This window comes from Epinephelus fuscoguttatus, linkage group LG14 (assembly GCF_011397635.1).
Source record: "Epinephelus fuscoguttatus linkage group LG14, E.fuscoguttatus.final_Chr_v1".
In the NCBI taxonomy this organism is placed as follows: Eukaryota; Metazoa; Chordata; class Actinopteri; order Perciformes; family Serranidae; genus Epinephelus; species Epinephelus fuscoguttatus.
In genome coordinates, this window is record NC_064765.1 from 37,046,587 (window position 1) to 37,183,923 (window position 137,337).

Below are 137,337 nucleotides of genomic sequence, written 5' to 3' on the forward strand. Positions count from 1 at the left end.
CTTCTTCTGGTTCAATCTGGTCTGCTGATTAGTTCATGTGCTGCTGGAAACACAGAAATATAGCTTCCCATGAGTGGAACTCAGTGTGAAGTGAACTACTATGAAGTGAAATTACACATAAATAGATTTTTTTAAAAAACGCTGTGATTCATGCTTTTCATAAATAAATGTGCTCAATGAAAGCTTTTGTGGTCGCATCACAAGATGAAGTTTGTAAGTTCTATGTGTATTTTCGGAGGTCTTCTCTCTCAGGTTAGTGCTAATTTGCTTATGTAAAAAAGAAAAGACATGAATAAACATGATCACAAATAACTGACATTATTGTATTTTACTCTTTTTAGGAGGGAGCTGAATTGTACAATAACAGGTGTTTACATAGCTAGTAGCTCTGACAACTTGAAGGCACAAAACAAAACTCAAACACAAGCAAACAAACAAAAAAACATGAGGAAACCAAATGATGGTTTCCAGCTGAACCTTCCCTGTTGGATATGAATATTTAGTAAAGCATTTTATATGCTTAATAGCATAGGCCATTATTTATTTGTCAGCACAAACACACATTGGTGTGTGATCTTTGCAGTATATTATTGTAAAATGACAGGTGTATACTGTGATCTCACAGTCGTTATACCTGCATATTACGGTGATTTAGCAGTGTGCTTCTGTAAGATTACTATACTTAACACAGTCAAAGCTCATTACATCACAGTCATGTTACAGTAGTGTGTGCCCTCAGCACCTTTGTTTCATTCTTTAAATTCTTCATTTAGTTGTCTTTTTTTATTACATTTGAAACGCATTGTACTGTGTTTAATCCGTTTCTGTGGGAAGTTGCAAATCTACCTGTACACTGAAAGTTGCCTTTCTGCTGTAAAGTGGGGTAGTTGTATAGTTTACAAGGAGCCATTGAAGGCAGCATGACAGGCTGTGTTGACTCCCGCCCCCAGTGCCCTCGGCTCCACTTCCTGTCTGCTATAACTTCACTGTTCATCATAACCAACACAGCAGGGTAGTGTTCACACAGCGGCTGATGAACACAAAGCTGTAAGTGTCTCAATTCTTACAAAGCCGTGTATCTGCACCGGTGTTCAGCTAGCTAAAAGATAACAAGCCTTCTTCTACCTGCAAACGTAGTGACTCTCTGTAGCCTGTCGTGCTTTCGCTAGTTCTTCATTAGAGTAACGTTAGTGTGAGTTACTGTAATGAGCTGCGGAGATCCAACGTTACGTCTTAACCGTTCAGGTTTGTTGTGTTTTGTGGCCGGGGATATTACCGTAAACCAGTGCGGTGCTAACGTGGAGTCTTCACTTCTAAATTAGCTTAGCGTATAGGTCGTAAATACCATACTGAAGTTCTGAGCATGAACAGGACTGTAAATATACACAAAGCGTCCTTGAATTAACAACCGAGCACGGTAGCCGCAGTTAGTATGACACGCAGACAGGCAGAGTGAATATTAACGCCGTCAGTGGCACGTGTGAGTCAGCTGGATTAAAGTTAGTGTTAATGCGAGTTTGCTGCACGAGCTGTCAAACTGAGGGAGGAGGGGCTTCACTGTCCACAAACACGCTGGCGCGGTTTGCCAGAGTTTAACCAACAACTAACTTTACTCTCATCAAATGGACAGCACTGTAAGCTAGTGTGGTGCGTGTTTACTTCCTCTGTTTAAACAGATGTTAGATGTAAGATAAAATAACCCATAGTATGTATGCTGTGAGTTTGTTGAAACGGAAGACAAAGAGTAAGAAAGTGGTGTGGTCTTTAGTCTTTATTTCGAGCATGGTCATGGATATGAAGCATGAGACAACAATGAAAAAAAGATAACAATAATAATAATAATAAATAACGCAATAGATAAAGAAATAAAGAAAACAAAACAAAACAAAAAAGAACAAAACAAAATAATGAGTCCAGCATGCTCGAAAAGGAGTAGGAAGAAGTAAAAAACTTATTTAATCCTACCCCATCCCTAAAGTGGTAACTGAAGTAAGTACAAATTATACACCTGTACTCATTACTAACAGGTGCGCCTTAGCTGCTGACATATCCCAAGCACAATTAGATTACAGGATGTTTTTAAAAAGTCATTGTTAATTAATGTGTATTGTCCCCTTCACAGATTCCCTGTGGATCCTTAAAAAGTCATAAACAGCATTGAATTCACTACTCTAAAAATAAGGCCTTAATTGGTATTAAAATGTCTTGAGTAAGTCTTTCAAATGTCTCCAAAATGCTAAGACATGGAAAGTAGGGTTTTTATGAATCTTTGTTTTTGGACACTGCATTGCAAAATTTTTAAATAATGTGTCATTGGTCAATAATTGGTATTTTTTTTTCTAATAATTTACTAAATGCTTCTCACATTATTCAGATCAAGATAGCAGAAACAACAACATGCTTATTTCATTTGCAGCTGGATGCTTGGAGCACAGCTTCCACTGTTTGCTAGCTAGCTGTCACTGTACCCTGGATGACAGAGGGACAGTGACAGCTGGCCATATGACCAAGATTTCATGGTGTGGCTGAAACCGAATCAATGCAATTTAGGGATACATCATATCTGACTTTGTGCAGGTATCCGATATGCCGATATGTAACAACTCATTAGACTGATACTGATGTTTATATATATTCACTTTTTCCCTACCTAATTTTAGTGATCATCAAGTCTCTCCTGTTGTGCAATTAATATCATATGCATGCACACTGTTATTGTGATGGCCTAGCAGCAGAAGAAGACAGATGCTCCTGATTGTGCAATATAAGAAAAAAAGATGTTGGCCGGTTCTGATAGTTCATTTTAAAGCCAGTATTTTTATTATTCTAGTTGGTTACAAAAGGTTTAATTTGTATTTGCAATAGGCGTGCATGATATTGGACTTTTTGCCAATAGCCAATATGCAGATATATTACAGTTTACTTGGCCGATAGCCGATACTGATATCGATATATCCACTTTATTTCCCACCTAATTTTAGTATTCCTCAAGTCTCTTCTTATTATACATGCATACCATACCACCAGCACATGGAGACATGAAATAGAATGCTTTTTAGTGATTGTAATATTCATTGATTGTGCAAAATAAGAAAAAGCATGGCCAATTCTAACAGTTCATTCTAAGCCGATAATGGCCAATACCAATGACGTGTCGATATTATGCATTACTAATTTGCAATATTTTTTAATTTATATAATAAAAAAAATCAGTACTATGCATTGCGTATCCATAAGATATTGCCACGCAAAAATACTGCATTACTATGCTCTATCAATGATTTTCCCCTACCCCTACTAAGTAAGTGATGTTGGTTCGTGTTTTATTTTTCCTTCAGTTTTGGTTGTTGGAAGATTGGTCTTAAATTTAATTCTGAGTGATGTTTGTAAGTCTTAAAAAGTCTCAAATGTAACTTGCCTTAAGCTGTAAGAACCCTGCCTCCAACCAAATATGATGATATTAGTCAATTAAACGTAAACATTTGAACTATGAATTCCAAAAGGGAAAATAAATAAATAAATAATAATGCTTGTTTTCCAATACATTCAGCTGTCAGATAACATTCTATTAATAATGACAAAATTATATTAAAAATGAAGACATTAGAAAAAGAAATTAAAGGTAAAACAACTGCAGTCAAGCTCCTCCTAAGTATTAGCATGAGAAACTTTGATCTGATAGGTATAAAGAAATACTTCTCTCGTAAGTCAGGGAGGACAGGGAGTTCTAAATATCACCAAGTTTCACGAGTTTGAAACAAAATAAGCAGATATTGGTAGAAGGAATGTTGTGGTGGGGAGAAATGAGTCATGCGGGAAACTGGCCCATGCCGCCTGCATTTTATTTCCCCTCTAAGAAATGATGTGGTGCCTCTTTGTGCTCCTGCAGTGCCAGGACTCCTCCCTCCCATACATTTTACTGCAGACGGTTGACTACATCTGCCAGTTATATCCTCTCAGAGCTTTTCCTTCCAGCAGATTCTCCTGAGGACAAACAGAGTTTCTGCACAATGCCTCACTAACCTTAATACTGTTGACAGGAAAAAAAATCCTATTCTTGTTCATGCCATGTCATTGAGGTGTTGCTTCAACACTACACCTCAGCTTAGTGGATCCAAATCTGTGCAGTAGATTTGCATGACCAGATACAAAATGTGTGCCTGCTGGTTTTCATCATACAAACTGTGGTATATACCTTATCTATGGTATGGATATTTGAGCAGTTTAGAATTGTGCTTCCAGAGAGACTCACAAGAGAGAAGAGACACAAGAATGGTCAAAGTGGAGGTAACAGAAGCATAGATATTCTGACTTTTAGTCCCTGGACAAGCTCTATTAAACTGGATCCTACCTTTCCCATGATGCAACCAATATCAACCATTTGTTAGACCCTGCATATCATGTGCTGATGTGTTAATTATCGTTTTTGCATTTGCATTTTCTTTCTTGTTTTATATTATTTTATATATTTAATATTCACTTCTGACACCACCAAATACAACAACTCGTTTGGCCTTCACCTCCTGCAGAAGTACCTACTTTGAAAACAAAAGTTTTTTGTATGGTTGGAGCCCAGTGCTCCACCCTCTTCAGACTTTTGTGTGGGCATTCTTGACTCAGTTGTTTCAAATTCTTCTTCCTCTTCAATTTTTGTGTGTGCACACGGCCCTGTGGTCTCATGCCCTTTTATGGGAATTCACAGGGCGTTTACCTACAGTAATTAGGATCAACCGGCAGGCACTGTCATACAGAGACAATGGGTTTCATCATTATAAGAACACAGGTGCAAACAATTCTGCCATTGAAGAACATCTCATGAATCAGATGTAGACTTTTTGTTGAATCTTTTTTAACAAATTAAAGAAAAAAATTAAGATATTGATAAAGCTCTGTAGCTCTTAAGAACCCCAGTTGTTATTGTGTCTTGTGCAAAAACTAAGACAGTACTACCTCAGTGAAGGAGCTCTCCCAGGACAAAAGGAACGTTGAGTGACGTATGTGTACGGTGCTTGTTCAAATGCAGCCAATGCAGCACCAGCAACTTTCATTTTTAAAAACACGTTAGCTGTGTAAACCACAGAACACAAAACACAAACAACAGCTGGTAATGGGAAAAAATCAGGGAGGCACGATAATATTGGCATGTCATCTTTAATGGCCAAATGAATGAAGTCAGAATCACCCAACATGATTTTTCTCGTCTTGCACAATGAATGAATATTACATACATTGAAAAGCATTCTATTTCATGTCTCCATCTGTAGAGTATGTATGCATGCATAACATGATTTTTATTCCACTACAGAAGAGACTTCTTTTAGGTAGGGAATAAAGTGGATATATTGATATTGGTATTGGTTATTGACCGAATAACTTGTTATATACTGACACATTGGATATCGCAAAAATATATCATGCATCCCTAAAAAACAAAGGAAGAAAATGTGGACAAATGAACAGATGGTGAAGTCCAGGCTATACAGAGCATATGTGTGGCAGGGGAAATGCAACGTGATTTTGAGTTGTCAGAGTCAAAGTAACAGTGTTATACAAATCACTGGCTGGCTTACATCACTTCAGAGCAAATGTAAACAGAAAAAAGCCCTTGAAGCTGCTTCATTCTTGAGGGAGCTCCTCAGTGGGCAGATCATTTCAAGGGAGTCCTCAGAACTGTTTTGATCAAAAACGCCTATAGAGTCTGACTACTGTTCTTCTTTTCAGGCCTGGGACTGATCATGACACAGCAGGAGCAGCAGGAGTTCACAGAGAGCCTGGAGGCGGCCCTCTCCTGGATGCGGGCCATCCAGGAGAGGCTGAAGGCCAATGACAATACCCAGGGGCCCCGTGATGCCCTGGAGAGCCGACTCAGGGAAACAGAGGTGAGATACTTCTTTAGCCTCTTTCCCACTTGACAACAAACCCACTAACATCAGCTAACATCTGACTTTTGTTTATAGTGGTAAAGGTTATAATCGGCATTCATTATGAGGATAAATTACTATGCAGTAGTCACAGGTATCTATCTGCTTCAGCTCTAATTAGATCTGATCAGCAGTGATGAAAAAAACAACACCTGGTTGAATTTGCTAATTTTAGCCCCTTTTTCAGGACAATGCAAAAAAGGCGTTTGACAGAGACACGTAATAGATATAAAAAAGGCCTCCATGCTTTCTGCTGTCTACTAACCTGTTTTCCAGGGCGTTGATGACATTGAAGGTGACACACCAGAAAAAAAGGCATACTTGTCTACAGCTAGCAGTGGAAAAGCAGTTGTATCACCTGTTTTAAATGGGTTTTCCCATGTTTAAAGAAGCTGCATACATGTGCTAATTTTGGTGGAAAGGGGTAGTCCTGTTTGACCCTTCACTTCTGACCCCTGCTGCTACTTTGGTCATTGGACTCAAGAGTGTGGACAGCTGGAGTTTGTAGTCTGAGCAGGGCTCGGTATCTGAGGAGCCTTTATTTGTAACCAATATGTTTACATTTTAGTAGATATGAAAAAAATAAAGCAAGAAATCATGGACAAAGACACATAGTCATTAAAAAACTCTCCTACATGAGACATGTGAATAAAACACACCTTAGTGTACTAATACACCTTAAGCAAACAAGTATCTAAAGAGCCTGAAAGACTCTTGATATTTTACATAAATAAGTGAGTTTTAGAAATTAAAAAAGGATGTGTGTAAGGCTTAGCAACACACACAAAACACAGGCATTATTCACCCATTCACATCCATTAATGCACTGGTGGCCGGGGCTACCATACAATGTGCCACCTGCTTATTAGATAAAAATTCACATGCACTCATACACCATTGTGAGCAATCTGGGGTTCAGTATCTTGCCCAAGAAAACTTTGACATGTAGGGGCCCGGGATCGAACATAAACTTCCGATAGATGGTAGATGACCACTTTACCTCCTGAGCCACAGTAGCCCATGATATTATAGTTTCTTGGATATGGCATGTTCAAGTGTTCAGTTTAAAATATTGTTAATATCAATATTATTGGAAGTTCTCAAAAAAAAGTAATCCATCCATCCATTTTCATAACTGCTTATCCTCTTGAGGGTCGTGGGGGGCTGGAGCAGGGTACACCCTGGACAGGTTGCCAGACTATCGCAGGGCCAACACATAGAGACAGAAAACCATTCACACTCACACCTACAGACAATTTAGAGTCACCAATTAACCTAGTCCCCAATCTGCATGTCTTTGGACTGTGGGAGGAAGCCGGAGTACCTGGAGAAAACCCACGGTGACATGGGGAGAGCAAACGCCACGCATAAGGGTTTCCTCCTGGGATCGAACTAGGAACCCTCTTGCTGTGAGGCGACAGTGCTAACCACACTCAGGGCTTGAGAGAGATGCTTTGTACCAAAATTTCTGTGGACCAAGCTTATCAAAAGTGATCAAAAAACTTTATCTCACTGCATTTTGAGGATGTTTGATGAATGAATTGAGAAGGGGCTTGACTGAGCACATTATTAGACCTAACTCCTCAACACTTGAGCCAATCATCACGAAACTTGTAGAATATGTCTACATCAGTACCTTAAAGGGATAGTGCACCGAAAAATGAAAATTCAGCCATTATCTACTCACCCATATGCTGATGGAGGCTCAGGTGAAGTTTTAGAGTCCTCACAACAATTTCGGAGATCCAAGGGGAGAGGAGGTAGCAACACAGCTCCACCTAATGGAGGCTGATGGCACCCCAGATTCAAACATCTGGGGCACTGTCAGCCTCCAGTAGATAATGGCTGAATTTTGCACTGAAAGATTCATTCAAATTGACCACCTGGGGGAGCTATAAATGCAGAAATGGGCGTGGAACAACACAAATAGATTGTAAATCACAAATTGTCCGTTCAATCATTACAACACTTGCAGGACATGATAAATTTTAAACCACATGTGTAAAATTATGTTGAAATTGCTCAGTAGGGGGTGTCACCAGTTCTAATCAAGTGCATTGACCTGGCAGTAAATTTGGCCGCAAATCAATGATAGTTTGGTCAAACATCAAAGTTACTGGATAATTTTAACTGAGTCGTTAAAGCACTTCCCCAAAATGTCTCTGCAATAGGCATAAGAAAGTGACGGTGTTTACAAAGAAGAGCGCGGAGGTGTATATGTTAATGAATGAGCATCTGTTTGATTGTCGTAAAACCTGTTGTTTATCTTAATGCAGGCCTCATGAACTGTCAAAAGTCTTTATCCTTCCAGCTTTCAGGTTTTTAAGATCCACACTAGCTTGAACCCCAGAATTTCTGCTTCTGGCTATATTTTATTTTATTAATGTTTAATACATAGTAAACTATTTCTTCATTTTATAGTTACAACAATGTGCTCTTGTGAATGTGTAGAAAATCCATCAGTCGGAGCATGAGGGTCGTGTGAAAATGGACATGGCGCTGGTGGCAGCTGAGAACCTTTTGCAGAGCGGAGACGAAGAGCTGAGGAACCAGACCCACGCTAAGCTCAAAGATCTGAAGAGCCTGTGGGAGGAGACCTGCACTTATATCATCCACTGTCACAGGTGCTGCTCTACCTCCTGCAGACTGCAGGTGTACACTGTGTGTAGTGGTTAGTTTGCCCTAAGGGCAGCTTTGGCTACGTTCAAAGTGAAGCTGTTAATGCTCTGTTTTGAATAGCTTTGGATGTGTGTTTTCAGATCGTTGTTACACACCTGAACCATCAAATATGCACGAAAGCTAAATGCACACAGAGTATTAACAGTTTCAAAAGCCTTTAAAACCTGGGTGTGGTATCAACATGTTGGCTATAGTATTCAACTGAATTTCAGGGCTTCCCCAAATATTATTCAGGTCTTTGTTCGGGGCTCTTTCCATTGTACTGCCTTATGAAGTCAGTTGCAGTTATTTTGGCTTTCAATAGCCCAACACCCTGACTCATAATAACCGATAACTGGTTGATTTTAAAGAAAAAAAAATAGCAAAATGATGTGAAATACAACAGGCCTATCCTTTCAGTCTGATGCGTCATTGACTTAGTTTGAGCTTTAGCAAAGCAAGGTTATTTATATAGTACATTTCAGCAACAAGGCAGTTGAAAGTGCGCTACATAAAATGTCAAAAGCATCGAGACAAAATGCAAAAGAAACACATTATAATGCCATTAAAGAGCTGGATAATAGAAAAGAAAATTAAAAACAAGACTGAGACAGGTGTAAAATAGAAGAATAAAAGAGACATTGCAGTGTTATAAATGAATAAATACGTTAATAAAAGACAGTGGCAAAAAGAAAAGTCTTTAGCTTAGTCTTGAATCTGGGGACACAAAGCAGACCTGTCCCAGAAACCCTGAGAGGTCTGGATGGCTTATTGGGTAGCAGAGGGTCAGAAAGGAATTTTGGCCTTAAAACGTTCAGTGCTTAACCAGCAGTAGTATTTTTAAATCAATTCTCTGTCAGGCAGAAAGCCAGTGTGATTTGAATTGATTTGATTGATTTGATTGTTTAGGGAAACCTGTAAAGTCATCATTACAGTAGTCAAGACTACTGAAGATAAATGCCTGGACAAGTTTTTCCAGATCCTGCTGACACATAGCCCTTTTATACGTGACATGTAAGTAATTATCTTAATGTGGCTGTTAAAATTCAAGTCTCAGTCCATGACTACACCAAGACCTCTGGCTTGGTCTGTGGTTGTTAACATTGCCAAATGAAACTGAGCGCGTTGACTTGGTTCCAAAAACAATGGCCTGAGTTTTTTCTTTGTTTAACTGAAAAAAGAAGATTGTGGCACATCCAATCACTGATTTGTTCGATGCACTCAGTCAGAGCTTGTGTTGAAGTCCCTTGGTGACACAGTTATGTAAATTTGTGTGTCGTCTGCATAACTGTAGTAACATATTTTGTTATTTTTCATGATCTGAACTAATCTCAGTGCTGCATTTCTAAGTGCTGTCCATTTAGAGGTGGTGAAATTGCAATGTTTTTATTTTCTCTTGGCTTTGTTGACCTTCAGCCGGCTAACTGCATTAACATGCAGAAACGTGCCTCTGGTGGTTAGCTAGTCTTGGCCACTCTGCAGTGTCCACCACCTGGGTCAGATAGAAGCCAGCTAGAGGTGCTGCTTATTTGCAATTACTGCTGATAATGTTGCTAACTGCATTACTGCATGGAAATGCTCTGATTAGCTTTATATCAACCCCTTGAGGACTGATATTTGTTACCTGCACCAGTACATAAGAGTGCACGCTGAGTACATTCACCGGGGTCACACTTTTGTACCAGTTGTGCTAGGTGTTGTCATATGCATTAATGTACTTGCGTGGACCGTGTTTCTGACTTACCTCTTCTTCCATCTTCTTCACCCAGTCGCATAGAGTGGGTGTGGCTCCATTGGGGTGAGTACCTGAAGGCCTATGAGGAGTTTGAGCTGTGGCTGACAAGGCAGCAGCGCAGTCTGGATGTTGGGGTGGAGCTGCAGCTGGGGGTGAAGGAGAAGCTTTGGCAGGTGGACCAGCAGAGGGTAGTGGTGAGCGACATCCACGGCCAGGCGGCATTGCTGGAGAGGCTGCTGGACGAGGCTGCCGCACTGTACAACAGAACCCAGGACCCCAGTGTGGAGCCCCAGGCTCAGGAGAGGCTGCAGGAGGCCTACAACGATGTCCGTGACAGAGCTGAGGTGAGGTGCTCAACAGCAGCAACCTTAAGAGCCAAGATGAAGAACATAATGCTGAAGCTGCTGTAACAATATAAGAATAGTGTAATTGTGTGTGTGTGTGTGTGTGTGTGTGTGTGTGTGTGTGTGGTAAGGTGTGCATAGTGCAATGGCCAGATAAACCTCTGAAAGAGCCTCAGAGCACCTATCTCTGGTTCTGTTACAGTGTGCATTCTGCACAGTATGTGCTGTATCCCATCCCCAGAGACCAACCATTACTCCTTTGCTGAAATACTACTTAGTCCCAGATTCATTGGATTAAACACAACTTAAAGCTATAGTTGGTAATGTTGGAGAGCTAGCAAGATTTGAAAGCGGCACCTTCTCTAAGCTCCACCCCCTGCTCCCCCTCCAGTCAGTGCTCCATCCAAAGCCATGAGCCCAGACATGCCTGAATGCGCATCCTGCTGTCAGCAGAGCAGAGGAGAGCCGAGTAAAATAACAAATCCCCCCAAAGCAACCAAATAATTACCTGTCCAACAGAAAGACAGCAACCTCTGCATCACTTTTCAGGCCCTTCAGCTCCCTCAGTTGTCTCCACCGTTCAAAAGCTGCACCGATGTTGATGTCTGATTTGTCCTTTCACTTTATCCAAAGCCTTTTCTGCCTCCGACTTTCTTTTCTCAGCCTGTTTAGCGGGGCAAGCCATTACAAATAACGCTGGAAGTGGTACTTTTGGCTGCATTTTCTCTGCCATTGTTCAGCAAACTCCTGCTAACTCGGTATTTCTGCTGAAGAGTGTGCTGAATATTTCCAGCAACGGTGACACGTGATGAGTGCGCGCAGGGAGGAGGGAGGGAGGGACGGAGGGGGGCTCAGGCAATACGAGACATGAAGGCATCTGATTGGTTCTTTCCATTCGCAGCGAATGGCAGGGATTGGTCAGAGTTTTTACAGGCCTGCAGCTGCCACAGAGGTGGGATTTTTTCCATTCCTTTTTCTGAACACTTTACGTATTGACTACTCTCAGGATGGAAGGACCATTTCAAACAGTATAACAAAAAGTGTTTCTGAACAGGATTACCAACTATAACTTTAAATGAGGAGAATGCACCACGTGAGCACAAAATAAGACGATAAAGATTGATTTTTTTCTGTCATCCATGGTTTTTCCACGTTATACTTAACTGCACAGGAGCAGATGACTTACCATGTAATGTCAGTATGGTCCATTGAAACTACAGAGGGCTGCTGTAGCTGTACTGCCGTTACAGTCTGCTACTGCTACTGCTGTAGGCTACCCCAGTTGCCAGCCAATAGGGCCCGACTGCCAGACACGCTCTGACAGGGACAGCTTGCCTACATGCCGTGACAGCATTGTCGTGAGGTGCTGACAGAGGTATTGGAATGTAGCCCTGGACATCCTAAAGTTTGGAGGAACTGTTTCCACATTTCAGCCCCACCAGTCCTGACTCCTCTCCCAGCAGCACCCACACCTCTCTCTCCACAGAACTACCAGCAGTAGCTGCTAGTAGAGCTAGGGATGTCCTGATCCAGCTTTTTCACTTCTGATCCGATACCAATACTACAGCCTTGAGTTTTGGCCGATACCGATACCAATCCGATCCAAGCGCGTATTATACATATTCACTTATTTTGTTGTCAGTCATGTTAGAAAAGGTTTGATCAAGCGATATTACTCTAACAAGAACAACTACTTAATCGGGTTAGTTAGAATGATCCACAACAGTTGGTATGAGAAACTGACCCATTTATTGTTAACAGGGTTAAATAAACAAACTTTAAACTTGAACATGAACATTAAATAAAAAATATAGCTGGTTTGCTTTGGCTGCTTTGGCTCCTTAATAAATAGAAAATAAATCAACACAAGAAATCTTTAAAATGTCTAACATTGAAATTAAAATAGCAGCAAGACTCCACACACTTGTGCTTTGGCCCCCTAATAAATAAAAAATAGATTAACACCACAAGACATTGTTGACATTTAACAAACAATGCAGCCTTTCCTTTTCAGTTATTTTAGTAGTGTCAGTGCCAGCCTGGTGCTGCTGTTTCCTGTGTGTCTGCATGCTGGCCTGGTGGATTGATAGTAAGTGCTGGAGCGGATCACTGGAATGAACTGCTTGAATCGCAGAGCGCTGAGCTGGCCAGAAAACCTGGATCAGATCTATGAAAAACTGGATCGGAGTTCTGGATCAGCATTTTTCCATGCAGTCCGATCCGATGCCGACGCACGTTTCTTGCTAATATCGGAGGCTGATACCGATCCAAATATTGGATCGGGACATCCCTAAATAGAGCTAGTGGATCGAAAGCCCATTTACCCCTAAAAATGGGTGTTTGATATGAAGGGCCATTTCTCCAAAAATACGGTACACACACTTCCAAACAGAAGCAAATTGGCTAATTATTATGCAGAATTATGTAATTAGACCTTCCTACTTTGGTGAAGTCACGCTCCGCCCTACTCTGTCTCTGACTGGCCTTTCTTGCCATAGTCAAAGGTCTGATGACATGATTCTGCATAATAATTAGCCAACTTCTTCTGTTTGGGAGAGTGCCGTTGCAGAAATGGCCATTCAGACAACGGTCCCTCAGGCAACAGGCAGTCCCCTCCTCAACATGTGTTGTGTTGTCATCTGACCTCCGCAGCAGATCATTCAGGAGATGAAGCTTATGTCTCTGTGTCAATACTTTTTTCCCCAAATGCCTGTCATGCAAATGTGACAGTTTTGTTTTTCTTTCCAAAGTGCATTTGTGTGACGTTATTGGTTACATATGAGGCATTTCAGGGCAGGGATTTGTTCACACTCATGTCAGGTATTTGTCACTTCAAACATGAATGTGTACAGTCTAGGCAGAAAAATCGGATTTGACATAATAATCAGAACTGAGCATTAGCCACGAGTCCCGAGTCCTAGGGTCACTTGTGTGTTTCAGGTTCCTATACAAAGTTGCAGTCAACCAAATTAAATGCAGTTAACAGACATGCAGTGAACCTGGTACATTTGGGGCCCCTGAGAAGACTGGGGCAGTGGCTTTAGCGTATAACGCTGTTGTAGGGACTGCACAGTGTATCGACAGTAAGTCTGTCTAAGCCAGAAAAAAAACAACAACAGATATTTATGAAGTTACTTCTTTTGTTTTAATGTTTTATTATGTGTGCCATTTCACAATGCTTTTTGTATATAGTGCCATGCAAATTGAACTGAAGTAGTTATGAGTCATATACTGTGGTTTGTGTTTATGCATGTCAGTAATCAAGGTCTTGCGCAGAGCCTTGCACGCAGTCTGTCTGACAGCTCTGCTTATGCTAATTCAAAGGACTTGTAGTCCATGGGCTTGTGGTTTTTGTGAAAATGCGCACAAGTCAGCTTGCAGAATGTGAGGTGAATAATAGTTCCATATTAATACTGTGCACATAAGCAGGGAAGACAGGTAAGTGAATAAACTAAACCAAACTTGCAGAGAGAAAATGAAAGTGCACCATGCAGTGAGAGCCTGTTAATCCTCTGAGGAAAACAAAAGAGAATTGCTCTGTTTGAATGTGGAAACAGTGTCTTTGGAGCAGGAAGCGCAGAGCTTGAGAAACACTTGCAGTTACGAGTGCTGGTGGCTTGAAATGGAGACTATCATTTTGTTACACTCTCATTCTTTACTTCCCAACCACTACAAACACACATGCACAAACATAAGCAGTACATATTTACCCTTTTTCATTACAGTGGGCTGATTTGGCTGTACATGGTTTGGCTGAGCTGGCCAGCCCAGAGCTGCAGAGCTTTGCATTTCCATTACAACAGGGCTACCCACCTGAAGGTGTGTCTTTCACTGATGACATCTTGTCATGAGTGATGATGAGTGATGACGCTTAAAAGCAGTGGGTTTATCCATGGCCAAAGTCCCCTGTTATTTTTGATGCATGTGTTTTTCCATAGAACAGCAGAGCAGGTAAAAGACATTTACGGAGGTGAGCTGTTTGCAGAGATGCAGTAAAAGTCATCAACTTCATCAGCATCTCACTGTAGCTGTTTCTGCTTTTACTCTTCCTCCCTGCGGTATGCTATTATTTTTATATATACAGTACAGGCCAAAAGTTTGGACACACCTTCTCATTCAATGCGTTTTCTTTATTTTCATGACTATTTACATTGTAGATTCTCACTGAAGGCATCAAAACTATGAATGAACACATGTGGAGTTATGTACTTAACAAAAAAAGGTGAAATAACTGAAAACATGTTTTATATTCTAGTTTCTTCAAAATAGCCACCCTTTGCTCTGATTACTGCTTTGCACACTCTTGGCATTCTCTCCATGAGCTTCAAGAGGTAGTCACCTGAAATGGTTTTCCAACAGTCTTGAAGGAGTTCCCAGAGGTGTTTAGCACTTGTTGGCCCCTTTGCCTTCACTCTGCGGTCCAGCTCACCCCAAACCATCTCGATTGGGTTCAGGTCCGGTGACTGTGGAGGCCAGGTCATCTGCCGCAGTACTCCATCACTCTCCTTCTTGGTCAAATAGCACTTACACAGCCTGGAGGTGTGTTTGGGGTCATTGTCCTGTTGAAAAATAAATGATCGTCCAACTAAACGCAAACCGGATGGGATGGCATGTCGCTGCAGGATGCTGTGCTAGCCATGCTGGTTCAGTGTGCCTTCAATTTTGAATAAATTCCCAACGGTGTCACCAGCAAAACACCCCCACACCATCACACCTCCTCCTCCATGCTTCACAGTGGGAACCAGGCATGTGGAATCCATCCGTTCACCTTTTCTGCGTCTCACAAAGACACGGCAGTTGGAACCAAAGATCTCAAATTTGGACTCATCAGACCAAAGCACAGATTTCCACTGGTCTAATGTCCATTCCTTGTGTTTCTTGGCCCAAACAAATCTCTTCTGCTTGTTGCCTCTCCTTAGCAGTGGTTTCCTAGCAGCTATTTGACCATGAAGGCCTGATTCGCACAGTCTCCTCTTAACAGTTGTTCTAGAGATGGGTCTGCTGCTAGAACTCTGTGTGGCATTCATCTGGTCTCTGATCTGAGCTGCTGTTAACTTCCGATTTCTGAGGCTGGTGACTCGGATGAACTTATCCTCAGAAGCAGAGGTGACTCTTGGTCTTCCTTTCCTGGGTCGGTCCTCATGTGTGCCAGTTTCGTTGTAGCGCTTGATGGTTTTTTGCGACTCCACTTGGGGACACATTTAAAGTTTTTGCAATTTTCCGGACTGACTGACCTTCATTTCTTAAAGTAATGATGGCCACTGGTTTTTCTTTAGTTAGCTGATTGGTTCTTGCCATAATATGAATTTTAACAGTTGTCCAATAGGGCTGTCGGCTGTGTATTAACCTGACTTCTGCACAACACAACTGATGGTCCCAACCCCATTGATAAAGCAAGAAATTCCACTAATTAACCCTGATAAGGCACACCTGTGAAGTGGAAACCATTTCAGGTGACTACCTCTTGAAGCTCATGGAGAGAATGCCAAGAGTGTGCAAAGCAGTAATCAGAGCAAAGGGTGGCTATTTTGAAGAAACTAGAATATAAAACATGTTTTCAGTTATTTCACCTTTTTTGTTAAGTACATAACTCCACATGTGTTCATTCATAGTTTTGATGCCTTCAGTGAGAATCTACAATGTAAATAGTCATGAAAATAAAGAAAACGCATTGAATGAGAAGGTGTGTCCAAACTTTTGGCCTGTACTGTATATATTTTATATATTACATTAAATGCCTTTCTCTCTGGCCACCTGCAGCCAGAGGGGGGTTGTCAGGGGTTGGTTGCTGTCAGCGAGATGTCACCGCTACCTACTTGTGGGCTGGTGGCCCGGAGAAGGTCTATCTCTAGTATAGCTCGGTGTGGCATGGTGTGCCTGAACTGATTATAGAAAAACAAATTGGTGCAGCTTAGCTTGACTCTGCACTGCCAAAAGTGGTAATAGAAAAAGGGTAATTGTTGACTATTAAAGAATGGTTTTGGAGTTGGGTGGATTTTTGTTTTTTCCAGTCCAGTTTAGATCACGAGCTTAAACCGGTTTGATTTTGTGCAAACTGGATAAACCAGCAATGTGTGCATGCAACGTCACGGTGCTAAATCCAGCTAACATTGCATTAGTAATAGCAGTATGACAACGTGATGAACATAATATTATTTTTGTAAATGGACCATCAACCAGAGCCTCAAGGCACAGCCTGTGCACAATTTACTGCTGAGCTTTGGCTGGCAACATGAAAGAGATCAAAATCCAGTAGAGGTGGGAGGAGGGAGAGCGGCACATGCTGTGTTTACCAGCAAGTTCATGTGGTGTTTTTTTTTTTTTTCGGGTGACAAGATGAGAGTTAGTGTCTTAAGGAAACTCAAACTGTGCCAATATGGTACGTTGTGGATTTGAAGCTGCTGTTAGGTGTCCTAACTGGCTGCAGCAGACTGCTCGAGCTGAACTTTTGCATGACTACCTGTTTCTATTTTTCCTTTTGTTTGCTTTGCAAGTGCCGCAAGTGGAGAGCAATGGCTGATTCGTGAAATGGAAATGAGGAATTATCTACACAATACCTCCTTATTTCACTAAAGAAACCAAAATAAGGTGGCGGCTGGCTGGAGGGATCGCCAGGGATCTGAAAGTTTCCTGTAAATAACCATCTCTGTTAACAACTTGCTGCTGGCTCTGCTGTATGTAATTTCCAGGAAACATCATGATATAAAATGTGTGTTTCCTGTTTAAAAGGTACTGCACCAACAGCTGATGCTGCAGTTTTTAAAAAAAAAACAAAAAAACAACAACATGAAAAATAACTGAGTGTTTTTGCTGGCTAGCAAAACATAATGGTGCAGACTATTTCCTGGAGTTTGCCAGCCTTTCGCTCATGTGGCATTTGAAGAGAATTGTAAGCACGACCGTTCTCAGCTTTCAAGTCTGAAGGTCCACTATGAACATTTTCGTCACGTCTCGTCAAAAAAAAAAAAAAAAAAAGGAACATAGATTTTATCTTAGTTTTTATTATCAAGGTCTATTTTTAGCTTGTCATCGTCTCGTTTACGTCATGGAAAAAAGGTAATTGACGAAAAATTTAGTCATAGTTTTCGTCAGTGAAATTAAGACTGGAACGGAGATTGCTGATTTTATGCGATGAGACGGGATAGTCAGATGTTTGCTTGCTGTTAGGACACAATGTCATCATTTTCCACTCGTGGGCAGCCACTTAGTGAAGTGCAACACCTTGTGGTAAAATCTGGTATCCCAGTGCAGTGTTTGGCTTGGTAATAAACCAGTTTGACTGAAAGGCTGAAATGTTTTCACACCACACCAGGCTGTGTCTCTGGTTGGCTGTGTGTGTTTGTGTGTGTTGGTGGGATTTGTATCATTTGATGTGGAGTGGCATGTTTAAAAGTCAAAATGCAACATGTGCTCACGAATCAGTGAGCCCTTAATTTATATTAACATAATGCATTTTAGACTTGAATTCATGTTTATTTCTGTACTTTACTCTTTCTATGAGCAAATCCCTTACTTGCACACAACTGTACACAACATCTGATGTTAATGAAAAACATGCTGATATTCATTCTGTGCATCTATGATCAAATCCAGACACTGCAAAGGGAAACAACAGTTAAGTGTTTACTGTAATTCAGATGGGAATGATTTACATTCAGAGGAGAGATACTGTTGGATTAGTCAACATTAACAAATGCATGCTGGCTGCTTTCCTTGTACGTGAGCTGCACAATGACACAGCTCTTTCTCTTCTCTATTCAGACAGCTCTTTTACGTAAATGTCAGTCAGATTTTACCACACACTCACATCAGTCCTTATACATCATGCATTCATATGGACACTCCAATCCACTGGCAGAGCTGTACTTTTGACTCCCATTGGGAGAATGGTGATTTAAATAATGCACTGTTTTTCTGGGATAATACTTCCTGGAAGCATCTCCTACCTGTGAACTGGCTCTTTCTGGTAGTCTTTGTGTGCTCTAAAATTTCAGCGTGGTCTCAACAATCTTGTAGTTGAAGTAAAAGACAACAACTCTCAGTCTCACATGAGAATACAAATTCACATTCAGGCTCCTCTCTCAGATACCCAAATGTGAAGTCTGTGATGTGTGCTGAAGTATCTTCGTTCATTTTGAACAGCCTGATGCATAAATTTCTCCTGCTGTGATAGGAGCGCCTGTCGCTGCTTCAGAAGATCGCTGAGGAGCACCAGACGTACCAAGGATGCGTTCAAAAGTTCCAGTCCTGGCTGCTGTCAAAAACCAAGGAGCTGACTGATCTGATGGAGAGGGAGGATACAGCCGAGAACAAGCTCAAAGCCTTACAAGTGAGACTTACTGAAGCTGAATTAGGAAGCTGCTGTTTGTTATTTCCGGCAGTGGAAAAGGGAGAATATTCTATTTGCAGTATGAATTAATGTTCTCAGCTGTTTACCATGTATTTTTACACTAGAAGTATCAACCAAATGAGAAGTTATTATAAGAATCATTATGGTGACTAGTGCCTGCAGCAAGGCATCAAAACAGCATATGGATGGATACAGTAGAGTGGTGCAGGGATGAAAGTTTTCTTAGGCCGATCTAGCTGTAATCATAGTCCTGGTTCCTTCAACAAAAAGCCAATTGGAATTTTTCAATTGGATTTTGGATTATTGCAGAAAATAGGCGTTAAGACATATTTTATGTCTGAACCTCACCAATCCCGACCTCTAAATCCAAGGTGGCTGCTCTACACATCAACAGTAGTGAAAGCTTTAGTAATAATCTGTTTATTAGCGCTTCTGTCTTATTCATATCTCATTAAAACAGTCACACACACAGTACTGTCCAACTTCTATCTGTGAACATGTTGCTACAGTGTTTCTATGCACAAAATACGGGATGATATGTTGTTATCAGCTGGTGTTGCTAACAGTGCTAACCTGGCTAGAACTGCTATTGATAACAACATGTTGGTTTGCCAACTTGTTGTACTGGAGAGTGGTCAGCTGGGGTGTTACGTCATTCCAGCTTCCGAGGTAAGGGACGCAAGATAAACCACAGACCTTATTTGCGGTATCTAACCAAAAACCGATTGATATTGAGATGAGAGAACAGGAAGTGCAAATATGCTAACTCACGTCTGGATTTTAGGACTCATTCCTGTAGCATTAGTGTTGACAGCAGAACTTGTTAGGACACAAAGGAATGAAAAGCATATATAACACTGCAGTACTCAAAATATGAATCCAAAATCTGTCGAATCCCACTGCAAAGCTCAGGTGATTTATATCTTTTTTTGAGTGTGATATTACCAACTGCTATGGAGTCTGGAGTGTGCCACCAGCAAAATAATACACCTCCACCTAAAATCATTGATATACTAACCACCTAAGAAATTTCCTGAATTAAAAAAGAACACAATAAATAACGTAATTAATATTAAGATCATATTTAAATATGCATTTAAAAGATCATTAAAACAAGGCTTGTGGGTGGTACAGTGCTTGCACAGTAAAGAGAGCGTAAATGAAAGCAAATTTGGAACTGCTAAGGTTAACTTATGACTTTAAAAAAAAAACAACAAATCACCCCTCCCGTCGGGTAAGTGACGGTGGCCCCGTAGGACAAAAAGCCTTGCGCAGACAGCAGAGTTTTTCGAGTTTTTCAGGAGTATCTAGCGACGAGGTGAATGTTTATTTAGGAATCTAAACCATGTTACCGTATGTTATAGCTTTCCAGTGAGATATAGGTTATCTGTGAGATATATGTTAGGAGCGTTTTATTTCTAATTGTTTTGGTAACACGAGTAAACATTAGCACAGTGGTGCCAAAATAACACATTTTATGTGATAGTCACTGCACAGTGCGGCAAATATAAGTTGGTATGATTATAATATATGTGTTTCCAGAGTGTTCTTCCACAGGATACAGGGAGATGAGGAAGAGGGAGTGGGAGAGGAGAAAGACCAGGGAGAGGAAGGGGGTGAGGGGGTAGAGGCGTTGCAGGAACGGCTAGGCAAAGAGGTGTGTCTCAGCTACCCAGAGGAAAGAAGAGGAGGAGAGGACGGTAGCCTTCACAGCAGTGTGAGAGGAATCAACAGATTAGGCTGTAGGTTAGGCTAACCATTTAGCTGTAGCTCTGGGATAACGTTAGCTAAGGCTAGAATAATGTTAGCACGTAAACGTAGCCGTCACTCGAACTTAGACGAGAAGGAAAAGTAGTTGCAAACATAAAGCCAAAATGATTTTAAAATATCAGATTGAATTACCTGTCTAGCAGAAAGCAGGCAACCTCCGCATCCTTTGTGAAGTCCTCCTTCAGGAGTTCTTTCCACCTGGAATAAGCAATGCCAATATTCACTTGCGCAAAACGTGTGTGGTCCTCCATTTAAAGTGCGACAGAATCATAAAAGTACATCTTCACCTTAACTGTCTCCAGTGACGGCAAGTTCTAGGTAAACGCGAAAGACGAAGCGTGTATATCACTTTTGGCCACTGTATTCAAATATGGCAACACAATTACACATTGTAACTTTAACATTAATTTTTCCATTTGATGTATTTTTCCAAAGTTAGCTTTAAGCTAACAATTTTAAATGTAAAAATGCTATTTTCAAAATAATTTTAAAATGTTGCAATTTACATTAATTACTGACTTCGGAAATAGTTGTACCTCTGGAAGATCCCATTGTCTAGTTGCATAAGCCTCTAAGGTTGTGGCAGACTTTTGATTTGTTACGTGCAAGATGTACTGAGCTTTATTAATGGCAACTTAACCATGCTTAAAAAAAGCTGAAGCATTTGTAATTAATTAATAAATTAAGCAGTATTTGTGTTTGAAAATAGAAGGTGAGTGCAGCAGAGTGGTGAGTATCACATGACTCAGGCAATTCACACAAGCCATGTTTCCATCAGCCTGTTTAGATGCGCATCTAGAAGTATCGCATTGGAAAATTATGATGGAAACGCTAAAATTCGAATTAAAATCCCCTGATTCGCACAAACTTAAATACGCTCGCTTTAGCCAGGTTTTGGTTGATTTGAAAAAATGTTGATTTTCAAAATGGTGGATGGAAACAGTCTGACGTAGCGCACTTCTCTCCATGGTGATATCCACACTCCGGGATGGGAAGGTGGTAATGCATTTACAAGCTGGTTGCCAGAAAACGTAGAAGAAGAAGAATGCGAGACTTGTTTTGTTTCCAGTTCTGCGGAAAACTCGTGCGAGTTCGTAGTTTTCACCAAAGTCCGTACATTTTATGGAAACACACAGGATCTGTATTTCTTTAAATGCGCATTTCCCAATGATTCAAATCACTTTTGGATGGAAACATAGCTAATGGCACGCTCCCTCAAAACTTGAGATAACTGTGTTATTGTGTTGTGTGATTGAACTGCACATTGTAGAGTGTCCCTTTACTGTGAGCATCCAAGGGCACACCTGTGTAGTAATGATGCTGTTTAATCAACATCTTGATATGCCACACCTGTCAAGTGGATGGCTTTTCCTGGAAAAGGAGAAGTGCTGACTGCCATGTGTTTTAACAAATGTGTGTCCAAAATTTGAGAGAAACATTTCTACTGAGTCTATGAAATAGGTCTTAGATCTTCAATTTAAACCTGTTAAAAAGGGGAACATAAACAAAAGTGTTGCATTAAAATTTTTGTTCATTATACTTATAATTTGGAACCAAGCTGTAATCTTCAAGCCAACACACTGAAATACTGCTTCTTCTGCCACTGCATCAGGCTCTGGACGATAGCGTGGCTGGCGAGGAGAAGACCCTGCAGCATATCGAGGGAGCAGCAGAGGCGGTGAGGGCCAACACTTCTCCTGCTGGGGCAGAGGTGGTGGTGGAAGAGGCTGAGGAGCTGAGGCTCGGCTGGCAGAGGCTGAGGCAGGGCCTGTGTGAGGCTGATGAGGGTCTGCGCTCCAGCCTGGACTCCCACAGTCAGTACATGGCCAGATGCCAGCGGCTGGGAGAAGACATCAGCCATCTCAGGATGCTGCTTCAGGGGCTGGACAACGAACTGGAGGAAGGACGCGGGGCTAAGGAGCGCACTGACCGGACCGAGGAGCAGATGGTGGGCCAGTGGAGGAAATACACAGTAGGTTTTCGAAACATACTGGCAGTATTATAAGGTTTAGTGGGAATGTGGTCTCGCTGCAGGAAATGTATTGTGTCATATGTATTATTGGCTACTCAAGTGAAGTACCTTTGAACCTGGGAAGTATTTCTGGTATGTTATTCTCACAAAGTTGTAGATATACAGTACAGGCCAAAAGTTTGGACACACCTTCTCATTCAATGCATTTTCTTTATTTTCATGACTATTTACATTGTAGATTCTCACTGAAGGCATCAAAACTATGAATGAACACATGTGGAGTTATGTACTTAACAAAAAAAGGTGAAATAACTGAAAACATGTTTTATATTCTAGTCTCTTCAAAATAGCCACCCTTTGCTCTGATTACTGCTTTGCACACTCTTGGCATTCTCTCCATGAGCTTCAAGAGGTAGTCACCTGAAATGGTTTTCCAACAGTCTTGAAGGAGTTCCCAGAGGTGTTTAGCACTTGTTGGCCCCTTTGCCTTCACTCTGCGGTCCAGCTCACCCCAAACCATCTCCATTGGGTTCAGGTCCGGTGACTGTGGAGGCCAGGTCATCTGCCGCAGCACTCCATCACTCTCCTTCTTGGTCAAATAGCCCTTACACAGCCTGGAGGTGTGTTTGGGGTCATTGTCCTGTTGAAAAATAAATGATCGTCCAACTAAACGCAAAGCGGATGGGATGGCATGTCGCTGCAGGATGCTGTGCTAGCCATGCTGGTTCAGTGTGCCTTCAATTTTGAATAAATCCCCAACAGTGTCACCAGCAAAACACCCTCACACCATCACACCTCCTCCTCCATGCTTCACAGTGGGAACCAGGCATGTGGAATCCATCCGTTCACCTTTTCGTCTCACAAAGACACGGCAGTTGGAACCAAAGATCTCAAATTTGGACTCATCAGACCAAAGCACAGATTTCCACTGGTCTAATGTCCATTCCTTGTGTTTCTTGGCCCAAACAAATCTCTTCTGCTTGTTGCCTCTCCTTAGCAGTGGTTTCCTAGCAGCTATTTGACCATGAAGGCCTGATTCGCAGTCTCCTCTTAACAGTTGTTCTAGAGATGGGTCTGCTGCTAGAACTCTGTGTGGCATTCATCTGGTCTCTGATCTGAGCTGCTGTTAACTTGCGATTTCTGAGGCTGGTGACTCGGATGAACTTATCCTCAGAAGCAGAGGTGACTCTTGGTCTTCCTTTCCTGGGTCGGTCCTCATGTGTGCCAGTTTCGTTGTAGCGCTTGATGGTTTTTGCGACTCCACTTGGGGACACATTTAAAGTTTTTGCAATTTTCCGGACTGACTGACCTTCATTTCTTAAAGTAATGATGGCCACTGGTTTTTCTTTAGTTAGCTGATTGGTTCTTGCCATAATATGAATTTTAACAGTTGTCCAATAGGGCTGTCGGCTGTGTATTAACCTGACTTCTGCACAACACAACTGATGGTCCCAACCCCATTGATAAAGCAAGAAATTCCACTAATTAACCCTGATAAGGCACACCTGTGAAGTGGAAACCATTTCAGGTGACTACCTCTTGAAGCTCATGGAGAGAATGCCAAGAGTGTGCAAAGCAGTAATCAGAGCAAAGGGTGGCTATTTTGAAGAGACTAGAATATAAAACATGTTTTCAGTTATTTCACCTTTTTTTGTTAAGTACATAACTCCACATGTGTTCATTCATAGTTTTGATGCCTTCAGTGAGAATCTACAATGTAAATAGTCATGAAAATAAAGAAAACGCATTGAATGAGAAGGTGTGTCTAAACTTTTGGCCTGTACTGTATGTACAAAAGATATGACTTACACCGAGAGTGTGTGTGGTATTTCTGTTTAAACCAAGCAAAATCCAAAGTGGGACGGAGACAAAGAGCTGTTGGCTGTTAGGTACAACAGGACAAAACGCCGCCCTTCTTGCTAGGGTTGGGTGATTTGATCATATTTACTCTGAGACAATTAGCAGGTTTAAATGTCTGGGCTTTAAACATTTTTCTGTGTACATGCACTGCTGCATATAACTTTTAATATTATATGCACCAGATTTATATGCCTCCGCAGCTGTAGCCAGGAGTATTATGTTTATGGGATGTCTGTCCATCCGTCCGTATATACATACACACATGCATCTGTCCGTCCATCCGTCTGTCCGTTCCATTCTCATAAACATTGAGAGCATTTCTTCAAATTAGGCACACATGTCCACTGGGACTAAAAGGATCAATATTGGTGGTTGAAGGTCAAGTTCACTGTGACCTTGCAGCCTCCTCATTCGTGTGAACAGGACATCTCAAGAATACCTTGAGGGAATTTGTACAAATTAGACAACTTTTAGACAAAAATGAACTGATTGGAATTTGGTGGTCAAAGGCCAAGGTCACTGTGACCTTGTATCTGTCTCATTCTTGTCAATGTGATATCTTAAATATACCTTTAGGGAATTTCTTTAACTTTGGCACAAACATCCAAGAATAAATCCATTAGAATGTGGTGGTCAAAGGTCACTGTGACCTTGCAGTCATCTCATTTTGTGAAGGCAATATCTAAAGAGGGCATTGGTGGAATTTTCTCAAATTTGGCACAAATGTCCACTTGGACTCAAGAATGAACTGATAAGAATTTGATGGTCAAAGGTCAAAATCACTGTGAACTCACAAAACATGTTTTTGGCCATAACTAAGGAATTCGTATGCCAAGTATGACAAGGTTTCACACAAATGTCTTATATAATAAAATGATGACATTATGTGTCCAAGGTCAATTATTCTGTGCCATCGTAATGTTCTGCAGAAACCCTTTTCTGGCTATTAATTAGCGTCATATCTCAGGAACAGAGGGGGAGACATTTGGTCAGATGTCAGTTGGTGACTCAGGTCTTGGGTGTCCACCTTGAAACTGAGTGTATAGATCTTCTGTGCTGCCCGGGGAAGATGTGTGGAAGCATTAATGTTTTCACAGACATGGATTTAAACTGTAACTGCAACTTGATGGATACACAGAGGCCTGCAGTTGCATGGCAGTAATTTTTTTTTTCCCTGCCCTATATGGTGTATTTGTCCTTCTCTCTTGGCATTTCTGCCACAGCCTCGGCTGGATCTAACAGAAGAAAGAATTTCAGCATTGAATGCAGCAACATTTTGTTTAAGGCAGTTCAAATTTGAAGAAATCATCAATTTGCTCTAATGTAATTTGCACTGACCTTCCCCATTGCTTTTCTCAAACACTGTACAGCTTTCACATGGTCATAGTCAGGGTCATCTGACATTATACATTCAGCAAACCTCTCAAGAAAAACATTTATTCATTTAATTTTCCGTGTGTTACAACATCATTTGAGCTGACTGTCCCTGTACAGTAATGTGAAGTGAAAGGTGAAAGAACTTTATATTTGATATGGCCATAGAGTAATTTTGAGCAGAAATCCATTGTGCTTCTCAGCACACCTATTATGGAAACTGTTTTAGGGTATTAGCACTTGCACATGCTGATGTCACAAATTAATGAGGTATTATTTAATATTGCTGTAATGCTAGTCTTTCTTTGTCCTTTTGGGCAGCTTTAAGTACCACTGCCTTAGCAGCATGAATAGATGGTGTAGCCATTGGGCTGTGATGCTTTGTCCTTTCTGGTTTTTCAGTTTATAAGAGTTGGCAGCCCTGCACAACATATTTTCTTTACCAAGTTGCGTGCACCGATGCATGTAGGGGGGCTAGGCATCAGCATACTTGTGAGTGCAGGAGGGAGTGTGCTGGTGGAGGAGCTCAGACAGATAACATATATAATGTTCAAAAACTCAAAAAGTCACAGGTGAGGTAGTTATATGTCCTAAGTACAGCAATGTGTGTGTGTATGATATGTGTCTTAAAACAATCAAACTATCTAAGCCTACAAAACCATGCCTTTTGATGTCATTTACAAGGTGCCATTTGTTTAATCGTGGTATGCAGGCAAGCTGTAACCATAGTAACAACAATAGCGTGTCTACATGACTGTGAGTCGGCTGCCCTCACAAAGTGTGGTGTTTCTATTGCAATACAAATTCTGAACTTCTTAAGTCGTACCCCTGATAAAACACCACCCCCATAATTTAATAAAAAAAAAAACTAATACTGAAACTGATACCAATAAGAATTAAACTGAAACTTAACTTGTTTAAACAATGAAAACTAAATAACTAAATAAACTTAATTTAAAAAAATGAGATGAATGTGAGCATGAATAGTTGTCTGTCTTTATGTGTTAACCGCGTGATAGTCTGGCGACCTGTCCAGAGTGTAAGCGGTCATGCAGAATGAATGAATGAATGAATGATAAACAGACATGCTAGTCTGTTTATATTATCCATGAACAAGTTGGTATAGTAAATTGACAACTTTGCTGTCATTAAGTCCATTTTCAGCTGCCAAATTCAGTATTTGACATTTTTTGATTCTCACTGCTGTGGACACAGCTTGAGTTTTGACGTATGATAGCCAGCTATACTTTAGAATCTTTGAATCTCTTCTCCTTTCTGGCACACCAAAATATTTGCAATCCATCTGTCCTCCCCTATTTCTTCTCTCTTTCTTGCTATTATCCATTGTTCTTTGTGGTTGCACCCATTCAATTTGTATTTCTTTTTCTCATTGTCCTTTTGATGCCTTCATTCAATACCTTTCCTCCTTACGTATACATCAGTCCTCCTCTAGTCCCTCTTAGAGATGATAGAATCGTACATGTTCTGACATGATGACTCTTGACTGGATTCATTTTCTCCATCACAGTTTATGTTACCACCTATCTCACATGCCTGGCACGCTGGAAACAACATTTTGCAGCCCTGCCAGTGAAGCTCAGTTATCACTTCAGTGGATCCACTGAATGCCTCAGAGAGGTGTGGTGGAGTCACAGTCAGATTATTGTTTCTGTCTGGGTCTCCACACTGAGACATATGTTCAGACATTTGTTTTTCTAGTAATACACTGCTGGTTGTGGATTGATAGGAAGAACTGTGTAGTAGAAAAGTGAGAATAAACGTGACAAGCTTTGCCACTACAGAATTAACTTCCATATGTTTTTATATGCATTTTTGCAGCATGTGGCAGATAAAGGGCACAGTCAGCAGGAGACAGAATTCACAATTCACATAGAATCTTCCAGAGAAAGAGTTGTGTACCTGTGGACCTGTGGAGCCGCTTCTGTTGGGTGTGACTGGAATGCTAAATGATCTGGTGGACTCATCTGTCTGTCATCTGCTACAATCTAGACAGGCTGTCACCTCACTGTGACACAGCCTGTTTTTACTTTTAGTTTAAGAAGTGAAATGGATTGTAAACAACTGCAGTTTGTAGAAATTGCAAATATTTGATTGAAGCCAAAATATTTTACCACTGAGAATTTGCATAAACAGATAATCGAAAGAAATGCCAAACAACAGAAGAACATGCTCTGGTAATGGCTCTAACCTTAAAGAAAATACCATTGTGTGCTCTTATTAAATAAGTGTGTTTAATAATTCATGAGAGCACGTTGCTGGGAAGAAGGCTTTCTAAACTGTGTGGCCTCAGTAAAAACAAGAATTTCTGCTTTGAATGTTGGATATATATTTTGGTTATGCCATATATCAGATCTGAAAATGGCTTTCCACTGCCAGTCCCCATCCAGCCTGACAGAGTTTGGGATGATCTGCAGAGATGAATGACCCCAATCCAGGTGTGCAGAGCTTGTTGTGTCATACCTAAGTTAGTCTCATTCAGCGGCTATGGACTGTGGTGACAGCCTGCCAGTGGGGCACTGATTTCAGAAGGCATTCTCTTTCCTTTTCAAATCCCCTTCTCTATGGGAATCAACAACATCTGAGTTAACATCTTACATGCTGAAAATGGCAATTTTTGACAAAGATTTGGATCGTGCATTAAGGCATACCTGCTTTGGTCTTTCAATTAATAGTTCTAAAGATCTTCAACCAATAAAACAACTTTTGAATGCACCTCGGAAAAGCCCAGACCCCGTCTGGCAGGACTCTCATGCCCAGTGTTGATCGGTTTTATGGAACGGCCAGTCAGAGCCGAGGCCTGTACTATGAAGCCAGTCCAACTTAACCAGGATATCTTCTCACCGTCTGGTTTGACTAACCCATCACATTGGCCATCTGGATAACTGGTACTAAAAAGCTGGTTATCAACTAGTTCAGTCAACTCTGGATTTTCCTATCCAGCCACGAGCGCGTTCATGTAAAAGGGTTGTTAATTGCAAACGTCATCATCAAAACCCTGAATGAAGGAGGCTGCTTCATATGATATGAGATGAAACAGTAATGACAGTAGTTTGTAGACGAGACAGCAACATGTCAGTGGCATGGGATTTTAATGACAAACAATAATTTTAATTCGGAAGATCTAGAAACACTGAAAATACTATCCACATATTCACCGTCTTCTGAGACTTAAACTCAGTGCAGGTGTCAGTGAGCTATGTGAGAGTATTTTTTTGCTGTTTAGTTGGATGATGATAATACTATTCTGAGTATGTCACACAAAACTCCTTAAAATAACACCACACTGTTTTTGCTGCTGAAGTAAAGAGTGGAAAGGTAGTTAATGACCAATGAGGTCCATTTGGTTACATTTATAACAAGAGCCAATTAACAGTGTGTGGATTATTTTAATAATAAAATAATGTCTATTTTATCCTAGTTCTCATCACACAGGTGCCTCATGTTATTTTGAGCTGCAGTGATGGAAACAGATTGTAAAAGTAGCAGCACTATCACTGCGGACTAAAGTAAACTTAATCATCTCAAATCCTGCTAAAATCATGTGTTTAGTGTGTAAACGATCTCTCCATTTGGTAGAAGCTGGTTTTTTTTTTTTGAAATTTTCTTTTTATTTGGAAAAGCAAATATTTACAGTTTTATTTACAACATTGCAATCATTCCCTGGACCCCAAAAGTGTCATCTCCCTTGGTTTATCCGCCCCATTCCCCTTGGTAATTGGGTAGAGTGAAGTCCAAGTGTCCTTTCCATGCTGCTCTTCCAAGTTATTTTAAAGTCATTCAAGTATTATATCCAGTGAACAGAACCAGGGGAGCTCACTTCCTGAGGGATCTCAGTTTCACATACAGTGAAAACAAATAAACAAACAAAAAATCTTAAATAGAATACTTATTCAAGTGGTGCACACAAAAGTATTTTTAATGAAGAGTGGATAGTCACAAATTACAAACAGCCTCAAGTGAAATCAGATCTTACAGGTTTTGTGTACTCAGTCCATTTGGACCAAATCTGATAGAACTTTTCTTTTTGTACTCTTAAGGAAAATGATAGTTTTTCCATAATGTAAATTTCTTGTACTATATCCATCCATTCCCCAATGGTGGGTGGTTCTATTCCATTTTCTTGTGATAGTTTTTTTTACTAGCTGCCAATAATACATAAAGCAATTTTTTATCATTCTTGTTCCAATTGTGAAAGTCAATATCTCCCAAATACATTGATTCATAGTTGAAGGTAATATTCATCCCCATTACATTAGTTATATGTTTATGGATTTCTTCCCAAAATTTTCTGATAACCTGGCAGTCCCAGAAAATATGAAAGTGATTGGCTCCACTAGTGCCACATAGTCTCCAACAAAAATCACCATTACCCTGATGTCGTTTCTGAATGGGTGTGATAAAAAATCTCACTATGTTCTTCCAACAAAACTCACGCCATATGTTTGACCCTGTTGACCTCCACTGTAGCTGACACACTCTTTCCCAACTCTCCACCGAGATCACTGCCTTTCCTTCTTTTTCCCACTTCTCCTTTATATATATTGTACTGTCTTGTTTTGATTTTTGGATGCCATTGTACATTCTGGATATAATTTTGTTGCAAGACCGGGACTTAAGCTGTGATAAAAATGTCTGCAGGAAGCCTGAGTTAAGTTTTACTAAAGCTTCTTTCATGTGTTGATTAAAATAGCTTCTAACTTGCAGGTACCTGAAAAAATCCTCTTTTCCCAACCCTTGTTCGTTTTGCAGAACTTCAAATCTCTGGAATGCCCCCTTGTGGATAAATGAATAATAGGTGGTTAAGCCCTTAGGGATCCATCCCTTAAATCTGTCATCATTTTTGTTTGGTTCAAAATCCGAATCGTAGGCACACCACCTCAGGATTTTAGACGCGTGCGATCCTCTTGCAATTTCTTATCCGTTAGTAGGGCTGCTACTGGTGTTCCTTTCACCCTTGTGCCTTCTATATCTTTCCAGCCTGCAGTGTATATTGGTGAGAGTAAACAAATTAATGGTCTCAATTGGGCTGCATGATAATACTCTCTTAGGCAGGGAAGGCCCATTCCGCCCTTTTCTTTTTTCAATTGCAAGGTTCTGTATTTAATCCTGGCCTTCTTCCCTTGCCAAACAAATCTCGATATCCACCTGTCCCATTCTAAAAATTGTTTAAGTGGTATTTCGATTGGCAGACACTGGAAGAGGTAAAGTAGTCTTGGCAAGATATTCAACCTAATTGATTCTATCCGAGAACTCAAACCTAGAAAGGGAACAACATTCCACCTTTGTATGTCTGATTTTATCTTTGAATTTAGGGGTCCATAGTTGAGATCAAACATTTTTGAAAGATCCTTCGGCAGTGTGACTCCCAGATACTTAATGAACTCTGCATCCCATTTCCAATTACATAACTTTTTGATCTCCAGTGGTGGGTCATAGTTAAAGGTTAAGACTTGAGTTTTACTAATATTGATTTTGTACCCAGACACTAAACCGTATTCCTTTAACATTTTCATCAATTTGGGGAGTGTCTGTGTGGGTTGCGCTAAACTAATCAATAAATCATCAGCAAAAAGAGCCACTTTCTCCTCCCCAGATGCCATTGTTATCCCCCTTATATCCGAGTTCTGTCTGATCCACTGGCTCAGTGGCTCAATAAAGAGGGCGAAGAGGAGTGGCGACATACAACATCCTTGTCTCGTACCTCTTTCCAATGTGAATGAACGAGTTAGATCTCCATTGACTTTTATCTTGGCTGTTGGTTTATCATATAGTGCTGCTATTGTATCAATTATAGTTGTATGAAAATCAAATTTTGTTAATACCTTATACAGGAAGGACCATCTCACTGAATCAAACGCTTTCTCTGCGTCTAAACTAATTATAAGCGACTCCAGCTTTTGTTGAGTGACCTGTCTCATAACATGCAGTGTTTTCCTGATATTGTCTGTCGTCTGTCTCTGTCTGATGAAGCCTGTCTGGTCTTTGTGTATCAGGTCTGGTAGAATCATTTCTATTCTTTTGGACAGGATAGAGGTGAACAGTTTATAGTCAACATTTAGAACGCTTATTGGACGATAGTTCCCACACTCGAGTTTATCCTTCCCCTCTTTCGGAATGATAGATATTATTGCATCCCTCCATGAGGGGGGGATCTTTTTCATTTCCAGCACCCAATTAAATGTTTTTAAGAGTGTTGGAAGTAATTGGTCCTGCATTATTTTATACCACTCCGGGGTGAAACCATCCGTCCCCGGGGACTTTCCTCCTTTTAGCCTTCCAATTGCTGACTGTAGTTCTTCTTTTGTTATTTTAGCTATCAATCTATCGTTTTGTTCTTTTGTGACCTTCGGCAAGTGTATCAAAGATGAGAAAGCTTCTGTCTGGTGATCATTGTTCAATTGGGGTTGAGAATATAGTGTTTTATAGTAGTTTTCAAAACATTGTTGAATTTTCTCTATACTGGTTTCTATCTCATTTGTCATGGAGTTTCTTATTTTGTGTATAGTTCTCTCTGCTTGTTGCTTACGCAACTTATATGATAAAAGCTTCAATGATTTCCCCCCTATCTCGTAGTATTGTTGCTTTAAGAACAAGAGTTTTTTTTGTATTTCCTGTGTGTTTATTTCATCTATTTCTTTTTTTAATTCTGTAATTTTGGATTTAGTCCCATCTTCAAAGGTTTCTGAATGTTCTTTCTGAAGTTTCTTCAACTTACTCTCCAGGTTCTTGAGTTTTTGTTGCCTAATTTTCTTTTCACTTGCCGAAATGGCTATTATTCTACCTCTAATCACGGCTTTCAAGGCATCCCAGAGTATGGATGGAGTCACCTCTTTATTATCATTAAATTCCAAATACGATTTAATCTCCATCTTCAGTTTGTCTTTAATAGTTGGGTTATTTAAAATATTCGAGTTCAGCCTCCAGAGAGTGGACCTAGGCTTGCTATTGAGGTTGACTGATAAATAAATCGGGCTATGATCAGACAGAGTGGTAGGGCCTATCTCGCATTGATCTAGTCTATAAAGGTCTTTTTTGAAAGTGAAGAAATAGTCGATCCAGGAGTACACATTGTGGACGGCTGAGAAATGTGTAAAGTCACGACTAATTGGATTTCCTTCTCTCCACACGTCCACAATTCCCATTTCTTGCATCAAAGTTTGAATTTTCTTACTATTGTTCTTTGCATCAGGTCTGCCGTTTGAAGAGTCTAATTTCGGATTTAGCCGAATATTAAAGTCCCCCCCTGCATATTGAAATCCCTTGACTTTTTATTGCCATTAATTCAAATATGTGTTTATAAACAGGCCAATCGCTACCAGGAGGAATATACACATTAATGAGACTTGTCACTATTCCCTCTATTTTACCTGTAATAACAAATCTACCTTCCTTATCTTTATAATCAGAGATATGTTCGTAATTTAGTGCACTAGATATCAGAATTGCCACTCCTCTCCGTCTCCCCGAATCATGTGAAGAAAAAGCGACATGTTTAAAACCCATTTTATTTAATTTGGCATGCTCTAAGTCATCTAGGTGGGTTTCCTGCAAGAATGCTATGTGGATTTTATCCTTTTTTAGTTTTGACAATATTTTCCGGTAGAAGCTGTTTTAAAACCAGTGGAAAAATAGCATCATATAGGATCCTCTTTTTAGCCTGTCACTTCAGACTTTCATTCATGGATTCTTTTTTCTTCAGTGATCTGATTGGTCAGATTTCGGGACGTTGACAGGTTGTGATCTGATACCCGGAAGTTAACCTGCTCGGGAACGGGTTAGCTGTTCAGCATTAGTTACAGTGGTGATTTATCCCAGTAAAAAGAGAACAAGCTTCGTAGTATTGAAAACCCAGAGTTAACCCTGAAGTTACCTCCCTAACTTCAAATCCTGCTTCGTAGTACAGGCTTCTGATTTGCCACATCTTTTAACTGTGGCAATAGCATGTGCCAGTGACACTGACTTCACCAACCCAGCTGACCACCAGCATTGTCAGATGTTAATATTTGGTTGAATTTAGGTTGTGATGTCAGGTAACTAAAATTCAATGTCAGGGCAACGTCTAATGTCAACATTAATTTTACATAGAATACTGACCACAGATGACATTGATATTTAGTTGGTTTTAAGTTGTAATGGTAAATTACTGAAATCCAATGTCAGTGTTTCCCTTACCATTATATTGGGGGGGGGGCATGGCAGTGGTTGGTTGGCATTCATGAACACACACACGCCTATGATCAAATCCAAGTTTCCCACAGCCTTCTTCAATCTAGTGTAGGTTTTTAGTAACAAGGTTTTAATCTACTCACAGATTTACTAACAATATGTATTGTCAGATTTCTCTGAAAACAGTGCATTCATTACCAACATACTGAGTTAGTTAGGAGATTTGTCAATGAAGTTTGTTGTGGTTTTCACATTAGTGCAGCTGTGCTTCTCAATGGTCTTTCTTCACAGATGTGTTATAGCACGACTGCAGCTGATAAAAGTAATTATGTCTGCGTTTCATTTAGTCGTGCCAATTAGCACCCAGCCAACAATAACAGTTGGTGCTTTCTCTGTGACAAACCTGAGGCAAACTTACTCATTGATAATTATCTGCAGCTGTGTCATTTTGTCCATCGTGACAATAGTAATGGCTGCAGACTGTTTACATGAGTCATTTCCAGGGATTTGGTATTGTGCATGCTGGTGACTGTCATATCTACAGACAGAGCCATCATTGCTTTCATTATTTTGCACCTGTACTGTTCTTGCTATGACTAGTCAAAATATGCACTGCAAGAAAGGTCTGTTGTCTCAAAATGCAAAATACAACAAACATGGAGGAGGCACTCAGTGCTGAAGGGAGCAGTGAGCGATGGTGCCACAGCTCCAGATAAGATAGCTCACAAAACATGGAGACATGGTAACAAAGTGTCAGAGAACACTTCCAAACCTTATTTTGAAGATTTTGATATTTCAAATGTGTTAATTTTCTAAAGTCACATTGATCGTTACACACCTTGTGCATTATTTTTCTTTGTACTACGTACATTTATTTTATATTAACATTTAGATTATCAAAGCTTGTGTGCTGTTAACAGCAGTACTCAGCACATTAATATTACTGTGGCAGTAAGAAGGGTTGCCACTGTGCTCTGACTAATAGATGTGTTGTCCATATAAAGACAAGAAAGTCACACTCAGAAATGTGTTATCTAATAGGTTTACCTAATCATTTGCCTGGCAATACACAATTTATTGATTTTGTTTTGTTTAACAATACGCGATGCACTAGCGAGATGTCGCAAGAGTCAAGTATCTGGGACAGTTTCAAAATTTGCTAAGATGACCCCCAAAAAGTTGAGTTTCAGATATGACACAAGAAACTGGCATATATATCACAGAACTAGGCTATGTAGGAGGGTGACTTTTTGACTTCAACATGGCTTGTGAGTGTGCAACTCAGACGTATGTGGTAAAAATCACACTCTTTGGTTTGCTGCTGATGTGACTTCAAGCTCACTTTGCGTATGTTTCAAATGTGTATCTTGCAGGGTGTGAGGAATACTCTGGCAGGGGAGGAGTCCCAAGTGGAACTGCTCAAGGCTCAGCTCAAGGAGCTCTTCAGGTTCTCAGAGGACTCGCGCCACCTTTCTGATGATGTCCTGGCTGTTGTCAAAGAACATCAGAGGTATGTGACAGTAAGCCCACTGCTGTTTAGAAACCCTGAAAATCAAAATCTGGGATAAAACCAGTGATATTTTGCTGATCTGATGACCAGCTTTGTGTCATCACAATGAGGGTAGTAAAAAAAATACAAAGTTAATTCCATTTTACCAGCGGCCAGATCTCCCTGCTGTTCTCCCAGCTCACACTCGTCATCCAGCAGATTTTGGCTGGCTCTGGGGCTGTTGCTCGAACTACACATTGTACTTCCAGATTTTTGTATGCCAGGAACCACAGACACAGAGTATAGAAGTGGATTGAGAGATAGCCGCAACTCTCTCTCTCTCTCTCAAAAGCAGACCAAAGTCTTATCTTGCCTCAGATGTTTTGCGTTTCTTGAAGACGTTTCGCCTCTCATCCAAGAAGCTTCTTAAGTTCTAAATGAGTGGTACCAAGTTGCAGGCTATAAACCCTGTGTGGGTGGCTTGCAGAGTCGTATGGGTCACACAAGCTCTTAGTTTCAGAGTTGTCAAGTGAAAATGGAGGCTGAAAAAACTGAGATTAGACAGTAAAACTAGACAGTGCTAATGAAATATAAACCAAGATTCTGTTACTGCGTCGTCTGTTTTGCACCTAAGATGTTTTGAGAAACATATTTTAGCATACTGTTTAACTATAATCCAAGATCACTTGTTCCCAGCCAGCTGCCATATTGTTTCCTGATAGGAAACTGGCATTACGTCACCCACCAGTGGGAGCGGTTATTGCTCCCCTGCAGCACAGTGTATTCTCATATTTCCGGTTTTTCCACCTCTTGAGCAAAAGCAAATGCCACAGCCTTTTTCCTCTGTTTTCTCTGGTCATATAGCACCAATTTCAAAAGTATATGTGTCTTTCTGCTGCATAGACAGCCCAGGTTTATCAAAAGACAGTCTTTCCAGCAGTGACATACTTCTTTTAAGGGAATTTTTAACACCCACAGCAACAACTGCCTTCAATAATATTTTTTCTGATTGTTTGTCATGGCTGTTCATTAAACTTCCTTAAATTAGATCTACTCCTTATTCCTCATTAAACATCCAGAATCTATGAGTATGCAAACATTGTTAAACTGCTGGACACAAGATTCCTCCCACAAAAGTCAATTTTCAGTGTTTGTGCACTGACATCTTTAAGGTTCCACATCCCACATACGTGAGTAGCATATTGGACCATGATCGGCTTCCAAACTAGTTATGATGTCAAAAACCCTGCTGGTAAGTTCAGGTGTAAAACTGAGAATTTTAAAGAGCACAAAAAATGTTCCTCCTTCAGCAGATGAATGTGAAAACAAACTCCAACAGCACAGTAAAGAATAATAACCACAACACATTTTTACTGGAGGGGACTTTAATATTTGCATCTCAATAACAAACCACCCTCACAATCTGACAGTCCTTAATGTTGCCTGTGACAAATGCTTCCTTTGTCAGAAGGGAATTGCAACTAAGTATGATTTTATTTGAAATGGCAAAGATTTTTTATCATTATTTATTATTATAGCTATTTTTTTTTCTTTTTTCTTATAACAGTGTTGCTCTACTTTTTCTTAAAGGTACATTACTTTCACTTTGTCTACTTGTAAATCATTTGCAGAGCAGATTTTTTTAACCCAAATTGTTTACTATTATATCAACAAAGCTGGTTGTCTTTTTCCTCCTTACACTTTATGTTTTTTTTCTTTTAATGTGTTACTGTCAGTAACTGTAAATCTGCAGAGTAGTGCAAAACCATCAGCAGGATTGTGTATCTTGTAACCAGCACGCATGTACACATGCAAGTGGAGTGAGGCACTCAGACAAAACACACACCCACTTATTAAAGCATTGCTCCACAGCACTTCTAGTGGTCAAAACCTCTATGCAGTAACTTTAATTCTACAGGGCTTAATTAATCCTTTAACTGTGAGTAAAGCCACACTGAAAATTAAATTTGATGACATATGATTGCCAGTAATGTATACAATATGATTTTGATTAAGCCTGAATGACATTCATCAGTCTTTTGTCTTATAAGTCTTCCTTGTCTTGTTTGTGCTTATATGGGCCCTGTGGTTGTGGAGACGTAAACCCCGCTCTTGCTGCTAAAATTTACTGTTTTGTCAAATAGTCTTCAGGCACTGCCCACTCGGCACACCGCAGGCGAACATTGGTGTTGTAATAGTGCGGACCCAATGTTTGACTGTTTTGTACAGACTTTTTTTTTTTTTTTAAATAACCTTTTTCCCCACTTTATCAGGACAAATGTTCAGACATCTGTCAAACATGATATTAGTTCATCACAATATGCAGATATTGCAGATGAACATTAATATCCAGGAATTCACATTATAGACACCACTGACTATCCTTGTAACAGTTCAGCCACAATTTATTTATCATTCAATTATTAATTAATACTTAGAATTCCTTAAAGACATTGCTTGCAAAAAGTGTTTCCTTGAGCCAGTTGATAGCATGCTATGCATACACATACATGCACATGATCAGGATGGTACCACCTCTGCCTCATTTTGAGCCAGGGACAACCCTGTTCACAAGTTCACATCTGTCTAAATAACATGTTTCACCGCAGGAAAAAGAGCCATAAATACTGTGTAATATATAGTAAATATGGGTGTGCTGAGAGCAAAATGTCTAATTGAAGCCTCAGTGGGCAGAGTAATAGCTAACCCCGTATGAAATATTTACAGTCAATGAACAAGACTGATTTTGTGTGGATGCTGGAGACAATCTGCTGCCATTCTAGCTGATGTGTGTCTGTCACAAGGACCTCTCCTCTCCATGCAGTGGATCTATTTTGTGTTTCTGAAGCATGAAATTCACTTGTAGAGTTAGATCGATGCCTCTGTTTGTATTGACAAATGACTTACAATAAAAATTTATCACGATAGTTAAGTCATGGTAAAATATTATTGCAGTTTTAAATGTGTTACTATATGCCGAGTATTGTGATAACATATATTGCAATTTGTTACCTTTTTTCAACTGCTAATTATGTCCCTAAAGGAAAGCTTTGGTAACATCTAGATAATCTAGTAAGTTAAAGTTTTCAGTCTGTTCATGTCACGTCATTTTTATTGCAGCAAACTGTATCTGCTGGTCTGAAAAGCAGTTGGTGTTATTATTCTAGTAAGCTACCTAAAGTTTAATTTGTATTTGTAATGTTGATAATTCATATTAAAAAAAAGGTACTTTGCATCTGTGCATCGATACAATATTGCCATATAAAAATATTGCGATACTATGCTGTATCGATTTTTTTCATCACCTCTCGTGAGAAGTAGGGGAGGGGCCATTGGCCCCCCCAATTTATGCCCCCTGGCCAATATTCGTCATAATTTATGGATCAGTGTATTGGCTGGAGTAACATACACAGTAACTCTGTTTTTCTTTTGTTTTATTTTTTTCTTGTAGTTGGAGAGAGAGAAAGAGAAGTAAATAGTGAGGGATGGGAACTCCGCTCTGTCTCCCCCTGTTGTGTTTTTTTCCGTTTGTGCTGTGAGAAAATGGAGCATGGTTAAATAAATACTATTACCAACTGTCGCTATCAAGCTCCAGATAAAATGATTTTATGATGAGGATGTCGTCAGGCAAATTAACAAAACTACAGATGTATAATTTAAATTTGAGATGACATAGGAAGTTAGAAGCAACAAAAGGTTGTCATATTCATGCACAGCCACAAAGCACTTGTTACCATCTAATTGAATCGGAAACATGCAGCTATGCTTGTAGGACAAGAACTACTAGCTACATAACTCTAAACTCTGTAGTTGTACATGTGGCTGCTGAAGAACAAACGCTCAGCTTGAGAAATGTTTCCAGTAAACACTGAATCTGCGACAGAGCCATGACACAGTCGTGATTGACCAGGTGCAGAGCCAGAAAAGGATGCAGCTACATGCTGTGTATATTCAGTGTTAATGTAAAGATATATATATATATATATATATATATATATATATATATATTTATATATTTATATATATATATATATATATATATATATATATATTTTACAGTCAGATGATTAATTGTTGCAATATGAATATTAAGGTATTTTGACAAAAATATCACAATATCTCATATTCTCCATATCATCCAAGACTAATTATGTAATTATTTTCTCTTTGAGTGAGATGATTATAAAGAAAACCCGATGAAGTCTGTGGGGTTATTTAACAGGGATGTCCCGATCCAGCTTTTTCACTTCCGATCCAATACCAATATTACAGCCTTGAGTTCTGGCCGATACCGATACCAATCTGATCCAAGCGCGTATTATACATATTCACTTATTTTGTTGTCAGTCATGTTAGAAAAGATTTGATCAAGCGATATTACTCCAACAAGTACAACTACTTAATCAGGTTAGTTAGAATGATCCACAACAGTTGGTATGAGAAACTGACCCCTTTATTGTAAACAGGGTTAAATAAACAAACTTTAAACTTGAACATTAACATTAAATAAAAAATATAGCTGGTTTGCTTTGGCTGCTTTGGCCCCTTAATAAATAGAAAATAAATCAACACAAGAAATCTTTAAAATGTCTAACATTGAAATTAAAATAGCAGCAAGACTCCACACACTTGTGCTTTGGCCCCCTAATAAATAAAAAATAGATTAACTCCACAAGACATTGTTGGCATTTAACAAACAATGCAGCCTTTCCTTTTCAGTTATTTTAGTAGTGTCAGTGCCAGCCTGGTGCACAGGCACATAATATTGTACAACTGTTTAAACAAGCAATAGTCCATCCATGGCTCCAGTTTCACTAATTGTGCCCAAAACAATGCCATCAGTGCTCTTTACTTAAACAGTAAGAGTGTAAACCAAATAAAAATATCACTCTCAAAAAAACAGAGCAGAAAACAAATAGTCAGTTAACTAAGTTGACGGCTACTCTTCCTACCCTCCATGTGTGTCTGCATGCTGGCCTGGTGGATTGATAGTAAGTGCTGGAGGGATCACTGGAATGGACTGCTTGAATCGTGGAGCGCTGGGCTGGCTGGAAAACCTGGAGCGGCTTCCGTGAAAAACTGGATTGGAGATCTTGGATCGGCATTTTTCCATGCAGTCCGATCCAATGCCGATGCACGTTTTTTGCTGATATCGGCGTGCAATACTGATCTGAATATTCAGTATTCCCTATTATTTAATAAATGTGAACTTACGAAATATACTGATAGAAGCCACTCATTGTGCCATGATTTACTTGTGTTTTCCTTTGCTAGATATTATTTGGCACATTTTTTTAAACTACTACATGTACAAAATCAGCCTTGTAGGTAAGTTTAAAATTGTTTTGTAAAAGTTCTCTGCTGTAAATTTGTTGTGTGCTCCTGTTGCAGTGTGAAATGCAGAGCGACGAGGCTGTGTTCAGAGTCAGAGTCAGGCCTGAGAAACATCCTCCAGGACCCGCTGCTGGTCTATGCACAGTGGAGCCACATGGTGTCTCAGGTTCTAGAGGCCTCTGCTGAGGTTACTGACTTCTCCCACATTGCCATGTTGGTCCAGAACATAGAGGTAAAACACACGTTTCCTTAAAGCAGCAATGATTCATAGTTTTACAATGACAAGGTATCACATGACAATGTGTAATGGGAGTAATGTGTAATGAACCTACAGAGAATTATCAGCTGAATGTGCAGCTCCTCTCAGCGTTACAGAGCTTCATATTGATGTTCAGCTTATTGTTTATCTGCAACTTTACTGTTCTGGATTGCTCTCACTGCTCTCATAGCACAGTTTTTTTTCATTACGCACGGCTGTAGATATTTATAGTGTCTGTACCACTAATTTATATTCATCTGCAAACCAGCATGGTGATGAAATCGTAATCATCATTATTAATTGTCAGAAGGATGACATGTTCAAACAGGAAGTACTTCACAAATCAGGCTAACATTAAACAGTCATTAACAGGGAGATAGGCAATTGTTCAAATATAAATAAAAAGTTAAATCATTTAAAATTATTTTTTGTAAATGCATCTTTGATTTAGATTTTACAGAACACTGTGTAGCCAGCAAAAATAATAACACAATGAGTGAAATAGACAAAGAACCTAAAAAAAGGGTTACCTGTCTCTCAAAGTATATTCAATCTCCTCCTCATCATCTTAGCTGCAGCTATCTCAGCTAATACTAGGAATGAGGATCATATGATTTTAACAATACTGCTACTCTTACCGATACTGCTTATTGATCCGGTTCTCTGATTGGTTCTTTTGGGGGTTTTTAATGAAACAAAATACGAACAAAATTCACAGTATATGAATTAACATTCTCCTACAGTGTTGTTAAGAATTTATTTTAATTCAAATTTTCACTTTTATTTATAAACTATAATAATCATCAATAATCCTTTAGTAATTAATTTTACCTTTTATTACTTTTCTTTCTTTTTTTGTAAAAGTGTGTCTTTTATATTTTATTGCTCTGTAAAGCACTTTGAATTGCCCTGGTGTATGATGATGATGATGATGATGATGATGATGATGATAGTTTATTTCGGTCCAGTAGCGTAGCAAGAAACACTTCCAAAATCAATAGATACATTTTACAATGGCCGAAAAGGTGTAGGCTGAAGCTAATTGTGCCTACCTTTTTTACATTTCACTTAAATGTCAAAACAAAAAAACAACTGCAACAACAAAACATGACATAACAGAAAACAACCTGTAGACATGACAAAACAAGAGAACAGAATGCACTAGACGGATACAACTGCCTTGCCCCTTGCCTTATAAAGCCCAATATCACAAATCAGATTTTGCCTCAGAGGGCTTTACAGCATACGACCCCGCCGGAAAAATTTCTTGAAACCTCAGCAACCTGAATAAATTACTTTGATAGACTTTCACATACCTGAGGTGGATGGGGTGACGGGAGGTGAACTACAAGCTAGGTGGCTAGATTGTCTGTGTTTCTGCCCTTACATGCACAGGAGTTATTGAACCTGTGGCAACAAGCAGTGTCAGCACCAATTCTTGTGAAGTATAACCATACTTTGGAGGGATTTGCTCTGTGTGTGTGACAGAGTGACAGAGCTGGCCCCGTCCTGCTCCATCCTGCCCCTCGCACATGCAGCAGGCTGTGAGGCACCAACACAGAAAGCTCTCTTCTGGATTGAATAGCAAAAATAGTAATGAATGTCTTAGTCGTATTGCAAATCTGACACAGAGTTGGTGAGATAAAAACTGTAGAAGACAATGTTTGTTACCTAAATGAACAAGAAGTAAATCTTCTGAATTTCTCAAATACCGATAGCAGAGCTGTTATTGTGGGAGCTTATCAATACTGCAGTCTTTGATAATTTGGACCGGGGCCCATTTAATACCAGGTTTTGGTACCCATCTCTAGCCAATACTGTGTGTACGGTGGTCCGTGGTCTGGGTGAGATGCACATATTTTCACTGCACATTTTTCTTTTATAAGTACCAGTTTATGTGTGGGAAAAGGTGTGCACACATTGTGTATACATCTGGGGCATGGTGTATTGACCTCAGCAGAGACTCATTGACAGTTTTCATAGCAGCCCACATAAAAGGAATCAAACAGGCAAAGGCACCAGAGTTTGTTTGAAAGCATCTATAGCACAAAAAGGGCTGAAGTCTTGAAACTGTGATCCTCATTACACATCCAACATATCTCCACTGTGCACTTTCTAAATTACACAGAATACAGAATGCCTGTGGTTGACACCCATCTTTGATTTTCTCTCAGATACATATTTTATGAAACTGCAAGAGCTTTCTACCAGACAGAGAAAGCTGAGACGTCTGATAAATAGTCTGGTAATGTCGCTAATGTCAGGGAATTTTATAAATGACTCAATCTCACAAATATACTAAACACATTTTCCCCCTCACAGAGTTATTTTAATTAGTTTTCAGCCCAGTGTTCAGCCCACCTCAACGTGCTCTCACTGTTATTATATCAGAGACATAGAAGGAACAGTCAGAAACCTGTTCAGCCTCAGCTTTCTCCCCAAAGCACCAAACCTGTCTCACTCTACTGTTATACCGTCACAGGGAAACAATGGGAGAAAACAGTAATACATTGTCAGGTTCTGATTAAGTGTGTCCAAGCGTCACCAAGTAAAAAAACAACAGAAAAAGCAATTGGATGGCAGATCAGTAAAATAACATACCTGCCATCCCTCTGCTGCCTACACATTTACACCCTTCTAAAAAAAAGATCAGAAAGATTTATAACTCTCCAATTTCAAGTCTAAAAGACATTTCACAGCCAAAGCTTGTGTAAGAGTTGCATCACTGTGGCAGCGTACGCTATGTATAAAGTTCTGTATGAAGTTATGTACGGAGAGATTTTCTGAAGTTGAACCTAAAATTATGTGTGAGTAACTGTGGATTCGATTTCAAATGAAAGAAAATGCACTAATACTTGAACACTCAGTGGTCAGGAGTGTGGAGCACTTAAAGACAGGTTGCCTAAATAAAAGTTTGAAAACAACAAACTTCAAATGTTCCTCATTTCTGTCCTTTACTGTAGCGTCTGCTGAAGGACAGCGTTCAGCTGCAGGAGCGTCTCAGTCTACTGCAAGTGAAGGGGGACCTGCTGGAATCTGTGTTTGGTCCCGACAGGTCTGACGGCCTGCAGAGCGAGCTGAGTTCTGCCATCCGGAACAGAGAGCTGCTGCACACTCAACTGCTGCAGAGGAAGAGCAGGCTCCAGGTGCTAACATACTACTGTTGCACATTTAGCTTTACTGCATCTTTCATTTGAATGTAAAGTGTCCAAACCCACAGGCAAGAAGATGATACAGCAGCTGGATTTAAAATCATTTAATTTTTTCATGCAGTAGATGTTTACTTGAGTAACCAAGTGGTAACCACTGAGAGTTTATGATGAATTACTTGCTCCAAGAGCCAATCAATCATCATAGATCCCCATGTTAAATTGCCTGACTTAACAGCAGAAATAACCATGTTTAAAGCCTAGCACAGGGAAAAAAAGTCAGTTATGGTCTCTATAGCTAATTTCCCTGTTTATGACAGCTGTACACAGGTGAATTTTTATATAACTCACCTGTTCAAATGGTATTAAGGCTTAAAGCTATGGATAATTAGGGCATGTCAGTTTTGAGTAAAAGGTGGTTGCCATCCATTTAGAAGTCACTACCACGGTGAAAAAGTTAGTTAGGTAGTGTATCCATAAAATAGCCCCAGATTCCCAGAGCAGAGGCGTAGCTGAGCCATTGCTTTCTCAGTGTGTTTTCAGTTATAAAAATTAACTGTCATGTTTTGGTCATGCAAAAAAAGTCTCATTCAGCGTTTAGTTGTACTAAAAGACACTCTAAGGAGTCAGATCCATTTTTCCAGAAAGCACATTTTGTTTAATTGGTTTTAAAGGTCCACTGTGTAAATTTTTTTTTTTTTTTTTTAAGATATTTATTTGAGCATTTTGCCTTCAATGAACAGGACAGGTAAGCGTGAAAGGGGGAGAGAGAGAAGGGGAGTGACATGCAGCAAAGGGCCACAGGCTGGATTCGAACCCAGGCCGCTGCGGCAACAGCCTTGTACATGGGGTGCCTGCTCTACCACTAAACCACCGACGCCCCAGACACTGTGTAAAATTTAGGGGGATTTAGTGGCATCAAGTTGTGAAAATTGCAGGTTGTAACAAGCTCAAACTTCTCATAATTAGAATTCCTTCAATGTTCATTGTTTAGAAAGTTTTTACTGGGAGCTGAATTTTCCTCAGAGGTGTCTTCCTCACCAAAACAAACTAATCTGATGATTTAAAGGGGTAGAAACAATGAATAAAGCAGTTTCACCTCACAAATCAGTGTTTTTCCTATGCTGTTTGGCATGTCAGAGACAGGCTGCTAGCCTAGCGCATAATGTGTGCTCACCTTTTTTCTCTGATAAGTTAAGATCCAGGCTTTTATGAAGTGCATTATCTGCAGAGGTCTCTTCCTCTCTAAACCAAATGGGCCAGGTGATGTAAACTGATAAAAACACAGAATAAAGCAGTTTCTTGTTACTAAATTTGTGTTTTTCCTACACTGAGGGGTGCAGTAACTATGGTGGACAACACGAAAACATAAATGGCCCTAACCAGAGGCAGTGTTTGGTTTGTCTATTCGGGGTTACACTAAAGAAAGCATATTTATTATATTATATTCAATTTCTGCCAATATATCCCCCTAAATTCTACACACTGGACCTTTATGTCTGTTTTTAGATAGCAAAAAAATAGCTTTAGTATTAGCATTACCACAGTTGACCATAGCTGTAAATGAACTTTCCTAACCAAGCTAGCAGCACGTGTTAGGGTTATCAATTCAATTCAGTCAATCAATCAATCAATCAATCAATCAATTTTATTTATAAAGCCCAATATCACAAATCACAATTTGCCTCACAGGGCTTTACAGCATACGACATCCCTCTGTCCTTATGACCCTCACAGCGGATAAGGAAAAACTCCCCAAAAAAACCCTTTAACGGGGAAAAAAAACAGTAGAAACCTCAGGAAGAGCAACTGAGGAGGGATCCCTCTTCCAGGACGGACAGACGTGCAATAGATGTCGTACAGAACAGATCAGCATAATAAATTAACAGTAATCCATATGACACAATGAGACAGAGAGAGAGAGAGATGCAGGTAATGACAGTAGCTTACAGCAACATTAATGAAAGTAATAATATTATAGTTCTGGTTACTGCGGTACAATATGTTGAAAGTATGTATTAATACCTGGCAGTATACATGTGTGACAATAATCATATGTGTATAATAACAGAAGAAGTATGATTAATGACTAATGATGGCAGCAGCAGCAGGAGGCATCTGGCGGGACCACGGCAGCAGCACAACCACACACGTCACGCTGTCCAGGCACCGCTGCGGTATGAGTTAATCTGAGAGACAGTGGAGCACAAAGGCTCCGGAGAAGAAGCCGAGTTAGTGACATCCAGAATGGCCGAGTTAGCAAGATGCAGTAATAGAATAAGAGAGAGAGAGAGAGAGAGAGAGAGAGAGAAGCTTAACTATAAGCTTTATCAAAGAGGAAAGTCTTAAGTCTAGTCTTAAATGTGGAGACGGTGTCTGCCTCCCGGACCGTAACAGGAAGATGAGAGGAGCCTGATAGCTAAAGGCTCTGGCTCCTGATCTACTTTTGGAGACTTTGGTTATCTCCCCCCCAGCTTTTTTTTTTTTTTTTTTTTTTTAATGGTGCTTACATCGTTGCATTTTTTTCCATGTTATTTTTGTATGTGACATTTTAAGCCGTATCTCAGTTGGTTGGTTTATAGTCATCGTCATGTTATGAGAACTGTAACCCAGATTTCTGACATTCAGCCAGACGGTCTTTTTTGACGCAGGCAGTTTTTGGTCTGCAGTGTTAAAAAAAGTATTAGCATGGCACTCCTGTAACATCCTCCTGTTTCCTACATTACCCACAATGCAACTCGACGTCTGGCAGTTCTGTTGAGATTCAGGTTTGTTATGTTAGCAGTAGCTAATGTATCCTGGAATCTACAGGCTCCCATTAGATCACTACTTTCCAACTGCACACTGAAAGATTTTTTTACTTTTCACTTTTTTTACCTGTAGTCTTCACTCCCAACAGACCCTGACTCAAGTGACATCATTTGAGGACATTAATCAGACTTCACACAGCTCCCTGTGGAGATACTAAAGGTTTTATACAACTCTTTATGCCTGTGTGCCGGTGATAGCCACGACCGGAGGCACAGTGTTTACAGCTATGCCATCCATTCGTCACATTGTCGTAAATGCGATATCTCAAGAATGCCTTCAGGGAATTCCTTCAAGTTTGGCACAAACATCCACTTGGACTCATTATGAACTGATTAGATGTAAGTGGTCAAAGGTCAAGGTCACTGTGACCTTGTCTGCCTCATTTTTGTGAACACGATATCTCAAGAACACCTTGAGGGAAATTTTTCAAATTTGGCATAAACGTCACTTGGACTCAACAATGCACTGACTGGATTTTGGTGGTTAAAGGTCAAGGTCACCTTGGCCTCACATATCTTTGGCCATAACTCAAGAATTCCTAAGCTATGACAACATTTAACACAAATGTCTAATAAGATAAAATGATGAAGTAATGGCAGTTTATATCCAAAAGGTCAAGGGTCAGCTGCACTGTGACATCATAGTGTTCTGCAGAAACACTTTTCTGAAACTGTGCTGATTGTATAGATCTTATGTGCTGCCACGGTGAAAGTGTGAGGCATCCATGAAATCAGTCCCCCCTTAAGTAGGACTAAGGTGCATGTGTCTCAAAGTTAACTATTCGACCATTGTTTTGAACTAACGACCAAAGTTAACCATATTACTCTCAGGATTGTCAACTCCCGTGTAGGACAGCCATGGGACGTCCTTACAAAAAGATGATGATGTTGGTTTTTTTGCCTTCTGTTGCCTACTATAAGAACTTGCCAGTGTGTTATTTGTCATATATCTCAGACAAGTCACAGCAAGAATTTTCAAATCTATGATTGTCTAATCAGACAGAGTGACCATCTTTGATGATATATAGTGTTAAATATCATTAAATCTGATTCCCGAATCAGAAATATTAAATTAACCTGAATGTGATTATCAATCAGTTTTTAAACAGCCACCTCTCACCACACAGTGTGAAGTCACTGTTTCTCCTGAGGTGAATGATACATGTGAACGTAAATGCATGGCAACAGAGTTTAGGCCATGAGATCAGTTGCAGGTACAGTCTAACGCTAGGGCCACACCGCCCGCAGAAGCGCCGCGAATAGCCTCAAAGCGCCGAGAAGAGAAGGCAGTTTCCTTTCGGCGCCCATGTTAACCGACTGTGTCGTCCACACTGGCCGCGCCGCGCTGGGAAGCTCCGCAGCAGGCTCACGATTTGCAGCAATCAGTTCGGCGTCTGGTCTATTTTCTGCGCGAGCCGTGAGCGAATCTGACAAGCCAGGCAGTGAAAAACAAGAGCTGGGAGCAGAATCGCTTGTCGATGGCGTGGAGAAATGCACGTCTGATGTGAACGGAGGTGCTCCGGCGCGTGCGAGAATTTCGGTGCGCTGCGCTTCCGCGGGCAGTGTGGCCCTGGCGTAAAAATAACACCACACCCCCTTTAGTTTTTCACGCATTCCTTTTGTCTATGTCATTTCCACTGGAGGGAGATGAAGCACACACTCAGTAATTATATCGTGCACACTATTAGACCTGTAAATCAACATTATCACATTCAATTTAAAATATGCATTGAAAATACAGTTTGAAAGATGTTACAAAGCAGTATAGTTAGAAGGCCTTAGATCATGTGCAGGCCTCATTTCATTATACTACTATTAACAAAGAGTACACACCTGGCTTCACTATACAGTCCAAACATGACCGGCTGTGTAACGACACAGGTAATGATTCATTCTTCCTGCTCTCAGGGCTTAATCTCAAGAACCAAGGACTTCGGTGACGCCTATGAGTTGATTCGCTCCAAGCTGGCCGGTCTCCGGGACCAACTGGTGGCAGCTGACGGCCTGCAGCCTGACATCCTGGCTAAGAAAAGCCAGTCAGACCAGTTCAGGGTGAGTTTAATCCCAGACTAGACCAGAGCCAAGCCACAGTCAGCCAACATGTCTGCTGGAACACTGTCATATCATAGCCTCCAGCAGATTAAGCAGATGAATTTGGATCAAGTGATCAAATGCAACTCCTCTGTTAGAGTAGATAACCACAGTGCAAAGATCAGACAGTGACTCTGTTTTTGCATTGTCTGCTTTATCTTATTCAGTAAAAAGACACTGGTGTTTAATGCAATGATGTTTAAAGTTGGATCCATTAAGAACAACATAAATAATGCTTTCACCCATGACTGTACATAACAGTCATGGGTGAAAGCATGTTGTAGTGTTGTTTGTGGTCTGCTACCTTCAGGCAGTCATTGGTTTCAGTTCATTTTAGTTGACAGTGAGAATCAAACCTCAGAGCCTTGAAACTTAGTTTCGGTAATCACTGGGAACACCGTTTGCTTTTAGTGTTATCAAAGTGATTTATTCATTATAAGAATTGTGCTGTTATATCATACTGGATATTGAACTACGTAGGGTGTATTGATTAGATATTTTTTAAATAATGCTAATCATGTATCGCCTGAAGTGAGCATTCACAGCAGATCCACAGTGTATTGTTGAGTTGTTTCTCATGTCACACTGTCACACTGTGTCCTGTCTGTCTTCAGGTGATCCAGAAAGACCTGGAAGACTGTGAAGCCCATATCACAGCGCTGGAGACTCTGGTCTCATCCAGTCAGAGCAACAGGACTCAGTTTGAGAGGCTCTATGCTGATTGGAAACATCTGTACAAGGCAGCTAGGGTAAGAGAGGAGAGTGCCTTAAATTGCATAAAGTTCTGAATCATTTTCATCCGCTGTTAAAGCTGCACCAGTTCATCTTTTTATATTAAAGGAATACTTCACCTCCTGAATGATCATTTGTGTATCAGTTACTCACCATGTGTTACACTGAATTTGTGAAGGAAACTTTGTTTCTCTTGCATCCTCCACAGTGAACACAGAGTCTAAAAACAGAAAAAACTGTGATGAATTGAAGTCATAGGTGACCACGTTTAACAACAGCAAACCTATGGTAAAATGTGCAAACAACTGTTTACAAATTCTCACACAACTCGTGCAGTACAATCCAAGTCTTATTTATCCAGTCATATGCTCAGTGCATTTCAAACAGACAGCCCCTTTAACTGAACTGAACTGAAAGTGAAACTTATCTACACTTTTTCGAAGCCAGAATGCATTGACAAAAACAGTAATTTTACCTCACTGAACACGTGAGCTGCTGGTTTACTGCTCCCTCAATCAGTTAGCTCATGCGTGTTACTGTGTGACTTTGGTTAAGCCAAACTACCCTTTAAAACACAGAAGTCACACAAGGATACAAACAAACTACCTGATTGAGGCAGCAGTAGACCAGCAGGTCCTGGGTCGCTTTTGGTTTAGTTCCACAATGAAAACAGATGTCTGTTTTTAAAGTAGTGAGCATATGACTGGATAAATGAGGCTTGTATTATACTGCATGAGTTGTGTGAGAGATTGTAAACAGATGTTTTGATGTAGTCTTGCTGTTGTTAAATGCAGTTATGACTATGACGTAGATTCATCAAGAATTTTCTCAGTTTCTGCATTTTCCACTCACTGTGGAGGCATGAGAGAAAAACAGGTTTCGTCACAAATATATTGTAACACAGGGCGAGTAATTGATAAATTAATGGTAATTTGGGGGGTGAAGTATTCCTATAACAATGGATGAAATGACTATGTGTAATGTGGTCACTCACTGTGATGTGACAACACAAAAATGATAACAACTCAGTTCCTTTCAACTCTCCTAAGCTGTGTACTGTCTTTAGCTTAGCTTTAGCTACAGCCTGCAGCTTTACAGTTTTGGTTTAGTCTCAGCACTCTCATAAACGTTGTTACCAGCAGCAGCAGCAGGTCACTGTATGAGGCCAAACAAAAAAGAATTAATACTGCTTTAAAACCACCGATTTTATTTTTTTTGGACACAACATGGTCACAGTAGACAATATTGTATGAAAGGATCAAGAGATGCAGTTCCACACATTTGTCTTTGTTGTCAAAACCTGGTGCCTATGTAACCCACAATGCAACTCAACCTCTGACCGTCTAAGATTCAGGCGTGTCATGCTAGTAGCAGCTAATGTATTCTGGTGCCTCTAGCCTGCAGCAGGCTACAGATGTCTGTAAGTTCACCTCTCAAACTCTACGCCTCCACATTTATATACTCTTAAACTTATAGTCTTCAGCCGACACTGACTCATGTAAAATCACTTGAGGACATTTATCAGACTTCACACAGCTCCCTCTGGAGACACTTAAGGGTTTATTCTACTTTTAATGCCTCTGAGTAGGCAACAGCTGTGGCCAGAGGGATTATGTTTTCAGTTTGTCTGTCCGTCCCTTGCTCGTAATATCTTTGGAGCACCTGGAGGGAATTTCGTTGCATCTGGCACAATTTTTAAAATCTAAAAATAATGCACACCAAGCTTTATAATGAGGTGCTCTGGGTCTTCTTCAAGATCAACAATCATACTGAGACACAGGTACACTGATCTTTTATATGGGCCACACCTTTGTCACACAGCTGATAATGATTAGATGATCATGCTACACCATTAGGTTGAGGAAAAAACAATGTAGAGGTCCTGTGAACAGTCCTCAACAAATCAAAACCGTTAAACCAAACTGAGCTGCAGCCAGTCACATGTCATCAAAACACATGACAACAGCCACTACATATTCTACCACATTTCATGTCAACATATATTTTTTTAGATCAGCATATGCAAACATGTTAACATTCAGAAGTATTAAGCAGATTACTAAGAAATAACTAGTAAAAGGTAAGACATCAGCTCTAAATGAACATCATGAACAACTTAAACTATATATCCAATAAATAGATGTACATCATAGAAAACAGTTGAAATCATAGTCTATGTTCGGTCCATGGGGTGACAGGGTTTGCAGATCGTGGCTCCAATAGGGTTCTCTCCTGAAAAGTAACACATACAAACTACCTCCACTTGGGGGAGAGGGTTACCTTCTCAATCCTACCATATCTTAGAGAGGAAACAAAATTCAACTGCTGCTGGGTAATTCATGTTTTTACATCTAATAGCACTTATTTGTTCAGCAATGTGAGTTTTCAATGCTCTACTGGTCTTTCCAACATATAACTCGCCACAAGGGCAAGTCATCAACTAAATACCAGATTTAGTGGAACATGAGATCATTCCTTTTTATAGGGATCTCTTTACCTGTGTGGGAATGTTTTAAACTATTACAGCGGTAGCTATAATTACATTGACTGCAGCAACCGCAGAGGTGGTTGCCGTCAGAGATAGATACTAAAATACCTTAAGCTGGTACTGACTGGGGAGAAGGCAAATATGAGTATATGCCAGTGTTTTGTTATTATTCCCTTTATTTGTTCTGCACTTAAGAATACTGTAAACAATACATTGATTTCACTGTAAGTTTATATATTAAGAAATCCAACCCAGATCTATCTTTTATTTTAGTAGCAGCGTCATTTAGAACAGATTTCTTGTATCCCCTTTGTTGAAAATTGTTTTTCATTACCCTCATATTCCTATCACAGTCATGAGTTTTCTTGCAAATATGTTTTAATCTGCAAAACTGACTAAAAGGAAGACTATTTTTAATGGTAAAGGATGATCAGAGTCTGCCCTTGGTAAAGTATTTCTAGCAGTGGGTTTTCTGAATAGGTCTGTATACTAAGGTTTGGCCTGTATAGCAGATTAGTATTATTGTTGATCTTGAAGAAGGCCCAAAGGTGGAAACATCAGAATAAAAGAAATGCATATGGAGCCAGAGTGTGCGACGACACTTGTTTCCTATAATTACATCTGGCACAAACATCCACCTGGATTGAAGGATGAAGTGATAAAATTTTGGTGGTCGAATGTTACTGTGACCTTACAAAACATGTTTTTGGCCCTAACTCAAGAATTCATATGCTAGTTATGACTTAACTTCACACAAATGTATATTAGGTCATAATGATGACATAATAACATTTTCTATCCAAAAGGTCAAATGTCAGCTTCACTGTGACATCATAATGTTCTGCAAAAACACTTTCCTGGCCAATATTCAACATCATGTCTCAGTAACAGAAGGGGAGACATTTGGTCAGATACTGAATTTGTGACACTTATTGCAACTTGACTGGTTGATGGCGGTTAATTCTGGTTTTCACATACACAGTAGTGCTCCCTAAACACATGGAAGCAGACTCTAAAATGTTCCCCTTCAAAGACTTGAAAGCAGGAGCCATTTTTCTCACAGCTCTACAATAAATATGGACAGCTTGCAGTATAAACTTTAACTATCATCAGACATTTACACATGCCACTGAAAAAGGACTTTGAAGTGCACAATGAAATACAATTGCTGCATTTTTTGTTTAATATATTTTTATTTTCTTTGCAATCATCGGGCTTATTTGTTAACAGTTTGCCCAGGCTGTAATTGAAGAGACAGAGATGTCATAACAAAAAATCTGCACAGATTCATTAATTTAAAAAAAAAAGATAAAACACAAATGACATCTTTACCTGGAAGCACCAACCTAATGCTGTATTGTAACAGAGTTACTGGGGCTCTGTTGTCATTCTGAATGTAGTTGCATAAATGTAGTTAATGATATGTCCACTGATTCACCTTTTTATGTGCTGAATATTCAAAATTTGGCTCAAAACGTGCACAGCATTTGGCTTTGGTGTGTTCTCAGACTGTGATCAAACACAGGTTTTAAAAAGAGAAGTTCTGGGGCGTCCGTGGCTTAGTGGATAGAGCAGGTGCCCCATGTACAAGGCTGTTGTCGCAGCGGCCTGGGTTTGAATCCAGCCTGTGGCCCTTTGCTGCATGTCGCTTTCAACCTCACAGGGTCTCCATCAGGCTAGAGATATTGAAAACACTAATAGACTCACTGCAACCCCACGTTCATTTAATAGCAGCCACGCTAGATAGAGATGCTTGAATCACACTGGTAACTAGAACACTATAAAAAGCACCATTTTTAGCACTAAATTGAAAACATGTGGCCTGGAACCAGTCACATAATACCGTTGACCTGCTGCAGAAGGCAGTGTGTTGGAGGGTGATTATAGAAGCCTGTGTGGAAATTTCAACAAGCCCGTCTGGCCTGTCTGTGGACACTGTGGTAAACAAAGCCAAATGTGGCACTTTCTGGTCACAAACTCTCCACTTTGCCTGTGAAAACTCACCAAGCCTGATTTAATCTGCAGCATGCTGCCAGCATGATTTTCTGGCTCCGTGCGAAAAGACATGGCACCAACTGCCCATCACTGGACCATAATGAGAATGAAAATGTTCATTTTTTTGTCAACAGTGATGGAGTACTCCACAAAACTGGAAGTGCAGCATCTGTTACAGTATTGGAATGTTAAGTCACTGTTTGCATAATAACAGCTATTGTACATTGGCAGTTCAGTGCATGGACTTTCAGATGTTTTCCGTGCCACTGACTGTCGAGCTGATCGTTGTCTTTTGTTTGCAGGTGAAGGTGCAAGAGAGTGAGGATAGCATCGCAGACCACGAGAGCTTCCATGACAGTCTGCTCAACATTGAGAAGTGGCTGATGATCATGAAGCAGAAGCTGGAGTCCTTCCACGGCCCCTCAGGAGAGTGGAGCATAGAGGGCCGCCAGCAAGAAGCTGAGGTGTGTGTGTGTGTGTGTGTGTGTGTGTGTGTGTGTGTTCTTGCACCTCTGTGATCACAACACATTGTCGGGGACCTTAGTTAGTCCTGATCCCAGGGTTTAGTTTAACATTACAGTTTGGCAGAGAAACTGTTACCTTTAACACATCAGTGGAAATAGGACAGTTGCCCCTTCTTGAAGGAATTCTACACAATAATGAGAGCGTATCTCTTATTAAGAGGTTGTCTGCACATGGCGCTCAACATGGAGGTTGCAGCTAATGGCACTAACAGAGTGAATAGAACAACAATAATGCTGACAGAGATAATGGTGTTAACCTGGGGGGAACCTGAGGGTGGGTGCCACGACATCATAGGTCAGGATGTCATTTTCAGTGGTAATCGCTGTTTAAGAGCAGTACAAAACCTTGGCAGTTAGCTAGCCAGTGGAATGCACAGGATGCACATGCACTTACATGCTTGCACAGCTGTCTGGTCTACCACAACAAACGACTCAGATTACAACACAGGCAGAGAGAGTGTGACTTCATTATCCACTCAGAGAATGAAGCAAGATATTGGTCTGGAGGTTTAAGCTCATGTCATCTCACAGTCTGATTAAAATTAAACTTTCATCTCTGTCAGAGAAAACTGTGCAGAATTCAGACTGTTTACTTACAGCACAGCTCCACTCACAGATAACTGAGCCTCCTACCTGCCTGTCAAACAGCATTAAACCATAAACCTTCCAGAGACAGTCCAGATTTGAGTGGAGTCCTGTGGGGATCAACAGATGTGAAGTCCGGCAGCCGGTGGATGCTCACTCCGCTGCAGTTCAGCGGCTAACAAGCAGAGCTAACTGCTAACAGCCACCGCTGCAGCTAACAAACTCCACAAATCTATTCAGCAGCTCCATCATCCACAGTCAGCCAAACACGGCTGATTATTTACCGCTGAATTGCTCTTCACAACTTGCAACAATGACTACTGTTGCTCCAGTGTGAGTGTTTTTGCTGGCTAGCGAAACATCCTGGCACAGACTGTTTACTGGAGTTTAACAGCCTGTTAGTCATGCGGCATTTGAAGATAACTGCAAGCACAGCCTTGCTTGGCTTTCAGTGTCCAATAGTCCACCACGAACGTTTTCGTCCCGTCTAATCAACGAAAATGAAACATAGATTTTGTCTTTGTTTTTATCATCAAGATGTACTTTTAGCTCGTCATCATCTCAATTTTTGTCATAGTTTTCGTCAACGAAATTAACACTGATCCACATTACTTAGGATCATTTATCAAATAGCTCATTTTATAAACATTTTGTTAAAGCACCAATAGACAACTCTACAATATGATTGCAATATTGATATCAAGGTATTTGGTAAAAAAAAAAAATATTGTGGTATTTGCTTTTCTCTACATCACCCAGCCATAGCAGATAGCCTCCTGATCTAATCAAATAGAAAACCTACCTGCATTCAGGGCTCGGTGTGTATTTATTTCAGACCCTGACTACAAGTCATCCGTTGTTTAAATGTAATTCCATCATGACGGAGAGGTGCATTATATGATCACATAATGAAGAGCCTTGAGATATGTATACACACACTTGTAGAGCAGGAATCCAGACCTCCATGAGTCAAGGGTTAATCATGAATGATATCATCACTTTCTCCCTGCTTTTGATTTCATATCACTGACATGTATTGTTCTGTCAGCCAGCTCTGTAAAAGAACTGATGGCAGCTGACAGTGACCTCAAGAGATGGACTTTTTTGGGAATACCAAGAGACTCTTCATAATTAATGTTCATTATTACACTGACCTACCTGCCAATTTCATCACCAGCATGGGTTGATATTCTTCACCTCTGCATTTCATTAACTCACAGCATTGTTAAATGTGACTGTGGTGCTGTTCAGGAGCTCTGCTCTTTGAACCTACACAATGGATGTGAAATACATGCAGCAGTGTGCAGAAAAGTGTCCTCAAAGTTCCTTTTTAGGAATAAACTAACAGCCATCTTATCAGCCTAAAACAGACACCAGGGGTGTACAGAGAGGAGGAATCCATTCCAAGCAAATAACACTGTTGGTTCAGTGTGTTTGCCCACATTAAACAGCCTGTACAGATGAATATGTGTGCCTTACCACAGACAGGAAATGATGTGTTGGAATTCAAAAGAAAAATTGGGAACTTGCCTTATCCAGCAGTGAGAGAGTGAGTCTTGCAAAGCTGCATTCAGCATCCTGTGACCTGTGACTGTTTCCCTGGTCCACATCACACAGCTTTGCCTGTATTAAATATGAATGTGTAGTTTACTGATAGCATGTCAACAAAAGTATGTGATTTATCCCCTTGAACTACTTCATCCCCCTCGCTCAGACCACATCCATCTTCACGCTCGGCCTTGATTTTTATCTCGTGAAGTGACTGCACCTTGCACAATTGTGACAGTATGGCAGTGATAAAATAAAGTTCACTGCTGCATGATAAAACCAGTGTGACTGTGAAGCCTCTATAGCTCTCGATCTCCTCTTACGGAACACTGTGTTTATTAAAGTGTTGTGTTGTCCTTGTCCACAGAGAGCACTGGGAGAGTTTCCAGAAAAGGAGCTCCAGCTGCAGCAGATGGAGGTCCAGGGTCAGGGGGTTTTGGAGAGGACTTCAGAGGAGGGACAGGTCCACATTCTACGAGACATTAAGCGCCTACGAGAGTCATGGTTGGCTCTGTACAATATGAGTCTCAACCTGCACAGGTACCTCAACAGATGGATAATGAGTGTTGTGTTTTTTTTAGTTTGGTTTCCTCAGTATGTGCTGATGGTAAACAAGAATATCACAAAACTACTCACTAGTCACTCTGACTTCTTGTCTCCACCCACCGCACAGTGGAAGCAGCTCAGCAGCAGCCATCACTGTTCCAGTCCTCCATCAGTGTCTGCCAGTGATGGATGCAATTTATGACTAATTCCATTACTTAGTGTTAGTCAGCCCGGCTCTGTGCTTTAAATATGTATAAATCCTATTCACCCACATGTTACATCTTTTGTACATGTTACATCAAGACATTACTGTTTTACAAACAGGCAGCCTGACAAATCTGCAGGGGCTTACCGATCATCCAGCAGTCAGTGTTGTCTCAGCTCCAGTGACTGCATGCTGCTCTCCAGTGCACTCAGCCTCAGCTCAGCATTAACAAGCTAGCTAAGATCACACAGCATTTAATTAAGACAACTTTGGAGTTATTGTCGTCATTCAACATTTTCTACATGACTTTTTATATTCATCCTTAGTTGATATCTGTTGATGTTATTTGGACTGATAGAGCACTGGGACAAGACACAAGAGGGTGATGAATGTGGAGTTTAAAAAAACAAAGTATAAGACATTAGAAGAAGCAAAATAACACATGGTAAGGGATGTAGAATTCCCAAGCTATTGTTTATATATTACATAGACACATTTTTGAATTGTTACCAATGATATGTTTAATATTAATACTCATCAATATTTAATGTTTGTTCAGTAGTCACTGTTGTGTTTAGCCCACAGTGACATAAACCCCATTTCCACCAAACACTTTTGGTATAGAACCTTTGGAATCAAAAGTAACCTTTCAGACATGGTACCTAGACCTGAGATCTGATGAGCGTTTACACCACAGACGGTACTCTTAAATCTTTTAGTACCAGATCTGTGTGCTAGGTACCCCAACAAAAATGGGGACAGTAAGGAACAGTTCCATTGGTACCATCCACAAGTTTTCACAGTGAAAACAGAAAAAAATGTGCACTGAACTGAACCGTACCAAAGTGCTTGGTGGAAACAGGGCTATAGATACAGTTGGTGTCTGGTCATAGTTAGAGGGTGTGGTTATAGTTAGAGGGTGTGGTTATAGTTAGAGGGTGTGGTGAGAGCAGAGTTGGGGAGGAGAAAAAGGTCCTTTCCCTCCCCTGTTAATGCAGCACGATTTTTAGAATGTCACAAAGAGACACTATTGCATTAACTATCATTACTTAAACTTAACATAATATCAGTACCCTACAGCCAATACGACTATGATGTAATAGACGGACATGTTTTAGTGAATTCCATGCATGTTTTGAGCGAGCACAGCAGCTAATGTTATTCAACACCATTAGCTTACGTGTTGACAATGTGCTATAATGTTATCACACAGGGATTGACAACCTCAAGAGCTACAGGTATGTGGAGGGTTACAACGTTTTTATCAGTGGCTAAACAATCCAACACTATGGATAACATTTTAGATCCTTTTTGTTTGACTAGAAACATCTCCAAAATTACTATTGTTAAACCCACCACACTCCATTTAAATAAATAATAAAGCTTTATTTCAACCAAACCAGTTGGTGACTGTTAAATGAGAGGAAAGATAAACTGTAATGGTTTTTGTGAATTTTATTTTGCATTTGTCAACTTTGAATGAAGTGTGTTCTGCAAGTATAAAATGACTGTTTATTCAAGTGGAGTCTGTTGTGTGTGATGCTCGCAATTTCAGGGCTGTTTCTGGTTAAACAAAAAGGATCTCACTCTTTAATGGAAAGGTCTGTCTCTTAAAAGGATCCACAATCCAGTCCTTAATTCAGTCCAGTAATTGTGTCAGACACTTACATTAACAATCTGAGCCTGTCAGTGGCAACAACAAGCACCTTTAGTGGACATAAACTGACGGTACTAACATGTCCTCAGTGTTTACATTACTGCCTGTATGGGACCAGTTTCAAAATGCGTTGTTCCTATTCGTCATTTAGACACAAGAACATGAGTAAAGAGGGTCAAGGTAGAAAAATATTCTTTGACTCTGGATTTTTAAGTTTATTTGACGTGCAGTAAGCCACACAGCAACTCTTCAGCATGGTATTGAATGCTTTGTCTTCCCCCTAGTTGTATAAGGATGTGATGATCTTTGACTGTTTGCATAAATACAGACTGTATCTATTGGAAAAATGTTGCTTTTACAAGTAGCTACCAAGAAACCAAGTGTGGTTTCATACCACTGAATGTGACAAAAGAAAATGTTACCACAATGTCCATTTACTCTGTTCACAAAGCTTTCACCCCCATTTCAATTATAGATTTTTTTTTTTTTTTTGGTCAAGTTCTTGTAAAAATCGCTCTAAGGTCAAGAATTAATGTTCAAGCTCAGCGACTGGAGTGTTAACACAAATGGGTATCGGACAGAATATAAATGTGTGCATATAAACAAACAAAAAGCAATACAAGCTTCTCTAATATTAACCTTATTGCTGCTTAAGGTTTTATTTGAGATTTAAAAAAAACTGCATTGAGGCAAGAGAAAGTAGAGGAGCATTGCTTTTCTGTTGTTGAGCAGTCTCTTCTTGTGGTTGTGGTGCCTTAGACAAAGAGGTGATGAACTTGTGAGTTATGGAAGCACTTAACCTCTGCCATTCTTTCATTCCCAGGCTGCTGAACAGCTCCACAGAGCAGACTGAGTCTGACTTATGGAGAGTTGAAGGCCCGTCTGCAGACAACACATCTGGGCCACGAAGAGGAGGAAGCCTGGAGGCAGAGGCAGGAGAGGGGGTGATGATGGGGCAGGGTGGGTGGATCCAAGGCCATGGTGAAGGTCACCCCATTCTGTCTGGACAGGATAATAAACATCTCAGCCCATCAAGGACAGGCGAGGACAGTGGACGCTCCTTTAAAGGAGAAACAGTACATTCTTCTGCATGGAGCTTTTTTGGCAGAGCACGACAGAAAGTTACCAAAGACTCCACTGCTGATGGAAGCCCCGACAGTGAGACATCTGCAGTGGGTGGCAGCAGCATTTTGGCCGGAGACACAGGGGGTGCAGCACTGACCACAAAGGTCAGCTATGGTGAGGGGCGCAGAACAAGTTCTGGTGAAGGCAGTGTGGAGGCAGGAGAAGGCCTGAGCCCAGGAGGAGGAGCGTTCACGCTGTTCAGAAGGGAAGCTTCCAAACAACCATCAACAACACCGACGCATCAAACATTGGTATGGTTGTGCAGTTTTTACCATAAGACTTGTTCATGCTTCTGCCCTTTGGTTAACTTTGTAGAGAGCAGATATGGACAGGGGCTGAGGTTCAGGTATTTCTGAATCATTTCACAATATTAAAGAGTTATGGCTTTTCTTCTTTAAAAGGATACTGGTTGTTTGGATTTTTTGAGGTGGTGTTGTATGCAGTACTCAACCATAGTCAGTGTATCATATACAATAGACATCTGTTGGCACACCCCTGGTTTGGAGAAGCGGCAGGAGTTCCACTATAGTTCCACTGCACAAAGAAACATCTGGCATTTTAGTGTAGTGGGAAAGGTTGCCTGGGTCAAATGATTCTGCTGTAGTCGTGGGTATTTATGAGCCCAGGCTCTGATCAGCATTGATGGAAATGCAACATCCAGGTGAACATGCTAATTTTACCCCCTTTACCAGCGAGATGCAATGACGTGCCATCACAAGATATCATCCATCTCAGACCAAGAGCTGCTCGAACATCAGTCCAAATTAGTCTGAACTCAGTCTGAAAAAGAGACTGAATAAGTGTGAGATATATAAAGAGAAATAACCACTGTAACGTGTTGACTGGCCTCCATGTTGCTTTATACTGCTTACTAACCCGTTTTCTGACCTGTCTGTGATGTTGAACAAGACACACCAGGAAAAACACACACACACACACACACACACACACACACACACACACACACACACACACACACACACACAGAAAAGCATACTCATCAGCTCTGGTCTGCTGGCAATGGTAATGGAGTCTGTGACTTACTTTTAGTGGGTTTACCTGTGTTTAAAAGACCCATGTACACACACTAGTGTTGGTAGAAAAGGGGTGTATGTATTACTGGAGATGTGGGCAGCAGATAGTCTAAAGAAACTGCATTTAAAAATATCAGTAACAATTGAAGTGTATGCTATATTGAGAGTATTTACCTTTCTGTCAAACTGTCCATGTTCAACTGGGAAACCGTTAACAGCTTCGGTTCCCCACCTATGCTCTTGTCACAGCCACCAGACTCCACTGACAAAAACAGTAATTTTGTGACTAAACACAAGAACTGCTGGTCTACTGCTGCCTCAGTTAGGTAGTTTGAGTTATTGCGTGACTCCGGGCAAACCCTTTAAAATGGCAAAGTCACAATAAGAAAAACTCCTGTGTAGCGATGCTAAATCAATGTTTTTCTCAATGGAGTCTGGCTGTGAAGAGAACGATGACTAATTGACTATGGACAAGTACCTCATACAGTCCCACTTCAAATATTCGAACTACCCTTTTACTGCAGTATGGAATACTTAAATCCCCCCGGGTATTACAGGCTGTTGCAATACACCTTATCATAACTGAGTTACTGAATAAATATCAAACTGATCCAGTGAGCTGATTGAAGCTGCAGAAAGTATATAATAAGATATTACATCCTTGCTCTCAGCCTTGTCAGCTTCTCTCCTTTTCCAGCACAGTTGTTCATTATTTGTACTGATAATTCAGCAGGAAGGATTTTCTTTCCTATGTCAGATATGGGAACAATACAACATACGGTCACATAAAATTGACAATGGGGATAAAAAGTAAATTTAATGTTACATAAAAGTCCTGGCTGCCTCTCAAGGCTGAATCACAGATACCTTTCTGTATGGCTAACACTGTGCAGAAAAGAGAAAGGCCTTGTTACTCTGTGCACTTCTACAACAAGAAAAAAGAAAAATATGGACCTGGGATGAGGCAATACTGGCTGTCTGCTGCAGTGGTGGTTCTAGCCTAAATGGCACCCTGGACAACACCCCCCTATGCCCACCCCCCCATGGCACCCCTCGCCCGCCCCCGCCCGACAGGTGAGCTCATTCGAGTGTAGCTCGGGCAGCATTTTCCTGACCCGAGTCCAGCACAGTTTGTTACCCGACATAGTTATTGTTATGGACAGTGTGTAACACGCTGCTTGCACAGCAGCGCACCACGGCACTGGACACACACTCATTTGGAGCGGAGCCTGTGTTGCGTTCAGGCGATGTCACGTAAATAACAAATTTCAGCAGTTCAATAGGCCATAGCACAACACAGTAACATGTCAAGTCGGCAGAACTCCTACTCTATCTAGTTTAAACACTTTGTGAATCTGAGTAATGTTCTGGTGAAATATGGTTATACATTATATACAGTCATGTCATTATAAGTTTGTTATGACATACAGACAGATTTATCATCTTAATATGAAATAGCCTAACATTACAATTCGATTTTCCAATCTGATATGAAACAGTCACCCTCTTTATCAGTCTGATAGTAAATACAGTCAGTAAAGACCTGGCAGAATAACTGATTTATGAGCAATACAGCTGTATTTATACATTTAAGTGAAAAGTTAGAGGGCATAATTAGCTAAAAACAGGTTAGATAATGTAGGATGCTATAGTGCAGGCGTATGACTCGTTCAGCCATTCATATGTCCTTTTAATTAAATATTTCACAAAACATGCCATGTACCTGGCAGGCCAAGATCTTCATTTATTTGTCCTCCATTAATATTTAAACAAGTTAATTAAAGTTTACAGAAGATCTTTTGACAGCAGCCAGGTGACACTTGTCACCTAACAGCTACATAAGTGGTCATTTGAGCAATAAGTCATCATAACCCCTCATTGTCATGTTAAAGAAACCAGTTCTAGATGATTTGAGCTTTGTGACATGGCCTGCTGGGAGTAGCCATCAGATGTGTACACTGTGGTCGTAAAGGGATGGACACGGTCAGCAACAATACTCAGGTAGGCTGTGGTGTTTAAACAATGCTCAGTTGGTACTAAGGGGCCTAAAGTGTGCCAAGAAAATATCTGCCACACCATTACACCACCACTACCAGCCTGAACTGTTGATTCAAGGCAGGGTGGATCCATGCTTTCATGTTGTTTACGCCAAATTCTGACCCTACCATTTGAATGTTGCAGCAGAAATCCAGACTCATCAGACCCGCCAATGTTTTTTTCAATTTTCTATTGTATTTGCCCAGAGAACTGCCACTTTTTGATTTTTTGGGGGGGGGACCAGCCTCTGTAAACCCGAGAGATGGTTGTGCATGAAAATACCAGTAGATCAACAGTTTCTGAAATACTCAAACCTGTGGGTCTGGCACCAACAACCATGCCAAGTTTAAAGTCACTTAAATCACCTTTCTTCTCCATTCTGATGCTCAGTGTGAACTTCCGCAGGTCGTCTTGACCATGTCCACATGCTTAAATGCATTGAGTTGCTGCCAAGTGATTGGCTGCTTAGCTATTTGCCTATAAGCAGTTGCAAAGGTGTCAATCAATGAAAAGAGAGTGGGAAGATTAGTAGTAGTAGAGGTATAGCTCACCTCTTCCCCAGTGTTAATGAGGGTAGAATGAGTGAAAAAGAAACAATGATAGATGCAGCTGTTGAGATGTTTATTCTGTCATCTTTCCAGTTTTAGATGTAGAATATTGGTAAGCTCTGAATAACTATCATTACCTTTGTTACCATTTTGCACTTGTCTGGCAGAACAATTGTTGTTGATATGAAATGCTAATGGAAAAACGAAGAAGCACAGAAAACTAGTGACGGATTACTGTTTTGGCCAAATTCAATGATGGATTTGTTAACAGCATGTAGATGAGTCAAGCATCCCCACCTCTAACTGAAAAAGGGTACAAAATGACTGTTTCGGGGTTTTGCAGGGGGGCATGGGACAGTCCAGATCCAGGAGGAGGGAGTTTGAGGCCTGGCTGTCCAAAGAGAATGAACTCCTCTCAGGGATCCTCAGCATGAAGGGAGCATCACTCAGCGCCAAACAACTCAAGATCCGACAGGACACGCTTCAGGTTTTAATTCTTAATTCTTAAGAATTCAGAAGATACAGCAGCATGTTTTTGTTATTTTATGCTTGAAAAAAAGTTATCCTGATGTGATCTGTCAGTATTCCAAATATGAACTTTCAGTAAACTAATGTACAGTTTAGCCTCATGATGCTGACCTGGGAGTAATTTACCATCGAGCTGAATGGACTTTTACACTGAAAGTTTACGTTCTGTTGCACTTTCTGCTGCTTTGCATTCAGACAATATACCTTATCCTCTGTGGTGTGTCCTGCTGCAGGCTCTGAGGGCAGGACTGACCTGGGGTCAGGAGCAGTTCCAGCTGTTGCTCCAGGAGAGTCAGGGCAGTGAGGCTGGTTCTGGACCAGCAGAAGATGTGGATTTGGAGGAACTTCGCTACCGCTGGATGCTCTACAAGTCCAAACTGAAGGATGTGGGAGACGTCAGGGTCAGGGCCAGCGCCAAGGTGAGACGAGAGCTGAACACTGCAATGCACATTATGTGATCGAAATTAATATATATTTTTTAATGCTTGAAGATCCACTCATTACTCAAAGTCTAAGTCATCCAAGAAAGACAATAAAAACTAATGGAATGGTCAAAGTTATCAAAGGGAATTTTCAGTTGTGCTGATGTATTGCCTCAACTCAGCCCTAAGGAAAAATGACCGCCCTCTACTGACCAATCAGACTGCAGGGTTTCTAACACCACCTTTTAGTATCAGATCTGTGTGCTAGGTACCCCAATAGAGGGTTGACCAAAAATGGGGACGGTAAGGAACAGTGCCATTGGCTCTATACACAGCTTTTAATCATGGAAATGGAAAAAATACACACTGAACTGAACTGAACCAGACTGCTTGCTGGAAACACAGCTTAAGTTCACTGTACTTTCTTTATAATTAGTCCCAAACTCTCTGGGGTTTACAGACAAACAGTGCCACATTTCCCACTTAGTCAAGCTGCCACCGTGCTGACGTGATTATATGATGTTTTTTATAAATGTAAAACAAGTTCTTTACAATTTGTGTATTTGATTACATTTGCCTTTATTAACTCTAGACTAGTGGGTAATTATGCATTCATTCATTCACTGATACAAAACAAAATCTTAAATCTGGAGCACAGATGTCATTGCAGTTTAACTGCTGTTGTATGCCAGGGTCCTCTATTAACTCATGACCTCACTGTGATGTGCTTTTGTGGGATTCCACCCTTTAAGTGCACTGTTGTTTTCTCACCACAAGGTGGTAGTGTAACATCATTTAGATCACTACACAGTGACAGCTAAGATTACCTGTAATAAATCTGTAAGGTAGCTGCTGCTCAGTAGAATTACTGTATGCTGGATACTAATTGCATTAATTACTAATCCTATCCTCCAGATGTGGAACAAATGAAAACAAATGTATTCACAATCTCGTGTGATTTTTGAGAGCACGCTGGGCTGAGCAGCATGTCACCTGTCAGTTTAACAGTGTGGTCCAGATGAGTCAGTTGTCAGTAAGAAAGCTCCAGTGTGGTTTGAATTTAGTATGATGATCCAGTCCACAAGGTTAGTATATGTAACTGTTGCTAAGATTTTGAACACTGTCAACATTGTCAGTTGATTCAAATATTTAATATCTCTGCAGAAACTCCAAGTCAAACAAGAGGAGCCGGCCATCACAGCAAAGGCGCAAAAGGTAACTCCAAACTATTTAGGATTTTATAAATATTAGTCAACATAACTGCACAGCAGCATTATGCCATGATGCTCCACCCATCCAAAAATCCATTACAATTCATTACATACACAACATGTGATCAGAGCTGATAGCGTCCATGTGAGTATCAGATAGGGCTGCATTTCACCATTATATTCATTATAGATTTATTTGTTTTTTAAATTGGTAAATCATTTTTTCTACAGCATGTCAGAAAATAGAGAAAATGCTCTTCTTAACTTCCCAGAGCCCATGCTTACGTCTTCAAATGTCTTATGTCCAACTGACAGTCTAAAAGCCAAAGATATGCAGTTTACAATGATGTGTAGGCCCCTTTTATACATGCAGTCTATCACTGGAATGTTCAGGAACATTTCCTGCATGAGGTAATGTGTTAAAGGTGAAGTGTGTTATATATAGTGGGACTTGGTGGCACCTAGCAGTGTATTGCAGATTGCAACCAGCCAAAACTTCACCGGCTAGAATTCCTTCTGTGTTTATTATTCAGGTTTTTTCAGGAGCTAGATTATTCACAGAGGTCCCCTCCTCTTCAAAACAAACAGACCAGGTGATTGAAAGTGCCAAAAACACTGAATAAAGCAGTTTCATGTTACAAACCAGATCCAAACGGCCAGGAGGTTTTCACCAGAAGCTGAATTATCCACAAGGGTCCTCACCTCTCCAAAACAAACCGAACCGTGGATTTTTGTGAACTGTCACACCCCTGATACTGCTGCAACTTTGTCTCTCAATACAGCTTCCTCGGCTAACAGTGTTAAGTAACAGTTTTAATTTGCAAATGTAGGGGATCTTTCTTACTGAGTCTCACTGCTCTAGAGTATTTTACTTCTCCACGTAACCTGTTGTGCTAAGTGCTTATTGATGTTTTTTGTTTTGCTTCACTCCCTGAGATTTAACATGTTTGGTGTATTAGAGGTTGAGGTTCTGCAGATGGCGCTCTTTGCTTTGTCTTGAAGCTGTGCTGCCTTTCACTGTTTACCCCAAACACCTGGTTCATGTATTCAGCCCAAAGCAACTATAAACATGATGCCTGTTCTTCTGTGTAGTGGAGAATTAGTGAGGGAAAATTCACAACATTTGGTTGTGTCTTAAGAATCTGAACCAAGTGTTCTCATGGCATTCATTTTACATCCTGAAATTTTCCCTGAGGTCTTTGGGCTGTAGAGAGCCAAACAACTGACCTGACCACCCAAGACTGGAAGTGAAGCGTATCAAACCAACCCCCAACCCACCATTCATTCAGTAAGCAGTGGCCAGTGAACAGATTAAAGCATGCCGTCCCCCTGTGACCACCGTATTGACCACTCAGATGCCAAGCTCAAACATTCCTGTATGTTCTCACAAGCGCTCCACAGGCTGATGGCTCTGCTGCTGCTGGGTTTTATCAGCCTTTATCTTCGGCAAAGGATGGGCTGATTTTTTTATTGACTAGATGGTTTGTTGAGTCACTGCATTTCTTTTCTTAGTGCCATGAAGCAAACACACCCACCATTTAGCAGCTACTTATAACTTTACAAGATGAACTGATGTCCTGGAAAAATTCCCTTATAATTCTGTGAGTCTTTTATATCAAGACATGTTTATTCATTGTGGGATGACAGGCGTCTTTGTTTGCATGTCAGCTCAACAGTATGCATCGTGTCTGCTTTGCTACTGTTGGGCTTCATGTCCCTGAGCTGTCAAACTCTCTACTAGGTTTGTAGTCAGAAGTGGGCAAGTTTATCAGCCCTATTACTGTTTTCACTGGTGTTCACTTGTCCTTTTCTAGCACACATAGCCAGTTTTCTCATTCTGGTTACTCCCAGATCAGAATACTGATCATATTGCTACTAATAATGATGATAATAACAATGCCTTTATTAGGAGAGATTTTCAAAACAAGTTACAAAGTGCTTTTCATACAATTAAAAAGACAATAAAGTCAGTTAATATAATAATGCAATAAAGACAACAGATACTAAAACAATGGCAAAGTCTATAAAAAGCATGTCTAAAATAATGAGTTAGCATTCCTGATCTGTTCTGACAGGTCATTCTACAACTGAGGGGCCAGAACAGAGAAGGCCTGATGACCTTTAGTTTTAAGGTTTAATTATGGAATGACCAGGAATGACCTACCAGATGATCACAGGTTGCATTCAGGCTCGTGGGAGGTCAGAAGGTTGGCTATATATAAGCTGGAGCTAACCCACTACAAGCCTTAAAAGTGATCCTTATAATCTTGAAATCCACTTTAAGATAGACAGGCAGTCAATGAGGTGATTCTAAATTAATGCATGAATCTTGATATTGGCGGATAAAAACGACACGAGAAAAAAAAAACAAAAAACAAAAAGATTGGACTTCAGAATTAATATGCTGGTCAAAGTTGAGGATGGAGTCCAAGATAATATTGAGATTTCTGCAAGAGTTGGTAGTGTCAGATGAGAGGGGACCAAGATGGGAAGAAATATAATTTTGTGATGAGTCTGGAGCTGTGACGATAATCTCAGATTTTTCTTAGCTGTAGAAAGTTTGATGCCATCCAGTTGTTGATATCTGCAGTGCGCATGTGGAGGCTGTTCACTTGACTGGTATTGTTGGTGTCAAAGGAAAGATATTAATGTGTATCATTGGCAGACACAAATGCTACTAATGACATATTATGATCAGTACATCAAACAAATTTTTAAATAAAAAGAACACTGCTTCATTACCAGTCAACTGGTGGTGCTCTGGAGGTAAAGCCCCATTTCCACCACACACTTTTGGTATAATAATAATAATAATAATACATTTTATTTATAATGCCCTTATCATCAAAAGATCTCAAAGTGCTACAAGTTAAAAACAAAGAAAGATTAAAAAAAATGGAAGAGAATAAAAACAAGATGAGCAGTTATTTAAAAGGATTTAAACAAAAACATCTAAGGGGGACCAAAAGCTTTGCTAAAAAGAAATGTCTTAAAGCTATAGTGCGTAACTTCTGTCGCCTCCCAGCGGATAATGCGTTATTACAACTAATAAGCTGGCGGCACTTCCATGTACACAGAGTAACACTTGCCGGTCGCCACACACCGTACGCAGCATGGGTGCAGATCTGATGACAAGTTTGGGGGGGGGGACACAATCAGTTGTGATTTTTTTTTTAATTGCACGCATGCAAATCATGCCCACAGAGCACTTGAGATTGCCAGCATATTTCACAATTTCATAGAGGCTCATCACCATCACCAAGTCATTCAAAAAGCACTACAAAGAGAATCATATGCTTACCTTTACTGTTTATTTCTTTTAAACAGCCAGTAGTATATGGAACCAGCCATCACCCTCCTTTTCACTGCTTCGCTGTTAGTTAATGCTGCTTCTAGTTTCAGGGTCTCAGGCATGTTATGTCCACTCACGTTCTCATCTCTCGCCTCTCACGGATTCCCATTTCTCCTCATCATCTTCCCTTTCTCCCAGTATATAGGACTACTGTATACATTTGTTCAATTTCAATCATTTAAGCTATTTAGAACTGGGGGGGACAATTTGTGTTTTTCAGAATTTGGGTGCGCCAGCACAGGAAATGTCACCGGTCGACACGAAAACTAAAAATGATACATATTGAAAAACACCGCGAGATGTTAGAGGAGCCGATCGGCTTAATCAGCATTGTGTCATCTCCTCTAGTAGTGGCTTGGGTGAAACGGACATTTACGGACCTGTAGAAGTTACGCACTATAGCTTTAAAACCTTTTTTAAAACAGTCAGTGGATTGTGGTGCCCTCAAGGTATCAGGGAGGGCATTCCACAGACGTGGGGCAGCAGCACAGAAGGCCCTATCTCCCATGGTCCTGAGTCTGGTTCTGCGTATTTGGAGGAGGTTTGAGTGAGTGGAGCAGAGGGAGCGTGTTGTGTTTTGTGGGTTGAGAAGTTCTTTGAGGTAGGGGGGGGGCATGTCCATGGATACATTGGTGTGTGAGGAGGGAAACCTGGTATAGTACCTTTGGAACTAACAGTAACCCTTCAAACATGATACCTAGACCCTAGGTCCGTTAAGCGTTTCTACCACAAACAATACTATTTAATGTGGGCGGGGTTATTGTCACCGCTCACATGAACCTGAAATTTGTTTATCACAACTCACAGGTGCAGTTCACATGAGAAATTTATGATATATTTATTTTGTTTATGAACAAAATGCACAATGTAAACAGTAGTGCGAAGCTTCTACTGTGAAATGCTGCAGGAAATATTGAGATGACACCCTTAATACTGCCGGGTTAATGATCAATATCTTAAGTTATGGTTAGACACTATAGCTTTCTGCTGTTTGTATTCACTCATTCACAGTGAGTTCAAATAGAGTGTGCGGACTCTACAAAACACACAAACATACCTTTGTCCTGTGGCTGTTTGTGAAATGGAGGTGTGTTCAGCTAGTTTCACTTCCTCTTCAGTCAATCATTAACCTTTAAACACACAGTCCAACACACTCTGCAAACCTCCCTCTGTGTTCCTGTCCATCTGAAGTGTTTGACCACAGTTTCAGATGGATTTCATTTGTGTTCATGCTTCTGTACTGTGGCTACCATTTTCCTCCAGCTGTGAGCCAAAGTTGTCAATAAAATGGTTCCGAAGGGTTTGATGTTAAAGAATGACGCTCATCAAGATCTGGAGCTCCATCAAATGATGAATGTCATCATAGAAGCCTGCTTGACATATTAATATGTTGTCTGCAAGCTCCTTTAAGCTTAATTAAAGACTGTTTACAGTAACACTAAAGACAGATGCACATGCAGCTATATTCAACTGTGAGTGAAAATTCAGCACAGAAAGAAGTGTGCTTTTTAAAACTGTGAAACTGAATTAATGAGATTTCTGCTTGCTGACCCCCTGCTTCTTTTGTAGGGGTTTAACTCTTAATGTCAGCATGACAGTGAAACTAAATATGGTCAAGTTGTTGGAAGGAGTACTCACAAGGTACTCATTAATGCACTGGTGAAGTGGGAGGAGTTATTTTTGGGTATCCATTATTCCAGAAGTCCTGTTGATATTTTACAGAGACAGTGCTCGGTGAGTTGTCTTCTTACAACTAGATTGTTACTTATAACTTATGTTTGTAAATGTGCCATCAGCTCTATCAGTTGTGATAATACTGTGCTCAAAACAATGATTGCGATTTCAGCTCACCAAAGAAAAAAATAAATATTATATTTTTATGTGTTTTGCAATCAAAATAATTCTGTTTCCTTGGCAACACTTGAGTGTTTGACAAATACATGGATCAATCATTATTATACAACAGTTAGTTCCGGCCCTGCAATCTGATTGGTCAAGAGACAGTAAAACCATGATGATATTGGAGTACAACATCACGGTTATTTCACTGTGTATGTATCACTCCGCCTCACAGCTGATTGCAGTCAACAATCAAATCAAAACTGACGGTTAGTGTCAGTTAGGTCAGATTGGCGTAATTTGACAGTATGTTTAACAAGACTGGCTAGTTATACAGCCATGTCATTGCCCCCAAATCAATATCAAGATTTTCAGGAACATATGATACATCATGTGTGCCGTTACCGTCGACCACAGCCTGAAGTAGTGATGGGCGAAATGAACCAGTTTTTTTGAACATCTCTTTCTAGTGTCCAGTATGCACAAGGTCAGCCTGCCAAATGTCCAAGTGCCCCAGAATCCCCAACTTTTTTCATTTGCTCATGCTGTCTGCTATGGTGAGTGAGCAAGAAGCGATTGAATCGGACTTTGTCCAGACCTCTGTCAGCCAAGGCCAATGGTGCATTCATGTGCTCCTCAGATAGTTGTTCCTCTGAATTCAGTGCATTCATAAGCTTAAAGTTGTAATGTGGAGATAGGGTTATTATACGGAGACTGGGAGGTGACATGCGTGTGTTTTTTTTTTTTTTTAGAAACGCACGCTTTCTGATTTGCGTGCACGTTTTATAAATTTGCACGCGTGTTTTATTAAAGTGCATGCGCGGCTCTCTGTCACCCCCACAAACTGCAGCAGGAGGACAGGTTACATCCGTTTATGCCTGCGCGTGCCGAGGTAAACAGTAAGACAACAGTAATGATGAGACAGTGAAACGTGACTGCTGTGAGGACCGCTCCGCTCCACTAGCTGTCCCTGCCTGTTTGCTGCTGTTCTTTCTCTTGCAGGAAGCAGGGCAGAGGGTCATCAGCCTGATGAGCCCCACCTGGGCCCGGTGTGTGTCTCTGTCAAAAGCTCCCTCCTGTCCGTCTTCAGTCTCCCTCTCGTCTGATCTGAGCGTGGGCACAGCTGCTGCTGCTGTTGTTGTTTTCTTTTCTTCTTCTTTGTTTGCTCCATACATTACATTGCCTTTTGATAAACTGCAGTTTTTGACACTTCCACCTTGGCTTCATTTTTTAGCCTCGGTGGTTACAGCTTGCTTAAACACGATGACTGTTAAGTTTTGCGGCTCCGGCAGCACGAGCTTTCAAACTGACACCACATTTTGCAAAAAGCCTCAAAACCAAACCCTGAAGTTGTAGATGAATAGCGAACACAATGTAATCCGAAGTGTCCGTAAGTTCAGAGGGCCAGTGCACTCGTTACAGCTTGTGTGTTACAGTCTCCATCCTGTGGTGTTCAGAAGATGAGGCAGTGAAGGACTACACGCAGTGTTGGAAATAAATTGTAAACACAAGCTTTGACTGTGTTCCTGTTGCTATGGTTACTCATTTTAGATACAGGCTGATGCTAGACAGAGATTTAATTTAGAACAGTGAACAGACAGTTACAGCAGAGCTTAGGTGGTGTCCATCACCAGAAATTAATGGACACCCTGCAGCCAATCAGGATCAGGTATTCATACAGGCCATGCTATAAAATCTGCATCGACTGTTCAACACATGTTGAAACTGTACATTCCAGAGCATATAGTACATTTTAGCAAAACATAGGTCCCTGCAATTATTCATAGTTCATAGTGGCAGTGATTCATATGGCAGAGTTTACTTCTAAGGCGATCCAATCATAATGCAAAATAGTATTTTTCCCATACTGGTGTATGAGGTCACTACAATAGGTGCTTTCTGTTATAACTACATGAGTTTTAGCAAATGATATTCACAGAACAATCGTACACAAAAACACCTTTAAGAGTTCCCCATGGATAAGCGTTTGATGCTGGGCCTCTGTGAATCCTGTCTTTGCAGGCAACTGTTTTGCTTACTGCAAAGTGATTTCAGCAAGGCTTGGTGACGCAGTGTTCAGAGGGTGAAAGATGAACGTAGGCGGCAAACATGATTCACTGAATAACAAGTCTGAGAGAAATGAGAAAGAGTGCAGAGGCCTGAGCTGAATCACTTTACTGTGGTACAGGATGTTTCTGACTGTGTGGGTGAACCGCTTCTGCTTTCATCTCTGGATTCTTCACATTTCCTATACTTACCTTTTTAGATATGTTTTCAGAGTTTCAGAGCAAATAAACAATCACAAAACCACCACAAGATTGTTTTTGTTTATCCAGAATTACACAGATTTCAAAATTTCACAACAAATCAAAAGAGTTTGCAAGATGGTGTAGCGGTTAGCACTGTCGCCTCACAGCAAGATGGTTCCTGGTTCAATCCCAGGAGGGAGCCCTTCTGTGCGGAGTTCGCATGTTCTCCCCGTGTCAGCGTGGGCTTTTTCCAGGTACTCCGGCTTCCTCCCACAGTCCAAAGACATGCAGGTTGGGGACTAGGTTAATTGGTAACTCTAAATTGTCCATAGGTGTGAATGTGAGCGTGAATGGTTGTCTGTCTCTATGTGTCAGCCCTGTGATAGTCTGGCGACCTGTCCAGGGTGTACCCTGCCTCTCGCCCGATGCCAGCTGGGATAGTTGTGTTACAACTGTTACTGTTACTTGACCATAATACAGCACGTATTCAAAATGTGTGATAATTACATTTGCTTGTCATTATTTTATTCCAACTTGAGCTCATATAGTATGATTGTTAAGTGACAAACACAAGTGTTCAATTAACAGTAAGAACATTTTGATTGTTAAAGCATGAGCGGATCAGAGAACAGGCAGGCTTCTCATCACATCATGATATTATGCACTTATAAAAACAAGGACATGTAGAATTTAAAGGCTTGCTCTTTCTGCCATTTGGGCAAATGAAGGCCCCACCAGTGTTTGATTATTATGGTAAGCCTTTATCTTAGCAGTTTAACAGGGAAATGTTGGAAATGAACTTTTTGGTCCGTCTGCCACTGTGGCTGTTTGATTCCAAAATACCAGCCACTTAATAGATTACCATTGTTCTTTTGGCTTGTAAGAGATGAAAATCTAGCAGCCACTTGTATATTTTACAAGCATCTGGTAGCAATCTTTGTATGATGAAAGTGATGAGTTAAACATGTTGCAAGCTAAATCTGATAAGATGCATCAAATTACAACATTTATATTTAATATGGAACATGGTCCCTTAAACTAAATAAAGTTTAAATGAGTTAATGAATGATGAAGTCAATCTAAAACGACTTGGCGCTCCCAGAGTGCTGAGCTTGTGATGTAGTTTCCTTTCATTTTCCTTTTTGCACCAAATACACTGAAATGATTTATAGTTTGTGTCATCAAAGAAGACTTTGTCTGTTCCATCAAGTGGCATCCATCTCTCTTTTGTTAGTGGACTGTATGAGCCTGCCTCAAAGTAATCTTATGATTACATAAGTAGAAATTTATATCATAACAAATCCATCACAATCTGTCCATTCGGTTTGTAACAGTATGAAGAGGACAGAGATTTTAAAGACACTCACTGTGCTCTGTGGACTTACATTTGTTAAGCTTCTCAGTCATTTACGCCATATTCTTTTTATATATATTTTAATTAAGAAATGTAACCCTTTTTACAACACAAAAACAAAACAGACATTACAGAAAAGCAGAAAATAAAACAAAGTGCCAGCTCACAGAAAAAGTGCACATGTGCACGTCAATCTGTACAATTGCTGAAATTTCCACAGGTGGATTGAGGGTCAGAAATACAATTGGTGGAGTCAGTGAGGTGGAGGAAAGCCCAAGACAAAGGCCAGAAAACTGAAACCTTGTCTGTTCAAAGTACAAAGCTATACAGTACAGTAGCATACAGTCCAATACTAATAGTTCCCAGGTTCATAGACTGTATAAAATGATGGACATCACTACGGGGACATCACCCATTGTTGTGGACTCCCATTTAGAAGCCTCAAGTTCAGCATTTTGGCTGTCGCCATCTTGGATTTTTCGAGCCAGAAGTGACCATATTTGGACAAAAGGGTGGAGATAACACTAGCTGCTAGCTTGGTTAGGTCAGTTCATTTACTGTACAGCTATTATTAACTGTGATAATGCTTATTCTAATGCTAATATCCACCAGTGATGAACAAGCTCTAAAAACATTGAAACAAAACGTACCAACTGGTAAAACTGAATATCCAACTCCCAAGAGTCAACAGACGGCACCCAGCTGTCGCTAAATGAGGCCACACCTTATGTGTCGTCCTGGTTCCCTCGACAAAAAGCCAATATGGATTTTTCATTTTGTATTATTGCAGAAAATAAGCTTTGTGGCAAACAAAAGTTAATGATGCTTAAATGTTTTGTTCAGGAAAATAATCTTCCAAATGAATACTGCTTTTATGATATTTGAAGTGTAAATGCAATCAATAGAAGTAAAAAGTAAAAAAGTAAAAACCTATACACTACGATCGCATGAATTAACATTGCCACCACAACAATGCTGTAAAGCCATGTTCGGTATGATGACGTTCTGTAGTCTCTTCAAGCCACTTATTAGCAGCTGCCTTCTTTAAGACACCTAAACGCTTTAAAATTCTTGAGTGGGGTATTTAATGACATACCGTAAAACTTTAATTAAAAGCCTAGTCCCAGTTAAACGCCCAGTCTCTTTACATACAATAAACACCTGTCTTAATTAGATGCCTGGTCTGGTTACCAAGCAGTTAATTTTTATAGAAGTTCTTTGGATGTAGAAAACCGTGTTGTTGGCTACCTCAAATTGTGTCCATTCCTCGATTACCCTGTAAGTTATTTGTACTCCAGTAGTCCATAAGGGTCCCCAGATCAGAGGAATAAAAAATGTTTTTCATAAAAATGAATCCAAGTTGTGAGTATTGTTTTAACAGGATAAGGTGGGGTTGTGTTGTCATCCTCAAGTGCTGTAACTCACTCACTCTCTGATGGGCTGTCTGTCGGAGCTAGACCAAATGAATGATATTAATTGATATATTATCTGAACCCTAATTTTTATATAATACACAATTCGATTGTATTTCCTGATCCTTGCTGAGCAACAGCTTTGTGTCAAAGGAGTTAAAGGCCTTATAGGCCTGTTGATTTCAGTGATTGAAGCAAATATTAGCCTGGGCTACTACTTGAAGTTTTTTTTTTTTTTGGAACATTTATTAGAACAAGTTCCTTGACAGAGTCTCACACATTATGACAAGTATCAATACTCATATTGGTATCAAACTGACAAAATGCAAAATACAAGGACAATCAAATAGCAAAGAGGTGAAAGAATATTCTTTGTAGATCTAATTAGTACATCTAACCCAGTTGAACAGAGACAGTAGCCTCACCTTTCCAAATACATTATAACAGGTGACCACTTTTCAAGATACAAATCCGTCTGGAGTCGAAGGTTTGCCGTTATGTGTTCCATGCAATTTACTTCCTTAAGCCTTTGAGACCACTGGTCCAGTGTGGGTGGATGGGGCTTAAGCCAATTTACTGTGATCATTTTATGTGCAATCAATAAAAGAACCCTGAGCATGAACACACTATTTTTCCCTAAATCCGTTAATGATATAGTACCCAAAATTAGTTGCTGTGGTTCAATTGGTCTATTTAAATTCAAAATCTCACATATTTGTCGCTTCACATTCTCCCAGAATTTTTGTAATTTAGGGCAATCCCAGAAGATGTGGGAAAAGTCCCCTATTATACCGCAACCCCTCCAACACAGTGGGGAACAATTATTATCATAACTAGCTATTCCCAAAGGAGTTTTGAAATATCTTACTCTCAACTTCCAACCAAATTCCCTCCAAACTGGGCTGCTTAAACATTTCTGCCAGGGCACCCAAGAACTCTCCCACTCCTCATCAGCAATTATGGCATTAGCTTCCAATTCCCATTTAGCTTTCACATCAAGTGTATCCACTGATGTATCCATATGGATCCTGCCATATATACATGATATTGTGTTTTTAGTGTTCATCTTATTCTCAGCTATCTCAATCCAATATTGTTCAAAATTAGATGGAACTTTTTTAATTTTGTCCCACTCTTTGTGTGTCATCAGGTAATGCGAATTTGAAAATATCTAAATAAATCCTTAGAATCAATGCCCCACTTTGCTTGAAGTTGTGAGAAAGCCCTGAGAGTCATTCCTTCGAATAATTGATTTATTGTGATGAGGCCCTTCCCCGCCCATCTAATGAAACCACTGTCCATTTTTGCTGGCAGGAAGTCACCGGCAGTAGTTATTTTTGCTGCCCTTGATAAAGATAGAGGTAAATTCAACAATCGTCTTGTCTTCTCCCAAACCCTTAATGTATGATTAACATATTTGTTTTGTATCCTAAGTTTTACTTTTGAATTTAGAAAGGGAAGGATTGAGAGCGATATATTTTTTACTGAACCTTGCTCTATATGTACCCATTTTGTGTCCATATCCAATCTCATCCATGAAACCAATTTTCCAAGTTGTGCTGCCCAGTAGTAGCTTCTGAAATGCGGCAAGGCTAATCCACCTTTCTCCTTGCATGCACAGAGGACTTTGAGTCTCACTCTAGGCCTTTTGTTCTGCCATATGAATTTGGAAACAAGCTTATCCAGAAATGTAAAGGTAGATACAGGAACATTGATAGGTAGCGCATTAAAAAGAAATAACAATCTTGGCAGGACATTCATCCTGATAGATTCTACCCTCCCAACTAAAGACAAAGGAAGCATCTCCCATCTTTCAAGTCATTTTTGATTTGAGAAATAAGTTTATCATAGTTTGCTTTATATAACTGATTTGAGGTATGGGTCAGAATGACTCCCAGATACCTGAAGCCCCCTTTTGACCACCTGAATTTCACCTGTCTATCCAAGCACGTAGGCCAACATCCTGTTATCATCATTGCTTCTGATTTCCCCTCATTAACCTTGTACCCTGAGACCTCCCCAAAGTCCACCAGGCATTGCATAAGAGCCGGTATAGATGACTGTGGATTTCTTATAAACAAAAGAACATCATCCGCGAACAGTGAAATTTTATGCATCTCGCCTCCCTCATCCACTATTCCCTCAATCTGATCATTTCCCCTTATTAACTCAGCAAGCGGTTCGATACACAGTGCAAACAAAACAGGAGAGACCGGGTTTCCCTGCCTAACACCTTTTTTAAGATCAAAAAATTCGGAGCAGTACCCATTAACCCTAACCTTTGATATTGGATCTTTATTCAGGGTATTAATCCATCTTATAAATGTCAAATTAAATCCCATTTGTTCCATAGTGTAATTCAAATATGACCAATCCACCCTGTCAAATGCCCTCTCAGCATCAAGACTGAGAAGCATTGACGGGTGGGCAGAATACCTTGCTACTGCTTGTACATTTAAAACTCTTCTTATATTGTTTGCTCCCTGACGACCCGGTATAAAACCGGTCTGGTCAGGGTCAATCAATTTACCTAAGTATTTCTGCATCCTATTCGCCAATATGGCACTGATAATTTTTACATCATTCCCCAGCAAGCTGATTGGCCTATAGGCACCACAGTCCAGTGGGTCTTTCCCCTCCTTATGTAAAACTGTTATTATGGCCTCTGACCAGCTCTTTGGTGGGTCATTTTCCTGTAAAGCGTAATTAAAGACCTGACAAAGTTTTGGCACAAGCTCCTCCATAAAGGCCTTATAAAATTCACCTGGTAGACCGTCTGTGCCAGGGGATTTGTTGTTTTTCAATGACTTGATAACGTCTTGTATCTCACTTTCTCGAATAGGAGCTACTAATTCATCCGCCTCAGACACAGAAAGTTTCGCTAAATTAAGATTTTTGAACATAACTTCCAATTTCCTTTTGTTTTGTATTTCTTCTGGTGTATCGTAAAGCTTTTTATAAAAAATTTGAAATGCCTCAGCTACTTCTTCTGGGTGTGAGACCTCGGTCAAAGATGTCGGGTGTTTTATCTTAGGAACAATGCGGCTCGACTGCTCTTTTCTCAGTTGAAAGGCAAGTAGCCGGCTCACTCGATTTCCCTTCTCATAGTATCTTTGGCTTGTGTATCGAAGCGCTCCCTCAGCTTTTCGTGTGAGGAGTTCATCCAGGGAAGTTCTACAGTCTTGTAATTGCTTCAATACACTTTCATCTCTGGTCACTTTGTGTTCATGTCCTAGTTTTTTTATATCACTTTCCGACTGTTTTTCCCTTTCCATTCTCTGTTTGTTTAGTTTGACAGCAATCTCAATACACTTCCCTCTCAGCACTGCCTTCGCCCCATCCCAAAGAGTTGAGGGGGATACTGATCCATTATCATTAATTGTGAAGTATTCGTCTATAGTTTGTTTTATTTGTTCTTTTATACTTGGGTCCGTTAGCAATGAAATATTCAGTCTCCAGTATCCGAAGTGCCACCCAAAGCCTAAATTTAATTTCAGTTTTACAGGACCATGATCAGACAAAGTAATAGGTTCAATAACACACTCTCTAACTTTATACAGACTCTGCTTTGAAATGCAAATCAGATCAATTCTAGAATATGACCCATGTACCATAGACAGAAAGGAGAAATCTTTTGTTGTTGGATTCTTGGCTCTCCAGACATCCACAAGCCCTAATTCTTCCAACATGTGTTTTGCTGCTTTGGATTTCCTGCTAGGAGGACCATAATCAGAAGGTAATTTATCCATTTTCACATTTAAAACACAATTAAAGTCACCCCCTAAAATTATGGTACCTCTGGCTTCCCTTGCCATTACAGATGCCACTTCTTTAAAAAAGGTAGGGTCATCTTCATTAGGAGCATAAATATTCATGATGGTTAACTCTACTCCATCTACTGCTCCTATAATAAGTATGTATCTACCTTCTTTATCCTTTACTTCTCTCTGAAATGCAAAATTAATGGACCGACTAATCAAAATTGCCACTCCTCTCTTTCTGCTATTCGAACAAAAGGCATAGAATATCTGTGTGACCCAGTCTCTTCTCAGTTTCTTATGCTCTACATCATTTAAGTGAGTTTCCTGTAACAACGCTATTGAGCAATTAAGTTTCTTCAACTGGGATAAAATCTTCTTTCTTTTTATAGGATTATTTATTCCTTTCACATTGTAACTGACAACCCCTAAATCAGACATAAATCGATATTCCTTGTTATCATTGTACTTTCCCCAGATTCACCTTTGCATAAAGTAAATGACCTTACTATGATATTTACAAAAATCACTTGTGTGGACTTAACCAACCTGTCAAGAATATAGGAACTCTTAACACACAGAACAGAGAAAATAAAATAAGCACATGTGACTTCCAAAAGTCCAGCTGAGTACAGAAATGTGTCCAGCCCCTGTTGTAATGCAGGCAGAGGGTTGTGACTTTTAATTCCCTCTGGGCAACATGCACTAAGTGCTGACCCAACCACAGACCAAAGAAAAAGACTAAATCCTTGGTGAGGTGGTGATCCCATCTTGGGTCTCATCATAAAAATAAAAATAAGAACAGAGTTAACTCCCCTATTTTCTTACTAACATTCCTATAAATCTCACTTATCTTCAGCAGGTTCAGCTGTTTCAACTATAGACAGTGATACACATAACACCTTTCTATTGTCGGTGATAATGCGACAATTTGTCACAATGTAACAGGGCGACCGCATCAAAATATGTTACCTGAGCACAACACTCATCAATTTAATCCCGCAAAACGGACCGCAGGTCTGCGGCAGACAGTGACGTGTCCTTTCTTTCTCTCCTCCCGCCGTCCTGTCTTTGCCATGTCTCCCTTGAGAGCTCCCACTCCAGCCTCTCTCTCTCGCTCACCTGCACCGCGATGCCCAGCTCCGTCAATGTTGGCGCAGCCTCCACCAGCGTAGGGAAAGTTTTCACTCCCGACTCCAAGTTGACTCTAAGCTGCGCCGGGAAGCGGCACTTGGCCTGGATCCCCTTCTCCTTCAGTTGCTTAATCACTCCACGGACCCGCGCTCTCTTCCTCTGCACTTCTGGAGAATAATCCTGGTCGAAGTAAATCACTTCTCCTTGAAACTTAACTTGTTTTTGGGCCCATGCTTGCCGCAGCACTGCTTCCTTTACTGTGTAATCCAGAAACTTCACGATAATGGAGCGTGGAGGCGCTGATCTGGCAGGCTTTAGTCCCAGCGATCTGTGTGCCCTCTCAATCTTTATAATTACCTCGGGCGGGAGTTGTAGTGCAGTCTCAATTAAATTCTTCACAAAACCAACCGTGTCATTTTTCTCGCTTTCTTCAGGGACTTGATAAATTCTCAAATTGTTGCGGCGCATTCGGTTCTGCAAATCATCACACACATTAGTCAGAGCCGCCTCGCGTTTCAACAGGTGCCGCAGCATCCTCTCATGACGCTGGCCGGTGTCCTCCACCATGCCGACTCTCGTCTCCGCCTCCTCGGTTCTCTGTTCTAATTTCTCCATCCTTTGGTTCAAATCCCTGACCGACACTTCCAGTCTGGATAACGAGGCCTTAGTGTCTGCAAACGACTCCTTACTTTCTTTCCTCAACTCTCTTAACTCCCGAAAAATGTGCTCCATGTTCATTTCACCCGCCTCTCCACTCGCCTCACTCGGGGAAGATGGCGTCCCTTTTTTTCCTTTCGTATCTTCTTGCGATTTTTGCTGTTTCCCTGCGTTTCGTGTGTCTCTGACCGTGCTCATGTTAGTCTGCAGTAATTTGGGTTCACCCTCTTTCAATTAAAATGTCTTATAATTCTACAAACAGCAAAACCCCACCGATTTCCAGGGGAGCCCACACTCCGTGCGTCCAACTCAGAACATGGCGTCACCGGAAGTCCCTACTTGAAGTTTTAAGATATTTTATGTTGTAGAACAAATTGGGAAAATCTCTTACACTTGTGTTAACCACAGATCTTATTTCAGGCATCTAACCAAAAACATATTTAGAGACAAGGGAACCAGGGGTGCAAACATGCTAACTCATTGCCAAATTTGAGGACTCATTCCTGGAGCACTCAAGTGGCCGTTCAAGGAGCTGGAGTTGCTGCTTGGTATCGATACACCAGCATCTGCTGCACTCTCTTGCTCTCTCGCTATTCATCATTAATCATGTTGAAGTCTTTGTATACTTATCTTTTAATTGATAAAATAATTTTATGCCCTCGATGTCAAAGTTTCCCCTAATTTAAAACATTAAATGGAATATCTGTTTTCCAAGGTGTTGTATTGAAGTTAGAAATTCCGGTAACGTTAGCACTAAGTCGGAGCAACCCACTATCACAGAGAGACAGTCATGTATCAGCTGTCTGCTGTGTATGTCGCTGCACAAATGAAACACCATATTCTTTTTAATGGTAAAACCTTCATTACATACTGTACATGTATGTGTGTTAATGTGTTTTTGTGTTGCTGCTGTCCTTACAGAAGCCCGGCTTGTGTCAGCGTGTGTGTCGGTATGCTCTTCCTCTGTGGCTCCTCCTCCTGGCTCTGCTGCTCCTGGCCTTCCTGCTGCCCCTCATGGATGAAGGCAACAGCTGCTCCCTCTCCAACAACTTCGCCCGGTCCTTCAACATCATGCTGCGATACGACGGACCCCCACCCACATAGGAAAACACCTTTGGATAGAGTAATGTTACATCTCACTCTCTACTGCAGCTTCTGATGTTATAATTGGCCTTGGCTTATGTAGGAATGTTGACCTCTGACCTCCGATCACCATGACTGTAACAAACCAAAAACAGGACCACAACCTTCAGTTTAATCTAAAGGCTTTGCAACAAATCTAATACTCATTTTAAAAATGACTCATCTAACTAATAGCTTTGCTAACACCAGTGAATCAGTGACACAATTTTCCTCCTTTAATATCACCTCTACTATGGACCACAATCTGTGAAGGAACCACAACTGAGAATAGCACGCACATCTGCATGCAACAAATCCCACAATTCTCTGATGCTTCTACACATTCGGAACCTCACAGTCCATGATTCTTTGCTGTTAAAAATCATGATCTTTTAACTATCAAACAACTATCATGAAGAATAAAGTCCTGTAGGACTACAAGTCCAGCGCTCATTATAAATATTTCACAGTATTATAAGCATTCTGTACAAGCTTATACATCCTATAACCAAAGTCATTTTTCTGCAATCTATCAGCATCATGAGATTCTAACATCTTAAATATGGTAGTCAGCTTTTATCTAACGGAGATGAAATTATGTTCATCTGAACTTTAAATAACTTTGCTCGTTTATAATCACCAATATAACCTGTTAGAGATGCTTGGTAGAAGTCACTTTACAGCAGCCAGATGTTACAATCATGGAAAAAAAACAACAATTGCTCAGTGTGTTATATCAAGAAATAGTTCCTGTTTAATAAGAAACTATTAGTATAACACACCATCATATGATTGAAACTTTAACGTTATGACACAAAACCAACAAATCATATTAAAATGTCAAATGCTTCTGTGATACGCCAGCTAATCTCATTGGTCAAGAAACAAAAAAAATAATAATTTTCCATACATTAAACTTGACAAGACACACAAAGAGACTCTTTCAGAAGGTGTCATTTGACTGGTAGTCATATAAAATGATGTCATGCTGTACATGGGCTGAGAGATGCTTATCCAAAGTCAGTTGGTCCATACAAATGTGTGTCATGTACCAGATGATCCAAACCAAAGACTACAACAGATATGACAGCGGATATGACACTGTTGCGCTCTCTCATAAGCGACAGCTGCTAGTTTTAGTGCCACCCTCCAGTGGTCAGGCATAGAAAACCAACATAGACTCCCTGAGATAAAGCAATGCTTCAGCCAATGTTGTGCTAATGATATGTAGCAATGCTAAATAACTAGATTGCAAAGAGCTACAAAGTGCAGCTTTATATGTTTTTTAAATCATGTTTAATCTTTTAATTATTTAATGTCAAAAAACATTGTGTGTTCTTAGTTTTACAAAATCAGCCAGGACTGTCACTGTGTGTTCATACTGAGAGCAACTTGGCTAATGCTAATCCCTCTGCAGTGACCTAAACAGAGACATCATACATTTTCACCATCATCATATTGACTTTTCGGGTACCCGCGTGTACCAGACTCAATGCAGGACTCTGCTTTGTCCATTGTCATACATCCCTGTGTGACTGTGGCACTTAACACACAACAGTCATGGGCTCATGGGCAGTGGTGTTCTTTAAATGCTGCCAAACACAGAAATATTAAATCAATAATAGTACACCCCTGTCTACTCAAATGCAGTGACCTGTACGACGTACTGTCAAGCAGGGTGGTGTTCCAAAAGCTAGATTTTTAGGAATAACAAAATGTCAGTGTGATTTTGAATATGGTTCTAAATGAATTCAACTTGAAAATACCCCAAACTTTGTTGAAGAGTTGTTGATCGTGTTGCTCACAGTGTGGACACACACACGGTCGACTGATTCAGTAACAATTTAGTTGAAGTAGTACACATGAAGAACGAATGATTGATTGATGACAGTTGATTAATGGTTATCCAATGAAGGGCTGTCTGTCTGTGATAGGGTTAGAGTTAGGGCACTCTACTCATGTAGCTCTCCTCCCTACACTCCATTCTCCTTTCATAGAGTGTGACACATTTCCCAATGGAAACCACATTTAATGCTCTGGTTTATGTTTGAGAAGGACAGTCATAATATTTGTGTAGTATTTGCAGAATGTACTTTGAAGAACCAAAAACGCTCCCTTTTAGGTTGTTTCTGTCTGTAGAATACTCAACAGTACATATCAAAGATCTTTTGTGTTTTTGAATGTAAGCTTTTTATTTTTAATCTTTATTTTGATCCTGTTAGCACTGATTACATAACAGATAATCTGCTACTACTGATGCAGGAATGATCATTATACTGTAAGTCTATTCATGTGTCAGTAGGGTTAAAGCAGTTTTACTTTTTTTGTTCTTTTTTGTTTCTTTTTTCTTTAACTGTACAGGCATCTCATGAGAGCTGTTTAAACCTAATTTCTCTTCTGAAGGTGCTACTTTGGCTTGAATACAGTGATCAGTCTTTTTCACAGCCTAAACCACCAGTGACAACAGTTAGAGAGCCGTCTGCTTTGGCCCCCGACAGTCTCTTGGACCACAGTGTACTCTTGGTTCCAGTGCCCAAGCTGTAAACCTGGCAATCCCCCTTTTTGTGTGTGTAAACCCAAAATAATCTGCAATCACTTTTTTATCCTGCATTTTCTCTCTTCTCACACCACACACACTCCTAAAAATACACCCACACACCTCCACACACCCTCATACACAGCTTCTTTCCCTATTTTGGCTGAGTTTGTGTGTGTTATTGACTTATGTTGCTATGGCAACAGTGACCAAATCAAGTTATCTTCTTTTACAGTAAGTGTCTTTGTTTGCCGCAACTTTACAAGTACTCCAGCATGTTTCTAATGTGATGTTAAATTCAGTTTTTATTTGGAAATGAAAGAGCACAGGTGAGGACACTAAATCGTGACTGTCCCAGGTTAGACATAAAAGTAGAACTCCCAAAATGGAAACCTTCTGACAGCCTCCACACTGTGTATTTTAATGGCCATCAGTAAAATGTTTTGGATTTTCCAGTGGCACAGGAAAGAAAGAAGGTGCTGTTCTTTCCGCACAAAAAAAGAACTTGTGTGTTTTATGCTGTGTCCACATTATTGTCGAACAATAGCTTTTCTTTTATGAGTGATATATCATCCTTTAGATTAAGATGTAATGTAACAAAAATGCTGTTTGAGTCTGTGCTAGAGCTGTTCAGAAATTACATTTTGATCACATGAGAACTAACATGTTATTCATTCAAACTCGTTCAGGTGCAGCACACAAAGCCTAGCTGCAAACTGCACTGTTGAATTATCACTGTGTTCATTAACTGTCTCTGCTGCCTCACTGACGGGCTAGCAGGTGACTTCAGATCCGATCACAAGTGGACAGTCGGGACACGTTTCTGTCACCACCATGGATGTATAAAGAGAATTGGATGTAGTGTTGGAGGTTGGGGCCTCATTCACCGTTTACTCTTTCAAACTCTTGCTGCATGCTCACTTGCTCACACACTAGTGATGTCAGCAGAATACAACACGTCTCTTTCTGTAGGGCAAAATGATGGACGGTCACGCAACACTTTGTCCAACTCAATGTGAAATGGCGTTAGTGCGCTGTCACAAAAATCAGTCAGTATGTTTACATGACATTAGAGAAAATCGATTTATTGTGTTAGTCCAACTGAAAGCGTTTTAAATGGAATTTCTCAAAATCACACTAACACACACAGATAATGCGATTGGGAGTCAAATTACTCCTGCATGTATACAGTCATTTGGACCCAGACTGGCCGAGGTGATCTGCGTATGCTCAACAGTTTCTCCCCCATGCTTTGAGCCGCAAGTCAAACAGCATTAAATACGTAACAGAAGAACAAACCAGTGACAACATGGTGAAAGCTCCAACCAGATCCATGCATTTTAGGACAGACGAAATGTACAGAGCTGTAAAGTTGTCCACCGTGGTACAAGTTTGCCACTAGCCAACAGCAGCTAACTTGCTTGTTGATTGTTTGGTCTGTGATGTAGTAGGTCCACCAGAAAAAGGTCCAAATGGGGCATATCGCCACTTATTGTAGTGAGGTTGAACATACTTCAGTCAATAAATTGATTCCCCTCTGTGCTTGTATACTGGGACAAGGACAGTAGTCCTAAATGGCCTCGTTGAGCTATAACCATAACTCGAATTAACTGTGCATGTAAACATATCGACTGTTTACACTACAAAAGATATGTGGTCCAATGCATTTCCAGACTGTGTCAGTGGTGGAGTGTTTGGATCCCAACGCGCCTTGGTGGTCATTTAAACTTGTATTAAGGGCTGTCCAATTGTGACTGGATCACCCAAGATGTATGTTAACACCAGGTGTGAACAGACTCCATTTTATCATCTGTGATGTCATACCCAACCTGGCATTTTGAACAGATTGTCAGTTATAAAAATTGCAAGTAGCTGAAAACAAATGCTTATCGTCTTCATATTGCTTCTTGCTAGTGAGTTAACTGTCACAGACTCCCCGCTCCTACCACAAGTCCTTTGCTGAGCAAAGTGTCCTGTGCAGCACAAGAGCCTAGTTTTTCTACTGTAATGTGGACACAGCTTTATACAGTCAAAGCCCAATCTGTGTAGACACTGACGTCATTTGGCAATTGAACTGCTATCTGCTGCTCTTTGTGCCAAGTTATGGCACTTTATTCATACCACCGCCATGGATAACACTTTGTGATTGGCTGAGAGGTGTTTTTTTAATCATAGTTTTGGCTCGCACTGTTTACACTGGTTTTGGAGGTGTACCCCAAACTATGGACAAGGTAGAGGTGAAGAAAACATAATGGTGACATCTGATAGTTTGGGTTTCAGGATTCTAATCAAATCATTTTCGCAACACAAAACTTTCAAATTTATGTTTAAACACGGAGTTAATATCACACACACTTTAACAACCTCACTGGTGTTTATGACAAAACATGACTTATTTGGCTGATGACTATAATGTGTAAATATGCTCCATACAGCATCACATATTATTGAAGACATGTAGCTGCCACAGCCTTAAAGCTTTATGTATGATAACCAGTTAATCAGCTGTGCTCAGTGCCACAACCAGTTGTATTTATTCAGTATGTAGCTTTATGAAGCCCTCAGCCAGTGTACTGTATAACTCTTATATAACTAAGTTCAATATAAAGTTCAGTCCTGTCATGTGTTAATGCTGCATTGTATGCTGAATCAATAACTAGGCTCCATGGTACTGCTGCTTATTGCACTGCCCATCTCTGTCTTCTATTATGCATGTATCGCTTAGACGCCTATGCAATGCCTGGCTCAAACAGTGTCCATTGATACCTTATGCAACATATGAAATGACTTGAATCTCCTGAGCACAACTGGTCCTTTACATACAGTATGAGTGATAAACATACAGAAGAAGAATAGTTTAAGTACCCTTGTTATGCAAAAATGCCAGTGTCTGTCTGCTCTTGAGCAAGTCATTCTGAAAATATACAGATAATGATTGACAGCTAAAAGCTTCTTTTGTAAGATTCTATTTTATTAATGTTTTGAAACAGAAGGTGTCATATTATTCAAAAGAGTGTTTAACCAATGTTTTTTTTTTATTATTATTCTGATGAAATAAAAATGCAATTTCAATATTGTGTGCTAGAATTGTTTTTTGGGTATTTTGTTCTGAGATTTTAAGAATATGATTTTTTTTTTGTCTTAACCGTTACCAGTGCAGCTCCTGTTTTCCACCACCTTCACACAAGATGAGAGGATAAGACACTTTTGGAATCATATCTCACTTTATAGGGCTAACAGTTTCCATCTACTTCCTGTTTTTGTGTCAATCTAGGCCAAACATTTAATCATATAAACACCTGCACTGAACACAGCAATGAAATAAATACTGATAAGTGAATTCTAAAAGAATGGATTGCAGCCAATGATAGCACTATGAATTGCACATCACTTGCAATCACTGTCTGCCCTGCCTCATGGTCAGATTCACAAAAAAAAATATTACAATAACACTATTTCAGTGCATACATGCCCACAAAATTTTGCAGCTGACAGCGATTTGTAAATGTTGCCTGTGCACCAAGAACCCAGTAGGCAGAGCAAAGGTTGACCCGCTAAAAATAAAGGCATGGCTCTGCAGTGTGTGGGTCTGTGGGTTTGGTGTGTCACATTCGACGTCATAGACAGGCTGGAAGACGGTTTAGTAAACAGTAGAAAGCATAATGGAGGCCTGAAACTTTGCTGTGGTTACTTCTTTTTATATATCTGTTACTCATTCAGTCGTTCTTTCAAACTCAGTGCATGAAGACTTATTTGGATTGATTTTTGAGTGCTGCTGGGTGGAGACAAATGCTATTTTTTGGTCTCACCAATTAATGCACTAACATTATCATGTTCACCTGTGTGATGTATTTTAATGAATGCCAATCCTAGCTGGAGACCATAAATACCCAGGACTACTGCAGAGTCATCTGACCCGGGATTGAATGCAGACTGTACCCCTTCCCATTATATTAAAAAGCAAGATGTTAGCAGGTGTTTAAGTTTTTTTCTTTTTTCTTTCTTTTTTTTGTACAATGGGAAAGGGGCTAACAAAAGCTTGAATTTTCAGACCTTGAACTACAGGTCCTGACTGAGGTGCAGAGGCATTCCTCTAAACTAGTGAGGAATCTGATTACTGAAAAGTCTGGACATGACACCACTCACAAATGCACCTCAGTTACCACCAACTCTTTAAAGACTGTAATGATGTCATTGTAATTGCTGTAGCTTTTAGCACTGATCTTTGTGAATTGATCTTTTTTTGCAGTGAGGTTCCTATGCAAACTGTATGCATATTACCTAATTAGAATATATGCAAATAGCACAGGACAACACTGTATCATACCAGAAACAAACAGGTCAATTTTTAATGACTTTCAAAACAACGTGTAGGCCAGTGATCGTCCCCAAGGCAACAAATATTACTGTACATCAGTCAGGACCACTGTAGTCGAAAGAAAACTGCCATTTGCAGTATTATTTATGGCAGTATGGCTCTTTTCTGGGAAATCTCTGCCCTTCCACGTGCCTATGCGGAAAGCCTAGGTTGGAGAGAGCACACCTCTTCACCCTTCAACATGCCTATGCAGAAAGCCCTAAGGCAAAGAGAGCACACCTTTCTGCCCTTCCACATGCATACATGGAAAGCCTCAGGCAGGGAGAGCAGCAGCAAAGACCCTCTGGGTACAGAACAGAGCCAGCATCAATGCCAAACAGAAATGACATTGATAAGTCAGACACAGCATGGAAAGGAGGAGCTGGGGTGGAGGCAGGTTGCAGCGTGGCTTGCAGAGGAAGTAGCAACAGTCAGCAGGCCAGAGCAGTTTAAACAGGGCACCCTGAATGAGATTTGCTAATTGGTTGCATAGAAAGGAATGGTGATCTATCAGCTGACTCCTTCTATCAGATCCGTCAGTTGATTGGGCTGTTCGAGATCAGCTGATGTAGCTGCGATGTGAGCTGAGTTTGACATGGGTCCTGCCTGAACTAAAGCTATGCTCAATTAATGGTCACAGTTTCAAACATGTCCCTAATGTTATTGCTCTCCGTTACATCTAGTGTTGGGAAGGTTACTTTTAAAATGTAACAGTTACCCTGTTAAAAATGTAAATGCAACTATTTTATTTACTTAATCAAATTAATGTAACTTTAATTAATATCTGTATCTGTAACTTTGTAAATTTGATACCTTTCCAAACAAATGATTTAATCGGGGCAATAAAGCTGAAAAATGTCCAGTTTTGTGTGATGTGACATATGTCATGTCACATACATCATGTCACATATATCACTAGCGTAGTATGCTACACATTCTAGCATACTACACTACATTGTCAAAAGAAGTCAGCATTGACTTCAGGCAACAAACATCAGTCTCCTCGGTGAAAGTCCTGTGATTGTTTGAGCCAACCACCACCTCTCCATCCCAGCCTATAGGGACTTCTTCCATCTTTATTCAAGCTTTTTCAGTTCCCTCCAAGATTTTGCAAGCTGTTTCGGTGATTTTTAGGCTCTTTTTCTACCATTATAAGACTTGAAAACATTTTTTTTATTTAAAAAACAAACATTGCAATTACATAGGATGCATATCATGATATGATGCATTTTCAGAGCCAGTATTGGTGTGAAATTAAACAAATTTTGGAAAATCTTTGCTGGTCCAAACTTTTCCTTGTGATATATGTCAGAGCCAGTCAGGAAGGTTTAGAAGGCGACAGCAAGGTCCAGCTAGAAAGAGGAAAGATTGGTTATAAATAACCATGAAGAGTCCACCAGTGAATGTAGGTGCTGCCGAAAAGCACTGAGAAACTGACATTTTTGTTTTGGTCTTTTTGTGGGATCTATGGGATTTAATATCAGCCTTATCCTTTAACATCAAAATATATAGTATACTATAAAAGTGGACCCAGAAGTACACCTTGTACAATACACACTAAGCCTGTTCTTTGATGTATTGTGGTACTATCTCCTTTTACCACAGTTCACTTTCCTCAGAGACATTATTATGTTGTCATCATCTGATCTACATGCCTGTGTGTGTGTGTGTTCTCGCGAAGTGTGTGCTGCAGCCTCCTACGCTGCTCTCACTTCACCTTCCCAGCCGGGCCCACCGAGCTGTGCTGCAATCTGGAGCTAACACTCTGCCAAATCCATGGAGCAAAAATACCAGAACAGCCTCTCTATCAGAGAACGTTCCTGTCCTCATCAATCTGCAGCGTTTTAGAAGAATTTAGGGGAAAAAAAAGAAATTATACAAAAATCTTACCATATAACCAAGCCACAGAGTTCTTTAATTTATGGCCAGTTAATGAAAGCATTTTATAGTTTGTGTTCTACAGACAGCCTGATCAGTTCCTCATGGGAAACAGGTGTTTGTTGTTGTTTAATGCTAAAGTCAGTAATGTGACCTTTTCTAGTTAGATAAAAATATTAAATTACACTAATGTTGCAATAAATCAGGCTGTATGATAACTGAATGTTTTTTTTGTGGACACAATTTGTTCAGCCTAAGATATAAAACACAATAAACAAATATTAAGGTTAGCACAACAAACACAATGGCATGCAAGACAGTCACGATGACAGTGCAAATTAATACACCAATGATGGGAGGACCCACCTGCCAGTTCCCAGTGCTGGTCAGCTACAACAGCACTGGGGAGAGAGTTATGTATGAGAATAGGACTGTGTGCCGGTGTAGTTCTGCAGTTGTAGGGGATCCGAAAAGAAACATATCCAACATATACTAACATCACCCAGATGTGCTGATCATCAGGACAAGGAAAAAATAAATCAAAGGCCAGCTCCTTATCCCTGCTGCTTTCAGGCAGCCTCAGGATGCAAAAGCAGAACAGGATGGTAAATGGACCTGCACGTGTATAGCGCTTTTCTCATCATCTGACCATTCAAAGCACTTTTACACTATGAGTCACATTCACCCATTCACACACACATTCACACACTGGTGGCCAAGGCTACCAGACAAGGTGCCACCTGCTACTCAGTTTTTAACACACTCACACACCGATGGAGCCGGGGATCGAGCCGCTGATCTTCCAATTAGTGGACAACCTGCTCTACTTCTGAGCCACAGCCACCCAAATACATTACGTCGTAGATGTTGGGGGTGTATCAAAGCAACACTTACCTTTCTGGAAATTTTACACTTTTCTTTGTTTATGTTAAAAGGCTATTAACAAGCTGATGGTACATTAAAATATAAGTGAATTCCACCAGATAAAAACTCATAATTGTACCATTCTTATATGGTTCTGAGAAAACTCCAACCACATAGTTGCAGGGAGATGGTGTGATTTTGCGTCAGACTAGCTTACTTGTTGTTAAGCTTAAAAGTGGGTTATTGCCTAAATTAGACTGGCTGTATGAGATGTTTTAATGGTAGTTTAATCTCACAACAGTTACAAACAATATTGAGGCTTAGGACAAACACTATCATTACCTCGCTGTCCATGAAGGCAGGTCACAGGGAGACATGGATTCTGCTCTTGCGGTCTGGCAGAATTTAAATTCAAATGCGGTTGTCAGGTGTTACAACGTGCTTTTAATGGAGATTTGATGCCATGGGCCACATTTAAAAAAATAAAAAATAAAGTAGAAGAAGAAATAGAAAAAGAAATTTCTCGCAAAAAAGGGCTCTTAGTCGGAGGGCAAAAGGGCAGGTGCTTGAGCACCACCTGGGGTCTATCTGTGCACGTGCCTGGTCTGTACACACCTTAAAGCTGATGCTATGGGCTAGATGTTTGTTTTATCTCCCTCTCTTGCTCTATCTTCCCTGACTTTATCTTTTTTATTGTCTCTAAAACAGCATGTAGAACATCAGGGGATTATAAACTATTTACAATAATAAAAATCTTTTAGGATTAGCAGGTCACAGAAAGTCTGGCTGTGATATTTGTGGGAAGGTTTTTAGGCCCATTGTGTGAAACACATATACCTTATTATTTACAGCATAAACTGAACATCCTGTGGGCTAAATACTGAAGATTTGGAGGTGTACTGCTGTGTATGCTTCTGCAGAATACTTTTAAATAATAAGTTAGCTGGAGCTCTGTGTGTATGCTGTCATAGAGCTAAAATATGGGTAAAAGCCATCATTTCTTTCTGAATCAGCTCCTGCATGTGATTTATCATTCAGCCATAAGTAATCGCTCTTGAATTATAGAGTTGCATCTTTTTTAGTGCAGGTCTGTCATTTATGATGTATCGTCTCTTAACGTGTGTGTGTGTGTGTGTGTGTGTGTGTGTGTCTGTGTGTCTTCACTCAGACACACACAGTGCCCATCAATCAGCATTCACACACTCTACAACATCCCGCATCCCATAGCATAATGTGGAGATCACTACATCACTTATCTTCACTTTTCACACTTCTTACCAAAATTCTTGCCTAAAAATAATCAGTGGGAAGCCGGTGAGGGATTACGTCCTTTCTACTGCACCAACAGCTCCTTTGCATCTGGTTGGAGGGCTCTGGCACCAGGGGTATAAATTAGTTGGTAAAGTAAAGATTTATTTAAATAACCAACAGGTTCTGTCTCCAAACTCGCAAACTATGGCAGCTTGGTCAGTGGCCCCTGTTCAAACTATGATGCTCTAGGTACCCTGTAGTGTTTCAGTGTGAACTTCTGCTCATTATATGCTACAGTGTCTTTCAAAATAAACTCCGGTCTTCATAGAAAACATGCATTTCACCATCAAAAGTACTTTAAGTTTAGGCAACAAAAGACTCATTCAATATTTTCCTATCTTCAGACAAAAAAAGTGTAGGAGATATTTCTTTTACCCGCTTGACAGTTTCGACTGTGACTCCAGTCTTCCTCAGACATGTCATCCAGTGTGTTGCTGACGTGCCATTTATCAGCTGGCCCCCGCCGTTGGATGGTCTCTGGAGTAGGGAATCCCAGGTGTGTGAGAGGGTGTACGTCCCCTCGTCCCGGTTGATGGTGCCGCTCGCCTGCTTCCTGACTTCGATTGCCTCTTATATCCAACATTTGAATTTATTGGTTTCTAATGTGATTATTTTGCCCTTGGCCCAGTCCATAATGTGTTTTTTTCTCCTGCAGTGATCTGTGATGGCTGATTTCAAGTTTTCCTGTTCTGCTTTGTCTTTTTGTGTCCTTGTGAATCGCCCCGCTGTCTCTTTCTCGCACCCTTTTTGATGTTCTTTTTTCCTTGTATTGAATGATCTCCCTGTTTCTCCAATCTATGTTTTCTTGCATGATTTGCATGGTATTTCATATATTATATGGCATTTTTTTGTCCGGTTCTATTTTGTCTTTTGGGTGTACTAGCAGCTGACAGAGTTTTGTATGTGGCTTTACGGCTGTGTTGATGTGATGTTTTTTCAAGATACAAAACTCCACATTTTAACACTTCTAGAGACACATTGGGTTTTCAACTAACTCCAGTGTCCACAGCAATACTGTGGTAGAAAAAGCAAGAACAGATTCTGATAGGTTTGTTGGGCCAGCCAGCTGATAAATGACACGTCAGCAACATGTCGGATGACACTTCTGAGGAAGACTGGAGTCACAGTCGAAACTGTCAAGCAGGTAAAAGAAACATCTCCTACACCTTTTTGTCTGAAGATAAGAAAATATTGAACAATTCTAAAAGAAGACAAAATAAACCTAATCATTCTAACAGAAGACTCATTTAGGTTTAGAAAAACAATCATTGTTTGAGTTAAAATAAGTACTTTTTTTACAGTAACTTAACAACTATGTCGTGACAACGACATCACGTGATGTACGCCAGCAACTGCATTACACTTATTAAAACTTTAATTGACTTTACACAGGAAACAAACACCAGTCTTCTGGGTGAATGTCATGTGTGTTTTTGACACATCTACTGCCCCTCCCTGCCTCCCTGCTAAAACCTTCTTGCTTTTTCTACCACATTATTGCTGAGGACACTGGAGTTAGTTGAAAACTCAGTGTGTCTCTAGAAGTATTAAAATGTGCTTCACAAAAAGAATGAAATACCAAAATAGAAGCTTAGCAACAAACATAGGAGCAACAAAATTTACAAAACATTTACAACAGAATCACGCAACAAGAAAAAGGCAGAGGGAGTTTGTCTTAATTTCAGCTGAATTAGGTGATCTCACAGCAGAAGGGAAACTATTCCAAAGTTTTGAGGTAGAGACAAGTTAGTCCACCTCAGAAGCTCTAAACGACTGTATGGACCCAATAATTCAGGAATGTACTGGAGGGTTCAGGAACAGCATGAGACCCCCACATGTTAGATGTTACAAGCACACAAACATATGCACAACAAATATGACTAAGGGTGCTTGCACACTTGTAGATCGGTTCATGTGGTCACACCAGAGGGAAAAAATTATGCATTGTTGCATTTTAGTTTTGGTTCAGTCCCTGTTCACATTGACTTTTTGCAAACCAAGAGGGGTAAATATAAAGTTCTACCGACTGATAGGTAACTCGTTGCATGGACAGTAAATATAATTGCATTATCAGAACCCATGTGGGGAAATCTAATTCAGGTAACTGACAGAAGTCTCTGCAGCATCACTTTAATGCTTCAAAAGTGTTAATATTTATGTTCATTGTTTTCACAAAGAGCTCATAGAGAAATAACTGATTGTAAGGCTATTATTAGACTGCAAATCAATGTCATGGCTAACATAGAGATAGGATGAATAGAAGGAATCTTGTACAATAATGAGTCAGGGCTTAATACTATGGGACTGTCAAACACTTTTTAATGGACTTAATGAACAGTGTGACAAGTACATGGAGTCGGATACAATGATGGCAGTTATAACAACTTTTTAATCAGGGAGAATCCCCTTACTGACATGCATATGTGTTACCATGGTTACATGTATGCATTGCATGAATAAGTTATGGGATATACGTGGCCTACATGGAAAAAGGGAAAGAAGAAGAAGGTGAGAAAAGAGGAGAAAAGATTATTGCTTGATAATTTAAGTTTTATTTTATCTTATTTCATTTTATATTTATTAAAATATGTCTGAAAATACATATTAATGTGGATCCAACATATTATTAGCAGAGATAAATTAGCCTGTTCATAAAACCCATTAAATTTACAGTACACAACATTAGTGATGAATTAACTATTACCCATGAATCCTTGTGTCATCACATGAGCTAGCTAATGCTAAAACACAGAGCAGCACCCTTTTTTCACAGATTGGCCAATTAGCTTTATTATTATTCAAAGTGTAAGGACAATCCTGTGAGCCACAGGAATTGTTTTGTAACTTTTCGAGCAAGAGACTCACTGTCCACCTCAGAAACCACTGACGAAAGTGCAGAAGGTGAAGCTAACAAAGCTAGCCACTCTACAACTGCTGCTGCCTTAACAGCAACAGGCAAGAAAAATGGAGAGAAGACCTGAAAAAATTTAGTGCAGCTCAGTTTCATAAATATATGTAGTCAAGCTGAAAAAACTTCAGCTCAGAGCAGAAAACCACTCCACCTCATCTCCGCTTCTTTCTCATTGTCCAGTCAGATGATTTGAGAGGCGGGCCTTCTGTGGTGGTCACAACAACAAGTTTACAGTTTGTAAACAATGGAGGAGAAACTGGTGGTAGCGGTTGCTGGATACCCAGAGCTATATGACAGCCATCTCCGTAGCGTACTTGGAACAGCCATCGTCAGGGCGAAGCTCCTGGACCAACTGATGGTACTCCTCGTGATCCCCCTAACCAGAGCTAGAGCCCTGCCCTCTGCCTGCCCATTTAAGGAAGTAGCTACTAATAAGTGTGGAGAAAAAAAACGGGACATAGATTACACAGGAAGGTTATGGTAAAGAGGTGATGGGTTGGTTGCCTGGCAACAATAAAAAGACATACCAAGCGATGTTTTACTAGTGGTATTCAATCAAAAAAAAAAAAGGCAGTGTGCTGTGCCTTGAGTTTTACAAACTGTAAAACAGATAACACGTGCGACCCAATATGAGGAACCTGCTGTTGATGTGCTGTATGAGGCTGTCTGTCAAAGCTCCTGCAGGACATACAGTCTGAAGATAGCAGCTGAGCTGATACTGATTTGACAGTGAAATGAGTAGCCTGAGCCTGTCATCTACGGTATGCAAAATTACACCGAGGCTGTATGAAAACAGAATAAGAGTGATCATATCATATTATTGTGTCATGGCTTTGCAGGTACTGCTATTTGTAAATAAGTAAGAACACACTTGATTATTATTGCTGATTTCCAAGCTGGTCTCCTACAGTGCCCACTATGCCATCTTCAGCCAACACAGTTTGAGCATGTTCCAGATTTAGATGTGGACTCTCAGTGAGCAGAATTTAAGGCTTACAGAGATTCACTGTGGTTAGCTCCATGATAAGACAAACTGAATCAGCCTTGTGTTTGTGCAGTCAAGTGTTGACTTGCCCTTCCTCTAACTGCATGTAGTGTCACTGCATGGGGAGGGGTGAAACTGAGGATCACTGTAGTGTGTGTGTGTGTGTGTGTGTGTGTGTGTGTGTGTGTGTGTGTGTGTGTGTGTGTGTGTGTGGCTGCCTTCTGTATTCAGGCAGCCATACAACAGATGGACAGGAAGATGGGCACTGTGGTTGTGATAGCAAGGGGAAAAATTTGACGATGTGACAATGTGTCGATGTGTGTGTGTGTGTGTGTGTGTGTGTGTGTGTGATTAATAACAAATTCTTTGAAACTGGATGAACTTGTTCAACTCTGTGCTTTGGATGTTGGTTTGTTTTGATTCTTGTCAGTCGGACTTTTATTTGAAAGTTTGCTGTAAAGAACTGATAGTCTACAAGACATCAACCCACATTATAATATGAAACATTTTGCAGTTAGCGTCAACAATGTCTGTCTCAGAGTAAAGCCTTCAGTCATGTTCATGTTTGTAGTTGTTTAGAAATAAATTAATTTGGGAACAATTAGAGGTGTGTAAATGTTTTTACTGGACTGACCAAATGTTTCTGAAATTAAATGTAATGTTTCTGAATGAAGGAGTGTGATCATCATCATCTTCTACAGTATGACAAATCAGTTGTAAGCTCCTTAGTTTATCTCTTAAATTTTGCAAGACCTGCTGGGAGTTTAACTACACAGAGCCAAAGGGAAACCGGAACTAACATAATCTCATCCAGAAGGACCTAATTCAAAATCACATTTATTCTGGGATGACATAAATTATTGAAATCCGGCCGTGGAATACAACCTTACACAACCGCGTGGTTTGCTCCTTTTGTGTGGACAGAACGGGACATTTGTAACAAAACAAACACAAACTGTGTAATAATGTTAATTTGATATTCCTTTCTGTAACAGCCTTTATTCCACTAAACTCCTTGTCACACTTTTTATTTTTGATTTTTGTTTATTACTATTTTTGTGTTTACATGTTACTGTATGTTACACTATGTGCACAGGGCAAGCTGTTTAAACAAAGTGCCCCCAAGTGGGATTAATAAAGTTGTCTGAATCTGAATCACAACAGGTTTGTTGTTTGTTGGTCTCAGTGGTCTGCAGCTTGAAAGGTGTCTTGCCTAGATAACACACGATTCACAACCTCTCTCCACCTCCAGATGACAAAGTGAGCTCACATAAATGATGAATTGTACAATGCCAACATTTTCTTCTGGTGACCCGGCTGCCGAAATCAGGTTTCAGGTACTAATATAGATTTCCTGTAGTATACTGTATTCTGCTTCATTTTACAATATAGATGGTGGACCCCAATTGTGTAGTAAGAAATTCTTAAACCTTCAACATACATCTTCACTGACAAGTAGGAATAAGCAGAATACAAGTGCATTTGCATCCACTTTATGCACATTTTGAATTTACACATAAAACAACCTAAATGTAAATGCCATAACCTTAAAAAAAAAAATTACTCTGGGCTGAGGTCCAAAGGTTGGTGTATGAATAAATACAAAAATGCAACAGAATGCAATGGAAACAAACTTAGTGAATAAATCATAATGTAGTGCACATGAAGCATGTCACTTAAATATCATTCTTATTTCTGCTGAAGATACAAAAACATCCAGTCTGTGTGGAGTAATGAGAATACATATTAATACATGAAACAAAAGTAAATGTCACATTTCCATCATGTTTTCTACGTACGTGGTAATTCCTACATTTGAGCTTCAGCTGGCTCTTTTTCAGTGACATCATCCCGTTGTGAACATTTCTTCATGGTTTAATGGCACCAATTCAAGAATTAGCCAGATTAACCACCAACTATTCACATAGCAGTATTGGACTGAAACACATTCATTCACATTTTCATTTGCAGATTTTCTGAAAAATCAGTTAAAATTCAGTCAGATTTAGATGGAAACTTGACTGCTGTCTTTCAGTGTGTAAACACGTTTTGTTCTTATTCACTTAATACATTCATTCATTTTTTGGCCATTTGGTGGCAGCAGGAACAAGCTAAAACAATTTACACACCCAGACAACACAGCAACATTACTCATTGCTAAATGCTCTATGTCATCAACTATTCTCCAACAAATCTAATGTCTGTCTGATGTTTGATGCCAGGCAAGTCATGTACAGTGGATGTATGGGAATGTTCTGGCTAAAGCAATGAGCTAAAATAAACTTAAAAACTCTAAAAGGTGAAGGGAATTGCAGACAATTCATTATAATCCATTATTTACATAAAGAATATTGATTAGTGGAGCTTTAAGGGAATTCTGTGGGCAAAGACAGAATTCAAGGTGCATCTAAACAAGAAACTGTTGTGACATTACCCACAATTCCACATGTACAGTATGCCTGGACTCAGATCCAGATACAGTTAATTATAGCCTACCCTGCCATGTGTCATCTTGCTCCTTGTTGGCTGTGTTCCCTGTAGGCACTGACTCTGTCCTGTTAGCCTTTTTCTCAACTGTGAGGGATTAACCTTGTCTCTGGGTCTGATGGAGATACCCCTCAGGATACTGTGATCAGTGACACCTGTATTAAGACTGCACCGCCTACATGCTGTTACATAACTAACTGATGGCTGAAGAGGAAACAGCAACTGTAGTTTGCTTGTCCGCTATAATATATCTCTCTAGAGATAGATAGATAGATAGATAGATAGATAGATAGATAGATAGATAGATAGATAGATAGATAGATAGATGTGCAATGAATATTTATAACTCACTTTCTGTTTATATCTTCACTGCCAACTCTGCCACAGCCAAATGTTCTGCAATAAATGGCATGATGTTCCCGACAAAACTGCAGAAATGTTAAACCATTCACTGAGTACTATGAGAATGTGATAAGTTGATAAGTTTATTCAGAACTGTGACTCATAAGCGAGTCAGTTATTGTAAATAATGCATGTGGTCACTAATCAGATAGGTTTGTTTTTTTTGTTTTGTTCTCATATTTTATTTATGATAAATTACATGTGAAACAAAAACATTCTCAGCTGTACTTTTGCATTCTAACATGCTACACTAATATGTAACATTGGTAAACAGTAATATTGCGTTCACATCATATACTGTAGGTGAGACAACCCTTCCCATGTTTACAACTTCCGAGCATTTATTTGCATGTCACAGCCAAATGAAAAGAGGATGGAGGAGAATTCAAATTCTGCTGCTAGGCTGTAAGCCTTCACAAAGAAACTAAACTATCTCTCCACTCATCGATTTTCCAGTCCTGGTCATGGTGGCAGCAAGCTACGCAAGGTAGTCCAGGCATCTGAGGTCCCCAGGACAGATGACATGTATAATCTCTCATGTTCTGGGTCTATCCATGAATTTCTTACCAGTTGGACATGCAACCTCCAAAACAAGATGCCCAGGGAGCATCCTGATCAGGTGTCCAAACCCCTTACTTTGAACATGCAGAAGTAGCGCCTCTACTCTGAGCTCATTCCGAATGTCTGAGTTTTTTATCCTTTAAATAAGGGTGATTCCAGCCTCCTTATGAAGGACACTTATTTCAGCCATTTGTATGCCCTATCTCATTCTCCTGGTCTCTACCTAGAGGTCACATCCATAGCTGAGGGTTGGAACACAGATTGACTGGTAAATTGAAAGCCTTGCCTTCGAGCTCAGCTCCAACTGTCCAACACAATGACCGCATTACTGCTGACGCTCATGCTGTTCTCATGTACTGTTTGTATGTTTTTCTACGAAAAGTAATCCACCAAAATTCATTCATATCCCACATAATAATGAGTCAATAATACGTGCATAACCTATGACTTTTGAAAGGCAATGATCATGTTACCATTGCAGGCTTAAAGAAGGAAGCAGTCCTGAGTGGTCCAATGAGGAGGCAAGTTGGGATGGTGGATGGGTCACAAAACACAGGACTTTACCCAGGAGAGGGGTCTTCGGAACCATGTGAAATTTGAGTTATTTTAAGGTATGTCCTCATCATGTTTCTTTCCCTAATCCTAACCACACTAACTTTATTTGCCCAGACCTAAAGACTGCCACACTGATGGCTTGTGAGTATCCCCACATTTGCAGGTGCCTCTCACCTTAGGCCACTCTGGAAAAGGAGAGAATCCACCTCATCTCCAGAATCCAGACCCAATGCTATGCATAGAGTTATGTAACTATATCTAGCTGATACCGCTCCACCTCCTGCACTAGATTTGGTTTCTTCCTGCAACACCACGGGTCTTTTGCTTGCTGGCTGACTGACAATGCACCCAACCCTGATGCCTATCCCTATCGGTGGTGGGCCCACAGAGCAGTAACTCTATGTTTTTCTTTTGGACACCAGACACTTGTTTGACATTTGTCTGGCACCAGGAGAGACCCGGTATCCATATTCCAGGAGAGATAGATACAGAGCTCCTTCTTGGTCAATTCATGTTGGGTTGTGTATTGCACTTAGTCTGGCCCCTCCCCTGGGACCAGTTTGCCCAGGGAGATCCTATCAGGAGCTAGGGTCACATGATGCACAACCACCTTCACCACGAGAAGGTGGCGACTCTTGGAGGAGCGAACTATCTCCAAAAAAAAAAAAAAAAAAAACCCAAAATGGTGATGAAAGTTTAAGAATCACAGGTCAGACTGTAGGTATAATCTTAAATGAATGCAAAGGCCATGATGTTTGTCCTGCAAAGGATTTGTACCCATAAGTCCCTGTTTACATGTGATTTGGTTTACCTTCAACAACAACAAATACAAACAACAAATATAGTTCTGCCAGCAGTGGCACCATTTTCATCCACAGTGATATCTCCAATCTATCTGTAGTTACCCCATGCTGTCACAGACTGGGCATATAAGGTAACTGCCTGGAGGCTACTAACCCACATTTTGCCAACTAGTGGCACTGATTTTTCCTGTAGCACCACTGGAAGATAACATTTTATTGTTCTCAACAGCAGTTGCATTTATTGCCATAAAAACTGGAACAAAGTCCCTTGTGGATGAACCCCAGTGATCTTGATTATCCTTGATTTTTAGATATTGCTGTCAGCAGGTCAAACTTTTCACTTATTCATTGATAGAATACAGCATCTTAACACTTAGAAGATATACTATACAGACAGAAGGATTTGTACAGTCATAGTTCATTCATTGACAATGTATTCTTTGTTCATATAGCGCCGTCATCAAGTCACAGTTTACTTTATCTATTGGTTTATGAAAAAAAATACCTGCAAAACTAATGACAGCCTGATAACCCTTACCTGTTGGCCTACTCAGCATCAGTAAAAGCTAGCATGCTAACACACAAACTAAGGTGGTGAACACGTTAAACATTACGCCTGATAAACGTGTCAGTATTGTCGCAGTTTGCACCTTAACAGGTGGATGGTGGCTCAAGCACAGCATTACAGAGTTTCTAGTGTAAGCCCTAGCTGTAGATTCTTGCTGTACAAGTACAGAGCTTTACAAACGAAAACAATGAAAACACTCACTAAATGGTGTACAAATGTTTCCATTATAAGAAACATGAGAATCTGCTGTAAAACTTCCTGGTTGAGAACTTCCTGATTCATGTTATCTGTTTTGCAACTTGCAGCTATCATTCTCCCTTGTTACTTTACATAAGAGCTTCCATAGCCTTGTGACACATATAATGAGACTGAAGTCTGTGTACGCGGCCTCCTCTCATCTGAGACATTCTCTGCATTCTTCACAAGCAATTACAAGGCTGATGCACTTTCAGATAGAAGCCGCACACACCAACAGGGTCAATGAACCCAACATAAGTATGTGATTACATATGAGATTGAGCCACATAAAACACCACATCAGAGAGACGACAGCAGTGGAACAACGTGCAGAACCATTTTTAGCACTGTGACTGGATGAGTTATGTTGTGTGTTGGTTGTAAAACGATAAATTGTAACAAATATATTGTTCCGGTGGAAGTATCACTGTGTGATTTGATTATCTGTTGAACAGCTGGGTGCAGTAAAATGTGCCAGATGGCTTTTAAACAGATTACTCCAGATGATCGGCTGGAAGGTTTCTGATTTTAGCTCACCAAAGATTAGGATGAACTTAAAGGTTGATTCACTTCAATGGCTTTTGCCTCAAAAACATGTTTTTGTCAGTAGGAGGGTGATCACTTTGCTCTCTGAAATAGTTACCTAACATCTCTGCTTTATATTGTGTGGGCAGGAGTGCACTGACTCTGCTGTTTAAAAGACAGCATCCAAAAGGGAGAAAATAACCCCCTAACTGTTACACTAATGTGGGTCAGCATGCAAATGTGCTCTTCTCTGAAAAGTGCCTCTCTCTCATCTGCATTTATTTATAGAAATCCCAGTTTGTGTATTAGATTGCATGGGTCTCTACATGTGGGTTAAACAGAGTGTAGGCTAGTTCTTGAAAAGTTTTATACAAATATCTAGCATACAGTTCTTAGAGGTCTACTTTTATTGTGTAACATTAGGTTTTTACTTAATATTCAATAGCCTTTGTGTAAATCTCCCAAGACATACTTTAAAGGGACATTGTGTAACATTTTCAGTTGTTTATTGGCAAAAATTGTTATCTGCATTCATAAATATGTCATCAATGGTGTATTACCTCCACCAATAATCTGACTTATTCTCGTAAAAGGAGAATTTTGGATTTGTTTGTACATTGGGCGGGTAATTCGTTTGGGGGGTTCCATAACGTATCCGCCAGCAAGGGATATACAGCACCGCTGTTTTCATTGAGAGCCAGGCCAGCGCTGCGTGACTGAGGAGCAAGAGGTGCTTTGCTGCAAATCTGAAACAAAGTCCCACTCTTTGAGCATAATGCAGGATCATGCATATGCAGCATCACAGGAGACAAAATCCTTGTCGCCAAGAAAGCGCGAAAGGGAATCAAAACGATAACATGACCGGCAAATTCTAAAAATGACAGTCAACATCAGGGTAGCCTTTCCCCGGGTGGAAAGAGCTGCTGTAGGAGAAAGGTAATGCAATCACAGCTAACAGTGGCTAACAGCACTGGTCGCTAACGGCGGCTAACCTATCAGTTTCACTCTGCTTGACTCCATGATGGACAGGATGTTTGCCTCTGGTTATTACCCTAGCAGAATTTAAAATCACAAATTCAACCTTTGCTGTGCTCATTAAAACATTACCAGAGTAAAAACCACAGCGATGGGTTTGCATATCTGTGTGAGAGTCAAGCGTACACAGGTGATGCAGCCAAGTCAAATGGCTGCTCACTGAGCAGTGATTTATCACTTCCTGATTGACGCCTGGTCACATGACCACAGGCAATCAGTCATGTGACCATGTGTCAGTGACAAGTGCTACATTTTTTTTCAAATTCCCACATTTACATTATTATCTGATATCATATACATATGTGACAATAATCATGTGTGTATAATAACAGTAGAAGCATGACTAATGATAACAGCAGCAGCAGGAGGCATCTGGCAGGACCACGGCAGCAGCACAACCACACACATCACAGTATCCAGGCACCGCTGTGATATAAGTTAACCTGCAAGACAGTGGAGCACAAAGGCTCCGGAGAAGAAGCCGAGTTAGTGACATGCATTACAGCCGAGGTAGCGAGATGCAGTAACAGGACATGAGTGTTAGCAAAAGGGAGAGAGAAAGAGAGAGAGAGAGAGAGAGAAGGAGAGATGTATTATAGGAGGTCCCCTGCATGCATGCATTAGGGTGAATTGCTTTTGGTTAGAAAACATTCGAAAAAATTTGTGAGAACAGCCTGCACATTGACATTTAAGGTGTGCTGGCTGATTTACTAGGTCATCTCCTGCATTCAGTAACATGCAAGCATACATTCCATCTTAAAAGTTGTCAACAGTAAATGTGAAAACATTCATGCATGTACGCTTGTCATGGATGGTACATAAAGTGCTTCAATAGCACTAGTCACTGTGACAACAACACTCTGTGGTGATAGTCACAGTAACTGTATGCAGCTGTTTGTCAAGAAACAGTTCCGGCACATAACCTCTCCTAAAATTATAAATTGTTGTTTTTACATTTCTGTTGTGTACATATTAACCAAACAAGATACATCATGTTAATTAGACAGCTTTAGAAGGTGTTGGTAAGTGTCACTTTGAACTTTGGACAGAGCCAGGGGAGAAATAGCTGTTTCCCCCTGCTTCCAGTCTTTATGCTTTGCAAGGCTGATCACACCCTGACTCAAGTTCTATACTTAAAACTGCGCTGTGGCTTTTTGGGGTTTTTTTTGTAAAGAAACAGATGTTGACAGTCAGATGAACTCACCAATACAAAATGCTTTTTTTTGTTGCAATCCAAAACATTCTCACTCTAAACTCATCACATACTGATGTTTGGTCATGGACTCTCCATGCTGACACATGACTTGCAAGGTAGGTTTGTTGGTTGTTGACATTTTGGGATGCTGTGTCAACTTCAGCCTGTTACATGTATTGTGTGCTCTGTCATTACCCGGCTCCTAGGCAACGACAAATACTGAAAGGGACACAGTAGATGGTGTTGTTCAAAATTTATGGTAACAAAGTGAACAAATGAAAAGTGTGGCTAATCAGTAACTCAGTGATGTAGATGTGAGTGAGTGAAAATAATGTAGTGTACAGTATTTTGAAGCTAAAACATGCCGACACCAGAGGGGGTAAGTCCAAGTGGAGAGTGAAAGAGAGAGAGCAACACTGGGCAATCGGCCCAGTAGTCTCGCATGACCAGCCTCCCGTACTTCGCAATGAGAGTCTGGAGACATTCGTCTTTCGTTTTGTAATAGAAATGGGCTGAGATATCCAGACCACGTGACAGCGTTGCCATAGGTGCGGCACATGTGTTACATGTAACAGAGATGTTGCAGCTCTGCAGTATAGCTGAATCAAATGAAATCATATCCATTTTAATCTCTTCTTGTGATGCACTGAACACTTCCTTTTCTGTTGTACTACGGACAACAATTCAGGGAACAGCAATTGACCTATGACTAAGTCCTGCCCTCAAACGTGATGAGCCAATCACAGTGCGTATTGCCATTCCCATACACTCGGACATTCTCTGCCTGGACGTCCATTGAAATGCATTACAGAAAGTCAGTTTTGTTTGGTTTTATGAGCTTTTTCTGAGATTTGAAGTTTAAAAATGGTCAAACGGTGTGCATGGGGTACATGCAACTCTGACACAAGGTATCCTGAGAGGCTGGGCGACGAGGTGTATTTTTTACACTTTAAACCACATCTCAACTGAGAAAAGTGTCTCCTTTGGATAAAGTTGTGTGGTAACGTTAGACCACAACATCAACTCAACGTGAATAAGATTAACAATGATGTCTACATCTGTTCTAAGGTAAGTCAACATTGTGTTTGAGGCAACATATTGTCACTTTGCTGGAAAGAAATATAAAGTTATCTTTAACATCTCTAGCTAACGTTAGCTAAAGTTAGCCTAACGTTAGCTCCTAGCTGCGTTGTTCATCATGTCACCTTGTTTGCTGGGAGTTCATTAGCCTATTTTGTTCTAGTTTTGTACTTTGGTGATCGTACATCATTGTTAGCTGTTGTCCAAAGGGCTCTAGTTAAGCTAACGTTAACTTCTGGAGCTTAGCTTCATTAACTTATCTGTAATGGCAGAGATAACAAAGGTTGGCAAACGTTATGCTGAATGATTCAGTGTAAATACTGGAGCACCAAACTAACGGAGAGACACTCTTGGTAAAGATGGTAAAAAGGCCGTTATCCTTTTCTCATATTCTGAGCCAAAAACCTTAACTTCAGTGGCACTTTAACTTGTTGTCTTTGATGGCGACGGCAACCAGATGCGGTTCAAAAGCGTACACTGTGACCTGTAAATTTTGTCTTGTAATTTAAGCTTTTCATCGACCTTCTCAACAATAAAATGATGAATATATCCCTCCAATGCGTAGTTTAGGCCCTTTTGGTTACTTCTCAATGACGTCTGATCGTTATGTCTCCAAAAATCATCAACTGCCTCCTGTGAAATGCCGTGTACTGTGACACCTGCCATAGCGCCGGTCACTGAATGTTGATAGTTTGTCTGTGTGAGTGGAGGGGGGCGTGAATGTCCACGGACGACAGACTCAGCCAGTGTGCTGATGTCATCGGCGTCTATGTAAGAGATTATCGGCCCAGGTGCTTTGAGTCAACCACTGCACTTCAGTGATGTCCCTCAAGAACAGAGTAAATTCGGTGTCCCAAAGGGATCACTGGCATACTATAAAGTCACCCCACAACAGCACAATACAATTTACATGAAGCACCCATCGTCAGCAACCACGGTACCTGGGAAGCAATTTAAGAAGACACGCACAGCAAGATCAGGTTGACAAAACACTTCTGTTTTCAAAGGAAAAGTACAGTTTGCATACAGTCTCTTTCAAAATAAACACATTACATTGGTATAGCACCGTGAATTGATGTTTTTTGCCTTTAGCAACAAACGTACGTGGTTATGTTTAGGCAACAAGAGCATGTGGTTGGGTTTAGAAAAAAAGAACAGGGTTTGGCTTTACAATCTTACCAGAAGTGAACATTGGCCTCCTGGGTGACAGTCTGTGGTTGTTGGACCCATCCACCACCCATCCTGCTCTATTTGGATTTTCGCCCACTGAACTTGCAATGTTGTCCCACCTTGTTTCCCACTGACGCCACTGGGCGCCGTTACACAACAATGGCAACTGGCTGCGTATCATGCCGACGTGAAATTACAGCTTTTTCATCTGTGTCTGACGCCGGAAGTAACTGCCCAAGCAACAGTATTCAACGACTTCTGAATGAGACCAGGTTGAGCGATCTTACATTTAAAACCTACTGATGCTGATGATACTTGAGCTGAAGACACAAAAGTGGAGATAGAGAAATTTAAAAATGAAAATAATTATTAAAATAATAATACATTTAAAAAAGTCTAAAGTCTACTTTACCATGTGTTGGAAGGAATGAACAATATCCTGATTATTTGGAGGAATCTGACCATTGATTTTCATGAATCAAGTGAATACCCTTAAGAAATATTATGGCAGTTTGGAAGTGAGAGTCCAGATATGTTGCTCTTGACCAAAGTGATCAGATGAGATGAGCAAATGTTGTACATCTTGACATAGCCTATTATAATATAATGAATGACTGTTCAGTCCTGGCCTATGCTTTTAATATGGCTGAACTTTTCACCTGAACTAGTTTTGTATCATCATTCAAACATCCAAAATGCTCACGCCAAAAAGATACCAATGTGAAGCTTTTCTTTTTGCCTGTCTGTTTGCACTCACACCTCTTTACCTCAGAGCTCCACTGTAAACCGAAACATGTCTGTCTGCCTGTGTATAAACAAGCTTCACTAATATGATCCTCATTTCCCGTCTGGTGACAGTGTACAGAGACCAGACACAGCTTCAGCCTGGACTTAATGACTGCAGCACAGGAAGAGACCCATCGCAGTTCTTCAGCTGCACATTCACTTTGAAGCCTCATTCAGCTGCTGTTTATGCACAAATTAAATGAGATAATATATGAAACCAGAACTCTGCACAACATGATGACTTGTTTTTATATAATCCAACTTGCATGTACTTAGAAGGTCCCATATTTCCAGTAAAAATACAGAACATAATTATGTTTTGTCTTATATAACACCAAGAAAATAATAGCACTTCCTCTCCAAGGCCGACAGCTTATATTTTGTGACAAAAGACGCAGAAACTCAGTCCACAGAGACTTGGCTTGTGAACTGGAGAGTGGTCGGCTTAAGTCCAACACGGACCACGTATGGGGTGTGGAATAGTAGCTGGAGATATTTCAGTTCACCCCCTGGAAAATGCCAAGGTCCCTTGAGCAAGGCACCAAACCTCTAAGTGCTTTGAGAGAGCCTGACCATGGCCTCACTTAGCTGTAACACTTGCTGGAAAAGTCTGTTTAACACAATTAATTCAATACAATTATATCTATATACTGTAGGTTGATACTGTTTATGATCTATCTATGATAGATATCCAAACATCTTTACATCCCTCATCTAACCACCAATGCTTCATGAATGTAATGAACAGCACACAGACACATTCATAGTATGTGTGGATGTAATGCATTTTTCTCTTGTCATCTGTGATAGATTGATGACTAGATCTATGTAGATGCCTATCTCTCCATCTACATCAGGTGAAGGATAGGTATCCATACTGGTATCCGTCCATCTGTTAGTATCATCCATATTCAGTGGTTGGACCCATAGATGCACATAGATTGGGTAACCTAGATCTGCGTATCAAAGTATTGAATGTATGAATATTGACAAGATTGTGAAATTGTGTATCAGTAAGATACCTGACAAATTAAAAATACAAAGAACTAGTCCATACCCATTGAGTGCACAGTTGCCCACGTACAGTTTCACATGGTGTGTGTTTGGGATACAGGTCATAGGAAATTGCAGATTAAATAGTCAACTGAACCCATTAAGAAGAGCAATGTATTCAGACAGAGTGTTTGTGAATTTGATAGTACGATTGCTTTACTGAAAGTACAGTAGTACCATTGCCAATAGTGGGATAGTTAGTGGGCTAAAACTGTACATTAGTAGTTGAGGTAGCACGTTGAAAGGCAGATAGTTACAGTGTTTATATGTTGTATTGACTTAAAGGTGGAGCGCACTGGTAGAACGACTGACTGACAGAATGACACACTGACAGTTTCCGTGATTATGTACAGCATGCTATACCATGACTTAGTCATACCAAAAATTAGAAAACAACGCCAACATTGGTCCACAGGGGGAGCCACAGCGATCGGTCACATTTTAGCCATGTTTAAGCATTTTTCTGTTGTTATAGCGCCACCCAGTTGCCAATTAGAGTTAAATTTCTCCAGTCACCTTGAGGCGTCCTGTTCTACATATCTACCAAGTTTAGTAAAAATCCATATGGCAGTTAGGCCTAGATAAGAAATGAGCTCTCTAGCGCCCCCATTTTGTTTGATGGGGTCAATAATGGAGGGGTCCCCTCAGATTATGTGTGGTCATATGCCTACAAAGTTGCGTGGTGATGGGTGAAACCCTTGAGATGTTATACACCTTTATGTGATGAGCCACACCCTCCGCAATATTCATTGCCTTATAGAAGCTCAGTTTTAGTAAGTTTTCCAACTTTTGCCAAGAGGGAACTTTAGATATTGGTCCCTAGATTATGTTCACCCAGGTTCATGCAGATCGCTCAAACTTCCTAGGAAGAGATCCATTTGAAGTGTTTTTCAAAAAATTCAAAATGGCAGAAAATCTATATAAGCGGAAGTTATGTGTTCTTGAGGCAAATTTGTTCCTCATGAGGAGAGGCATCTCTGTGCTGTGACCAAGTGCTGGTATTCCCGACTTCAGAGTGAGACTGGGTTGCTAGTTACAACTAACCCTGTTGTGGGGACATTTTATCAAGCCTTGCTAACATTTGCTGGGAGTTGGTTACATAGTTTAAAATGGTGCTATGTTTTAGGCAACAAGACAGTGACTTGCATAGACAGCTCAGTAATCAAAAAACAGGTATGCCTTTGTTACTGAACTCAGCCAATCTTTGGGGAATTTCGCAGGTCACTGTTTGGTCGTATTGTGGTCAACTGGCCGAACGCACGAAAAGATCGACCCCATGTTACCACATAAAAAATCTGTGTTACAGTTTACCTTGCATTAGGTTGTGCCCCAGCCTCGCTCTCCTCTACAGAGCATGACATATTTTGATATGTACGTCCACTGACAATGCAAATGTATTAAATGAGATGCAATGAGAAAATGTTTTGCAGCCCCATTACATCACTCTGACACTTCTCTTGCTGTGTGTGTGTGTGTGTGTGTGTGTGTGTATGACTGAATGAGTGTAAAAAATAACACAGAATTAAAAAAAAAATTCAATTTCCTCCTGGGGATTAATAAAGTAATTCTCCTCCTTCTTCAAAGAAAATTTGGGCTAAAACTTACAAGTGCTCAGTGAGATATTATGCCATTAACCAAGATTACATTTGTTTAAGGTTTTGTCAGCAGATTAAACCAGATCTCCTGCAGGTTTTACAGACTATTCTAATCCTTACCTGCACCATGTCAGTGATTGATGACAATGAAAAGCTGTTTTATTATTGTTATCAACAGTCTCTCAGTAATTTGACCGTCTGTGGCACTCCCATGCTCATTTTACGAGGATTTAACTCTATCAAAACACAAAGATAAACAAATTCGTAGTGTTGTTTTTTTAAATTGTAATCTCCTAAAATGGTTGTTTACTGTGGTTTTTAGTAACAATATGCCAAAAAAGGAGGAAATTGTGCATTTGTTGGGGACTATTGTCAGTGGTGGCATAATTCACATTTTGTGAATTATGCCACCACTGACTATTGTCATTGGTGGCATAATTCACATTTGGTGCTTTGGTGAGTATGTGTAGCAGGCAGCAGGATGGTGTATGTGGGTTTGAGTTATAATAAATTACAGTGTGTGTGTCTATGCCAATGAACGACCATGTCACTCAGTGCAACAGTGTGTCTCACTGAAGTGTTTAAATAGTTTTTAGACAACAATGGCACAGAGGAGGAAGATATATCAGGCTTGTTAGGAGATACATCCATTGTTGGTTTGGACCTGAACATGAGATTCACTGACTATAAGAAGACTTATTCTTTCACTCAAAGTGCATTTACTAGCAGGTCCTGGAGCTTTCAACCGCATGTTATGGTCTTCATCAGTGGATGATATTTGTTTCTGTCCAGGGTGCTTGCCATTTCTCTGATGTAGCGTTTGTCATAAATGACTAACACAAACACACATCAGCTGTCTTTAAACACCAGACCAGATCTACTCACAGCATCCACTGGTAGAGGTCAAAGGTCATTGAGCTGGAGTCAGTCGATGACCAGAGAAAGATCAAGAAGGACATTCACATCTGACCAGTGGTGGTTCTAGCCTAAATGGCGCCCTGGGTGACACCCCCCTATGGCACGTGAAAAAACAACAACACACAATTAGGCAAGATTTTATTACTTGGCCTTTTAACTGAGAACCACAAGCAGTGTTTCCCCTACCATTATATTAGGGGGGTGTATCTTATTTACACCACGGCATGTCATTTCTGTCTCTACATAGTCGCACCTTTAAAAATCTCCTCTGCTCTCTGTATCGCACACGGCGGAGTTCTGACCCAATGCACGCACGCACACACACACATACACAAACACACAGAGACACAAACACGTGCGCGCAATTACAGGTGAGCACACTAGAGCGTGGCTCGGGCCGCATTTTCCTGACTGAACTGACCCAAGTCCGATGCAGTTTGTTACCTGACATAGTTATTGTTATGGACAGTGTGTAACATGCTGCTCGCACAGCAGCGCAGCACGGCACTGTACACACAGTCTATGGAGCGGAGCCTGTGTTGCGTGCAGGCGCTGTCACGTAAATAACAAATTCCAGCACTTAAACAGGCCACAGCACAACATAGTAGCATGTCAAGTGGCCCGAACCCGCCCATTCAGCCCATATCAGGATCCACTACTGCATCTGACACCAGAGAAGGGAGACTGGGAGACACATCAACCTGGCCGATTTACATTCTGCTCATTGCTGATAAATCAGTAGCAGTGTACACATCAGCTGATTACTAGTCTCTATATACAGACTCTACATTCAGTGAATGTAGGCAAACCCCGAAGATCTTGCCTCCAGAAGGAGAGCGGAAGAGCCCTGGTTTCTGGTTGTAGGCTGTTTGTAGTCCGCGTGATATTGACCAATCACGTTTGAGCCGGCTGCAGTTGTTGCCAGGTTAAATGGTCCGTGCGGTGAACTAATGAGGCGGAACATAATTGGCGTCACTAAAAACTCTGAACCCATCGCAATGGTTCAGCATATTTACTTATATATAAACGGAAGTCGGAAACGTAAATTCGCCTCCTCCGTCCAAATAAAACCGTAATGCCAAAAAATTGGGGGTCTGCTGGAAGTCAGACGCCAAATAAGAATGACTGAGAAAGGCCGATTACTGACAAGAGACTGAAGTACAGAAATCTCAAAGATAGGTCCTAATAGTTTGTCCCCTGAAATGCCCAATACATGTCTTGGTCACAATTTTTAGAAATCATATTTACAGGAACTTCATCTAAAATGTTTCTTGTTTGGGTTGTGTAAAAAAAAAAAAAAAAAAAAAAATCGGAATCAAAAATATTGTATCCTGGGGCGTCGGTGGCTTAGTGGTAGAGCAGGCGCCCCATGTACAAGGCTGTTGCCGCAGCAGCCTGGGTTCGACTCCAGCCTGTGGCCCCTTGCTGCATGTCACTCCCTCTCTCTCTCCCCCCTTCACACTCATCTGCCCTATCAATTAAAGGCTTAAAACTGCCCAAAAAAAAAAAAATCTTGTATCCTTTGGGCTGTACCACACACCATCATTTATGAGAGACGGATGTAGTCTCGCCACCAGACAATCAGAGATCTCCGCCTTCTGATAGTCTGGGGACACTCCTTTCTAAAGTGTGTTTAACACACCGGAGAAAACGGCCGGCAACAAAGCAACGCCTCTTGCATTTTGTAAAAGGACACGCCCTTCCGGAAATGTGCGCTCCCCCTTTTCTCGTCCGCAAGGAAACAAACACACAGAGAGCTTGAAAATGGATGCCGAGAGATTTAACTCCGTTTTATCAAACGTGTGCTCAGTCCACAAGATTGTGGAAATGAAGGACTTACAGCGACTTGAGCCATTTTGTACCGCTACACGTGTTTCTAGTGGGACTATGTTTACAAGCACAAGAGTTCAGCAAGCCACCGAAGGACCGCCCTGCAGATTTACTATTGGTTCTGCAACATAGGGAGTTTTTTTAAACTCTGAAATTGTATCCGCCCATCTAAACACAAAATCAGGGAGAAAGACATCAGTCTTTAGTTAAGCAAAGCGTCTAAAGACTGACTTGTGAGTCTAAGACGGATGTTACCATCTCCCCACATACACAGTGCAACCACCTGTTTGTTATCAGCAGGGTCCCTGCACAAGCAAATTACAAGTTTATTTTTGGTGACATTTAGTAATACTTATCTCAGGGTATTATCTGGCATATTTATATTTGCACTTCACATGTTGGCAGGTTGTCTTTTAGTAATTTTGACCGTTATGTTGACGATCAAGAGTCTTTTTCCATTTATAGTTAAAACAGGTACAAACATCCCGTCGAGTCAGCTGGTTTAATGTGCCTTTTGATGACATATATTCTCCCATTCCAGTGTTTAGCATGTTTGTAATACACATGTATCTCTCCAGCGAGAAAACGCTTGTATCAGAAGAAGAAGGTTTTTACAGTACAGTCTGTGGCTGTCCTGTAGAGTTGGAGCCTAAATATTGTATAGGCAGATGAGGACATGTCCTGTTCTCTCCTCCTTATGTGAACAGGTGAACAGTTATTTCCTTTATCACTGAATCTGTGGATTATTTTTTCCTATTAAACATTCACTTGTTAAACTAGTATCTTGGGGATTATTTGTTGAAAACTGTTGCTTTAGGAGTTGTATATATTATTGGTGTCATTTACATATTCAACTGCAATTCTGAGAAAGTTGGGATGTCGTCTAATTTGTAAATAAAAATAGAGTGCAATGATTTGCAAATCCTTTTTGACCTCTATTCAATTGAATACAGTACAAAGACAAGATATTTAATGTTGAAACTGATAAACTTTATTGCTTCTTGTAAAACATGCTCATTCTAAATTTTGATGTAACATGTTCCAAAAAAGGTTGGGACAGGCAAAAAGAGACTGGGAAAGTTGTGGAATGCTCAAAAACACCTGTTTAGAACATTTTGCAGGTAAACAGGTCAACTGGTATCAGATAAAAGAATCATGATTGGGTATGAAAGGAGCATCCATGAAAGGCTCAGATGTTCACAAGCACAGATGGCACGAGGTTCACCAATCTGTGAAAAATTATTTGGGCAAAACAGTCCAACATTGTTAAAAAAGTCTCACAGAGCAAGCACACTAGAGACTGACAGTGGCTGAGTGGCTAATTTCCAGTTTCTGTTAACTTGAATGGGAATAAAATGATTGAATTGTGCAGCTCTTCTCCATTTTTAAATGTTACCGGTCTGATCAAATGTCGATAGTGAAATGATGAAACGAGTCATTCTGCATGAGTTGTGAAGCAATAAATGAATAAATAAAAAATGATCCACTGATTTACAGATGTCTCTTTCACAATGTAATTCTATGGGAAAAAAAAGTCGTTTTAAACCTCATGGCATCACGTGATGGACCTGTGTAGTATGTCCTCTTTTGGCCACTATGCCAAATCAACTTCACCAATCCCTGTATTGTGGCTGGAGTGATCCCCTCACAAGACGGTCTCTAGCTTGTTTAAATTACAAATATCTAGTTAGTCTCGAGGATTCAGTATAGGTTGGACTGTATGAATAGATGTTAGTGATGACTCCATGTGTCCCGGAGCTTCAGGTGACACCTTCACATGTAGACGCTCAAACTGTGCAGAAAAAGTCTGAAAAAAAAAATTCATGAAGTTTTACTTGATTAAATAATGATTAAATAATTAACCGAATATCAAAACAGTTGTGATTAACTAACTCTTGATGGATTAATTGTTTCAGTAGGAAAACACTGACATTAATATTTACCTAAACATTTATTTTCCTCTAAATAAGGTAGCCTATCTAAAACAATTATGTTTGGTGTGGTTTGATGATGATGATGATGATGATGTTGAAACAGTCAACACAATTAATTTTGCTAAATGAGGGGACGATGATGAAAGTTTTAGAGCGATGTCTGTAAAATGTGTAAATATACAAAATAAAAACAGAAAAAAACTGTTAAAATACATGCATTAGTCCTACATCCTCCTACCCTGTTGATCACTGGGGGTGTGTGTGTGTTTGTGTGTTTGTGTGTGTATGTGTGGGAGAGAGAGAGAGAGAGAGAGAGAGAGAGGTGGGCGGGCCCTGGATCAGCTCCATCCCACCTCGGAAATACCAACCAGGTGCTGCAGCTCCTTCCTGCCCTGCTCTCCACTCGTATCCACGGGCTTTTCCCACGAAGCTTCATCGCTTCCACTGCTGCGATGTGACGGGAAGAAACACGCAGTAACCACCAGCGATGTCCATCCAGTGAGTGAAACCCTCCCGTCGGTACCCTCAGCCCGTGTACCCGGCTTGCATGGCTCTGTGTCGGCCGGCCGGACAATAGCTAGCCCGCCTGCCCGCTGCAGCAGCAGCAGCAGCAGCAGCTTCTTCTCCTCCTCCTCCTCCTCCTTCTCCTCCAGCCGAGGGAGCTTTCTGAGTGTTCTTGCCCAGGATCCCTGCAGCACTCTCCGCCGCTCCAAATGGCTGGACACGAGTGGGAAGACTGGTTCGAGCGGGAGGAATTTATCGGACAGATCAGCGACATCCGAGTGCAGAACCTGCAAGGTAGGAGCATCCTGACTGATATTACTGCTGTTAGTAAGACCGTGATCTGCGGAGCGCGGTGAGTGGCCTCGCCACGCATGCACAACCTCACTGAGTAACGGTATGCTGCGAGACTCTCCGCACCGTTTGCCTGCGGCTTTGGGGAACTTCGGATAGCCCGCAGAGCCCCAAACTTTCTATGTGGAGCTCTGAAACAGGTCACAGTGTGTACTGTGAGCCCATCTATAACTGTAGTGGGTACACAGGACTAAACACACCACAGTGTAACTGCCTGCAGTGTTGTGCGAAGGCATTTCATTCATGAAGTGCACATGCAAACAGTGCTCGTGGTCCCTGCAAGGCACTGTGTCCCAGTGCTGTTTAACAATAGCAGCCAAAGGTATTTTGGAGGCACAACTACAAACTGACAGAGTGTGAGAATGTGCAGAAGACATTAGTTTCAGAGCTGAAATGATTCTTTTTCACTGACTGGATGACTGACAGAAAATAGCTCAGTGGTGAACAATTTTGATGATGGATTTGTCATTTAAATATCACTGGATTTGAGAAAGTTGGTCTGACAGAGCAGTTTGGACTGCTGTTCATCATACAGCTCTTTTGTTACGTCTTGTAGCAATCCAGGAATTCAAAATTAGATTCAGCTTTACTGGCCAAGTATGAGTGCTCGTACAAGGAATATGACTCAGTTTTTTTGTTGCTGTCAGTGCACAGAATAGACATACAGCTAAAAACAAGGACAACATAGCTGAACAAGGTAAACACAGTCACTTCACTACTCCCAACATTGTATAGATATAAATACATATAACATGTCGAAACACATGCACATATATGTATTAGGGTTGCAGCAGTATACCAGTTTTAAGGTATACTGTGATTTAAAAATTGACGGTTACCATACTGTGTACATTTGCTTATCTACAATTATTTATATATCTCTCTCTCTCTCTCTATATATATATACACACACATATATATATACATACACATATACGCTCACACACACACACACACACACACACATATATATGTATGTATACGTGTGTGTATTTATATAAACACATCACAATGAATTTTGTAAAAAGCTAGTCAGTAGTTCAAAGGTTCTGGACTAAATATAGAATGATAAATGTAACAGGTTGCATATACTGTATACATGAAGTAGGTGGATATGACAGTATATACAGCATGCTTGGATTATGTTTGACAGATGTAGAGCCTACATGTTTGCAGTATGTATTTATTATATAAATATGTGTTACAGGGTTGTTGCACAGGGATTGTTCCTGACACTATGGACATTCAGAGAAATTATCATTATATGCATCACATGTCAGTGTTTGTCTGTGGAAGCTTTTTGAGGCATGATTTGCATATTGGTTTTAGACAGAGTATGGAACTGGCATTGTGTGTGTGAATGCTGGATTTATGGGTTTATGTCTGTGAATGCATATTGTAATCAGCAGCGCAATGAAAGTATCAATGTTGTTAGGATATATTACATCCATTTGGGAAACCATTTTGGTCAGAGTGACTTAAGGTGCCAGTATACTCCATCGATGAGCTAAGGGCCAGTGCCTTAATTTGCTTTGACCAAAATGGTTTGCCAAATGAATGTAATGTAATGACATTGTTACCTAGCTTGAGAAACCCTCCCACTCAACATCTTTCCAACATCTGAACTGAATGTGTCATGTGTCTGACAGTTTCAGTAACATCCATGCTCTCTTCTGCAGGGATGAATGCTAGTTGTACTCTGTCTCTAAAGCTGTCTTTCCTTTTCACTTATTACACAAGTTTTTCCAGCATGTTTTGTGTGAATACATGAAAGTGCTACAAGTAAGTGCACTATGAATGTCTTCCAAGGGAGATGATTATGGCGTCTCTTTCCCCTCTCTATGATGGCTGCTGTTTCACCCTGCTGCTGAAAATGGCTGTTGTGAAAAACTATAAACACTTGCTGTCTGACGTGGACAGGCAGTCTTATGTCCACACTAGAGCTAGATCGATAAATCTGTCAGCGTTAAAAAGTTTGTCCACCTGAGAGCACTGACAAGTTGATTTGTCAGCTGTTAAATGTCTCACTCAGTAGGTAGCACAAATAAGGATCTGTATCAAGATGTTTTGTTAAAAATATGCCATCAGCTATTGTCATCAGATGTTTCAGACTCCCAAATCAATATCCAGCCCAGTCACCAGAGGAAAATGTTGGCATCGTACATTTCTGCAAACCTTGAATATGTTATATTTGCATGTTCCATACGTATCATATCAATGTTTCAGTGTGACGTAGTATATGAGCTGACTTTGTCATCTGGAGGTGGAGGGGATAGTGGATGGCGTAACACCTAGGCAAGATGCCTGCCAAGCTGCAGATCACTGTTCAAGATCAACAAACAACAAAACCAGTTGTTTTTTGACAACGTTTCACAGCATTCCTGTCCATGTTTTTGGCACCAAACCTGGGTGTTTTTTTAACTGAAACAACACAGTGTTTCTCACCTCACTTTTGAGCCATGGAATCCTGTGATTTTCACAGACACATTATGGCATTTCCTAGCAGCATTTTAGCCACCAGATGTGGGTATTTTAAGTCAAAACATGATCTTTCCTTACCATATTAAAGTAGTTTTTTGTAACCAAACCCTCACTACAGTGTTGTGTAGAAATTTAAAATTTCAATGTAACTGCTACAAAATAATGTTCATATACAAAGTATCCATTGTTTGCAGTAACATATGTGTACATTTTTTCTGGTGATTGGATCTCAATATCCGTATTGGTCACAAAAATCCAGTTTTGGTGGGTTATTGTTTAAACTAGTTTGTTTCCAACATACCCTAGTCCTTAGTGCTTTTAACATCCTTAGGAACTACAGCAAAGCTTTAGATTTACTGGTCCATCTACATCCCAACCGTCACCTATGGTCATGAGCTATGGGTAATGACAGAAAGAATGAGATAGCGGATACAAGGGGCCGAAATATGTTTCCTCCAGAGGGTGGCTGGGCTCAGCCTTAGAGATGGGGGAAGGAGCTCAGATATCTAGAGGGAGCTAGGAGTAGAGCTGCTGCTCCTTTGCATGGAAAGTGGCCAGTTGAGGTGGTTCGGGCATCTGATTAGGATGCTTCCTGGATGCATCCTGTTAGAGGTGTTCCGGGCACTAGTAGGAGGCCCCAGGGCAGACCCAGAACACACTGGAGAGATTATATATCTTGTCTGACCTGGGAACACCTGGGGGTCTCCCAGGAGGAGCTGGAAAGCGTTGCTGGGGAGAGGGATGTCTGGAATAGTTTGCTCAGCCTGCTGCCCAAGCGACCCGGCTTTGGATAAGCGGTGATTGATATCGGCCAATATTGGCCTTAAAATGAAGTGATAGAATTGGCCGATGCGCTTTTTCTTATTTTGCACAATGAATGAATGTCACATACATTGAAAAGCATTCTCGTTACTGTCTCCATCTGCTGGTTGGCCATCAGGATAAGCATAATATGCATAATATGATATTAATTCCATACAGAAGAGACTTGATCATTAAAATTAGGTGGAAAAGAGTGGATATATTGATATTGGTAAGGGTTATTGGCCAAATGAGTTGTTATATATGGGCATATTGGATATCAGCAAAAATAAAAAACAATATCGTGCATCCCTAGTGGATGAACTGTATGAACATGTGAGCATAAATTGTGAGCTAACCAGCTAGTTGGTGATGATCAGTGATGTGCCCCACCAACAACCCGCCCTGCCCTGTAGATGCATAATATTCAGGTCTATTTTCTGCTGCTGTGGGTGTAGGAATCGTTCTCTGTGCCTCTTCTCCAGTTGATTTATTCCTGGATGACTGTAGGAGCAAGTTAAAAGAAGCGCAAGCTGATGCCTGATTTTGATGGACTAACACCAGAACCTGATGTTTGTTGTTGAGCTGCTTGAAATGTCTGGAATGGTTCCACATTTCCTTTAGCCAGTTATTCACACAAATAAGAGCCAAAAAAACCTGTCAAAATGAACCCAGAAAAGCAAGTTACATCACTTGTGCAGGGAGGTAATTTTTTTTTATTTGAAGACACACATTCACTGTTAAATATTGTAAACTCAAGGTTTACTTAGTAGCTGTTATGTAAGCATTGAACTGAACTCACAGCCTTTTTTGTCTTCAGGAAATAGAACTTGTTTAGGTGGTATTATCATATGACCAATGTTCTATACTTAGGTCCCTTAATTTTTTGTTTTATAACAGTTGGCTTACTTTTACTGTAAATGCACCATATATAGATAAAGTCCAAGGACTGCCTTGTAAATATAACCCTTTTGGTGCAAAAGTATTGATGTACATATTTCAGACCACACTGGAACACTACCATAGAGGTCAGCATTTAAACAATGAGCAACAAGTGTGAGATCTATGACTTGCTGTGCTGTTTGAACTGGAGTATACTGTAAGTTTGCCAAACAGGGCGTTACAGAGATTAGAGGAGCAGACTAACAACAGTTGCTCTTTAAAGTGGAAGTAATTGATTTAATGAGTGTGGTGAGAATGGGAGCTTTGTTCAGCTCTAACCTAGCTCACCCCAAAGCCTCTAACAGGCATCAACTAGAAATCTCCCAATCAGTCAGAGCATCACTTCATATTATGTGTTGGCACTGAAGACCAGTAAGAATAGTGTAACAGCATGCTAAGGTGGAGCCTGATACTTGGTAATCATGATTACATGAGCATAGATAAGACATATCAACCTTACAGAGTTGATATGACACTTTGACAAACAGTGCCCTATCTCCATATGTAGCAGTCACAGAGCAACATCTGGAGTCATGTTTGTGTCCATCTGATGAATCTAAGTCCAATATTCACTCTTCTTTCAACTTTGTTTTGGGTCTCCACCAACTGCTAAGAAAAATATGTGTCTTTAACTACCAAATGCTCCACTATGTTCACCAGCTAGTCTCTAACTGTGTCCGTCTGCTGTTTGATGCTAGGCAGGTGGTGTAAGCTGAGTTTATCAGAGCTTTTTCAGTAAAAACAGCTGCCTCCTGCTGCTGTAAACCAGGTTAATGAGCCCTGTCAGAATGAACCAAACACTGTATTTGGCAGGCAGAAAAACCAAAATGGTTAACTACAACAAGCTAAACAGCTCAGACAAGCTGTGGGAAAACTGGAGTTGGGTGATATGTCTCTGTGGGCAACCCTTTCATGAGTCAAACTTTAAGTATTAAAGTCTCAGTGATGCAGAAGTTATAGTGTCTTTAGCTTCTATGCTGTGGTGTGTTTCCCAGTGAAATGGAATATTTAAGAGGTATACAGTTACAAGAGGGATTTAAATCAAATCATTCAAATTTGAGTGGGCCACTAAAAAGTGGACGGGTTTAAAATTTAGCGGAGTCTAATACTGATCAAAATTGAGAAAGAAAATGCCAGAGACTTGCTGAACTGCTACTTTTTTGTTCTCTTCTTCATTTGGAGCTGGTTGACTGTTAATGGTAGCGCTGCAGCTAGCAGGATTTTACGTGGCACTGGAATCTGTAATGTTATTCTTGCATAAGAAATCTGTTAACTTCCAGCATCAGCCTCAAGATTTGTTTCTTTTCCTCTCTGACCTTTTACACTCCACCTTTTTGCTTTTTTTATTTAACCTTTATTATACATACATCCATAGTTTATATTCAAACTGGCACCACTGCACCTGATGCTTTTGGGAGGCTATTGGCTATCGACAACCCATAATCCATAATCGGATGCTGTTCCAACATCAAGTGGGTAGCAGCCAGCAGGTGTTTTTTACCCCCCGACAGTATTATTTGAGACAGTTCTGGTGAAGGCCCTGCACTTGCCAGAATTGCCCGATGACCAGTTTGAGCCTGTGTGCAGCCATTGTGGCCAGAAACACAGAATACTGGAGAATGCTAAACATAGTGTCAGAGCAGCACAAGAATGATAAAGTCAGAGAAGTAACTAAGCAACGTGTGTCATACAGCAATCTATATTTTAAGTCTGCCAATATAAAAATCAGCCTCCATGAGCTACAGGTCATACCAAACCAAGTAAGACAGTAAGCAACCCCCCTGGGCGTCCTGAACTAAGCAAAGGAGCATTTTAATGCTAATGAAACATGATAGAAGATGGATAAAGTGCTCTGCCCCCGTGTGCCATCAACAACACACAGACGTGCATTACAGTGAACTACGGATCTTATTGCACCTGGTGAGCAACTGTTGCCCTGGAAACACACAACTGTGCAACACCACCTTGGCTTAGAGACTACACAACAGAGATAAAAATGTACCAGAATGTGCTACTAATAACAAATAATATTATTATATTTCCTATTGTGTGTTTGTGTAAGAACGCAGGAAGAATGTCAGGTTGGTTTATCTGTTCAGGTCCAGATTAGGTGGAACTGAGAGGGATTCCTAGGTTATAAAGTAATTTGTGCACGTACCCTTGCAATGATTCAACACTAAGTGGGTGTCCTGTTGTTCATCTATAGAACCTCTGTGTCTGCGCACCAGCACACAGTTGTACAGTTTGGGCAATGTGTGTCACTCTGCAGCCAGCAGGCTCGCAAATATCTTTTTTTAGGGTACAGCATTAGATTGGACAGAGGCAGTATGAGATGGTATATGTCCATTAAAATGTGTTAAACTTACTACAGCAGGTCCACAGCCTTTGTTGTCTCTGTTGGACTCTGTGTACTAATGAGTAAGTTGAGGATCTCACTACATATTTGCTGCATTGGCTTCAGCTCTGCATATTCCTTATTGGCACTAATTTTAGCTTTTCCTGTGAACTTGGACTTTTGCCAGCCTCTTGAAAAACTTGCATACGTTTAGTGCTTTTGTCCCTATTCTCTGCAACACTTGTGGACGAGCCCGAGCCATCTGATGAGTGGCTGTGATTCTCTGCATGAAAAGTGGAAGAGCGGCTAGCGCTTTAAAACAATGGCCTGGAGGCTGTTACATAACATGATGAGACGAGGGGAGAGGGAGAGCAGTTCCCTCTGCTTTACAGTGCTGGAGTCCCTGAGCTCAACATTCCCACATCACACTTCCCACACACACACACACACACACACACACACGCACGCACACACACACACACACACACACACACGCACGCACGCACGCACACTGCCTCCCACCTGACAAGCATCCAGGCTTCTCTCTCTGAGAACAGTTAACATTACTGTTGTGAGCTGGTACTGTGTTCTGACAGTTTATATAGCAGTTATATCATTGTATAAAACTGGAGTCCAACTGATTGGCCGGAGAGTGTGCATTATTTTCAGATGACTGTAAGGCTCTGATGAGGTCATCAGGGTCATCTTGGCTTGGGCTAAGAAACGTTAAAATTTAACAGAAAGCCTCTATTTGACATAGTGTCTGTGGAGTTTGAGGCGTTCGTCCATTGCAAGTCCAACAACTTTATGGAAATGCAACACCAACTCGCTTGTGTGCCGCTTTATACTCAGCCTTTATTAGGTATATGAGATACACCAGGAATAAGAGCTCTAAAATAAATTAAGAATCCTCATAAAAGTACATTGAACAAAATTTTCAAACACAACACTTTAACACAGGTTTAAGTTAAAGATTTAAGACTTTTTTTTCCACTCAGTCAATATCTCTCATATGTTGGTTTCAAAACTGCTAAACTCAATGTTAATGAACACTTCTCTTTCCATAAGATAAGGCATGCACCTGACAGGTGTGGCATATCAAGATGCTGATTAAACGGCAGCACCAACAGCGTTGGCCAAACGTAACCACGAGGGTTTGTTGTCGAAGGAAAAAACATTTTTCCGGGGCGGGGGGGCGTACTCCGGAGTTTTTCGGACCTAATTGTAATTTTGCACAGTGGCGACCGGATCTTTGCTCTCAAACCACAAAAAAATATGATGGCACAACAGTCTCCTTCAGTACATTATTCTATGCTTTCTTTTGATTTTCACATTGGCTAGTCATCCTGTTTAATCCCACAGGACCCGCAAATGGACCTGCGGGTCGGGCAGCAGTGATCGTCTGTTAAATCGGTCTGTAAATGGTATTTTGACATTATTATTATTATAATATATTAATCTATAATCTATTACTGTCATAGCATCCGAAGGTACTGCTGCATTGAGCAGGTGACAGTCCGCGGTCGTTTTCAAAACACACTTGTGTCACGCACTCCAAAAGAAACTTGTTGAAACTTTAAACAATAATTTATTGTACAAAACGGGGGAAACAAACGTTGACAAAAACGGTTCCATAATTCATATTAAATTCAAAAGATAACGAAAAAACAGCTACAAGTTAGAGGGAATAGTGATAAAGTAGTAAAACTTGGCATTGATCCACAGCCTCAGACGGATACACTCAAGCGTGCTGTGCACACAAGCTCCATTGGTAGGCTATACTATATTTTCACATTTTTAACAATGCAGTTTAAAAGTTTTGATTTTTATTGATAACCTACATTTACCAACAACAAAAAGACTACATTTAGCACCAAAAAAAAAGTGAAAAAAAAAGTAAATAAAAAAACGAATATCGAATACCAAATTTTCATAACGAATACCTACCCATAGAAACGAATATTCGAATATCCGAATATTTGGGTACAGCCCTAATCTTGAATCTAATCTTTATGCCACACCTGTCAGGTGAATGGATTATCTTGGAAAAGGAGAAGTGCTCGCTAACACGGATTTTAACAAATTTGTGACCAAAATCTGACAGAATTATATCTGTTAAGTGCAATAAAACATTTGAGAGCTTTAGCTTAGACCTGTGGGAAATGGGAGAAAAAAACAAAAGTGTTGCATTTAAATTCTTGTTCAGTGCATATTTCACACAAGAGGAACTGACCGAAGCAGAACAGGACAAACATGAAAGCTTACAGAACTTGAATCTGTTCAGAGAGACAGTGCCAGAATAAGGGACAGAACTCTTTAATCTTTGGAAAATAGGGACAGGTGTTTGTTTTTGATAACAGCGTGGCTCGTGGTGTACTGTCCTGTACTTGACCCTTTGCTACAAATAGCTCCAGTGAACTTGGTGCACATCGTCTAAAGGGTGTATTCAGGGTGTTTTTCTTGTCACCATCTTTGCCTGCTTTCTTTTTCACTGACTATGTTCACATGCACACTGTTCTACTCTTATTCCAAACATGCTAATATTCTGAATTTGGTACAGGACATGCACAGAGCATATTCCGTTTTTTATTTATTTATTTATTTTTTTAAACTAGGCCTTTTTCCAAATGAAATATTTTTAGATTAAGACATGTGGGATATGCCGGTATTATTCCAGTTTCAGGAGAATTCTTTGAACGTGTATACAACACTTTTGGAATATGCGTCTCAGCTGAGGTTTTTACTACAGTTTGTGACACATGGCCTCCTGCCTGTTTATGGTTGATTCTGTGCATTGCCGTAGAGATGTTGAATACAAACCAACTAGCCAACAGTTTTTCAGGCTGGAGTAGAGATGCATGCCCAAAAGAAAACCCCACATTTCTGGTCAGAAGGAGAAACAGACCTACTTTTAAACATTATGAAAGAGTTGGATATCAACAGGTTTTTGCATATGCACAAATATCACAACGCCGACCTTTTTCAAAGAGGTGGTTGAAGAAATGAAAGAGGACGGCTGTGTTTGCATGATTCAACAACTCCGCCACCAGTGGAAAACTTTGGAAAAAAAAAAGAAAAAAAAAATCAGTTCCTACATCATTCGTGTGATTATGTGACTGTAATTTATGGGTGGATATGTATTTGTGTAATTGGAGATACTGAATCCAGAAATATGTGTACTATGCCTTTGTTCAGATTTGACTGAACTATGACTCTGAGAAGCTTTACAATTTTGATGCACCTCTCAGTTCTAAACCTCTTTTCTAGGAAGACAGAAGATTAAATTCCCTCTCTCTATGGCATTATGTCTGTGAGTTTTAATCAGGATATTTTTATTGCAAAGAAATTATGTTATTTAAGTAAACAAAAAAAATTTAAAAAAACCTGTTTGTGTTTGCTATTAGTCGTGTATGTGCTTAAAACACAAACATACCAACATATCACAGTCACTTGCAAAACTGACACCTTCTTTGTGTGTGTGTGTGTGTGTGTGATTGCTCTGTGAGACTGTGTGAAGGTGTGTGCAGCCACCATCTGTCAGTGTGTACATGCCCAGTCCTGCGCAGTAAAGACTGTATCTGTGTCCTCTGTAAAGGATTCCCCATAAACCAGCGTGCTGAACAGCAAACTGCTGCGTGTCAGAGAGAGTTCAGACAAGCCAAACACAGAGGCTTCTCCCACTGAGCTCTGTTGACTCTGCACTGTCTGAGCGAGACCGTCTGCAGACAGCAGTGACAGCGCCGCCTCTGCTGCTCACATTGGGCTGAATGTGGCGTTCCTGAACGTGCGCCCAGTCCCCCTACATCCAGCAGGGTGGATGGCAGAGAGCCTCAGCCCTCAGCAACTGTGTTATGAGTTTTCTGGAGGTTAGTGGAGGTGGTGACAACAAAGGTCTCTTCTCTTTTTGACTTAACTCTTCTAGTTGTTCCTGTGATAAAGCTTTTATAAACTGTGTCAGGTGTCCACTTGATTTAAAGTAAATAACCAGTCCTTCCAGTGTTTCTCAGGCTTTTTGGGGGGATTGTTGCGGCCCAGCTTTTTCTAAATACTTGTGATGCATGTTGTAATGTTTTAGGGAAAATTGCAAAAAAAAAAAGGTTATTTGTGTGTAATTTATTAAAAATCAAAGGCAACTTGTTCCAGTGAGAATAACACTGTACTGCTCTGAGTATGTGATTTATTCTACACCAACGTTACCTGCATCTTTAATCTAAGTCACCGTGATTCTTTATGCATGTACAATGGATGTGGATGCATCAGCTTCGGTCAGGATGATTTGTCTTGCCTGTTGTCCACACAATTCAGCCATTATCTGGTGGTGTTTTGTGGTAGAGGAGTGTTTGTGCTCCACTACAACGTTGCACATGGTGCAAAACCGTTTACCCCCACAGTTCCGTATATTCGGACTCTGCGAGCTTGGACCTCCCGGACAAAAACATCAGTTTCCTCCTGGGAGAAGTTTGGCCGTCTGACGCTGCTGCTCTCTTCTGCCATGGCGAATTGAGTAAACTCTCATTACGCCTTCGTGCGGCGCATTTAAGGGCGAGGAGAGGGGCTCATTTGATTGGTGTGATGTGTGTAAAACCCACTCCACGCCTTCTCTCCTCCCTCTTTCCGACTTGCGCAGGTAGGAGGGACGGAGGTGGGAAAGAGGACTAGCTGCGCCAGCGCGCACGGTGTGCCAAACTTGCAAAATCCTCCTGGCCACACCCAGTTGGCGAAGCGCAGGTGCGCTGCGCCTCCGCCTCGCCCGGTCTGCGAAACTAGAGCCCAAAGTGTGGAGAAGAGGGACCGGGAAAAGCGGCGGACCTCCGGGGAAGCCTGCTCCATTCTCCCCGCAGTTAGGGACCGTTCGCCACAGTACCGCTGCTGGGCAGGGTGGAAATAAGTCCTGCAGAGTTGGAGAATGTTTTAGGATAGTAATAACATTATATAAGATAATCATATTACAAAGATAATATAAGATAATAACATTAAAGACAAAATAAAATTGCAATACTTTTTCAGAACTTGATGATTTGGTTTGCTGATCCTGGATGGCAAAACATGGGAATTGCCCTGTATGGTCTTGAGCTGTCATTTTTGTTGGAAAATGTGAGAAGTTTGTGTCAGATGTCTGCACCTGTACAATCAGAAACAAGGATTTGAGTTTGGTGACGTTATGTGAGACTGCTATGATTAAAACTCAAATGAAACTATGCTTACTGTACCGATGTGTGATTGCAAGATCCTGCAGGATTCTTAAGGGCTGGTTTAATTTGCGTTAGTTGTTGCAAACCCAACATCCTGGAGCGGCTTGAATAAGCTTTCTCTGCACAAACTCTCAGGCTGATAATTACTGAGTAACAGCAAAATTTGTGATGAGGCAGCACATGTTCCACAAACACCCTGACAGAAGACTGCGCTTAAAAGCCTGCATTGTGCTACAAATGAAATAGCATTATGCATGCTCTCAGATTGCTTTCAAATACAGTGCTGTAGAATGATGCTAGTGCACATAGTGCAACTCTAGTCCATGTTCACAGAATATCCTAATGATTAATGATGCTCCTAACTGGCCCAGGAAGTGGCTGTCAGTCCCAACTTGTGTTGGCCAAAAGCAAACAGCCTTGTTTCCTAAGTTTTTGCTTTAAGAGTGATTCAGTGTTTGGAAACATGCAACAATGATGAACATTTAAAAGCATATTTTTATGGCCGGTGAATCAGTATCCAGTCAGCTCACCAACAAATGAAACATTCAAGTAACTGATTTGATTTGCATCAAACCAACAATGCTCTTCTGACCCCACTTTCTTCAGCAGTTCTGTAAATGTTAGAGATGCACTATATTGGATATCTTGCTAATAGCTGACATGCTGATATATGGTATAACAACTTATTTGGCCGATAACCGATACAGGTATCGATATATCCACTTTTCCCCCCACCTAATTTTAGTGATCATCAGGTCTCTTCTGTAGCAGAATGAACATCATATTATGCATGCATACTCCACCAACAAATAGAGACATGAAATAGCATGCTTTTCAATGTATGTAATATTCATTCATTGTGCAAATTAAGAAAAAGCATGTTGGCCAAATCTGATCATTTCATTTCTGTTCATTTTATAGCCAATATCTGCCTATACTGCTGATACATGCTGATATTATTGTATAGTAGGCTAGTAAATGTAGGCTACATTAAAATAATCATCAATTGTAATAAATGCTCAAGGAAAGTTGATTTCATGGTCATTTATGGGTATATGTAGAGTTACTTCATCAAAGGATTAAGGTTTAGTCAAATCATAGTATCAGTATACAGACGATTAAACAGAAATTAGCTCAAATTTTTTCTCTTTAAGTCCGTCTGACAGCAACTCAGAAGAAAAATGATAATGAAACTCGAAATACTCATCCGCTTTTATTGTTTTTGCATCCAGGTCTTTTTCCACTTGAACAGTGTTTCCTGATAGAGCAACAGACTTAAAAGGTCCAGTGTGTGGGATTTAGGGATATATTTGCAGAAATGGAATATAATATTAATAATTATGTTTTCATTAGTTTATAATCACTTTAAACTAAGAGTCATTGTGCTTTGTTACCTTAAGCCTGGTATACACTGTGTGAGTTTGGGCTGTCCCAGACGAAGGATGACTGACTTGACGATATTTTTGGTCGTGGCTCTAAAATGGTCATGTTGTCATGGTCTTGCGATCAAAGACAGCCTAGGATAAAATTCTGACAGTGTCAGAAATTGGGGATGACCATCTCACAGTGTGACAGCTGTTACGGCCTATGTCTACTAATCAACCAATAGAAATGCAGCATGAAATGACGCACTGGTGCTAAACACAAATAAACAGGTGGATAGCAGCTTAGCTTGGAGGTGAAATGCGCTACCTACATATGGAGCGGGTCCTCTTCCACAAAGTCCACTCTGTTGTTTCTGCAGTAATCCAGAATGGACAAAACAAACACTGGTTCTTGACAGAGCCATTTGCGTGTTTTCATCAGCCACCGTAGTTCTCTTACTCACTTGAGACATGGGAGAAGTTTCAGCTGGTTGCAATCTGCAACATCACTGCTAGATGCCACTACATCCTACAGACTCAACCTTTAAGCCCACCACCAGTAGAATTTCCTTCTAATGGTGCAAAATGAAGATACCATAGTAAAAAGAGACAGTGCCACCGCCAATTAAAAGAAATGTTCTCAGTGTCAGTTTTATTGTTAAACGGTGTTATTTAGGGATCTGCTCCTACAGCGCTGTACAAACATGTTATCCCAACAGTGGAAGCCAAAGGATTTTATGCAAAGTACTGCAGCAGTCTGCACAGGCTTTTTTTTTAGTTCCAGGCTTTGCATGTAATATTCATTTGCTTAGACAAAGTAGCTGTAGCTCATCTCCGGCTGATGTTTGGTACAGAATGACTGAAGTCTGTGAGATGCTCCTTCAGCCTCTGTTTCTGATATTCACCAGAGTTATAAAAATACACCTGTCAGCCATATTATTAAAACTACTGACGTGTAAGGTGAATAATATTGATCATCCTGCTACGATGCAATATTCAGCTGGGAAACCTTGGGTTCCTACATTGAAGTGGGTGCCACCTGACATGCTCCACCCACCCAAACATTGCTGTGGACCAAGCACACCCCCTCATGACAATGGCATGGCTACCGAGGAGTGATGTTTAGGGGGTGCACTTGATCTGCAATGATATTTGGGTGGGTGCTGCCTGTCAGGTGGCATCCACATGTTTTAGGATCCAAGATTTCCAAGCAGAGCAGTGCATTGTAATGAGATGATCGTAATGGTTTAAATATTGTAGCTGGTCACTGTTTATAATAATGGAGGAGGGGTCTGCAAAAGCTGCTTTTATTGTTAGCCATGCTAGCAACATATGGTTCTGTCGATGGCAATGTCTGTCTGTCTGTCTGTCTGTCTGTCTGGCTGTCGGTCAGTCCACCACATTGGTCCAGAGTGGGATGTTTCAACAATTATTGGATGGATTGCCATTTAATGACTAATAATTACTTTGGTGATAACCTGACCTCTAGCTAAACTGTAAGTTAAAATTTGTGGTTTTGAGTGAAATATATTATCTGCTATTGGATGGCCATAACATTTGATACAGATATTCACTATCCCCTCAGGATAAATGATCACTTGTTGATCCATTAACTTTGCATCTAGTGCTATCATTAGACCAACACTTCAGCCTGTCCAACACTTTGGTTTTTTGATACCTGCGAAGCTTAAGATATCAGCCTCAGCTGTACTTTGTGTTTAGTGTAAGTTGATTTTATGGAAACCAATAGCTGCAGTATTAGCAAAGACATATTCAGTAATCTGCAACTCTGTTGTATATTTTATAAAACTTGAGACACTATATTCAGATTGCATAACATGCATTCTCTCACTGTGAGTGATGAAGTGAAACTAGACAGTCAGGTATAAAGTCTCACAGCGCACTCTGTGTAGGTGTGTTGAAGTGTGGGCTGACAGGCAGCGTGATGAACAAGCAAACGATGAATAAGCACCTGGTTTCTGTGGAGGAGGTGATGAAAGATCAGTGTCTCCCAACAATAAGGCACTGGAGGGAACTATACTACAGAGATTATGATGAAGGTATACTTATCATAAGGTATTTTCTTTACTTCTGAAAAACATGTACTATAACAGATCTTGACTTCCTGGTTTGCTTTTTTTCCACAGTGATAGGATGATTGAATGCTTTATTTCAATATGCTCTCTGACACATTCCTGAACAGAATCTTTTATGAATTAGTTGAGATGATTGTGTAGACAAAATGCAGACAGAGGCCAGCTCAGTACGCTACAGGTATACTGCCTCTGAAATAATGCAAAGCAAGGATCTGTTCATTTTTTTTAGAACTTTGACAAACATCTGCAAGCTCTTACCTGTGTGTGTCTGATTACACAGTATCTGTATTTGTCACAGTGGGTCATTCAGTTCAGAGGGCAGCGAAGTAGGACACTGTATATCAAATATACACATCCACTGAAATTATCTTTCAACATCACTGAGAGCTGAACAGGGCTGGAGAAGATCCAAATCAGTGACTACAACTGACAGGATCATTTATTTATTTATATATTTTAATCCAACTGTTAGGTAGAGTAAATAGGGAGCAAACAGACAGATGATATGAGACAGACTGGAATAAGATCATTTTAACAACCTTAACGCAATGAAAATGGAACACTGGATGCAGTTGAAGGCTGTTATTACATTGAAGAATATCTACCTTGAAGCATTTCACACATAATGTGTACATTATGGATAGGGATGTCCCAATAGGGTGTCTTTGGCCCAAGTCCCAATCTGACTCCTTTAAGTTTGGGTGTCTGCCAATGCCAAGGATAATACCATACTCCTATTGATCATATCTGTCTGTATGTAGACTAACTTAGTTTGACACTTATCGTAAAATACTTTTAAACTTAGCTGCTGGCTGAGACAAACAGTCCCAACTCTCTACACCAGCACTGCTGTATGTTACCAGTAAAAAAATTGGTGAAGCCAAATAAAGGACACGCTGAATCATCTACGTCATCACGCTAATTTGAATACATTTTCCAGAACTTTGGGGTGCGGAGGAAACGCAAACCACACAGATTACCAGGAATACTTTTACCCAGTTAAAAAAAAATATTCCTGGTAATAAAAGTTCCTGGAAATGTTGGTGGAAAAGGGCCTTATTTCAAAGTATCCTTGTCCAGCGTGTGGTTGTGTGATATCCTACAACTATTAAATAATTTCTGATTCAACTTCAGTTCATCTTTGTCACATAGGACATTAAACTGAAAAGCTTGAGGTTTTAGACTTAGGCCCAATCCCAATAACCCCCCCCCCTCCACTACCCCTAGCCCTTGGCCCTACCCCTTGGCCCTCAAAATGAAGCAACGAGGGGTAGGGGTTGAAATCTTTCCCTAGGAATTGGGACACCACTCACTACGTCACCGCATCGGTTACGTTCACGCATATGTAACTATTTTAAACAGGAAGCCGCGAGCCACCTACATTTCCAACCGGCATCTACAAGGAGTCTCATTCATCCTACTGATCGCGTTTGCCGCATTCATCATGCTTCGTTTGATGAACAACAGACGACAGGGGACTTCTGCTAGCTAGCTAACCAGCTAACATTACGAGGCAGCATAGTTATATTAGCTGGCGTGTTATCATAATGTGAAATATCCGACAATTTTGCAGAACAGGACAGATGACAGACGCCAGATAGTGCGAGCTAGCTAGCTAGCTAACAAGCAACCTTACGACGGTAACATTAGCTATGTTTGAACTTTTTTCCCCCATCTCTTGCTCGGTGGTAGCCATGGCGACGTCTACCCCTCACTGGCAAGTCAGCATCTGAAATCCCTTGCTCCGAAGGGCTAGTTCCATACCCGCTACCCCTCGTTATGCCCCCTACCCCTACACGCAAAAAGGAATTGGGACATCACTACCCCTCGTGGGAATGCGCAAATGTAGGGGTAGGGCCAAGGGGTAGGGCTGGGGGGCTGGAGGGGGTATTGGGACGGGCCCTTAATAATTCTGGTCTCTGAGAAATTATGAATTCTATTTTTTTCCAACATGTTTTTTACATTTTATAGACCAAACACTTCATTGTTTAATTCAGAGAATAACTGAAAATAGTTGTTGGTTTCAGACTTAATCAGAAATAAAATAAAATAAAATGATTTTTTTCAGTCTCAACAGTTGTGACAGCCCTAAACATTTTTCTAGTATACATCATCTTAACAACCACAAGGATTTAATGGGGGCAGATACTCAAGTCATTGAAATAGAATGCTTTTTCTGTTGTTTCCCAACTGTTTAAGTGCATTCTGATGCAAATTCCTGTTGAGTCACTACCACCCTCTTCACCAAGCAATTACCTGTAAAGCTATTTCCTTTGGGAGTGCTCAAAAAGTGTGAAAAGTGATCCTTTTATAAAGCCACGTATTTCCACCTCTAAAAATACCCCGTCTCTTTTTAAAAGGTCAGTGGTTATATTGTGAGATAAACTTCCAGCGGTGGGTGATGTAAGCCTGCGTTAGCTTGCTCTTTGTCTCCAGTCTATGATTGGTCTGGAAGGCTGGTTTTTATGAGCTGCAGGTGGTTCCACTGCTGGGTCAGAGAAATGGCACGGTAACACTACACTCAAGCCGAGCTGCCTCTAAAGGGTTAACAGCAGTGATGACACAGAGCCATGTGCCTCACCACGCAGTGTTTCTAAGAGACGATGCTCTCAGGTTGACCCGCGGCCCTCGGGGGCGTCACTGAGCAGGTATAAGCGCTGCAGAAAAACACCCACCCACCAGGGATTGCTTTTCAATTTTCCACCGATTCAACCTGAGCTGCTGTAACTCTCTCTCCCTCTACTGATGTTTGTTTTCCCCTTGCGGTCAGAAAAGCTTTTATGCCGTCATTGCTTATGTTTTTCTCTCATTCAAAGGAAGAGCAGCTGTTAAAAGTGCACAGATAATGCTTAGTTCACCTTTAAGCACCTGGTGAAAACTCATTTATTTTTTAAATAAATCCATCCTCCTCTTGGATTTCAGTGCTTTGGTTTCTGGCCATGTAACTGCTTTTTATCCTCAGGTGCTGTGTGAGCTTATCAGTTAAACGGTACCCATGAACCTCCTTTAAGAAGTTGCTACTTTGTGTAATCTGCTGGAATGTGGATGGTGTTTGATGCAGGATGACATCAGAAAATGTGTATTGTTTTGAGCTCTCAGTTCAGTCAGTTAAACAATTCAGACAGGAGCTCTCTCAAAGGTGGTCTCTGATTTGATGCAAGGGATCAAAAGCTATTATCACTTTGTGTTGTCTGTTAAGTATGCCATGTCTGCAGTCAAGAAGAAGGAGCTCAGAAGCTCTCTGTATTCTACCCTCACTTTCAACACACACCATCATATTCATCAGTCATCCTTGTAAGGATACAAGCACACTTTATTTTCTTTGCCCAGTCAAAGGCTGTAGAAATGTCAGTGACATCATCCACAGGTACCAGATTTCCATATTTCCATCCAGGGTGGACCTGGGTGCAGCACTAGAAAGACAAGCAAATGGCTTTTACATTAACTGACTGTTGGCTGAGTCTCCCGCCAAACAAATATGCTCCTTAGGTGTAGGTCAAATGACGATGTGTAACACGATACTGGTTGGCCGCGATAGTGATCAACGCATGTCCTCAATATCAGAAGGATCTTTAAATGTGCAACGCCTGTAATGAAATTGTGCTATATTCATTCCCTCCTCTTTTTCTCTTGCTTTCTCTATGCTTTACCTCATTGTTGTGGCATATAAAAAGAGGTGACGAATGGACGGGAGTGAAGGGAGTGGGTCCTTTTCTATGGAGATCGCCATGTTGCACCACCATGTTTCTACAGTTGCCCAGAATGGTGAAAATCAAACACTGACTGTAGCTCGGGCTATTTACATTTTTGCGTTGTCTGCCATAGTTAAAAGACCATCTTGAACGAGCATCATTGGAAAAAAACTGATTTGTAACATGAAACTTCTTTATTCTATTTTTCCAGTTTTAATCATTGGTCTGTTTGTTTTGAAGAGAAAGAGACCTCTGTGCATGATTCAGCTCCCAGTAAAAACCTCCTGAACGATGATGACTAAAGGAATTCTAACCAGGAGAACTTTCAGCTGGTTGAAATTTGTAATCCTCACCACTAGATGCCACTAAATTCCTCTAATTCTTACCCACTTCACCTTTAAATCAGTATCGTCTAGGGCTGACCAAAAAATTCGAAGCTTCGAAGCTTCATTCGATGGCACGGGATTCGATTGTGAAAAAAAAAATCGAAGCTTCTGCGCTTTTTTTTTTTCCTTTTTTGGGGGAGGCCTTAACGCAACACTAACCCAACAAGCGCACTCAGAGCCACTCTGAGTCTGGTGTCAGAGACACTTCTGATGCTCTGAGTTGCACATCTGTTTGATTGTGCTGCAGTGTGC

At 40.5% G+C, this 137,337-nt stretch overlaps 2 protein-coding genes across 2 annotated transcripts in view; both read left to right on the plus strand.

Moving 5' to 3' along the window:
• Positions 1-934: 934 nt before the first annotated feature.
• Positions 935-84,081, plus strand: syne3 (spectrin repeat containing, nuclear envelope family member 3). Its single transcript, XM_049596240.1, has 18 exons — positions 935-1,047; positions 5,722-5,879; positions 8,373-8,545; positions 10,349-10,658; positions 18,832-18,987; positions 22,391-22,750; positions 35,545-35,681; positions 41,052-41,226; positions 44,217-44,399; positions 49,121-49,264; positions 49,918-50,052; positions 54,821-54,982; positions 57,543-57,715; positions 60,407-60,959; positions 64,671-64,814; positions 65,089-65,274; positions 66,442-66,492; positions 83,165-84,081. Exons 2-18 carry the CDS (start codon positions 5,736-5,738, stop codon positions 83,345-83,347), a joined length of 3,369 nt encoding a protein of 1,122 aa, XP_049452197.1. The 5' UTR covers positions 935-1,047; positions 5,722-5,735; the 3' UTR covers positions 83,348-84,081.
• Positions 84,082-117,286: 33,205 nt separating this feature from the next.
• clmna (calmin a) overlaps positions 117,287-137,337 on the plus strand; it is a 78,252-nt gene continuing 58,201 nt past the window's right edge. The window contains exon 1 of the mRNA XM_049596237.1: positions 117,287-117,739. Coding sequence (XP_049452194.1) covers positions 117,655-117,739 — 85 coding nt within the window. The 5' untranslated portion in view covers positions 117,287-117,654. The remainder of the gene's footprint in view (positions 117,740-137,337) is intronic.

Coding starts and splice junctions, on each gene's coding strand:
- syne3 (XM_049596240.1), top strand. CDS start 5,736: ATGACACAGCAGGAGCAGCAGGAGTTCACAGAGAGCCTGGAGGCGGCC. Junction 18,988..22,390: donor ACAAGCTCAAAGCCTTACAA/GTGAGACTTACT, acceptor CCACTGCATCAG/GCTCTGGACGATAGCGTGGC. Junction 22,751..35,544: donor GCCAGTGGAGGAAATACACA/GTAGGTTTTCGA, acceptor TGTATCTTGCAG/GGTGTGAGGAATACTCTGGC.